The 136,053-nt window shown below is 41.8% G+C and overlaps 1 protein-coding gene across 2 annotated transcripts; it reads left to right on the forward strand.

The window, feature by feature from the left end:
* Positions 1–12,000: 12,000 nt before the first annotated feature.
* LOC134156364 (chondroitin sulfate proteoglycan 4-like) lies at positions 12,001–46,684 on the forward strand. Of its 2 annotated transcripts, XM_062604332.1 has the most exons (10): positions 12,001–12,454; positions 12,978–13,141; positions 13,724–17,296; positions 18,295–18,765; positions 19,409–19,585; positions 24,559–24,757; positions 28,198–28,329; positions 32,316–32,488; positions 38,544–38,727; positions 41,578–46,684. In XM_062604332.1, exons 1-10 carry the CDS (start codon positions 12,451–12,453, stop codon positions 43,629–43,631), a joined length of 7,131 nt encoding a protein of 2,376 aa, XP_062460316.1. In that variant the 5' UTR covers positions 12,001–12,450; the 3' UTR covers positions 43,632–46,684. The 2 variants fall into 2 exon arrangements, with proteins under 2 accessions (XP_062460316.1, XP_062460318.1); XM_062604334.1 differs by lacking the exon at positions 28,198–28,329.
* Positions 46,685–136,053: the final 89,369 nt, after the last annotated feature.

Genomic DNA, 136,053 nt, shown 5'->3' on the forward strand with positions numbered 1-136,053 from the left:
TGCAGAATTTTGTCTACTTTAGGTCCTGTACTGGTTATAATAATCTCAGTTTCTGTTCCTAATGCTTCTTCCACCTGTTACACGTTTCCTCCAGAAAGAACTATGATGCATCCCTTTATGCACAGCATGCAAATACTGTGAGGGACAAGGCTGCCCCACGCAGCAGAACGGAAGGCTTTGGAACACCCCAGGGCAGCCTCCAGCCGTCACAGGCCACCGAGCGGTGTACAATGGCTGAAGGACTGACACGGCTGCAAACGACCCCTGGTCAGTTCCCACCCCACACAAAGACAAAACTACATCCGTGACGAGAGTCAAGCCACTCGTGGCAGGTGGCCCAGGCATGCTCCGGAGCCTCCGTCCTCGGAGGATTCTAAGACGTGAGCAACAAAAACCTGAACAGCCTGGCCTAACTTGGCCCCATAGCACAACTCAAGGCCACCATGATTGCCGCGTGCGAGGCATGGCGCCCCGCAGTCCCCCCGATCCCCCACGATGGAACGGCCCCCTCTCCAGTCCCAGGCCGGTGTTTATGGAGCGGGGGGCGGGCCGCGATAACAGCTGCGCCGTGCGGAGAGAGGGAAGGAAGGAGGAAGGGAAAGAGGAGGCTGTCCCGGGCAGCGGGCGGGGAGCGCCGGGCCGCGGGCCCCGCTGGAGCCGGCAGCGGGATTGGGGTGGTGACACCCTCTCGCCGCTCCCCAGGGTCCGAGCCGGGCCCAGCCCCGCCGCCGGCCGTGGAGGTGCCCGGTCGGTCAGCGGCTCCGGCCTTGCCGTGCCAGCGGGATGGCAGGCAGGCAGGGGTCCAGCGTGCCCGGCGCCCTGCTGCTGGCGCTGCTGATGGCCGGCAGCCGGACGGCTCTCGCAGGTAGGGCTGCCCGCGGGGCGCCGCCATGGCGGGGTAAGCGCTGGCCAGTGGCCCCGCCGGCCGGAAGGCACCTGCGCCGGGCGGGGGAAAGGGGCGGCTCGCACGCCAATGATCGGCAGCCCCTGGTGCGGTGGGGACAGGCGGCCGGGCCGGGCAGGGACCACGCTGGAAGTCGCCTGACCGCTGAAGCGGACTTTTCGCCATGGCCCCGCGAAAGGCAGCAGCCCGACAGCAAGATGCCCCTGCCTGCCAGGCGCAGCCGGCCGTGGGCCCAGTGTCCGCGCTGGCACCGGTCGCGGAAGAGGCCCAGCTACAGCCGCTGGAAGTGTGCGCGGGGCTGGGTGTCCCTCGGGTGGTTGGGAGGCGGTGTCCTGCTGCTGTCGGCTGTCTCTGCAGGGAGCGGCTTCCCGGGAGGCTGGACAGCACAGCCACTGCGGGGAGCTGGTTTTTGGCACCCAAATTCCGCTGTCTTAGGTGTGACTTCAGACGTGCCTTGGGCCTGAGGCTCCCGCTGGTGGTGGTGAGTGTTGAGGCGCGGGTCTTGGGCAGTGACACAAACCATTGGATTTCTTCTTGTATATCTTCAAGTACATTAGAGCATCAAAGTTTGGTAATCAAATTTCTTATTTAAATACCTTTTTAAAGTAATGGACCCTCAGACAGTCGCAGAAGGGTGGTTTTTCGTACTCTTTACATTCCCATGTGACACAAATCGGTTGCCATAACTCCCTTTCTTAGAAACTGTCAAATGTCTTGCCAGTTCCTGTGACTGTATGGTGGCTGTTTTCACTGGAGAAGAATAGTTAGAAAGAAACTTCCGGTACTTAATTCTAACTTAAAAAGACAGTTTTTGGTTTTTCACAGGTTAGTGATGGCTGCATTGGTAGTTTTTCTTATAGGAGTAATTTCAGATACTAAAATGAAATATGCCTCTCTTGTCTTTCCACAAGAGAAGTTCAGAGCTCCAAGTGATGTTCTCACTAGTTTTGTGAACAAAAAGCCTCCATGTAAGGTTGTGGTAGTTGTGGGTTTATTACTTGTAGAGGTGTCTTAGAGCTGTCAAGGATGTTACAAACCAGTCAATCTCACCTCTGTGCCTGTCAAAATCTTGGAGCAGATTCTCCTGGAAGGCATGCTGAAAAACAGCAAGGTGCTTGGTGACAGCCAGCGTGTCTTCACTAAGGGGAAATCCTGCCTGACCAGTTTGGTGGCCTTCTGTGATGGGGCTACAGAACTGATGGACAGGGGTAGAGCAGTTGATGTCATCTACCTGGACTTGTGTGAAGCATTCGACACTGTCCCACACGACATCCTTGTCTCTAAATTGGAGAGACATCAATTTGATGGATGGACCACTCGGTGGGTAAAGAACTGGCTGGATGGCCGCACACAAAGAGTTGTGGTCAATGGCTCAATGTCCAGCTGGAGACCGGTAATGAGTGGCGTCCCTCAGGGATCAGTGTTGGGACCGGTCTTGTTCAACATCTTTGTCGCTGACATGGACAGTGGGATTGAGTGCGCCCTCAGCAAGTTTGCCGATGACACCAAGCTGTGTGGTTCGGTTGATACCCTGGAGGGAAGGAATGCCATCCAGAGGGACCTTGACACGCTTGTGAGGTGGGCTGATGCCAACCTCATGAAGTTTAACCATGCCAAGTGCAAGGTCCTACACCTGGGTCGGAGCAATGCCAGGCACAGCTACAGGTTGGGCAGAGAAGAGATTCAGAGCAGCCCTGCGGAGAAGGACTTGGGAGTGTTGGTTGATGAGAAAATGAACATGAGCCGGCTTCAGTGTGTGCTCACAGCCCAGAAAGCCAACTGTATTATGGGCTGTATCAAAAGGAGCGTGACCAGCAAGTCGAAGGAGGTGATCCTGCCCCTCTGCTCTGCTCTTGTGAGACCTTACTTGGAGTATTGTGTGCAGTTCTGGTGTCCTCAACATAAAAAGGACATGGAACTGTTGGAACAAGTTCAGAGGAGGGCCACGAGGATGATCAGGGGCTGGAGCACCTCCCTTATGAAGACAGGCTGAGAAAGTCGGGGTTGTTCAGCCTGGAGAAGAGAAGGCTGTGTGGAGACCCCATAGCAGCCTTCCAGTATCTGAAGGGGACCTACAGGGATGCTGGGGAGGGACTGTTCATTAGGGACTGTAGTGACAAGACAAGGGGTAACGGGGGGTTAAAACTTAAACAGGGGAAGTTTAGATTGGATATAAGGAAGAAGTTCTTTACTGTGAGGGTGGTGAGGCACTGGAATGGGTCACCCAGGGAAGTTTTGAATGCTCCGTCCCTGGCGGTGTTCAAGGCCAGGTTGGACAGAGCCTTGGGTGACATGGTTCAGTGTGAGGTGTCCCTGCCCATGGCAGGGGGTTTGGAACTAGATGATCTTAAGGTCCTTTCCAACCCTAGCTATTCTATGATTTTATGATTCTATGTTAGGGAGATTTGATTGCCACTGAAATTGCTCTATTAATAGTAGTGTTGTCTTAAGTGGTATTATAGAGGGCATTGTCACTAATTTTACTGGCAGTAACATGCAGCCAACCAGTACTGCTTTGAAAATATGAAGCTGTCACTTTATGCCTCATTGTTGCAGTAGTGTCTCCTTCCTTGGCGTTACAGGCAGTGCAAGATAAAGCCAGAGACAGGGGGTATGTTTCCAAACTGCAAGGTAGGGACTTCAGCAATGCAGGCTGCTGATGCTTGTGCTAACCTAGGTGCAGCAGTGCAGGATGCTGCGGCTGAGCTGTCTTCAAGATGAGCTGTGCCAGCCCATGTGTACTGGCATCGCTATCAGGTCAGCTTAAGCTCCACCTCTCTTACTCCAGCGGCTGCTATAGCTGTAGCAGTACCCAGAGATTAAAAGTTCTGGCTCCTAAAGTCTGAGAGTGAAATGGAAAATCAGTTGAAGGCTGGAAGGAAAAAAAGCACCAACAGCTTCTTATAGGCAGTGAACTGAAATGAGGCATTAGTGTTTTTCCCAACTCTTCAGTGTGTTTCTGTGAGAACCAGAAGATAATGTTAGCTCTTCATTAGATGTTCAGTGCTTTAACTGCAGGACTATATTTTATCTGGAAAACAGAATCATAGAAAGTTTTGGGTCAGAAGGCACTTTTACACATCATCTCATTTTTTTTTGATGGTTTTTAAAGCATTTGTAGATGCAACACAAGAATGTTCTTTACTGTGTACATTTTAAGTGAGTGTAAGAAGCTTACAGACTTGCAGTGTTTGATTTACCCACTAAATCTCACTGTAATGATACACTGAGAAACTGTGAATCAGCCCTGAGAATCCACTTTTGAATAATGGTTATATCAGCCTTAAAGGGCATTCCTAGTGAATCTGACAGCTCCCTTTTCCATTTCCATTTTCCCTGTGGCCCTTCTGTGCTTAGATAAAAGGACATAGATGGAATTAGTATTTTTCCATGATGAAGTGTACTATTTTGGTTCTTTGATTTCTTTCTCTCATTCTGCTGCATTGTTTCTGCCTTTTGTCGTCACAGCAAAGCTTCATTACCAAACACCTGTTTTGGGGAGTATCAGCAGAACTGTTTTAGAGAGTGTAAGATTTGTAAGCAAACCATATTACCTAAGATATTCTGTGGTACTGGAGTGCTTTTCAATCTCACCAGTTAAAGTGGGTTATATCTGTGATGTAGCAAGTACTGAGTTAAAGAAAGGAACATTCAAAATACAGTTCCATCTAGCTGTAAGAGAAAAGGAAGAAGCCATGAGTTTATTTGAGGATGTATTTTTTTAAGTTTGTTTTTGTTTGGTTGTCTTTCACCAGGTGATTATTAGTAATTGCTGCTGGATCAGGCAAAGGAGGTTCGCATTTTTCTGCCCCTGCAAAAGTGAGAGTCATTGAGATTCATTGTAAAAGACAGGGCTGTCATCAGCATCAGATTACAACTGTGTAAGGGTAGTCATGCTTATGAAGTTCTAGTCAGGACTTTAAAGCCCATTCAGTCTACTTTTAATGGACAGTCACACAAACTGTAGGATTTTCTAACATAAGGACAGGTTTCAATGAGAAACTTCCAAAAATCAGCTACCAGTCTGATTCTTCACTGCTGTTCAGAAGCAAAAAGCCAGATGTGAAAGTACTTAAAGAAAGTAATTGCTGTTAAATTCCGTTTTTCTCACTGCTAGTTTCCTGGAGCTTTGAATCATCAGAACTGGTCATCTTTATTTCTAGAATATGCAGCTCCTGACAACCACATGAAACATATGGCAATTTCTTTCACTATTTGCAGTGCATTTTTAAAAAATAGTGATTTTTATTACTGATGTGTAGTAAAGTACATGCAAACCTTTTCCAAAGTTCCAGCAAAATGTTAGCCATACAAGGTAGTTTGCCTGAAAGAATTACTTTTCAGTTAGGACAGTTTAATATAATGAATTCTTTTTATCCTATCTTCACAGCATCTTTTTCGTATTAACCACTTTTAAAGTAGTTGTACGTGAATGCTAGAACACGATATCTGTTCCTCCAAGATATTTTTATATAGTCTGAAGTTAGGATTTGCTATAGTCATAATGGTTTCAAACATATAATTGGCATATTCAAGGTGAAAGAAATACAACTAGATGGGGAAATAAATGTAGAAATCACAAAATTCAGAACAGATACAGTATGGTAAAAAAACCACTTTGGCTCATTTGTGCTGATAAATGGTTCCAGCTAAGTTACACAGTACAAAACTAAAACTCTAAAGTAGCAGACTTTTGTAGGAGTAGAGTCAGTATTTGTACACTAGGGAATTCGCTTTGGAGAGGACTGACAGCTCTTCTAGTGAAGCAGTGATAGAAGTCCTGGACCTGGGTGCAAAGCTTTGTTAGCTGGAAAGAGACAGAGAAATGTTTTGGTTCTGTAGGACACCTCTAGGCATGTTTATACTGCAGAATGTGTGTCCGTGCAATAACTGCGAGTTCTTTAATCTCTCATTCTGCCTTTTTTTTTCTAGCAAAAGGCTGTTAAAAGCTTGTTACATTGGGTAAGTGGAATTTGGTACTCTTTCGCTAATGTTCTCTCCCTTTTTAACATGTCTACACTTGTCCTGTGCAATGACAGTAAACAAGGCCTTTAAAAGTTATTAATATCACAACGTCTTATTTATATTTGGTATTTATAGGCTGTGAACACTTATTTCCATCACTCAAATCCTATCGCAAGGGAGAGTCTTCCTGTTATATTTATTTTGGAGGTTGTGTGCTGTTTTTCCTGTGGTTTAGGACAGCAAAGTTCAGACCTGCATATTTCCTCTTGGTTACAGCAGAAGCTATTTGGAACTCAAGGTGTCTCTCATTGTTTTGCCTAGCATTTAGTGCATAAGGACCCTTAATGAGTCTTCAAGCTGTACTTCTGTATAGCTTGAAAGTATTTTTACTATGTGGAAACCTTATTTCTTCCCCAGGTTGCACAACCCCTCCAACTCTCACTGGATCACCGTAAAAGACTTCATGGAACAAAATAAATGTACCAGTACAGAAAATCAGCTGCTCTGTTTTGAAGATGGAGGGACAAAGGCAGAGCAGGGGGACCAAGTTATACCACTTTGGTTTCTCTACAGCTGTGAATTGAGCTCCTTCAGAACGTGCCTAGTTGTTTAATATTAGTGTGAAAAGGTCTGCTTCTCAAAAGGTTGCACCTGTTTTACGAACCACAGGGAGAGCCAGGTCTCACTCTTAGCAAGAGGTTCTACTTGAACATCCAAAATAGAGTCAGAAACATACCTGAATTTGTCAACACAGGGAAACCCACAGTCGTCTGGAAGATGAATACTTGAGCTACCTGTGCCACTCAGTTTCCTGTTACACCTTCATGAGTGAGCTGCAGGGTACAAATCTTCAAGGTGCAAATCTTAGCAGGACAGTGGGAGGCTTATTCATTCAAATGCCTAAAACATGTGTTGCTTCTAGATATGCTAAAGGTGATAAAGCCAGGACCTCATCACTTTCAGCTTATGTTGTATGTGCTTCTTGCACTTTATGAGTGTGCTGGTAGGATGGATGCATTAACCTTTATTTTGACTTCATATTTTTCACATAAAAAGATAAAGTACTTTTATTTTCTTAAAGGTACATTGTACAGTTGGAGTGTCTTGGGAGAAATGTGTATCAAGTATTCCAACCTTGTCCTGAGCTGCGTCAAAAGAATTGTGACCAGCAGGTCAAGGGAGATTGCACCTGGAGTCTGCTGTGTCCAGCTCTGGGGTCCCCAGCACAAGAGGGATGTGGACCTTTTGGAGTGAGTCCAGAGGAGGGCCACGATAATGCTCAAAGGGCTGTAGTACCTCTGCTATGGAGACAGGCAGAGAGAGCAGTGGTTGTTCACCATAGAAAAGAGAAGGCTCAGGGGAGGCCTTCGAGCAGCTGCCAGTACCTAAAGGGGCCTACAAGAAATTGGGAGAGGGACTTTTTACAAAGACATGAAGGCACAGACAAATGGTAGTGGATTTAAGATGAAAGATGTTAGATTGAGATTAGGTATTAGGAAGAAATGATTTCCTGTGAGGGTGGTAAGGCACTGGAGCAGGTTGCCCAGAGAAGCTGTGGCTTCCCCATCCCTGGCAGTGTTCAAGGCCAGGTTGGACGGGGCTTGGAGCAGCTGGTCTAGTTGCAACCCACATGGCAGGGAGGTTGGAACTGTATGATCTTCAAGTCCCTTCCAACACAAACCATTCTGTGATTCTATGATCTAGCAGGTAAGGACCCTCTGACTGGGGCTCCTAGATACCAGGGCACCACAGGCTAACAGAGATGGCAAGACAGCAATTTCTAAAGTGACCTTCCCCCTCCTGCTTTCTTCTTTTTAATTCCTTCTTACACAGCGAGCCTGTAGAGCACACTGATACAGATTGTTAGTGAGGCCACTGTCTGAACCGTGTTCTCTACTGAGGTGTTACTGTGGCTCAGAAGTGGTGATTGTCTTCGGCTTTTTTGCTGTCTGCTGCAACAAAAACTGCTGATGCGGCAGTTCCAGAATTTGGAGAGGATCCTTACTGAAAATACATGGGCTATGTTAGACTTAATCCTTTACTTTTATAATTTTATCTTTAATGACTGAGCGGTGTAATAGATTGCATGACTACATGTCGCCTTCCCGTAAATCGAGTTATACATAGTTGTTTTCACAGCAGATTAGCAGGCTACACGGGAGCAGTTTGTATGAGCACAGTAGTTCTGTAGTATAATTACGGCATTTATTGTAGAGTTGAAAATAGAAGATCAATATGCTAGGTATTAAAAGTAAACAAATGTTTTTGTCTACATCAGAAGGATTTAGGATATCTGAAAATACTTTAAACTGTTACCTACATTATTTTTCCTAACTCTGTAGGCTTCTGGCTAAAGCATTAGCTTTAAAGGGGCCTGGCACTGTTATCTCCTGAGCATTCTGAAGACAAGAACTTTGTCCAAATATTCTCTTATATGGGAACTACGTCATTTTTCTGTTTGAAGATCAGATTATTTAATTTTTTTCATAAAAGGATGGCTATTAAGGGCAGGGAAGGGATCTGGTAAAATGCCCCTCTTTTTCGTCTGGTATGAATATAAAAAGCTTTATGAATATAAAAGTCTTTCTGGGTTACTGCTTCCTGTCCATAGTAAAGGTGAAAAGATGCTGAGCAGACTTGAAGCTGCATTAAATTATTTCCAATTAATATGTGAATATGGAATTGTGATTTTAAGATCACTGTTCATCCTTATGCATTGTTGAGAAGATATGTAATCTACTCTGAAATGAGAAATACAGAAAAAAAATGGGGAAAAAAAAAGTTTGCTCTTTCAGTTAGCTCTCTAGTCTTGATTTTGTTGTTGGATGGATGTCCATAGCTTGTGATAGCTGTTTGAGTCCAGGTTTGGCTTCTTGTGGCTGCATTTCTGGGGTTGTTAGTTTTGGCAATGGAGAAAAGAGCTTTTATTGCTTTGCACTTTGAGTACAGAAGCCAAGAGGAAAATTATTCAAGGTGTAGCTGTTTGTTGAATTTGTTGAAGTTTTTAACACTAGAGAATGAGAGCTGAACAAAAGGGTAAAATGACAGTCCAATGCCATCACTAGATGCTGAGTGAATGAAGAACTTTCTGGTCTGTGATTATGAAGGCTGTTGCTGTGCCTGACCTGGTTTCTTGCGCTTAATTCTAAGAAAGATGTGGACGGAGCTGGTCAGAAGTCTTTAGTAAAATTACTTGAACCAAAATTCACACTTCCCATATAAATGTTGTCTGTTATGATGGAAATATTAGGATGGATTTGTAGCCCTAATATGTTTGTAGTCAGAGTTGAGGGCTGGCTCTAAGGGAGAAGGAAGAGGGATGGGAACCATATTAGCCATTAACTCAGGTTGAACAGATCCTTAAATTGACATCCTAAGTGATTATTCCTTGTTTTTTTTAAGCCTTCATGTGGCTGTGTCCATGTCCATGAAGTGGCCATAGATCTGACTCAGTTGCTTCCACTCATCTTTCCTCTTTAGGGCATAAAGCTGTTAAGAGAGTAGATTGTCTGCCCAGGCATTCCAGAGGAATCATTCCCTATATGATCTGCTGAATTCACCTGTCCAGTAGTAAGAGAGATGCAAGGCTGGTGGTGTTGATTGAATTCCTCTTACTTTCTGTAATGGTCGACAATAAAATGCCCTCTTTTAGTAAGCTGTGGCACCGCATTCATTTTGAGATAATTCATAACATGGTTTCAGCCAGAAATCAGTCTAGAAGTTTCTGCTCCAGAGAAACTTGATTCCTATACTACAATAACATGCTTCTTAGTTTGGTGGGTAGTGAAGCAGAAATCACACCAAGGCACCGTAGGTGGTCTTGGCCCAGGATCTCATTTGGTACTGGATCAGTGCATAGGCTGATGTTGAGTTTCCTGCTTCGCATTCAGTGGTGGATTCTGACTCTGAAGTGTTTTATGGAAGGCAGAAACTTTAGCTTATGTTTGATTTTTCTTTTCCAGGAAATTCATATATAGTGTAAACACTGAACTGCTTCCCAGTGGCACACTGCAAAATACTGACTCTGTAACTTCATTTCTAGTTATTCTAAATTATACTGAATAATCCATGAATAAGTTTATCTTTCTGCTTAATTGCTTCCCTCAAAATCCTTTTTTTCCTCTACATACTAATGAGATTATGATGTCTTTAAAAAGTTACTGTTCTAAAACTAAAGCAGCCTTTAGTTTCAATTCAGAAATTCTGGGCTGTGTTACAATGATTGTAATGAAACTTTAAGGACATCAACATCTGTGAATGCTTTGGATTTCATTTGTTAATTTCTGAGGAACTTCACTGAGAAAATTATAATGAAGTCTCTTACTTGCTGGTTCTGTATTGGTGCTAGGATGTAATGTAGCAAAGCAAATGTAACTGCTTCTCAGTTTCAGTAGGGTTAGAATGGTTTCTCAAGGTAAAACCTTCTTGTACCCATAACGTTATATTGATGCTACTATATTGGCTGAAGGAAATGGAGTAATCTTTTGATTAAGACATGTTATTTCAGGTAGCTAGGTTATGCTTCCTTTGATCTTCAGAAGGTATCTCTGGAGGTCAGGGGACTCCTTTCCCTTACCTGTATTACTGGGTGCAAAGCTTTATAGGATAGAGACAATCACCTATAGTCATCTGTTTCGTAGGTAGAATAGTGGCAGTCCTCGTCACTGCTGTAGTATGAATTTACAACAATATAAAAATTACAAGCATTTAACCTGTTTCCTATCCTATTAGTAAAAGTTAGTCCTCGTTTGCGTGTGTGTGTGGTTTTTCTCTAGTTCTGTTACCTGAATACATACTTTAAAAGGGAGGTCTTTAATAACCCCATAGTATAAACATTTATTACCAACAAACAGCATTGGTTCTCCTACTGTATAGATTTAATGGAAGGCCTGTGAGTTATATTAGAGCTGGCTATTTGATGAAAACTTTTACTAGAAGTAAACTGATGGGGAAGAATTACTTTTTGTTCAACTTGGAGCCAATTTTTCCATGCACAGTGGTGACTCTTTCTTTGCAAGAAATAGTGTATTTCAGTAATCTAAAAATGTTTCCTGTGTTTCTCTGGGTATTTAACACACTGTTACATAGCTGTTGGCCATGGGGTTGGCTGAAATCTGATTCTTCAGAGAGCCACCTCGAATGTATGCTGCGGAGAATTTTTAGATACTGTTAATGATTGTGTCATGAAACAGCTGTTTAATGAGAGCTTTGATTTGGTACTTTGTACTGTGCAAAATCCAGTCAGGGTCTGAGTTAAAGCCGCACTTTGTAAGTGTCACCAGAGCATGTGATATTCAGCAAAGGGACAGCTAATGTAGGGACAGGAACAATTAAACCTCAAAACGTATTTGGAGTTATGGTTACTTTTAAAAAGAACTGTGTTAAAATAAGAAAGTTGACTCAGAATGAAGCTAAAAGCTGCAAAATAAATATTTAACTGGTGGTGTCCTTAAAGAGTTGTGTTCAGACACAGCTGAAAGCATCATAAACCCTGACAGATGTAATCTGAAAATAGACAGGCCTGGGAAAAAAAAAAGGTCAAAGATCAGCTAGCTGAATGAATCGAAGCTTTTACTAAATCCTTCTTAAATATATCAAGAACAAAACCTCTCCAGAGGGTCTGTGCAGCCAGTTGATTGAGTTATCAATATAAAAGAAGCACTCAAAAAGGGCATGACTACTGCAGAGAAGCTAAAGGAAATGGTGTTTACTGCTAACTGGGAAGCTTCCCAAGCTGAATTTCCCCCCTTTTTTTTGTGGGGGAAGCAAGAGGCACTGACTTAAAAGACCTCAGGGATGAAATTGCTTACTTGCTAGGGGTAGCAACTGATCTTGTACTTCAGAATACCTGGGTACTTGAAGCCTGGAGGGTGGCAAATTTTATGCCAGTGTTTAAAACAAGAATGACCATGGGATTGTAAGCGTGACGTCCATGTCATTCATATTTGTAGATACTGTAACAAAGGGAAAAAGATGCCGGAGTAAGTACTATCAACTTGGGAAGAGGCAGTAGGATTGTTCTTAAAGCTGGGCTGGATGAGGCTTTGAGCAACCCAGTCTGTGCAGGGGTTTGGAACTAGATGATCTTTAAGGTGTCTTCCAACCCGAACCATTCTGTGATTTTGTGGTGTAAATTCTGCATTACAGACGTCTAGGAGATTTCTTAATGGGCATGGGAAAGCTAGCTAAGATTTAGATTCCCAAAGGGCTTTTGGTGAAGTTTGACATCAAATGCTTTTGAGGAGCCACTGGATGGAAATGCAGGGCTATGCATATTAAATAATGGTTTAAAAGATGGGAGAAAGGGATGAATATAGGAGGAAAGTTACCAGAGAGTTTCTAGTGATTTGGTCTTAGAATCTTTGGTCTTGTGTTTTTCAGTATAGTAATAACAAGGATGGTAAAGGCAGTGAGTAGTCAAATGAGGAAGTTTGCTGCTGTTACTGTTTTTCAAGGCAGAAAAGAGGGGAGGAGAGTGAAGGAAGTCTGCACAGAACTGCGTGACTGGCCAACAGGGCAGCAGGGGTGGTTGTTGGAGGCTGCATGCAGGAAGCAAGAGGAAACTTCAGCCTGGAAAAGAGATGGGTGAGGAAACATGAAAGAATGATGCAGATATCTGGAGACCTGTGGGTCATTCATCAGAGATGACAGAAGATATCTCTGATGGAGATGTAAGAGTGTGTTCTAGATGAATGTTTCCAAGAAAATCTGCAGGAGTACTTCAGAGAGAAATCCTTTGGTAGTTATGAAATAGAGCGACTATGGCAAGCTCAGGAAAACACCAAAACAAACAAACAAAAAAAACAATGAGAAGAGTATTTGAAGAAAAGTATTAAATGTGATTGCACTGTTCTTATGATTTCCCTGTCATCACTGCTGGAGGTAGAATACTGGGCCATATTCATTCTTTGTCCATACTGGTTTGGCCTTTGGGCTCTTATCCAGTAGATTGAACTGGTAAATTTGGAATCTGAGATCTAGTTTCATTCATTCATATTTAAGTATATAGAGGGTTAATATAGGTTTTAAACATATGTTTAGCTGTAGAGAAGAAAAATGCTTTTGTGTGTGTGTGACTAAGTCCTCCATTTGTTTTCCTTTCTTTCAGTATCATTTTATGGTGATAGCTTTGTGGAGTTGAACATGGTAGAAGTATCCTCTCAGATATCCTTACAGTTACGGTTTCGAACAAGCAAGCCAAATGGACTGCTTTTTCTTGCAGCTGGGAAGAAGGGTTATTGTTTAATGGAGCTACATTCAGGATACTTAGAGGTATGGTCTATAACTGTAGCTAAAAGGACATGTGTGGCTCGTATTGTTTAGTGTTTTAAGGTGGTACCTATAACAATTCTAATAGGTTATGTTTTTAAAAATGGAAAGATCACAAAATATAATTGATAATTTCAAAATATGGTATTTATTTCTTATAGTTATTAGAATTTGACTCTAAATGCCTTTTGAGATCTGTAGGTCTTAAAATGAAGATCATTGTGTTCAAAGCATGAGGTCAGTAGAGTAAAAATTTCAGATTTGATGATGTTAGCATCATAGAAAATGATTCAAATAATGTTTTTTATGCAGGGTAAGTCCTTGAAATGTTATTGTCCTTTGGGTTCTCAGGAGTTGTTGGTCCTAGCAGAACTGCAGAGGAGTCTGTTCCCTCTTCTGCAATTGTTCAAGCCATATTTGTCATGGCAGGTAAACCTGCAGAAAATTTTAGTGGATTTTTTTTTTTTCAATTACATTTTTAAGTAATGTGCTTAATACGAAAATTAATGTATTAGCTACATACTGATATATGATTGCGAAAAATACTACTTTGGATTTTGATGGTTAAAATTCTGTCTCTTGCAGTTGAGAATAAACTTTGGCATGGGGGAACGAGTACTGCATTCTCAGCAAAGATCTCAGCTGAACGATTTAGCTTGGCACCTGGTTGAACTACATCATGAACATGACAATGTCACATTGGTAATTGATAAGCAGGATACAAGTAGTGCAAAAATGCCTGGAATTTTCTATGAATTAAGTATTGATTATGGATTCTACATAGGTGGTACTAGTAAACTTGATGTTCCCTACCTTGTTGAAGCACTACCTAGTTTCCGAGGATGCATTGATGATGTATCATTCAATCAGCTAGACATTCTGAAGCCTCTGAGACCTTCTCCTGGCTTTAAAAATGTCCATGAAGTTTCAGTGGGATGCAGTGATGAATTCTTTGCAGGCGAAGATGAACCCATTAGTTTCTTCAGTTCCAGATCCTATGTTTCTTTCCCATCGTGGAATGTTGATGATGAGGGTATCTTGGAGTGTACATTGCAAACCTCAGCCACACGTGGCTTGCTGCTTTACCATGCTGGGCAAGTGGGAGATTTCATTGCAATGGAAATGGAAAATGGACTAATTAAAGCCCATGTTGGAAAATTTAGAAGTAGAACCCAGCTTTCCTCTCATAAGTCAGTCAATGATAGTCACTGGCACTACATCAAACTGAAATTTACTGCAGAATATTTGCAGCTTACACTGGATGAAGAAACTGTGAAAAAATCATTGCCTCCCTACACTAAGCTGCCGCTTCTGGAGGGGTCTCTCTTTGTAGGTGGTGTAGATGACAGCACACGATCAGAAGTGGTTAAGTTAGGGCTAGTCTCGGTGTCTGGGAAGTACGCCAGAGGAGGATCCTTCAAAGGTTGCATACGAGACCTGAAAACCAATTCAGAAAAGAAATCGCTTAAGAATGTTCTGGTAACAAAGGACATTTCAGCTGGATGTGAAACAAAGAGTGCTTTTAATACAAACCTTTCTTTAGAGATGGCTGGGAACAGCCCTACTGTGAAAGCAGCCCCAACATTTGCCATTTCCTCTGAAAGCTCTGTCTTTCTGGGCAAGGAAGACAAAAGCCACCTTTTAGTTCTTAGTAACTTGATTGTGCTTGAGGGTGGACAAGCTTCACTTGAATCTAAACATATTGAAGTCAACTTAGACTTTCAGAAATTAGGTATTCATCTATCACAAATTGTTTTTGAAATTAAAAAAACACCCTCTTATGGAAACTTGAAACTAGATCTTGAGCCAGCGCAGGAGGTAAATACATTTACTCTGCAGGACATACGGCAAGGAAAGATTCTTTATGTCCATGATGGCTCTGAGGGCACTTATGATTATTTTAATTTCTCCATTTCTACCAGCAGGGAGAAGATTGTGCCTCCATATTTGCAAGGAAGTGAGCAGCATGTGTTTAGCATTACTGTCACTCCAGTAAATGATGCACCTGAAATTATACTTCCCAAGGGAAACTTGCTTCTTCTCTTGGAGAACTCAAAGAAACGTTTGACTAGTGACCTGATAAAAGTTCTAGATAAGGATACAGCTCCTGTTGGTCTGAGTCTTTCAGTGCTTGGAAATCTGAATGCAGATGTAGGGTATTTAGAAGATTCAAAGCATCCTGGAAAAGCTATTACTACTTTTTCTAATGAGGACTTAAGAGAAGGCACTGTTTTCTTTGTCCACACAGGCATCAAGAACTCAAGGATTGTTCTGAGGGCAAGTGATGGTGAGAAGGTGAGCAACACTGTTGTGTTACGCGTCATGGCAGTTCCATTGGATTACAGAGTTGTTAACAATTTGGGAATAAAACTACTCCAAGGTGTTACAGCTCTGATCACACCTAGGCATCTGGCAGTTGAAACAAATGCCAACCTCCAGGAGCTGGAGATCCGCTACAAGATCACAGAGCCACCCCAGTTTGGGGAAGTCCAAAGGCAGCATTCAAGCGGGGAATGGAAGCGAGTCAGCTCTTTTTCTCAGCGCTCTCTTGAGCGCAGCCGTGTGAGATACTGTAGCACTTTTAAAGAAATACAGCTGGGAAATGTTACTGACCAATTTAAATTCAAAGTTAGCATAGGAAACACAATGAGTGAAGAGCATGTGTTTCCAATCAAAGTGAAATGGTTGAGATACAGTTTATCGAAACATGCTCCTCTAGAAATTGAAAAATCAAAGAAGTACTTGAATTCAGATAATCTTTTTGCTGTGATTGTGGATCTAGAAATACCAGATCATGAGCTTAATTTTAAATTGCTATCCCTACCAAAGAATGGGCAGATACTACTTAATGACCAGCCTTTGGAAAAAGGTTCAGTCTTTAGCCAGAAAGATATTATGGATCAAAAAGTGGCATATGAATTAAACTGCAGATATCATGAAGATAACATTGATTCATTTCAGTTCCTTATTTCTACAAAGTATCTGGAATCAAATGTATACAGCTTTGAAGTCTACATCAAATCATATCTCAGAAACATCATTTTGACTAACAATGGCCTTAGAGTTACTGAAGGTGAAGGAGAGTTAATAACAAACACAGAGCTGTTTGTGCAAACACCAGATAATAAAACTTTCCAGTATAAAGTTGTACAGTTTCCTAAACATGGGAAATTAAAACTCATTAATTTTTCAGGCTCATTTGAAAGCAATGACAATCTCACTACTTTCACTGACAAAGATATAACTAATAAGCATCTTATGTATGTGCATGACGATTCAGAGACAGTGTTTGATGAATTTCTTGTCAGAGCTTTGAGTTCCAGTGAAGAGTCAGGAAACTGGACAAACCTGGATCCTGAAGCAGAACCTTTGTCAGTAGAAATTAGATTCAACATTTCTGTCCAGCTGAAGAATGATGAGAAACCAGTACGTGTAATTGATAAGATATTTAACATAGTGAGAGATGGGCAGCGATTATTGACTTTGGCAGATCTTTGCTATCATGATCCTGATTCTGATTTTGATGATGGACAGTTGCTATATACTAGACGTGGCATTTCCAATGGAGAGTTGGTGCTAACAAATGATACTTCACATAGACTCTACCAATTCAGACAAGTGGACCTGGAGCAAAAGCAAGTCCTGTTTATACACCGTGGTGCGGATTTTGGGCGTTTTGTGCTGTTTGTGACAGATGGCAAACACTACACCTCTTTGCTTCTAGAAGTTAGTGCCGCTGATCCTTATGTTACTTTGGCAAATAATACAGGCTTGTTGGTTCAGAAAGGGAAAGAGGAAACTGTTACAACAGCTAACCTAAGTGCTATTACAAATCAAGATATAAGAAACGATCATGAGTTTACATATGAGATATTCTCTTTCCCAAAATATGGAAGAATATATGTAAATAATGTGTTGATGGATACCTTTTCTCAACTTGATCTGATAAAGGGGTATGTGACCTACAGGCATGATGACAGCAGCAATTTTATTGACACATTTAACTTTACGGTCCATGCTGGAGATGCCCATCTGGATGCTGGAGTGCATGTTCGCATATATTTGGAAAGTCAGCAGTGGCCACCAACAGTTGTGAACAAAAACAATCTCTTGGTTGAAGAAGGAAAACCAGTTAAAATCAGTAAAGGAAAGCTTCAAGTAAGTTAACTGTGTTGTTCATTTCTCCAGTCTTGTAGCAAGTTTTCTTCACTGCTTTCTCAGCTGTTGCAGTCTCCAGCGCTTTTAGTTTGCACTAACATGACTGCGTTCTGGACGCTTTATTCTGGAAGGGGCTGACACTAGCAATCTTCTGTTTCTAGAATGGAAAACTGGTTATGTTAAAGAAAAGGGCTGCCCATAGTCTTTGATTCCATTACATATTGGTGCTCGAGAAGATTAAGATTTGAAGATACTGCACCTGTATATTTGTTTTTTGTTGTGACAATTGCTGTTACTTCATGTATCATTCTTACTCGAGCTGGTGTGAAATTCCAGGGAATCATAGAATCAACCAGATTGGAAAAACCTTTAAGACTATCAGTTCCATCTGTTACCCCAGGACTGCCAAGTCCATCACTAAACCATTTCACTAGGTCTCAAGTACATGTTTTTTGAACGTTTCAGGGACAGTGACACCACCCCTTCTCTGGGCTGCCTGTTCCAATTCCTGGTCACCCTCTCAGTGAAAAAAAAAATCCTAATGTCCAATATAAACCTCTGGGGTTTTGTTTCATTCTTTTTGGAACTAGCCCAATTAATACTCTCTGAGGATTGCATCCAAATCTTTGAAAACATCCATTCACAAATCTGATGAGGTGCTTTCCCTTTGGTTGATACGTTCCTGCACGTTGTGTGTAGCCTTTCAGTAACCACCGCAAGGGGGCTCTGGCACCACATTACTGTGTAACTGAAATCCCTCTTTCATGCAGGGGTTCTGAGGCTGTTCGTTAACAGTTCCTTTTCAAAACACTACCATGCCATCTTTATTTAACACATGTCTACTTGAAGTATTGTATTAAGAACCATGTAACCCGAATAAGGAATCCCAGTTAATTAGAAGGAGAATGCCATGGTTGAGAGTAAAAAAATCAGAAGAGAATTATAGAATTTCTCCTGTTTCTGTTTAAGTAATTTTGGGGTGTGTTTTTAAATTTAAGGTTGTTCATGAAAACAGTTCTCCATCTGAGATTGTGTTCACAGTAAGACAGTTTCCAGTGCGTGGCTACATTCGGAAGTTTTCCTCCGAAGAAAGTTATCTCGGTGCTGACCAAAGGCCAGTTTTGAGCTTCACACAGCAAGATGTTGATGAGGGCAAAGTTCAGTATGTGCAGACAGTTCCTGACCAACTAGCTGACCGTTTTTCTCTGGATGTGACTAACGGTGTCCGAACAGTGAGTGGAATAGAGGTCTCCGTAGACATCATCCCCAGAACGATTCCACTGGAAGTACAGAACTTCACTGTGATTGAAGGGGGCTCTAAAGCTTTGGTGGAAGACTATCTCAAAATTTCTAGTAGACACTTTGTTGGACTCAGCTGTGAATTTGTTTTAATTGAGCAGCCAAAACATGGGTATGTCGAAAACTCTCATGTTCCCGGAGTAAAGTTAGCCACATTTACCAGAAAACAGGTAATGTGTTTAGATCTGCTCTGCTGTAGTCATGATGAAGTTTTGTATTGCTAAAAGCTGTGGGATGATTTGGTGAGAGGTGGTGAGATGCATGAGTTTGAGCTTTATTCTGGCCTTGTATCGAAAGATCTGTCTGCAGTTGTTAGCTGGTCATTTGGGGTGGGGAGGGAGGGTGCATTGCTGGGATAAGCTGCCACTGGTCACACAGACTAGTGTGCTGTAATCACAGCATACTCATGGCCACTCATACTCAGGAAGAGCTGATACTCTGGAAACCTAAGACAGATTGTGGGTACATTTCGAAAAGAGAAAATGGTGTGTGGATTGAACAAGGAGGAAAGTGGGGATAAAAAACCCCTCAGGTCATGGTTCCACTCACAGAGATCCAGTATATGCATGATAAGCTAAATTTCAGTCTTTTAGCTCTAAGAAGTGAAACTTCTTATCATAAGTCACCATTTAATATATGTTCAGTTTGCAGGTTCCAGGACACATTGTGGTAAGTATAGGGGGATTGGATTTTCCATTTTCCCTTGAGGAGGGAGGGGAAATGCCGAGACTTTCAAGTTAAGATATTCTGGCTAAAAGAGTGGGCAGATGATGTTTTAGTATCTTTAATTTTTCAGGTTGTTATATTTTCCAGGTGGAACAAGAATTAATCTACTATGTTCATGATGACAGTGAAGAACTAATGGACAATTTTACTGTGATAGTGAATAACACGGAATTATGGAAACAAAGCTTGCCCAAAACTGTGTTTATAACAGTTACTGCAGTAAATGATGAAGCTCCTGTTATAAAAGTTAACAGAGTTCTTCAGGTATGTTTGTAAAAATTTTGAAACATTAAAATTATATTGAACCTGATACCATTTAGTGCACCTTCATTAGCACAGTGTTAGGTTTGTATATGGTGGGATAGTCAATATAATAAGTGGTGGTTCCGGAATTTGAATAAATTACTGTCAGTGAAGCAAGGCAGTACATGGGTAGTGTGTATTTATGGAGATTCTAGTCATCATGAAGAACAAGTCAAGTTTATCTAGGAGGCTGACTGAGCTTTCCTTTTATCTAAAAGATACATGAAGTCTCTTTGGACTGAGTTAGCGCTTGTGGAGTAGGATGTCTTGCACCTGGATCACTGTTGTGTTTTGGCGTTGTTTGCTAGGGCATCTTGAGGGCTGTTGGTGAACAGTGTAGCTTTGAAAAGTGCCAAGATTAATGATGGTGAGGGTGCAAACATCTCACTGTTGTCCTTGCAGAGCCTTGAGACTGCCTCTTGCCATTAACTGTACCGAAGGGTCAGACCTGTTGAAGTGCATTCTGCTGCCTGCTCTTCTCCAGATCTCCAGTGGGGCAGGATGACACATGAGAGCAGCATTCTCACTGGTGCTTCATTAGAGAATTGACTACATGTGGAGTATTTGTGTTACAAAACAGGAATGTTTCCCTCTTTAAAAAATCCTGATAAGGATAATACATTCAATCTGTGAAAATCTGGGGTGTTAGATATCATCAAAATATTAGTGCAGACACTGAAGCTGTTACTGTGTAATACTGTGAGCTAAAAAAGGAATGTTTCTAACTCTGTTCCACCCAAATTCCTGAAGAAAATTTTAAAATTGTTGGCTGATGCTACCTTTGTCTCCTAATAACCATAACTGGCTTTGTAATCATTCAGTCTTCAAAAAAAAAGTAATTTCTGTCACTTCACTTCCTGTGCTTTACTGGATTTATTTATTTATTTATAGGACTGTTACTTGTTTGTGTTAAAATAGCACTCAGTAACCAGAACCAATCTATTATGGAATTACTGCCCATGTAAACTAAAAAGCCCCTGTGTGTAAAGGATGCCGATCTGAGATCTGATGAGTAAGAGCAAATTAGATGATTGAAAAGTAGGTTTAAATGGATATATAATAAACCTGTGGTCACAGTAAACCAGCTGGGAGGCATCAAGACAAAGATATTTAGAAATAAGTTTAAAAGAAGCTAAGCAGGGTATGCTGAGGCTCCATCCACATGTATTGTCCACAGTGCTGTATGATACAGTTTACACAGTGGTGATACCTGAAACATACACTTAATTTTACATAGTTAGTTGTGTGTGGCAAAGGGAGAATGGGTTACTGCAAAAGTGATTATAACCTTGTGTTGTGTATTTAGGCTTTTCACGTGAGGAAAGACATAGTATTTGAAGAGCAGTAGTGGTAGTATTGTGTAGCTTCGCAGCAAACGTAGATGATCTGTGATGATCTGCAGGTCTCTATGACACAAGATACCCTGCCCTGAGCAGAGGGCGCTGGCAGAAGGGCAGACTCACTTGACAAGCATTTGGGTGGTACCGAGTAAAAACTTTAAATAAAGTATTTACAGTAGTACTCTACAGACATCAGCACAGCATGCAGTAATGTTTGTCCAGTCACAGACAAGAGTAATGTATGTCCAGTCAGAAATTTTTCTGTGTCTCCCTTCTGGTGCATTGCTGGCATTGAACTGCAGTCTGTTAACAGAGTTGAGGCCTTGCAGTGCTCTGCAGTGCAGCATATGGATTTTTCTAAAAATATCTAAGTCTGGTCATCCCAGGAACAGTGGTAACAGAGCTTAACCTAGCCAAAGTTGGCCCTCTCTGCTGGGGAGGCAGTTTGCATACCAAGAATTGGGATGCTGCCTTTGTGCCTGTGGTTTTGCTTGTCATGCATTAAGCTATTGCTGAGAAATAACCTTTAGTTTTTGCATGAGTGGGTACTTATATGCGCATAAATGTTGGATTCATGTGCAGATTGTAACAAAGCTGGCAATTGTATACTGGGAGGAATACACTGAGATGATCCTTCAAAGCAAACTTGCACATCCCAAGTAGATGGGAGAAAATGGATTTCTCTTGGTCCTGCTAAATATTTAGATGAGCTAGGCATTCCTGAGCAGGGTGGTACTAGCTGGCGCCCAAACAGCCTGTGCTCTTCCAGGACATTGCTAGTGGCAAATGCTGGCGTGTTACTTTTAAAAAGGCAGTAGCTCTTTTATATCTTTTGACAGGTTGTACAAAATGTACGAAGGTTTACGTGAGGTCCAGTAGGACCATTTGGATTGACTGAAGTTTAGCACCTCAGAAATTTTGCAGGTCCCAATATAAAGAGTTAGAAAGAGCTATGGCTGTGTATGAAATACGGTTAGTGTATGGCATCTGCTGTTGAAATCTCATTTATGAGGCATCTGTAACATCCATTCAAACAACCTTGTCTGTTGTTCCGAAGGTTATGAACACCATAGGAAGAGGTGCAGGAGGACAAACAATGAACCATTTTGTAGAGATTTTTCTTATTTTTCTCTAAGAACTGAAAGTGAAGTTTTTAGCCTTTCCATTAGAATGTAAGTGCCTGAGGGATATATTTCTTTAGAACCATAGAGCATTTAAAGTGTAATTCCCTAAAATTTCCACAGGTTCTGTGGCGATTTCTTTTTTTTTCTGGGGTGGGAATGGGGAAGGGAGATAGGATCTTTTTAAGAAAATCGCTATCTGGCATTATTTGCTGCATTTATGTATATGTTTAAATATATGGGTAGGGATGCTGTGAAATTACTATATCCTCCCTTTGCCACAAGAGGGCTGTATTTTCCTAGAATTAGATTTTAAAAAATCCAATAAATTGAAACACTGATTTTTTGTTGTTGTTTTCTTAATATCACTCACTTACCAGAATAATAAAATGGCTGTGAATATAGAGTGTCTGGTAGGATGCATAGCATGCAAGGAGATACTGCTGAGCTGAATGCTGTAAGTAGAACAGAATGAATTATTTTCCATTGGGCAGGGTCGTGAATTTTTTTTTTACCATGCTGTGGAACATGCAGAATTAGTGAAATGGTACGTCCTGGAAGTTTGAATGCAGTTTTCATGGTGCTTTTAAAGGAGGACTTGATCCCAGATGTGGAAAATAAGACACTTGTACAGCAATTGCAGTATTCTGGGTGTCCACTTCCTATAGCCCTTTTCAGCCCTTGGATCTCCTTTCAGTCCTCAAGGATCATGTTGCAAGGCATGTACAGTGCTTTAAAAAGCATTGTGTGTTAGTATGCTGGAACAATAGAAGTAAACACTGTCCTTCTAGAAAAAAGCTATTTTTTTCCTTTAGGATGAGAAAATATTTCAAAACTCAGTAAGTCACTTGTAATAACATGTTTGCATAGTCCTTTCTTACGGTTTTTGGATATCCTGTACCTGGCCTTTTTATTTTCTGTTCAGAATAATCTAAATCAAGTTCTATAGAGACAAGTTAAAGGGTCTCAGCACACAACCAGTGACACTGATGTGCTTATTTGGTGCCACTCATTAAGTCAGCCTTTCTTATTAGTTATCATCCTTTGTGCTCATAGGTAGCATCTTTTATGAAACTTCACTAGTAGTAATTACATTACAGAGAAATACATATTAAAGGAAGGAAATAGCTATTTCCTGTTTGCAAGACTTCTATTATAAATTGTAATGCAAATTCTTTTTTAAGCCTTTTTTCTAACCAGAAAGCATGTATCATTTCATTTTAATGACTCTTTTTCCGTGGCACATATTTTGTTACACTGTGTAGTCTGAAATCTTTCCTCTATTGAAGTGTTGTGGCAAAAATCTCAGTGGCTTTGAAAGGTTTTAGTCCATGGTTTTTATTAAAAAGTAAAGTTAATACTTAAGGAAAAATCTGTGATTGCTCATTTTTGGTTTAGGAGAGGTAAAATGCCCTTTTACAAGGATCACACTTCCTCTTCAACCATTTGGTGTGATGTTATACCAGATATTTTTCAAGTGTACTGAGACCCTTTGAAGACAGGAAGAGACGATGCAGTATGTGTTTTGAAGCTCCAGCTGAGATTTTTAAAAGCTCAGGCTCTTGAGATTATACACTGTGATATAAACTCAGCATAGAAAGCATTGGCATTGATGGAATGAATGTTTAGGGGTTTCATTTCATGTTGAGATAAACATGTATTGTTGTTAGTACTTTTCTCTGTGATTCCAACTAAAAACAGCAAAGATGAAGAGTAAAATGGGCTGTTGCATATTGTTTCCAAACAACAAATTACCCAGTAAGACAGAGATGAAGCTTAGGCGGCAAACCCTGCTTGAAAGAAGGGTTTTTGCAGTTCATGCATATCTTAGACTAAAAAAAAAATAAATAAAAAAGCATGACTTTGCAAAGTGCTAAGTAGCTTTTGGAGGTGTTGATTTTGTCATCTCCCACTGGACTAAGCACCTCTGTAGGTTGTTTGGTGCACTGAGAAAGGGCCTTTAGCATGTGTTGTTAGAAGGAAATAAGGCAGCTAGAAGGAGGAAGATGTTTCATTTGTATTAGAGATTGTGCTGTCCCTAGATTGTTTTTTCTTTTCTGCTGGTCAAAGTAGAGCATATTGAATGCATTGCCTGCTGTGAAGTACATAACACTAATATTCATGTGTATGTGTTGGAAAGTTGCTCCTTTGACTCAGTTGTCATAATAGAATTCTGTTATGTTTGTAAGAGTTTGGATAGTGCCTGACAAATAGAGCACTCATACTGAAGCTATGTAAAACTCAAACTGGCACGGGATGTGTTTGCTTGTGTTATTTCATGGTCTTGTATTTTGAAAACTGTTTGCCAACTGTTCCAATCTATGAGGAGAGAGTCAGGAGAAACACGTCATAGCTGCTAATGTTGCACAGCAGAAATACTTATTGTTTTCTTTGAGGACTTCTTCCCCCTCTGATTTTATTTTGTATGCATTTTGTTTATTACTATTAATATTTTTTTTTTTTGCTTTTCTAGGTCTGGGTGGGTTCAGTCACAGAAATAACTATTGATGACCTCTGTGCAGAAGACAAGGACTCCTCACCATCAGAACTCATATATTCCGTTACTCCACCTAGCAATGGGCACTTGGCTCTGAAGTCTTCTCCAAACAAGAGCATCCTTAGTTTTACCCAGGCTCATATAATTGAAGGGCAGCTAGTATTTGTGCACAATGGTATGTGGTTTCAAAAGTACCACCTCTGTTACCAAAATACTGCTCCTATTCCATACATTTGTAATCCTTTGAAGATCTCCTTGTAATGTCACAAAAATCTCAAAGCACCGGTTATGTAACACATAGTCTCACAACTAAACAGGGAGGGGTCTGATGTCTACTTTAATGTGTGCTTACCAAGAAACCTTGGTGTATTAGTGGTTCTGTTGGTAGCAGCCTTCTTTCTGAATGCAGGTTTGCAGAGAGGACCATTGTCATGCAGCTTTCAGAGACTGGAAATTCATTTTTTTGACCTTTGTCATTGAGGCTCTCCTGGAACTTTTGTGGGTTGCTACAGTGCAGAGGTACACATGCACCAACAGTGTCTCAGATACCTGTCGCAGCCTAGCTGTGTTCCTGAACAGCTCTGGGCAATGAATTTATGGTTCATCTAGGTGATGTCAATCTCCCTTTCAGACTGTGAAGGAGTTCAGAATTTAAGGATTGGCTCCTTTCTGCCAGTGGCCAGAGCTAGAGGTCAGGTTGTTCATGCTGCTGCTACAGAAAGAATGTCGGGGGAATAAAAATAAAGTGGCAGTGCTAGGAAGCCACAGGAATGAACATCCTAGCAGGGTTACAGCCAGAGGATGAGGAGAAAAGTAGCTATCGCCAACTCTACTATCATTTTACCTCAGCTGAAAGAAGAAGGGAGGTGCTAATGAAGCAATGCCAGTTTTGGGGAAGAAGACACAAGAGGTACTCTCTTCCTAGCCCTCAGAAAGGCTGGAATTGTTTGCAGTGCTCCCTTGGGTGCAACAGCCACTCTAGGTCTGTGCTGTGTATTCATGAGGCTTGGTTGCAGGTTGAACTTCTCTGACATCCCATGCTCTGTCTTGCAGAGTGCATATGTGTTGCTGAAATTGTTTTACAAGCAGCAGCTGGCAAGCTCTAAATATACTGCTCAAATAATTTGGTCAGGAAATAAAAGGTTAAGAGCATGGCAAAAGTGATCCAAGCTGTCTAAATTGTTCTGAGAGAGACTTTGACTTGTAAAAACTCCTATGGTGTTAGGATGGTGGTAGTCTCAGTGTGAGGAAATGAATCCACTCTGTGTTCTAGAATGGGAAAATGCACATCTGCAGTTTTAAGAAGTGAACCTTGATTAATAAAAGCAAAAAGAATAGCAGTTTAAATTTTCTAGTGAGTGGGAGTGTGGGTTGTATTGTAAATTTGAAATGTTAAATTGCTCAGGTGATGTGTCACCTTTTACAGCTGCTCTGAGCTGCCGTCTGCCTAGCCTCGTGGCCTCCAGTGTTTCAGAAAGTGCTTTGGACATTTTGCTGCTTTTCCTTTCTCAGTCTGTGATTTTCTTACCTTCTTCATGTTGGACTGTTGGTAGAAGTGTGCTTAGTGCTCTAATGTTACTGCTCCCAGCCTTGTCCAGGGTGTTTGCTTATCTGGTTGCTGTCATTCAGCTTTTTACCCCTTTTCTCTTGCCCCTTTCCAAATGCTCTGTCCTTCATCTTCAGTCTTCTGGTGTGTGCTAGATTCTTCGGGTTCTCCTGGGAGGAAACCCCACTTCATGGTCTCAACAGCCTGGTATCTACTCTTCCTACTCGCTCTAGCACTTCCCAAGGGGAAGAGCAGCATCTTGGCTGAGGCAGCTTTTCCATCCCCTGGCTGCTCCTCATGACACCATGGGTCTTTTACATCTGTACATGGAAGTGACTCAGGGTCTTTTGTACTACTAGAAAAAGTACTACTGAACTTTGCTTTTGTGCCTCTAATGTTCGATCTCATAAAATTTTCCCTTCATCTTTGCTCAGTCTTGCGAGTTACATTGTGCTCTTTATTCTGTGCTGTGACTTGCAGATCTCCCTCTTTGTTCTCATGTTTTCCCCTTAAATTTTGTGTTTCCTCTATAATCCCCTGTCACCAGCATAAAGGCAGAACCAGAACATAGCTTTCTGGTCCTGTATTTCTCTTTCAGTATGAGAATTCCTTCCCTTTTCCACCCTTGCTCTACTCCAGGGTGCTCTTATCCTGCTTTCACAGTATAGGGTCTGCTGTTAAATCCTGTCTGTGTTTTTTTTCCCTTAGGGCAGTACTGAACTCTTGATGGTTCTGAATTCCCAGTGTCTTTTCAATGCAGTACAATCCTCTTTCTCATGTCCTCTTTATCACATCTGATCAGATATGCCTTTAAAAATCAATTGTGATAAAGTAATATATGCTCCACCCAAGCAGCACCTCTTCCTGACTGCCAGTGACAAAATGTGTGTGTGAGTTGGGCAGTTGAGCTGTATTAGCCAAAAATACAAGTGGGGCTAGGTATGCTTTTTTTTCTGCAACCTGATGCAAATAGTAGACTCCTCAATGCCTTTTTTAAATGTGCAACTACTTGTGCATTTTTACGAGGAGAGAACATCAGAGAATAAAAACATTTAAAATAAAAACAATATGATCTGATCTTGCAGAACTGCTTTTGTGCCTGGCTGGTTATAAGAGCATTGCCTAGGGGAATTGTTAACTATAATCTCAAAACCCACATTTGATTCTTCTGGTATGCTGATTTGTAGTTCAGCAGGCAGTACTGATCTTTATGTGAAAATACATGACACTCTCTCACATTCAGGGAATATATTCATGTAGCAGTATCTCATGGCTAAGTTCGGCAAACCAAGTAGATAAGCAGTGATAACTGCAGCAGTTAATGTTTTTTTTTTCATTCCCTCTTTCTACCTAATTATACAATCTGGGGAGCCTCTACTTAAAGCAGTAAGTCAGTTCTGAAACGTGTATTTTTACAGGAATCCACTCAGACTCCTAGAGGTATTTTGCTATTGCTTGTGCCAAAGTGCATACAGATCCTAAGATTAAAGAAAAAAGATGTGCACTTATTATGAGTACACATAACCTTTGAAATAGTTTAAGCTGTAACAACACAGGCTCTTCAGCAAAGATGAAGCAGAGTAAAGAGACAAAGGAAACAACCTTCAGGATTCAGTCCTTAAAATGTAAATGTAAATGAAAGAACTTTCTAGTTGTTTTTGTCCCCAGATTACTTCTTTGCCAAAATGTGACTTATGAAGTGGTTTGGTCCCTCCTAAGATGCAAAGGAGTAGACAATCTGGGAGTCACTCTCACCCCAAGTTTAACTTGATTTCAGCTTCACTGTGGTCAGTGAAGAAAGAAAGAAAAGGGCACTCTGCTGATTTACGTCTAAGGGATGTCTGGCCTTTAGTGTAAAAAAATAGCCAGTAGTTCTTCCTTGGAAAGTTCTTCTTTCTGCATTATAAATTTATTTTAATTAAAATATAAAGATACTAGTAAAAAAATTGGTTCAATATTACTTTGGATATATTTCACTGTAGCCAAGAGCAAAAGAGGTCCCGTGTATGTTTGCATGTTTTGGATGACAGAATAATATAAGAATAAATTTACGTTTTTGTTTTCTACAGGAGCAGTGTCTGGAGGCTTCAACTTTCAGGTGACAGATGGTTTGAACTTTGTACCTCGCCAGATTTTTAGCATAGCAGCTCAGACACTAGTCATTACCCTTGAAGTAAACAAAGGACTTGGAGTCTTCCCAGGTCTGTTTTTAAAAATTATTGTGATTTCATACACTTGAAGAAGTTGCATATGTACAAATATGTATACATTTCTCAGATAGCTATCTGAGTAAACTATAGAAAACTGTACCTCAGAACATCTATCTGTCTGAGTTTTAAAAGAACATTTACATTTTCTCAAACAACATATTATTGTTTTATGATCTTTAATGTGCTTGGAGTCATGGAAATTGGCAGTGAAATACATAAGCACAGAGTGACAGCTACACTGTCCTCCTAAGCTCTCAACGTTTCCCCTTCATATTTGTTTAAAAGGTCAGTATTTTATTCATATATTTAGAGGTGTCTTAGCTGGTTGTATTTTGCCTGGTAAAAGCAGAGTGAAACTTGTGTCCATCGGATTATGAATGGCAAACATAACTCGCCAGATTGCTAATTCGCTTTCTTACTGTTTGAGCTGAGTTATGGACAGCAGCATTGAGTCACTGATTAATCAGGAGGACTGAAGACTTTGATTCATATTTGTGCATTTGTACTGGCTGGTTCAACAGCTGGGCATTTTTTTGGTGAAATCCTACCATGCAGGAGTTATGTGTTAAGAGAGTCTCACCAGATCCATTTACTACTTTGCGTTGGCAGGAGTAATCCCTCATTGAGTTAGTAATCTAACATTAATTGCAGGACTAAAGTTAAAATGAAGATTAGTCTTCTCTCAGCAGTGTCTTGCATTACACTTTAATGTGTGCTACTTTCTTTTTTGCTCTGAACATCTGTACGGCCAGAGAGAGACTGAGAATTGGTAAAGCTTTATAGGTATTAAACTATATCTTGAGTTGCTAATTTGATACAGAAGAGGAACATTTTAGTTTCTTAAGCTTCCTGGGTATAAGCTGCATAAACACAGGCTTGCAACAAAAGCTACTTAAACACAGGCAACAAAAAATGAGATTGTAGCAGCATGATCTTCTAATTCAGTCAATATAAATGGGATTCACATAAATCCACTTAAAAAGCTTATTAATCTGTGATTTGGTGTGTAAGGTTGCCTCAGGCACAGGGATTTATGGAAATTCTGTCTTAAGCTAAAAATAATTGTAAGAAAATTATACCTTATACTGCCATAGAAAGCAAAGACTCTAGGCTATCAATCTGTTTTCCAGTACAGATTGCAAAGTACAGTATTTCTTTCAGCACTGCAAACTATGTTCATCTAAGCCCACAGTTTTTCCTGAATTCTTGCTTACTTTGAGTTAGCAAAACTCCTTTTTGGTGTTAAAAAGTATTATTAGCTTTTTCATGTGTTTGCTTTATGATACTTTCTAAAGACGTTCTGGAAGTGTATGGGCTTCAGCTGTACATGCTGATCATGAAATAACTATTGCAGTAATGATACTGCCAAATGATTAATACACAGAAAAACAATAGCCAGTGTCCTGTTATATTTTATAGCACTGCAGGAAGAGTTAATTTTGAGACAACTTGAAGAATTGTGTCTCTAGGGAAGTAAAAATTGAAAATACCATGAAGAAGTTGCCGTGTCTTCATGACTGGGTGTTCTCTCAAGTATATTGTTCTGCAATTTTATAAGAGCATGTACTGTCTTCTTTTGTGTTGGATATACCAGATTTGTTCATATAATTCATGGATATTTTTTCTGTTTAACAGAAGCTTGTTTTATTTGATGTGCTCAGAAAACTGACTGATAGATTATTTTTTTCTCATGTATGCTAGATATCTAAAATGTGAGGGTTTGCTTTCTTCAGGGAAGCAATTGCTCAAGGAAGGAATGAACTGGGTTGCTCTTTGAGAAAGAAAGGCAGCCTTACTTGTAGGTATTTGTAAGCAAAGCTGTCTGAGCAGTCCATAGATGAGATGATTCATAACTGTTTAGCAGTAATAGGCAGAATGGTCATTACAAAGCACTTTCCAAGTCTTAAATGTAGGCAATTGAAAATGGGTACCAAAATTGTTAGGTACCAGTGATAGCCTTATGCTGTCATCTTTTACTTGTCTGGATTAGTTTGGCCCTACTGTACATCATCCATCCTTGTTGTGTGTCTTCCTTCCCATCTCTGTTCATTTTCCCTGTGTTTGTGTTGGGTTGCTTTTGCAACCTCTGTGCTTCCATGTTTGGGAACAAGGAGACAGTGTTCTCACTTCCCTTTCCTTCACGCAGTCTGTTGACTCTCTCTGTTGAGGTGTCAGACCACAGCATAACTACTGCAGGTGCTGGAAAAGGTTCTTAAGTCTCAGGACAGAAGTGGGTGAAGGAGCAGGTTAAGTTTGGCAGAGGATCTCATTTTTGCAGAAAAGCTTGAGAGACTTTATTGTCTGTGGCCCTAGACTGTATTTCATCTTGTGTAGCGAGTGACATCTGCACTGTGATGGTGGTGGTATGGTAATCTGTTGCTGTTATGAAAAACTGGAGTGGTAACTTCCATCAGTGCAGTGTGACCATGTTTGAGAGTTGTTCTCTCTTACTTTGTTAAGGCCATGAGGCTTTATTTGTGCAAGTAGGAGATTACTGAGAAATAACTGTGTTTGCAGATGCACCTGGTCTGATTAACTGTTGCTCTCAGTTGTACATTCCTGATCACATCTGCTATACACACAACACAAGGTCATGCTTCACTCTCAGCCTGTCATGCAAAAAAGGGAAGAGAGAGGAAGAGGAGGGAGACTCCTTGAAATTAGATACAGTGTGGAAGAATTTTTCTAGACCTGCGTGACTGCTTTACTTTTCAAAGCAGTATAGACAAAGAGAGGCATAGGAAGGTAAAAAGGGGAAAACAGGCAGAGCCAAAACATCTCATTTCATTATAACAACTCTATTTCAAATCAGATGTGATTTGAACCAGGGCACAAGTGCATGCAAACAGTCAGAATCCTGATGTTACTGAAGGCTTGCAGAGCATCACCATTCTTCGGTTTGCTTACTATATTTTTTCTTCTGATTATTATAGCAGGAAAATGTTATTTCGTGTTATTCATGTATAAACATTATGCTTCATTGAAGATGGATTGATAATTCAGACTTCTAGGATATATAATACTAGCATCTGAAATTACGTATTAGTACCTATAAAAGCTTCTAGCTCAAGAAAGAAAGAAAATGTAAAAATGGAGGCAGAAGTGGAAGCAGGGGGAATAGGATTATGGGAATCTATTGCTCCTCCAAAAGTATCATTAAACATGTACCATGAAACAGTGCATCAAAAAGAAGACAAATAAACATACTTTTTTTTTGTTTTGTCGCTATATCAACATTTATTTTGTTTGACTAATGCCAGAAAGCTCTTTATAATCTTTATAATATTTAAACCAGAATGTACTGTTTAGTGTGGTGCTATGTATTAAAAGGATTTTGTTATCCCTCAGTCTCCATCCATCTTAATAATACATTATTTTAGTTCAGGTCATTATTTCTGTGATGTGATGTTCTTCCTAATGTGTTTAATTCAGTATTTATGTTTTAATTTCATTTAATGAAAATCTTTCATATTGATAAAGCATGGTTCAAGCTGCCTGTAATAATCAATTTTGGTTTGTGTGTTCACTAGAAAGCTTGCTTGTTGAGGCTTTTCCCTGCCAAATCACCCTGCCTTCTGTGGACAGCTGGGATTACCAGAAACAGTGGTGACTGTTTTAATTCAGTTCTAGACATGTAATTTAGGAACAGGGATTCTTATGCGTGCTGTATTCTTTACTTTGGATTGTTTTTGCAGAAGCTAGTGTTTAGCAATTACATGCGCTGAAAAGAACTGCAGTTTCTTCATTTATTGTAAAACCAAGGTACATGCTAGTGATGGACTTTTTGATTGAAAAAGCTGTAGAAGAGTTGTAAGTAGAAGGTAACCAAAAAAAGGGTAAACCTGCTAATCTTATAAAACATTACTAAAATGCTGAGTAGAATAGCTAGATGAGAGGGTGAGACAAGCATACAAAACTTGCCTTTTGGGGCCCTTTGCTCTTTCAAATCTGTGTTACTTATAATTGACATCTTTTAGGTTCCAGGAAGCCTATTTCACGACATGATCTGAAAGCTGTAACCAGTGATGTGACCAATGCAGGAAACAGAACCATAACTTTTATGATTGTAACCTCCCCAAAACTTGGAAGGCTGATCAGAGTAAATTCTGATAATACTACTCAGGAAATCCTCAGTTTTACGCAGTCTATGGTAAGCATTTACTTTACAATACCAAGTTCAGGGGTAGATTGTTACTTCATAGGGCATCTCAGTTGCTTGTTCTTTGTCTGATCCATTTATATCTGTTAAATAACCAGGCATATGTGACCCATCAGTGCAATCACCCAGATTTGCTATGTCATTAAGTATCTGGCATCTAGTAATGAACACAGGAGGAGCCCTTTTCCCCCTCTACTTGGATACTAGCAGGGTCTTGGCAGTTTTCACTGTTTTGCTTGTAACGGTATTTTTCAGAAAGAGCTGTTCTGGTGCCATTAACCAGCAGTCCGAGGTTGGAAGCCTTTAGTTTTTGGCAGAAGGAGTAGCCTTTTGATCTATGAAAAATCCAAGTAGGAGATTAATTTCAGCTGTGCACAGTCCTCATGGGTGTCCCCAAGAGGACTTTTATTGACTTGATTGGCTGTGATATTAAGTGTTTAAAGAATCTTAGCTGTAATACAGGGACTCATATTTGAACGACTGAAACGTGGCAGCTCACGTAACTTGATGGAAAACATTCTTTTGCAACTGAAATGACTTCTGTCTGTGTCAGAATCTGAATATAACTGTGAGCTCTGCATGCAGTAAGTTATTTTCGGAAAATCTAAGTGGTAGAGGTAAAGGGAGTTCAGTATTAGGAAAAAATAAGAGATAACTTGGTTTTAACCTACATTTACACATTTTTAAAGTGGCTGTTTGATTAGTATATATGAAGGAATGAGAAAACCTATTGGCCAGAAATGAAACTTGACCAACAAAACCTGGAATAAAAGTTGACATTCTTACTAGTTATCATCAGACTTTGAAACAACCTGATGAAAGACTGTAATGAAATGAATCTCTGCTTGAACATTATAAATCAAGGCAAACACAGAATGTTGTAATCCCATTGTAAAAGTGTTGTAATCCCATTATGATACTGCTCTTGTTGCAATAGATGCCAAGTTTTCTCTTATGTTTTAATGGAGATGAACTGTATGATGACAATGTTCTCTTCTGTTCCTAAAATCTGTGATTTTTATGAGCATTAGGTGAAACAGTAAGCACATCAGATAGGAAGTCTTTCAGCTAAAGTTCTGGAATTTTACACTTTTTGCTTATGGGTATGGTCTTTACGTATGTTTATCAGATAGTGCCATGTCAGAACATGCCACTTACTCTCTATGGCTTTAGTTCTTGCTAATGTAAACCTAAATTTCCTTTGATCTTTGTAAATTGTGTGAGGATTTGAGCTGCAATAATGTGTATGCTTTTCTTCTCTGACAGAGGTATTTATACTGGCCATTTTTACTTCAGACAAAGTAGAGCTAAGTGACTTACTGCAGGTAGAATTAATGTATCTTAACCAGCATGCTGATTATTCTGGTATAGAATGAGGTATGTGGGAGAGAAAAGAGATCCTAAATAAAGCTTTCACTATTTAGTGTGTTGTAGGCACATGAAGCAAAATGACATTGATCTTGCAAACATATTCTTTATGTAATGGAGAATAAGACATTAAATTTCTTTTTGGTAATAAGAAGCTTGTAAATCTGATTTGAATTGAAGATACTAGTTCTTTGGATTTTTGTTAACTTAATTCTGTTGCAGAACTTGAAATTTCACTTCTGAAAAGTACTATGCTGCTAGCTTATAAAGATAGTTGTCAATTTTGCTATCTGAACTCTTCCCTGAGCCCTGTGGCTTATTGCTTCATTGCCAAAAAGCACTATAATTGAAATCACTATTACATTCCAAGAAATATTTTCATGAACGGTTGTAGTTCTCAATATAAGAAAATTAATTCTGCATTAAAAACCCTTATAGAATCATAGAATCATAGAATAGTTAGTGTTTGAATGGACCTTAAGATCGTCTAGTTCCACACCCCCTGCCATGGGCAGGGGCACCTCACACTAAACCATGTTGCCCAAGGAAGGCTCTGTCCAGCCTGGCCTTGAACACTGACAGGAGTGAAGTATTTACATTACAAGGGTGGAGCATTTACATTACAGGGGTGGAGCCCACTTTTTTGGGCAACCTGTGCCAGTGCCTCACCACCCTTACAGTAAAGAACTTCTTCCTTGTATCTAACCTGAACTTCCCCTGTTTAAGCTTTAACCCCTTACCCCTTGTCCTGTCACTACAGTCTCTAGTGAAGAGTCCATCCCCAGCATCCTTATAGCTCCCTTCAGATACTGGAAGGCTGCTATGAGGTCTCCACGCAGGCTTCTCTTCCCCAGGCTGAACAGCCCCAACTTTCTCAGCCTGTCTTCATATGGGAGGTGCTCCAGTCCCCTGATCATCCTCGTGGCCCTCCTCTGGACTTGTTCCAACAGTTCCGTGTCCTTTTTATGTTGAGGACACCAGAACTGCACACAATACTCCAGGTGAGGTCTCACAAGAGCAGAGTAGAGGGGCAGGATCACCTCCTTCGACTTGCTGGTCACGCTCCTTTTGATACAGCCCATAATACAGTTGGCTTTCTGGGCTGGGAGCACACACTGAAGCTGGCTCATGTTCATTTTCTCATCAGCCAACACCCACAAGTCCTTTTCTGCAGGGCTGCTCTGAATCTCTTCTCTGCCCAACCTGTAGCCATGCCTGGGATCGCTCTGACCCAGGTGTAGGACCTTGCACTTGGCATGGTTAAACTTCATGAGGTTGGCATCAGCCCACCGCACAAGCGTGTCAAGGTCCCTCTGGATGGCATTCCTTCCCTCCAGCGTATCAGCCGAACCACACAGCTTGGTGGCATTGGCAAACTTGCTGAGGGCGCACTCAATCCCACTGTCCATGTCAGTGACAAAGATGTTGAACAAGACCGGTCCCAGCACCGATCCCTGAGGGACACCACTCATTACTGGTCTCCAGCTGGACATTGAGCCATTGACCACAACTCTTTGTGTGCGGCCATCCAGCCAGTTCTTTATCTGCCGAGTGGTCCACCTATCAAATTGATGTCTCACCAATTTAGAGACAAGGATGTTGTATGGGACAGTGTTGAACACATCGCACAAGTCCAGGCAGATGATATCAACTGCTCTGCCCCTGTCCATGAGTTCCGTAGCCCCATCAGAGAAGGCCACCAAACTGGTCAGCACGATTTCCCCTTAGTGAAGCCATGCTGGCTGTCACCAAGCACCTTGCTGTTTTTCATGTGCCTTAGCATGCCTTCCAGGAGAATCTGCTCCAAGATTTTGCCAGGCACAGAGGTGAGACTGACTGGTCTGTAATTCCCCGGGTCATCCATTTTCCCCTTCTTGAAATTGGGGGTTATATTTCCCTTTTTCCAGCCTTTGGGAACTTCACCTGACTGCCATGATTTTTCAAATATGGTGGACAGTGGCTTCGCAACTTCATTTGCCAGCTCCTTTGGGACCTGCGGATGAATTTCATCAGGTCCCATGGACTTGTGCACGTTCAGGTTCTTAAGATGGTCTCAAACTAGATCCTCTCCTATAGAGGGTCCGAGGTCTTCATTCTCACAGTCCCTATGTCTGCCCTTCCACTTGAGTAACACAGTAGTTTTCAACATGATGTTTGGGGTTTATTTCTCTGCCAATACTTTCTGTGGTATCTTGAAAGTATTTTCATCTTGCCGCAAGCCACAGTTTCTTTGTTATATTTAAAATCATTGCAGAGGTAAACACAGAAATCCTTACCAATCCCATTTTCTTCTTATCCCAGATATAAGCATGGTCTTGCAACTGAAGAAAACCACCCCAGCTTATTAAGATTGATACTAAACACTGTTGGATTTAAAGAATACATATTGTGCCTGTTCTTGTTACATATATTAACATTCTCCAACTTGAGGTTCTAGATACATGCTTTGGGAAGTTACCCTGAACCAGTGTGTCATTTTAGTATCTGTTTTGTCCTACAATAGCCATTAAGAATTAAATCAGTATAGGGAAAGTACAAAACTGGAGATGTGCCTATAGGATTTTATCACATCAGTCTGAATTTTTTAGACAATGAGATGGGATGGTTTTGAGTCAGCTGAGAAAACTGACCCTGAAAGCCCTGTTTCTCTAGTGATCTCAGTGGGGTCTGTTGCGGTAATTTCAGGATTAGCTCTCTCTGTAGTCACAACTCAGATTCTATACTGCTAAAGTGCTTCATCTATGATAGCAGCGGTGGACAGGGAGGGGGTTGCGAGCAGGGTGTTTTCTTTTTTCACACCTTTCAAACATATGTGATAGGAAAGCATGGTAGTGAGTTCCTTCAGGGTGTTTGCAGCCTGTTATGAATAGTAAACTTAGAATCAGCACCATGTGAGACAGGGATCTTTCTGGCCATTATGAACTAACACATGAAAGCCAGGTCAGTAGTTCCCTGGGAAGTTGCCAGGGATTTAATAGGTAGAGCTGTCTTCTCTGCAAGCCAGTGAATGAATTATCAAGCAGACCAGATACTGAATCTACTGGATGAGATTTAGTAAGAGTTCTGGTCTTGTGGTTATTAGGAATCCTATTGCAGTTTCAATATATCATGGTATTGATCTTAAAGTGTAGGTGTGGAATGAGAATCCTAGTCTGAAAATTCTGCCTTTTATTTGGGGCCTAAAGAAGTAAAGGGTTGTATCTTGTATAAATATGTTTCTCTGAAGATTGACTGCAGCATTTCGCAGTACTTTGAAGCATAGACACTCATGCTGGGATTGATTGGATTCTCTTGAGTGTGATGATTTGCAAAGTCAATGAAGGCAGGTATAGGACAAACCAGATCCATTTGTGACTCTTGGGAATCCCCTTCTTGCTGTGATGCAGGAATTTTTCACTAAATAATCTCATCAGCTCTTGGTTGTAAATGAGATTGTATTTCAGTGGTTACTGCACCTCCTTCTGTTTTCCACAGTCCCTTACCAACTGTGTTTGCCTATTCATCATGAAAGACCTGCATCAGAGTCCTTTTCAAGCCTTCAGTCTTTCATACGCTTTTTCAGGACAATGAGTCCAGATCCACTGGTATCCTTATAAAGAAAAAACCCTAGATATGAAACTCCAATTCATTAAAAGTACAGTCCAGCTAAGGTCCTGTTTGCCATTGCTAGTTTGAGATGAATTTCTCAGTGTTTTATATCTCTGTTCATCACATGAGGACTTTAGTAGATATTCATGCACAGTAACATTTCACCTGCCTTCAGGTAAGCTTGTCTGGTAACACAGAGTCCATCTTATGAGAAGAATTTTGAGGTAATCTCAGTGTATGTTACATACAGGCTTGATCAGTGGGCTGAGGCAAATTGTAGGAGATTTAACAAGGCTAACTGCTGAGTCCTGCACTTGGGCCACAACAACCCCATGCAATGCTACAGGCTTGGGTAAGAGTGGCTGGAAAGCTGCTTGGCAGAAAACCACCTGGGGGTGTTGGTCAACAGCTAGATGAACATGACATAGAGGGGTCACAGGACCACGTCAGTGATCATTCCCCTGCTCTCGGCACTGGTGAGGCTGCACCTCGAATCCTGTGTTCAGTTCTGGGCCCCTCACTATGAGAGAGATATTGGGGTGCTGGAGCAGGTCCAGAGAAGGGCAATGAAGCTGGTGAAGGGTCTGGAGTGCAAGTGTGATGGGGAGCAGCTGAGGGAACTGGGAGTGTTTAGTCTGAAGAAAAGGAGGCTCGGGGGGGACCTTATCACTCTCTACCTGAAAGGAGGTTGTAGTGAGGTAAGTGTAAGTCTTTTCTGCCAGGTGGTAGGCAATAGGACAAGAAGTTGCGCCAGGGTAAGTTTAGATTGGCTATGAGGAAAAATTTTTCACCGGAAGTGTTGTCAAGCATTGGACCAGGCTGCCAAGGGTGGAGTCACCATCCCTGGAGGTCTTTCAAAACTTGTAGATATGGCACCTAGGGACATAGTATATTGGTGGACTTGGCAGTGCTGGGTTAACGATTGGGCTTGACTGTAAGTTTTTTTTCCTATGATCCTGTATAAACTTTGTGGTCTAAGGTACAAAGGCTTTCTTGAACAGTGTTCCAAATATTCTTTTTCCTGTCTTTACACTTCTGTGTTATAAGTGTCTCTCCTCTTACATCTGTGGCTTCCCTTCACCTGAAACAGGTGGATGAAGGTGTGATCATGTATGAGCACTTACATGGTGAGTCAGCTGGCTGGAGTGCAGAAGATTTCTTCACATTTACTGTCTCCTCTCCACCATCAGCTCTGGACCTACACGTGTTCCATATTGTTATTTCATATGAAATTACAACGCATGATCAGAACACTCGTTTTCTGGCAAATACAGGTAAAGACACTGTACAGTTTGGGCTCCAAATTTGTTTTGATCTGTCAGGGTTCTAATGAATAAATGTGAAAAAACAATGCTACTTTCTCATCTGTAACAAATGACTAAAATACCTTTTTAGTAGAGTGTAGTGTAGACAGTAGCTTGGAAACCTGCATCACTGCATCTTTAAAAATGAGATTATCTGCATTTGATCCTTCCAGCTGCTGTATTCTCCATTTTGCTGTGTTGGTTCCTCCAGTGTATGGATGATAACTTCCTCCTGCAAATGGTGGATGAGCTGACCAGGAGAGGAGTGCTGCTGGATCTCATCCTCACTAACGAGGATCTGGTTGAAGCAGTAAGGGTTGAGGGCTGCCTTGGTTGCAGCGACCACGAGATGGTGGAGTTCAGGATCTTGTGTGGTAGGACTAGTAGAATAGCAAGTAGAATTGCAACCCTGGACTTTAACAGGGCAAACTTTGGCCTTTTCAAGCAATTGCTAGGGGAAATCCCATGGGCAAGGCTGCTTGAAGGTAAAGGGGCCCAAGATAGTTGGTTGACATTCAAGGACTGCTTTTTCCGTGCTCAAGATCGGAGCATCCCGACACGTAGGAAGTCAAGGAAGAGGGCCAAGAGACCTGCGTGGCTAAATAGGGAATTGCTGGGTATGCTCAAGTGGAAGAGGAGAGTTTACAGGTCATGGAAGGAGGGGCTGGCCACTTGGGAGGAATATAAGGCTGCTGCTAGAGGATGTAGGAAGGCAGCTAGGATGACTAAGGCCTACTTAGAATTAAACCTGGTGAGAAGGGTCAAGGACAGCAAAAAGAGCTTTTTCAAATACATGGCAGACAAAACTAACACCAGAGGCAATGTAGGCCCACTGATGAACGGGATGGGTGCCCTGGTGACAGAAGATGCAGAGATGGCAGAGTTACTGAATGCCTTTGTCTCTGTCTACTCTGCTGCAGGCAGTCCTGAAGAGCCCTGTACTCCTGAGACCTTAGATGAAGTCAGGTTGACGGAGCGGTTTGCCTTAGTCGATGAGGAATGGGTTAGAGACCAGTTGAGCAATCTGGACATCCATAAATCCATGGGTCCAGATGGGATGCACCCGCAGGTGCTGAGGGAACTGGCGGAAGTCATTGCTAGACCACTCTCCATCATCTTTACCAAGTCTTGGGAAACGGGAGAGGTGCCTGAGGACTGGAGGAAAGCAAATGTCACTCCAGTCTTCAGAAAGGGCAAGAAGGAGGACCCGGGTAACTATAGACCGGTCAGCCTCACCTCCATCCCTGGGAAAGTGATGGAACACCTTATCCTTGGTGCCATCTTAAGGCATATCAAGGATAAGAGGGTTATGAGGGGCAGTCAACATGGCTTCACCAGGGGGAAATCATGTTTGACCAATCTCTTAGCCTTTTATGAGGAAATAACACGGTGGATGGATGATGGCAGAGCGGTGGATGTGGTCTACCTTGACTTCAGCAAAGCATTTGACACAGTCTCCCACAGCATCCTCACAGCTAAATTGAGGAAGTGTGGACTGGATGATCAGGTAGTGAGGTGGACTGTGAACTGGCTGAAGGAGAGAAGCCAGAGAGTTGTAGTCTATGGGGCTGAGTCTAGTTGGAGGCCTGTAACTAGTGGAGTGCCTCAAGGGTCAGTACTGGGACCGGTATTATTTAATATATTCATCAATGATTTAGATGAGGGAATTGAGTGTATTATCAGCAAGTTTGCTGATGACACTAAGCTGGAAGGAGTGGCTGACACGCCAGAAGGCTGTGCTGCCATCCAGCGAGACCTGGACAGGCTGGAGAGTTGGGCAGGGAATAACTGGATGAAATACAACAAGGGAAAGTGTAGAGTCCTGCATCTGGGCAGGAACAACCCCAGGTTCCAGTATAGGTTGGGGAACGACCTGTTAGAGAGCAGTGTAGGGGAGAGGGACCTGGGGGTCCTAGTGGACGACAGGATGACCATGAGCCAGCACTGTGCCCTTGTGGCTAAGAAGGCCAATGGTATCCTGGGGTGTATTAGAAGGGGGGTGGTTAGTAGGTCGAGAGAGGTCCTCCTTCCCCTCTACTCTGCCCTGGTGAGACCCCATCTGGAATATTGTGTCCAGTTCTGGGCCCCTCAGTTCAAGAAGGACAGGGAGCTGCTGGAGAGAGTCCAGCGCAGGGCAACTAAGACGATTAAGGGAGTGGAGCATCTCCCTTATGAGGAAAGACTGAGGGAGCTGGGTCTCTATAGTTTGGAGAAGAGGAGACTGAGGGGTGACCTTATTAGTGTCTATAAATATATAAAGGGGGAGTGTCACGAGGATGGAGCCAGGCTCTACTCAGTGGCAAACAATGATAGGACAAGGGGTAATGGGTGCAAACTGGAACACAAGAGGTTCCACTTAAACTTGAGAAGAAACTTCTTCTCAGTGAGGGTGACGGAACACTGGAACAGGCTGCCCAGGGAGGTTGTGGAGTCTCCTTCCCTGGAGACATTCAAAACCCGCCTGGACACATTCCTGTGTAACATTATCTAGGTGTTCCTGCTCCGGCAGGGGGATTGGACTAGATGATCTTTCGAGGTCCCTTCCAATCTCTAGCATACTGTGATACTGTGATATGGTGTGTGAAAAGCTTTTGGAATATAGATATTTCTTAATGCATGCATCAACAGAAAATCTTGTCTCGTGTATGTGCCTGTATTTTTAAGCATAGTGGTAATGTATTTTTAGCCATGACATATGGAAATCAAGGATATTATGAAGGAGAATCTTTACTGAGCATCATCAGTGTTTGATAGCTAATTTCTGAAACATTACAACTATAAAATACTCAATTTCTAAGATTCTCTTTACCTTTCTGCTAGGTGCCACAGTCCAGGAGGGAGGTAGAGTATTAATCAACAGAACAAATCTAGATGCTTCAAATCTATTGGTTAAGCTACCTAAGGTGCAGCGCTCCACATATGAAGTCTGGTATCAAGTTATATCTTTACCCCAACATGGTGTGGTAGTTGCTGGAGAAAGAAACATTACCAAAGAAAAACCCAACTTCTCCCAATATATATTGAACAAATTTGGAATTGTGTACATACATGATAATTCTGAATCACTTAAGGACAATTTCACTTTTGCTGTTTGGTTAAACCTAAAGAGCAAGTCTGTGACAAAGCCCCATGGCGAAGTTTTAGAAGAGACATTTAATATCACAGTTGTTCCAGTGAATGACCAAGCTCCAGAACTGAAGACTAAAAGGCTGCACTTGAAAGTCTTGCAGGGAGATGTGTCAGTGCTGGGGTCAGAGCATCTGAAAGTTGAAGACCTAGATAACGCCCCAGTTGAGCTCAAATACACCATTGTTAATAACCCCAATAATGGTTATTTAGCAATGAAAAGCAATCTCAGTGTCTCTATAAATGATTTCACACAAGCTGATGTTGACAGTGATAAAGTTTGGTTCGTACAGGATGGAAGTTCATCTTCTGGGGTGTTTTATTTCAGTGTGACTGATGGTAAGCATCGCCCTTTATACAAGCTATTCAGTCTTGAAGTCATACCAATCACTCTTGTCCTGGTCAACCTGACCAGTGTTGCGCTTCCACAGGGCCAGACATCTGTCACTATTACTAATGTACAGCTTTCAGCTGTCACAAATGGAAAAAGCACTAATATCATATATGAAATAACTCAGCCGCTCAAATACGGGCACCTGATGATTGGAAATGAACAGGTTACTAAATTTGAGCAGGCAGATTTGTACTCAGGAAAGTTGTGTTACCACTTGACAAACCTCACTGCGTCCAAAGAAGTACTAGAGTTTATGCTTTTCACTACAGAATGCAATCTAACAGGACAAGTGCTGAACATCACAGCGAAGCCTTTAGTACAAGTTGTATCTGACATGCAGATTTCAAATCAAGCAGCTTATAAATTCAGAAGCAGTGACCTGGATGCTTCCGAGCTAGCTAATTTGACAAATAGCAATCCTAGATTTGAAGTGATAGTGCCCCCATCTCATGGAAGGATTGTAAAGAAAAGGTTTGTGAATGATGTAGTGTTCGAAGACATTCAGACATTCACCCAGGCTGACATTGATAGCGGTGTTGTGCTTCTAGACGTCGATACGAATATGACGGGCATTGATCTGTTAAATGACTCATTCACATATATACTTAGGGCAGATGCTGTGCAGCCTGCTGTTGGCTGTTTTCAGTATTCCATTGTGCCACACAGTCCCCCACTTGTGCAGGGTTTTACAACTGAAGTGCCTTCCATAACCAGCATGACCACTTTAAAGGTTCACGCTACCTCAAAGGACAAGGGAGCAGCCCTTTTTCAGAATGAAGAGCCTACAGCAGCACCACAAAAGACTGAACCAACCATGTGGCCAGGTCAGAATCGCTGGGGAAATCTACATGAAGAAGGTCCATTGCTAAATCTGGCAGTGGGAACAAGTGGATCTGCAGGGACTAAGACCACAACCCAGGGTAATGCCAGGAGTCCCAGAGATCAGGCAGGTCAAAGTAGCAACCGTTGGTACATCATTATCCCCCTAGTCCTGTTGTCTGTGCTGCTCATTGCTGCTGTCATTTCTGTGTGCATTTTGCTAATGTGTCAGAAGAAAGAGAAGAAAAAAACACTTGTCAAAAGTCAAACAACCACAGTCCTCAGTAGTCCAGATCGATGTCTGGAACGGAGCTTGACTGTACCCAGCGTCACAGTGACTACTCTCTGGAAGGGTGTTGAAAGAAATACAGCCTCACCATTCATGGCCATAAGACATGAACAGCTGCTTCCTGCAGTAGTTTCTCTCACTGTAGAACAGTCTCCTCAAAACAGCTGGTTAAACCTTGATCCTGAAATGATCCAGTACTGTCGAAAAACAAACCCAGCTTTGAAGCACAATCAATACTGGGTGTAGTTACAGCAAATTTTGGTCATGCTGACTGATGTAATATGGAAAAGACAGCATACATTGTTCATGAGTAATTTGTTGTTTATTACACTTATTTATTATAGGTCAAGTGATGCACTGTTTGCTAGATGAAATCCACATCCCTGTGAAATAATAATAAAAGTGTTACTGATCACAGTAGATAAAGTAAGATTTCCAGTTGGTACTTCAATGCAGAATTTGGCCCTATAGATTTTGACTGCACCTTGTTTATGCAATATTTTTAGTGTTGCAAGTGTAAAACAGAATGTTCTGTCATAGATTATATTATTTTTATTATAATGACTTTTTGAAGAACCAAGTTTGCTATAAAAGTCTGGTACTTTTTCCTGAACCACCACTTCTATTTGAAGAACTTTCAACTGTTTCTATATGTAATTGCCAACATCAAGTTGTCGAGGTGCTAATCTCAATAGTGTAATTTTGACCCAAAGGCTCTTCAGACACCAATATTAAAGAAACAGAGATGTTATTATTTTGACAAGTATTCATCTGGGACACAGAACTGAAAGTCTAGAATTCAATTCAGCAGTAACAGTAGATGCGGATTCCAGTAAATTACTCTTGCTGTGAGATACTTGTTTTTTTTTTCTCTTACTTGATACTGAACTGTAGCCTTTCATGTCTGCAAACTGGTAAAATGTACCCATGACTCCTAATCCACATGGCAAAAACTGTGTCTCTGCCAGTCAGCCTGTCAGCTGCGTTACCTTTAGGCTTAGGTTATGTCTGGAAGTAGACATCAAAACACTTAACTGAGGTGTGTTGTCATCCTGGTCATACCAGAGAGGGACAAATCATGGCAACTGCTGGGGCTTGGCCTACACTTACAGAGCCTTGTTCAACACCATCCAGCACCTTCAAAGAGAAAAAGATGTCTCTGGATCTGATGGTAAAGCAACAGACAACGCAGCTACTCCAACTCCAAATACAGCACTGCACCAGCTACTAAGAAGGAGACAAATGACTGCTACTGCTGAACCCAGGACACCTCCTCATGACAACAGGCTAAATTCTGCCTTCAGTAAAACAAACACAGCTCTTTCTGGAGTCTGGTAGTTCAAGCAGATAACGGTAGAATCAAGTCTTCTGTTGCATCCTGTTGTATGTTGGGGAGCTACTTAAAGAAACAATTCTGCAAAGAAGTATGTATACCCTTCTGAAGTTTTAGAAGTTACACTTCACCTCCAGAACGCATGTGCCTTACACACTATGACAAGTCCTACCTATTCTAATTCTTCTCTGGTGGTAAAATGTGCAATAATTGCCCTGCTAAGGGAGTTTTTTTCTGTTTCTGGGAGTCCAAGTTCAATAGTGATGTGCAGTCTCCAGTTAAGGTCCGGTCTTTTTTCCACTGAGAACAACAACAAAATTCTTGTTGACTTCAGAGAATGAACTGACTTCAAGTGAATGTTCCTCACTAGCCACTGAACATAATCTATTTTTGTACTTTTGCATTCCTACAGCTTCCAGTTAGCTTTTCTGTAAAAACACTGTGCTCAGTATGAGGATGCAGTCTCAGCACTGCAGTCACTTAGTTAACACTGGAATTTTTATTTTGAGCCTAGGTACTGCAGATTTTGATTTTATAGAACAGATGTATGGGCCTTTACATCCTTGGTGCTATTCATTTCACACTACTTTGTTTTGGATGATTTTTTGTTGTTGTTGATGATTACCTGTGTTTATATCATTTATATATTTTAAATTTTTACCTGTGAGGAGGGCTGCTTACTGCTGTATTCTGGGAGCTAAACACAGGAGCAGTGGGGACAGTCTTTCTCACCTTTACCACCTCTGCCATAATTGTTGTGCATTTTGAAGCAGTGCATTTTTCAGAGCCCACTTCAAGGACAGCATTCCATGTCACTGGAAAATATGCAAGCCACATTTTCGGCTCCAAGTGGAACACTAGAAACTAAAGATACAAACCCTTTATAAGCTCAAGCTAAAGTGTATTTGAACACTTTTTGTATTTCTCTGTCATTACCATATTTCCCTGATGCCAGTATGAGCAGATTTGAATTCAAGCAGTATATAGCCAGTGTAAAAGGCTTAGGGTTTTCAGGTGCACTGCTGCAGATCTGTGCTTCAGACCTTTTCTGCTTTTCCAAACAAAATCATTGGGACTGTTTCTGGAAACTCATCCAGAGAAGTGGTGCTGCCAGCCCCCACAGGGACACCCCAACATCTTTTGTAGAGGTGCAGCTGTACATCTCTTTACTGTTCTCTAAGACCACCAATTCTGCTACTACCGAGAACACAGCAGTTTCTTCCAGATCTCAGCTGTCAGCAGCAGTCTGCCTCTGATGCCTTCTAGCCCGTAGCAGGAGCCTGATCCCTTTACGCCTCCTCCAAAGCCTCACTCCAAGAAGGAGTAAAGCATTATAATCCCTACACTTTCCTGACACTTAAAGAAGCCCATCTCACATTTCCCTCCTTCTGAGACCTTCCTGTCACCAGCAAAAGAGGTGTCATACGCCAGTGCCTACCAGGAGACCAAGTGATATGCTTCTAATTTAGTACTAAAATAGTGTAGTGCTAAATGCTGCTGGAGTGGTGACCAAATCCACTATTGACAATTTGCTGAATGTGTTGTTGTAAAGACAGGTGTGCCAAAGTTGTGGTGCTCTGTGTGCAGTGGGGATGAAACATATCTGCTGTAGTGCTGGCAGTGGTAAAAATGAGACCATGACATACTAGCAACTGAGTTGAAAAAACAGCAATGCGATTAGAAACACATAATAGAATGGGCATTCTTAAATTTCAGCATTCGCATGCTCTGAGCAAAAAATTGTACATCAAAAATACAGAAAAGATGGTGTGTTGGCTTTTTGGCTCCAGCTGAATGGGCTGAACTCTTGTTCTCCAGAATTGGAGAACATTCTCCAGAATGATTCTGGTTAACAACAGGTGTTCATTTCAAGTAGATCAGGCATTATGGAATTGTATTTTAAACATTGAGGTTTGGGGTTTTGTTCGTTTGTTTTTGTTTTTTTGTTTGTTTGTTTGTTTTTTATTGGTTGGTTGTCTTTTGTGTGTGTGGGGGGGAGGGGTGGTGTATAGAAAGAGACTAAATGCCTAATTCATCAGTAAATGTGCCAGCATTCAGTTTTCTCCCCTAGTTGGTGCTACTATGAGACAACCGTGCCATATTATGGAATGTTTTGATGAGAACTTCATATCAGTATATTGTATCAGTATATTTTAACTGACAACTACATATGGATTTGCTTTATATCATACCCTGAATTCCCAGTGTAAAAAATGAGATCTGATTGCGTTGACGTAATTCCCTGTGGACAATGCAGAATAGTCTCTGGCAGAGGACAGTTCACCTTGTTCTTACATAGATAATAAATATGAGGGGCATCAACTCTGGGTGAGCTGAGGTGACTGGCTTAGCTAGGAGTCCCACTTTTAGATGGTAAAAACTCACTGGGATGAATCTCATCCTGGGTTTCCTAAATACCAATCAATCTAGAAATACCTCTCATCCAAAACATTTTGTACTTACAGATTATATTTGTGATTCCAGGAATGTACGCAGTTCACGGTCAGGATCTGGTTTGAATTTTTTGCTTGTTTCATTTAACCTTGAAGTTATGTGCTTAATCTTAATTTAGTGAAGATGGGGTTTATGAGGGATTACCTTTCTTACCAAATGGAGTTCTAAACTGCAGCCTGAAAGTGCCTTGAAAACATATGTAAAATCAATAAAGTGTTTATAATCCACATGCTTATGTGTTTGTGCTTTTTTTAAGGACCTCTTACTGCAGATGGTGCAGAAACACCACAGCGTCCCACTGCCAGTAACAGTGTTCTTCCAGATCTTCTGTGTTTATTTTTCAAATCGCACATGTGATGAGATCGCTATTGTGCTGTTGTGCCCAGCGTTGTGCCTCTAACACAATGCATGCAGCCAGGAAAGTAGAGACATACCATTAGGCATCTACCTGGACAAGTTTAGCAAGTGATGACTGTAACATAGAAATAAATGCATTGATTTCAGCTTGCTCAAAGAGGACTGCGCTGAATTTAATTCACTAAATTGTTCTGTTTAACTACATGTGCTTGGAAGATTTTAAAATACAAAATTCTTAAATGTTAGTACCTTAGGGCTCTTTTGTCTCCAATTTTCGTCTTGAGCTGCAATACACACTCACTGCAGCCTGACCCCAAATGCATTGTTCAATCTGATCTTGATATTTTGTTGATCAGAACTTAGCTGTGTGTAGCTGTTCTTGTAGCTTGAGATAAGGAACCTTTTCTTGAGACGTCATCGATGGTGGCGGACCCGGGGCAGCAGCTTCCTCTGTGCCATGACTCAGTACCGGAGCACAGAAACTCTGTCAGCGGTAGTGGCACTTGGTCTTGGGTCATGTCCTCTCATCCAGCCCCTCTACAACTCGGAAAATGAGTTGGGAGGAAAAGAAAATAGGACAGAAATGGTCATAAAACTGTTGTTTTTTCAGTTATTAAAATACTAGTAAGGGCCAGCTTTTGCTGCAGTAGCCTGTTCCCACATGTAAGGCTGAATTCAGCAGTGAATCTGCTTACGTGTCCTGAGCTACAGACCTCCATCGTGCTTGAACTGTCCTTGTGATGTTGTACTGAAGTACATTCTGTGAACATTTTTAAACAGGCTGAAAGTAATTGTCCTGGCATATTCAGTGGAAACTCTATTAATTTATCTTCACTCATTTCAAGTTAAATAATTCCTGCCAGATCTTGCATATTCCAAATGCAGTCCCAGAACAAAATGTTCTTTCCCTGCAACTGGTGAAATCTCTCACTCTGGTTGTAGGGAGGCTCTATATGGTGAAATGCTTGCTTTACATGATTATTTCGTCATTTCCAGTGTTGCTCATTGGTTATTTCTGTACTAACCATAGAATAGTTTGGGTTGGAAGGGGCCTTCAAAGCTCATCTAGTCCAACCCCCTGCAATGAGCAGAGACATCTTCAACTACGTGAGGTTGCCCAGAGCCACATCCAGCCTGGCCTTGAATGCCTCCAGGGATGGCACATCTACCACCTGTCTGGGCAACCTGTTCAGTGTTTTACCACTCTCATTGTACAGAATTTTTTTCTCACATCCACCTGAATCTCCCCTCTTTTAGTGTAAAACCGTCACCCCTCATCCTACCACAACAGGCCCTGCTGAAAAGACTCTCCCCATCTTTGTTATAGGCCCCTTTCAAGTACTGAAAGGCCACAATAAGGTCTCTCCAGAGTCTTCTCTTCTCCAGGCTGAACAGCCCCAACTCTCTCAGCCTGTCTTTGTTCGGGAGCTGCCCCAGTCTTCTGGTCATCTTCATGGCCCTTCTTTGGACCCTCATATGTGTTGGTAAGCACTACCAGACATGAAATTCTTTGTAGATTGGGTTTTAGCCTCAGAAGCTTTGCATGGCATCATACTGAGAGGGCATCAGGTCTCAAATTAGCTGGAGAAGACCGAAGACTGAGCAGATTGAGCATTAGTACGGGATAGTAGCGAGTGTCAGAACTTCTGGCAAGAACAGAGGGAATAGATCAGAATAAACATGCAATTTATAGCATATGACTGATCACAGTGATTTGCTCCAACAAATATGCTGTACAATTTCATCTTCCATAGTAACTTTTAGGTATGGTGCATGAAAACACATTGATGAGGAAATTCTCAAGAGAATTAAATAGTTGTAAGAATCAAAAGTTTAATTTAAAAGTACCTATTCAAGTACATATACATGTAATTGAATCTGTTAAGGGAGAGGCACATAGGAAGTTGGTTTGAGACATACAAAGCCATCAGGAAGCTTTTTTGCTAGCACAGGGTGCTGAGGAAGAGGTTAGTTAGAGAGCTAGGGGAGGATAGGAGGATGGGGCAGAGGCAAGTGGTCTGGGGTTAGAGGGGGGTTGTAAAAAGAAGGTAGTTTGGAAACAGACCCATGGGCTTGTTGGAAACACAGAGGTGACATGCTGGGCTGTGTCTCAGGGAAGCAGACTATGATGCAGCATCCTGCTTGGGGAGCTCACCTCACTGCCAGAGGGAAAAGCAAGAATCAGGGTGATGAGTTTTGTTCTCATTAGAAGGGACAGCTGTGCCTGGTGAGGGTGGGAAGACTTAGAAGGTCAGTTTGCTCTTTCTTCTGCTTCCCCCTGCAGCTGGCAGGAGATCTCATAGAAGTCAATCTGCTGTGGCATGAACTTTTTGCATGTTGACTTACTTACAAGCTGCCTGTCAAGAAGTCCAGTTGTGGGGGCTCATCAGAGCAGATCAGACCTCTAAAATCCTTCCATTGCCCAGTCTGGCTGAGCTGAGTTGCCAAGGGTGTAACTCAGATGTTAAAGCCTGTTGGCATGAGTGTTGCCTTAAAAATAGAGCTGCAATGTTCCTGTTGCTTTAGTCAAGGTGCAGAAAGGAACAGGGTGAAATTGCCTGAAGTTTGGACTGATAGTAATCACAATTAATGATTAATGGTAAATCTAGTTATCTGCAGATACTGAAAAGTATTTATAAATAACGCAATAGAGGTGTTGATTTTGAGCACTGAGTACATGCAAACAAAGATGCACCTGAGCTTAGTCCTTGAAAGGAATTGAAGTAGCTAGAGGACTCATCTCATTTACACATGGCTGCACAGAACACTGTTGAAGAGCAGTTCAAGGACTAAGATTAGACCAGCTATAAGCAGAAATGAAAAAACCCCAATTGACTGCTTTATAGCAGTCAATCTTGGTCAATCTGTATTTTCCATCCCATGCCCTATACTCTCCTAGGAATGCTGCAGAATAAGTAACCATCAGTGAGACAAGTTGCCTATTTTCCTTCCCTGAATCATCTTGCTCCTGGTTGTGTACTTCGGTTCATGAGTCTTCCCTGTTGTGTTAATTTCTGGGATTCTAAGATGTCTCATTGGTGGTCCTTGGTTGTGAGTATGGGATCCCCCCTTAGAAGCCCAGTACTTCTGTGCATGCTGTTCATGAGCCACTGGGGCTCCACTGATACGTGTTGTGGTCTAGTCTAATCTGAACCCACAATTTACACTTACAGACACATTAAACCCATTTCTGCTTCACTGGTTCCCCAGAAAGCTTGAATGTTTGTAAAACAGTGGGTTTATAATGCCCCTCAGTGATGCCACCGCTTGGGAAGCAGCTGCTTGTTCCCCCAGTATCTAGCTGAGCTGCGGCATGCTCTGTGCCTGGCAGACCAGGTTCATTTGGCAGTGTCTTTCATGTCATACCAGGCTATGACACAGGCAAAGGGCGAGAGCCTTCTCTCTGCCTGGACTCTGCACTGCTTCAGCCATTAGGAAGAGGTCTTCTCTTGCATCTTGAGGATTGCAGCTGCTCTCAGGGGTTGTTGACTAGTACAGCTCTGCTCTGGTTTCATGAACTCCCCACATCCACGCTAATGGGGAATTCTCAGCCTGGCAGCTGTGAGCAGAGATACTTCACTAAGAAAACCAGAAGTACCCACGTTCTGCTTTAGAGTTTGAACTTCCTTTTAATACATAAATAAATAATCTTTCTTTTTTAAGAAACACAAATCCAGAACAAGAATATATGAGCACATACATAAATCTGAGCTTCTGCCAGATATATAAGTGCAATTATAAAGCAGAAGCAATTATAATAGTTTGAAACAGTGCATCACCTCCCAGGCATCAGAGCTACAGTTTCTATAGGATGGATGTGGTAACCTGAATGCAGCTTTGCCCATTACTTCAGTGTCACTTTATGCTATTGCCAATTGTGGATGTTGTCATTTTCTCCAAACAAGCCTGACCTCCTAGGAAGTTTACTTGTCTGTGTTCTGTGACACTTGTCTGTGTTCTGTGACATGGTTTAATGCTCACTGGTCACAAGTCATCAATACATGTTTCTTTAGTTTATGGGAAAGCTCGATGAGAAGCTGTTCCAAGTACACAGAATTTGGAACAGAAAGTTTCTAATACTTCAAGCGTTTGAAAGTCTTTGAAACGCCAGAGCTATTGGATTTGGTAAGTGTATTTCAAGCAATAGCATGGCTGTTGCAAGTTCTCCAACTTTTACTGCCTTGGGAAAAAAACAAACCACTCCTGCTACACATGAATAACTGTAGAACAGTTTAAAATAAATAGTGAAATATATTAAAGCATTCTTCATGCTTTTTGATGATGATGTGAGACATCGACCCCATTCTTTCTTAGCTATTCATATCATAGACAAAAGGCAGCAAAAATGGTGAGGCCGGTTGTTTGCAAAGCCAGTGCAGAGTCCCCTGTGACTACAATTGCCTTTCTCCAGCAAGTCATGAACAGCTGTAGCTGGACATGTGCTTTGGATGCTGTATGGGGAAATCATCTAGCTGGTTACACTGTCAGCACTTCAGTGCTTAGACTGATACTGCTTAACAAATACCAAAGGTGGATTTGGCAAGTATCTCAAGGAGTATTCTATTTTCTTGTTTGCAATTTTCATAGAGGAATGGAAGTTGTTTTCCTAATGGGAGATATATAAATTTACAAAGTACTCCAATGAGCTCAACTTCTTGTCCCATGCTACAGTGGTCAACACAAGTGACTAATAGCTTCCACACAAGCATGTGATTTGGAAAGAAGATGCCTGACTCAAAGCCTCTGCAATCTGCCTTTGAAGATTCCACAGGCACAGGAAATGGCACAGTTGCTCTTGCTTTCAGGGCAGACACACAGTACTCCTACATCCTTTGAAAGTAACACAAGTGTTGAAAATGCAGTGTTACACAGTGGATCTGTAGCTTGCCTGGTTGATGTAACTTCTCTGGGCCGCTTTACTCCTTCAAACCTAGCTCAGGGGGATCTCTCATAGAGGGTGTAGTGGGAGCAAACGCTGTTGGCACCAGCATGTTGTTCAGTGGGTGAAATCCATCCAGTGTGTTATCCAGTGAGAAAAAGGAAGGACATCTAGTGTGCTATTTCACTCCAAGGTACATCACAATGAACTGTGTACCTGTCCTGGGTTCAGCAGTAGCAGTCATTTTTTTCTCCTTCTTAGTAGCTGGTGCAGTGCTGTGTTTTTGACTTTCGGCTGGGAACGGTGCTGATAGCACCCATGTTTTTAGTTACCGCTCAAATGTTTGAGTCTGGCCAAGGACTTTCTGAGCCTCATGGTCTGCCGGGGAGAGGGGAAGCCCAGAGGAAGCAGAGACAGGACACCTGACCCAAGCTAGACAAAGAGGTATTCCATACCACAGCACGTCATGCCCAGGTTGTAACTGAGAGTTACCCGGAAGGGCTACTAGACTGCGGGGTGCGATGAGGTATCGGTCAGTGCTTGGCGGGGCTGGGGGGGCGAGTTATCGGTTGGTGGATGGTGAGGTGTTGTATTCTCTTCCCTTGTTATTTCCTTTATCATTATTATCATTGGTGGCAGCAGTAGTGATTTGTGTTATGCCTTAGTTACTAAACTGTTCTTATCTCAACCCGTGGGAGTTACATTCTTTTTGATTCTCCTCTCCATCCCTCTGGGAGTAGGGGGAGGAAAAGAAGGGGGGGAGTGAGGAAACAAGCTGTCTGGCTGGGTTTAAACCACAACAGTATCAATCACCTCAGCTGCTTAGTTGATGACATACATCAGCATTCATGAAACCTTGAACACTTCTGGTAGCTGGAATCACCAGGCAGTGCCTGGTTTGACTGGGGTATGCTGAAATCAGACTAGCTATTCTTTGGCCTTGCCTTGGGTTTAAGCATTCAGTGATGAAGTAGAGGCCAGCACTGGCAGTTCCTGGAGGCAAATGATCTGGCTCTAGCCTACACCTTGGCTGGGTTAAAAAACTAAACTATGTTTCCTTGCCACTGTGTTTGCAAACCCCACATGCTCTGGGTTAACAGCTGTTGGTGGCGGGTAGGGATGGTGATTGGGGTGTTCATATAATATGAGGGAAATTCAGGTTTAAACCTTCTTCATCTCTGACTGAGAAAGGGGTCCCACTCCATTCCCAGGAGAGAGTATAAAGCTGCAAGCTACAGGTACTCTTTACAAAAATAGTGAATGAACAATGAGGGAGAGTAAACCATCCTTTAGGGTGCTCTCTAGAGAGCGAGGGTCAACACTATGGTACACCAGGTGAGTGCTCTGCCCTTTCCACTACTGCATGCAAGGGAAGTCATGTTGCCCTACACAGGATCCTCCTGGGCTTTCTGAGAAAAACAGCTGAGCTGGTTTAGCTGTTATCTGAGTCACTGGCCAAGGAGTGCTGAGAGACCATGCTGAGTGGAGACTGACCCTGTCTTACAGCCTGCAGCTGAGAACTAACCTCCCTTCCATGGTCCAGACCTGGTTCCTTCTCTCTGGCTGGCTCAGGCAGCTGCAGGCACATTTCACTAGCTACTACAAAAACCTTTTCCAGGTATCTAATGATCCTTCATACTGTGTGGATGAATTTCTAATGCATCTTTTGGTGTCTAGTTCACCAGCTTGCAACTTTTAATTCTTTTGTATAAAGCCACTGACTCCCAGCGTGCTGTTGTCTAAGCATTCAGATCCCCTAGGACAAAAGCATTGCATAAATTTTCTTCTCCAGAAAGCTGCCTTTAGATGTTAATGACAAGGTTTATTTTCTATTGTTTTACAACTTTTTTAGTTTTCAGCTCTCAGATAAACAGTCCCACACAAATCGCATAGTGGCCTTTGCAGTCCCAGGCAAAGCAAATTTTCTGACCTTTTACTGTCACACAGCAGTTACCCGACAGAAACATTTTCTCATTGCTTCTCCAACAATGCTTACTTTGTTTTCAAGTTTTGATTAGTTGTATTCATCAATGTCTGCTCTGTCTTGACAAGTTGTTTCCCTATTGCTGCTCCAGCTTCTGCTGTTATTCTAACAGTAAAGAGTCTAGCTGGCAGCAGATATGAATCTGCCATGGCAGAGTCTCTTTCTCAAATGTGTACAACACAAAGTCACACTCTTTCTTGGAACCCATGCTGTTTTGGAACCACTTTACAAGAAGGTATTTTGGACCAGGAAATCCAGGAAACAGCGTTCAAAGAACGCGTCCTGAACTTGCTGCAGAATGAACTTTTACTAAATGCTGTTTTTAACAGCATAGGAATAATAATATAAGGGTGTGGGTTCAACTTCAAAATCTGTTGTGATTTGCCATCAGGTTTCTACGGTCAGGGGATTTCAAAACCTGGTTCTCTATTCATCTGAAAGTGATATAATCAGCTGAATGTGTTTAAGCTACAAAGAGGTTAAGTATAATATTGCTAAGTGCGAAGAAAAGCCCCTCATCAACTGAAAATGCAAATGATATTTAATAGGAAGCTGGTATAAAATTGAATCAGCTCAAACATTTCATGCAGTCTTCACTGTAATTTTTTCCATATGGTGAGGTTGGTGCAAGGTGATGGCTATGCACTGGGAAAAGATGGCAGAAAAGTGTGTTGGTATAATGCTGTCATCTCTTGAGTTCTGTGGGATATCAGTGAGTTTCCTAGTGTCGCAGCTGTGATGACACTCCCTATTCTTGTAAATTGCCTAACTAAACCCACTGATGATCTGGCACATAGCCCAGAAGTTATCAGTAGCTCTCCTTTCCTTGTCCTCATTAACAAGATGGTAATTTCTTTAAAAGGAATCACTAGAAGAGGAGGAATGGCAAGATGAATGAAGTCTAGCTTCCCTTAGATGTGTGTTTTATAGGCCCTAGTCCTGTCCTTCCTCAGGTTCACCTTCAGCTCCTTCTCAGATATCTAACACAGAAAAGCTTCAGTGTATCCTGTGGCTGATTCAGAGCTACATGGGTCTTAACAAACCAGCCAAAACGTTCCTATACCTTGGCCAGATGGCTGCTACCTCTTCAAATAGCTAAGATGTTGGATTGGGTCTGTCTTTCACTCACCATGAGATATAAAATTTGGCTTCTTTCTTCTTTTTCACTGTCAGTTTTCAATCAACTTGCAAGAACTTAGCATCTTTGAGAACTTCACACCTCTTTCTTTGAGATGGCTCAAGTTGGGTATTGCACTGAAATTGGAGTTGGGAGGCAGACAAGCAGATGGCATAGCTGTACAGGGCTTGTTCCTTTAGAAAGCCAGGCTAGAAAAGAAGAATAATAATCCTGAGTTCAAAGGACTTTTCAGTGTTGCATATATTGAAAGACTGAAATGTATAAAACAGCTACACGGAAGCAATCTGGTAAAATGATGTGTTGTAGATAACTGAAGAATGAGGAATTATGTTTTAAAACATGTTCTGTGATTGTCAAAGATAAATGCTATTACCACCCTCCTACAGTTCCGCCTCCCTCTCCTCTTCCTTCAGGTACTCTTGGTTATTTTTGAAACCTTTTTTTTTTTTCCTTTTGATCCCCTTTTTTCTTTGTTGTGCTTCGGAAGTAGTGGGACAGTGGCCTTGTGAAAAATCTCCAACTACATCCACAAACAGCTGTATCTGAGGGAAAAGACTGGAAGTCAAAGTGCAGTTTCCCTCCTCCTAGAAAGCAGTGACACTAAATAGGAACTACAGCTGATTGCAAATAACAGTAGAAAACCAGTTCATCTGCGTTCCAACACTTTAGATCAAAGGGGATAATCTGTGGCTTTAGTGACTTAAAGAAGAATTATCTTCATACTGCATTTATGGGAGCAAAAATGAACAGATTTTTCAGTGCTGATGTCCATGTTTGGAAAAGTAGTTGAAGTAGGAAAGGAGCCTAAATCATAGTGATTTGGTAATGGGGAATATTTGAGGAAATCAAACCTCTTCCATTTATGCGAAGACTAATAAGCTGTGATTATTTTGCTTTACAAAAGAATGACCAAGATCTCGCTGATCTGGCTTGATGATGGCCTATGGAAGGTTAACAGGTAACAAAAAAGTCAGAGTGAACTTTGATGCTGACTGTGAAGGAATTTAGAAATAACATTTCTGAGTGCGTAGCTCAATGACTGTAAAAACATACTTAGGAACATCATTGTGCATTTGTTTATTTGGAAGTCTTCAAATTAAGCCTGTAAGTCTTTCTTAAATATGTATGTAACCCAAAGACATTAATAGGCTTAAACAGACTTAAACTCTGAAAATTTATGAACTCAAGGATTGAGCCAAGCCTTGTCAGGCAGAAGTGCTCTTGTGAAAGTATGAGGGAGAAAACGAATGCCAGCAGCCAAGCAAAGGGATCTTACCCACTTCATCTCCTTGGGGAAGGCAAAACAAACAGGCTGGTGTATCCTGATGCCTGAGCACAACCTCCTAGGCACAGCACATGGAGTCTGTCCTTCCTGGCCTCTGCTTTCTCCCATCCCAACAATTTCCAGTCTCTGGCTCCAGGGGTAGTGGGTACTGCCTGCCTGAATACATGGACTTCTTAGGTGGTGGAATGACCACTAGGCTTTTCCCTGTCTCACACCTTGCTCTGACAGGCAGGTTGGTGCTTAAAGTTCTCCTGAAATAACTGAAGAGCTATAGTATGCACGTTACCTCTTTGAATTAGTCTATTGCCTAAGTGTTTTCATTTTGGAGATCAGCTGAAGGTCCCTTGGATTTTGGCCCCAGGACACTGTGTCTGTTTTATTGCACATGTTTTTTCAAAATCTAGCGACGCTTTGGTTTGGGATGGAAGGAAAGGGCAGAGCAGGAGTGGTTGCCTTATATTTCTTTAGGCTTTTGTTAACTACTGTTTTTTTGGAAGAGTCAAATAACCATCTGGCTGCAGCCGATTGCTGGTGCAAAGCCCAGCAAAGGCAGTCCTTGCAGTGCCATGCTCCGAACGCACAGCAGTTCTCCTTCTTCCTGATGTGGAGGCACTTTTGGTGCTTCACCATTTCTGAACAGAAGAAATTAATACTCCTTTTCCAAAAAGAAATAACACTACCATTTTTTCCTGAATGAACTTCTTTTACCTTCAAAAGCAAGGATAGGCAATGTATGACACCGGATGAAAATGTTATAACTGCTTTGTCCTGCATTTTCACAGTATGCATGCAGCTCACACTCTCAGAATACAGAGAAAAGCACACTTTTATTTCTCACTTTGGGTTCAAATTCCTAAAAGTCTCCTAATAAGCAGCCATCTGGCTGCTGTTTAGTGTACTCAGTGAAATAAGGATAGCAGTCTGAACTGTGTGTCCAGGGAACAAGTATCATTAGAAATTAGCAGAGTAATTGGTAAAGAGGCCAGAATCTTTGGGGGATATGTAGTCTAAGTAACCTTTCCATAATGAACAAACTTAATTTAATTTTTTAGATCATTAAATTGTGGAGGGTTTCTGTTTTGGTTTGGTTTATTTTGTTTGATTGAGGTCTTTGTTGTCGGTTTTTGTTTGGGATTTTTTTCAGATACAAGTGTTGAGACACTTCCTAATGTCACGTTTTCAGTGTTGTTGTATTTCTAATATTAAGGCCCACATGATGGGTGCTGTATGCCTGTCCTAAGAGTCTTAGTGAGAAAAAAATGCACTTATCAAATTAAATTACACAAAATACAAACCAACGTGATCTTATTCCTTTTTTAAAACAGCTCACTTACCATTCCATCTGTTATTTTGGATTGTGATGGTTAAACTGCTAGGGTGATAAGAGTGCATATTATTCAGTAGGGGAGATAACAGGGAAAGGACACTGGTAGGTTGCAGCCTAAGTAGTAAAAGGGTGAGCCTTTCCCAATGTAATAAACCTGATATATCAGCAAAATAAATAAAATCGGGTTTGAGAAAATTATTTTAACTTTAAAGCTACAAACAAACAAGAAATCCTTCTGAGCAAGGACAGATTTGTAGTGAGTTTTCAACCATTTCTTTGAGTGGAATTTAAATTAGATCTAGTAGTTCAATAGATTTATGATTTTTAGAGTTACTAGATGATAATATCTTCCCAGCAGAAACCTGCTCACAGTCTAGTTAGATTATAAGTGACTCCAAATGTTTGTTTGTTTTTTAACACCCTGAAATACTTGAATTACATAATAATAGTGAGAATTGTGTATTTTGATGTACATATTCAAAGCAGAGTATTTATATATTTGGGGGCTATAGCAGACGTAAGAACCTAATTTTACAAAAAAATTGAAAATATTTTGAAATGTAACCTTTGGCTTTCAAATTTGAAAAGCAGACTGCTTTCTCCTTTCAACTTCACAGTGAATAATGAATGACATATACTTGTGGTTAGTTCTGTCTGAGATCACTCTGTCCTGAAACTACCCCTTTCGTTACCCAGAACCTACTGCTGGTCAGTTGCTTTCACAGGAAAGTGTAAGTTTCTGTTTCATTCATGCTTACTTCCGTTGAAGTTGGTGTACTAATGACTTTTTAAACTAAAGGGACATTTTGTATTCTTGTATCAATTACGAGCAGAGGATTCAAGGATTCAAGCTTAGCAACGTGCAGGAAGCAATGTAATTTTTGCACATACATCCCTCACATTTCAGTTCAATAAACTCCCAAATATTTTCACTATTTTAATATTATTCGCAAAGTGTGTACATCTGTGCTTCCTCTGCGATTGCTTGTTCTGAAAAGGAGGAAATAGATAATAATAGGTAGCTAAATATGGAGATCAAGATTGTAGAAATCCTGTCTTCTAATCCTAAATGGCACTGATTTAGTCTATATCTTTAGGTGAAGTGCTTTGAGGGGGGGTGAGGGGGGTGGGGGGGTTGTCATTCACACATATCTTCTGTGCCTGAAAAGGAAGATATCAAAAACCAATGGCTAAATAAGCAACTATGCCTTATCTTCTGTTTGCCCCAAATTTCTTAACTCTGAGCCATAACCTGCATCTGAACTGATAAAGAGATCTATATATTCATTTTTCTAAAGGATTTTGGAGTTCTTTGTTTTGAATAAAGTGATGGAATTCAGCTATATTCCAGCCTTGGTAAAGTTTGAGATCATGGAAAGTGGATTTCTCCTAATAAGGGAATTTAAGAGTGAGAATAAAAACTGATCTGAAAGCAATGGTCCCTGCAAAGGAGTTGGCAGCATCCTGGGGTCCAAAGGCAGGTAGGTGTACAGGCTCAGCTGCACTGCCTTGGCAATTCACATTCTCACTGCGTATCATGCAAACCACCCTGGTGCACAGCAGGCAGATGGTTCTGTGGCCTGCAGTGGCACACACCCCCTCCTTTCCCACCACAGGGGGAAGAACCTGCCTCTACCACCACAACTGTATGAGGTGCATGCCTGCTCACACCTGTTTCCATCCCTTTCCTTTCCCTGTTCATCCTGCTCAAATTACACAGCTAACTCTGCCACTCTCCTGGTTCATGCCACAGAGCCATCACCTGCAATAGTAACTCCCTTTAGTTGAATCTAAGTGGTTCAATATTCCAGGTATCCAGCTACTGCTACTTCCAGTAATGTCTTTTTCAAAGAAGTGTGGTGTATTCTTGGTGTAGTCTTAGAGACAGTTAATTGCTCAGATTTTTCATGTTAAGAGAGAATTGTTGAATTGGGTGATGATACAATTTAGTGTGAGGTGTCCCTGCCCATGGCAGGGGGGTTGGAACTAGATGATCTTAAGGTCCTTTCCAACCCTAACTATTCTACGATTCTATGATTCTATGAATACAGGGTTAATGTCTGTTCATGTGCATTAGAGGAGTAATAATGATAGCAGCTGGAGGAGGAAGATATCCACATGTGTCTGAATCTGTCCTTCCCGTGATTCTCTGCAATGCCCCTTTCCTTGCAATAAACCTGTTCCCTATTCACAGGATACAGCCATGCTACAAGCTCCTGTTTCTTTTCAGTGTGTTTGTGGAAAATGCTGTTTCATTTTGTGCACTGACAAAACAAAAAAAGCACTTTGCCTGATTGTCATAGACCCTGTGAAAAAAAAAAAGCAGTGGTATTAATGTGAATAAAGCTTGCATGACCTTGCCTGCAATGTGTCTAATGTGAAGAATTACTAATATTCAGGTTTTCTTAGTAACTCCTTTATGTCAACATTTCCTGGTCGCAATAGTCATGGGTTTTTCTTTCACTGAAACATGATGAGTTGGGCGATGTGGCCTCTTGCTGGGCAGCCTGGAAAGATGAGGACACAAACTGCACTAAATTATAGCTGAATCCGCTGTTGCAGATTCCCTCCACACCCATGGTGTTTTGTTTTCCCTTTTGTTCCACAGGCACCTCTTCTTTTAAGTATTATTTTTCTGTGGTCTGATGTAAGGTTAAAGAATGGAAGGGAAACACGGGGGGGGGGGGGGGAAATGAGAGTGGAAAGCATCAGGATCATTGCCCACGTGCTTAAATAAGATGGCACTCTCAAAGTACACAATGAATAAGGTAGTCCTTTTCTATTTCTCGTCTTTAAATTAGCTATTTCTATAGGGCACTTGTTCATTTAAGTGAACAATACGATGACTAAGGATGACTGCCTACACGGTGTATAATTTTTTCTGAAATTTGCACCCCTTCGCTGTGTTCTGATATAAGGCAGGTTATTTAAAGTGTTTGCTATAATTATCTCTAAACAGCAGGATTTGAAAGAATAGCAACCATCCAACCAATTTTTATATGGTGGCTCATCTCATACTGCAGTCTGCTAATAGGAGTAGTAACAACAAAACTCGGGTTGGCTTCTTTGGCTCAAGCTGCTGTTGACTGTATTTGTTCTCTTTCCCCATCCAGGAAAAATGAGTTTTAAATTCATTCCAAATGCACAAGAACTTGTTAGTGCCTCTATTTGTTTCCAAAGGCAAGTTGCATTTTCCTGTGCTAACTGTCCAGAAGGTTCTGTGCTGGGCTTTCCAAGTCCTGCCTTTGCCATTATCAGTTCTTGGTGTTCCACTGGAAGATTCTGGTGGAGAGACTAGGTCTCACATCATTTGTGTCAGCCTCAGAAGGAAGATGGAAAAGTTGGATTTAATCCACTGTTAAGTCAGGACACTTGCAGACAACAAGGTGTTTCAGTGATGGGTTCTAACCTGCTGTGTTCTGCATCCTCTGGAACAGGTTTAGGGGCCACAGTACCATTTGCAGGTACCAGCTATTGTAATAGTAAAATCTAAAGATCACAACTACAAAAGTCGTTTAAGTAAGAGCCCAACTTAGTGATTACAGCTAAGATGGTAAATCAAGCATAACATAGATCTTTCACTGACACAGAGGCCAATCCTTTTAGGACAGCCCACAGCCCATTAAGTCCACTTGCCTTCCCTAACATGATGACCACAGCTGGAAATTACCATGTCTAGGAAACTTTGGGAGTTTATTTGTAGTCTTGGACCAAAAACTTTCTGGGAACAATTCTAATGATCTAACAACATTGAGTGTCACTGCGTAAGCACATCCCACAGCACTACTTAAGTCATTAGCAGTGGTGTACCTCACATAACCTGTATGTCTTGTACTTCAGTGCAATGCTAGCCCTCAGTGCACAGCTGGCACAGCATGAGACAGGACCACTTCACATAACGGTTTTTGGCAATTTTGAGTTCTTGGACCCTATGTTTAAGTAAGAACATGAGCTCCAAAATCATACGCCTGTTTGAAAAGAGGGATTTTTCTCCTGTGCACTGGAAGACTTCATTGGGGGAGATTACAACACAAGAACAGCAGTACCCTGTGGCTCGCAGCTGTATATTCCACTGGTCTGGTATTGTCATTTCCCAGTGAACAATAGCCCCATCTTTTGTGGGTCTGCAAAGTCCCCCAGGAGATTTCCTCATATAAAATCAAGATGGGATTCTGTTCATTGTCAAAAAAGACAAAAGACTGTTCACACCAGCACAATACAGAGGCAAAATGCTTAAAGAGATAGAGAATGATAGGAGAATTTATAATCCCAGTGGCTTCACAGGCATATAGATTTTAACTTCAGTGAGTTGTGCTAGCCAGCCTTTCAAAAATACATGTCTTGCCATGTACTGTTTGGCTTCCTGACTGCCTTTACACTCAATTCATCTGTAAGACAAGAGGGAATGGCTTTTGCACTTTTTATATTTGTGAAGTAAGCCATTAATAGTCAGGTATGCTCCAAAGGAAATTCAGTGTGAAGGAAATAGGAGAGAAATGAGTGATCAGAACGGTTTTCATGAGAAGTGCAATGTCTAGGGAAACTGAATCCTGTGAAACTACTTCTTTTTATGACAAAGAAAAGAATAAACAGCTGACTCACTGAAAATAAACGGGAATTAGAAATTACGACCACAGACATTTAGCATCTGACACAAATTGATGAGTAAGTTTGGAAAGACTCCTTTGCCAGAAAACAGGAACTGTTTACTAATATAATAGCTTAGCTCTGATATATTTTTAAATGAAATGTTGTAATTGCTGGGGTTAGTTAGTCTCCGGACAAACTGATCCAGGCAGTTGCTACACATCACCAGTGTTGCTTAGGCTGTCTACACTAAATTCAGCTTCTTAGCAAGGAGACCCATAAGATGACAGGCAGAGTATTAAGTACTTTTCCCAGGGTGATTTTTGCTTAGGTAGAAGGGAATAGATAGGGTGATGCCCTTAAGAAACACAGAGAGATTGATCTTTTATCTGCACACAGCTGGACTGAATGACAAAGTGCGTCCATACTGTGATCTAGCAGTTCTGGTGACAAAAATGAGGACCTCCATTTAAAAATGAAGAGCCCAACACAGTTCTTTGCTTCCTGGAGAATTCAGATTATTTCCCCTCCCTAGAAAGAGCCTGATTTACATACGTGCAGTTTCTGATTCCATAATGGACTGTTCTGTCCTTAAACAGGACACAATTGTTAAAGTATGTTTTAAATATTCAGAACTAGCATTGCAGATAATGACATCATTTTAGAGTAATCAGGATCTTAGAAGGGATACCTGGGCAGCCTGGCATAGCAGTTTCAATGATTTAAAATTATTTAATGGAGATAGATAAATTATACAGTATGAGTCATTCACCTGACCAACATGGAAATTTCTCTGCATATGAATAATGACTATTTTTTAAAATTAAAATTATTATTCAACCTGCCTTCACATTTAACAAGGCTTAGAATTTGTCCCTGTCTACGTTTAGTATGTCAAAATGTGTGAAAAAAGTCTTTTATATTACACTGGCTGCCTAAATTTCTTTCTCTTCCTTCTTCTCTTTGTCACAGTATTTTGAGGTAGGGTGAACAAAAAAACCCGCAAGTTCCAAACTGAAAGAAAGAAGTGAGAGAGCACAGAAGTTCCTCATCCAGACATTAGGTCATGAACGTTTGTCCTGTTTTATGCATTAACCGCTAACACATAGGGAAGGCATCAATTTCCGTATGCAGTTGCCTATATTGCACGATGTTTAACAAAAGCACAGTGCACCCTTTCCTTCTTCTCCGCAGTTGCAGTAGTATTGAATCACTTCCTTGGTCCTTTTTGCAAAACAGGGGCTGCTTTTGGAGAAAATTAAGTATTTAAAAAGTTTTAATTGAGATGGCAAAAATTGATCCTATTTGATTTTCTGATTTGCAGATCTCTCCAGTCTTTTCCAGTGCAGTTCATGAATATGTAGTTGAGAGAATTTTTTAACTAATTTAGCAAGCCTGCTGACAATTGCCTTGCTTTTCTGTTGCTGCTTGTGAATCTTACAGAAATAGTCCACAGATCATAAATAAAAAAAAAAAAACAGTGAACCACAAAACAGTATTAGAAAATGCTTATAAATTATTTCTCTTATTCTACCTGCTTTGCATCTGCAACGTCTGAATTACTTAAAAACAGAAAATGTGTGCTGACTGTGAAATACCTGTCACCAGTAAAGCTGAAGTGCTAATCCAGGAAAGCTGAAATATTCATACACTGAATTATACTGGGAGAAGTTATGTATCTTCCTTGACATTCAAGAAAATAATCAATCAATAGTGACTATCCCTCTGAGCTGTAAACCATGTACTGGATCAGTGTGCTAAGAATTCAAGTCATGATCCGCATGTCAAAAGTAAAAGCATTTTCAGTTGTTGCTGGGTAGTCTCAAATCTTGTATGCAATCTTGTGCATCTGTGCTCTCCTGGAACCATTTTCATTACAGCCCAATAATCCAATTAATCCATTATCTGCACTTAGCCTTTATCAAGACGAAGTGACATACTGATTACACAAATTGACAAAGCAGAGTGTGCCATTTGAATCTAAGTATTTCCCTAAAGACATATTATTTCTAAGATACACAAGGCCTTTCTTAGTCTAGACTTGTTTCCTGCTGAGTAGGCAGACTCCTTTATAGAAAAAAATGTGTTGTATATGGCACAGACATTGCATGTTTTAAAAAATTCTCACTTGGGTGACAGTTTTAAGACATTTGGCTGTGTAGATCCCACTAATAGCATAAAAATACTGCAATTTCTTCCATGTTAGCATCAATTTATCAAGGTGTCCTCTTCCACACTGGGTGCGCATATGATATACATACCTATGAAGAGCCGGATAATTCCTGCAGCAGTTTAAGAAGGTAAATAGGTAGGAAGCACCATCTACTCCATTATCCGGTGTCCATCAGTAGCTAATATTAGATACCTATTTGAAACATGAATCAAAAGAGAATGCATAAATAATATTTGTTCATATGTTCCTAATATCCATCAATCTTCAGATTTTCAGAATCAAATGAGTGGGTTTTTTTTATCCCATGGTGGCTTTCTCTGTCAAGATTTTGCTTAGTTGCTTTTTATGTAATGTTTTCGCACACATAAGTTCCTATGGTGTAAGACTTAATAAATTCAAAGTAGTTTGTTGAAAAAGAAAACAGTCTAATCCCAAATCTCTTCATGGTATTCATGTGTTTATCGATGTCTATAGTATCTCTTCTAATTTGCTTCTTTCCCGTCCCTATCTATATAGTTCTTCTATATTTTCAGTCATCTAAGTCCATTCAGGATCTCATTTACTGGATAGCACTATATCTGTCTAAATGCATCTTGAATTCTGTCACCCTCAAAGCAAACAATCCTGGCCATGGCAAGACAATGGAGACACAGCAATTCACAAAGCCATACATTCGAGTAGGTTGTTGCTGTAAGAGAAGATGTGTTTGCCGATAGAGATGCCTTTCTAGCTAATTCCATGTGCCTGTCTTGCTCTGCAAAACAATCCCTCCACCCCCAGAATGCAGTGTGTGTAGAGCATGCCACACTCAGCTGCTAGGTTTGCATTAAAATTGGCAGAAAGCATGCGCTGCTGTCATTTTTCAACTGATTTTGAACGCTAAGCTCAGCTTCTATGACACCACTGTTGAGCCCAAGGACCACTGCCAGCAATAAACTCAGACTAAGAGTAGTAACTGAAATATTTATTCACAAACACAATTTCAGGCTACACATGGTTGCTCTCTGCACATGCATTTCCAGTGGCATGGAAATTACTTGTTTCCTGCTTGGTGTTATTTCTGCTTCAGTTGCTTGGCTCTTGCTTACACTCCTGAAGCCAGACTGTCAGAGAAACAAAGACCAGCTCCAGATTTTAGAGTCAGATGTGCTGTTGTCACTCTGATCAATGAGCAAGGTGAAAGGCAGAGCAACTGTCTTGTACAGTGGCTCACAAAGCTGTGATTAATTATGCTACTTCCAAAAGATAAATGAGGTCAAGTCAAAATTAATCTTCTAATTGAATTATCCAGTGTTCCAGATGGTGATGACCTTAAAAGTCAGACCATGCAAAGAAGATATAATCTGAAAGAAAATCTGGTTCACATTGCACTTTAACCTATGCATCTTCCTGGGTTATTTATGATCTAATGAAACCAGCATCTGCTCTTTTAACATATAAGATAAACATTTTACTTCTGGTATTGAGCAGCTGGAAGCCTTTCTGCTGGAGCAAGGGAGACCTAAAGCTCTCTCCAAAGCCCTTGGCAGCTCTCGAGCAGTTCAGATGGGATTCTCACACAGGACTCAGTTGAATGCCCAGCTATGAGGCCATGCTGCTGTACTCAGCAATGTGAAGAAGCGAGCCAGCGGATGCGGGCAAGCTGGGGACGTGGTGAGGCCAGCACTGCTTGGTCTAGCAGCACACCTTGTGCTGTGAAGTGCAGTGCAGCTGGGCTCTATCTCAGGCTGCCACCCAGCTACCTGAGCAGTTGTGGACCCTGCCTGTGGCTTCTGCTTGAGAACTCTTCCAGAGTATCCCTCTCCTGTGGCATGGTCGCTTGTATCTCTGACTCTGTGTCTGTTACCCGCACAAGGAGTTTTGTAGGGTCAGGATGGCTGGCTGAATGCTTTGCAAATGGTATGGCCCTGTCCTACAAAGAAGTCAACACTGACTGGCCTTTATGGCCACACCTCGGCACAAAGGCAGAGTCTGCCTGTGTGCTATCATGCTGAGGAACTAAGGAGATCTAGTCGATCCTGTAGGATGTGAAAGCAGACAACAAGTTGTCCTGTCTTACTGTGAGGAAACTGAGTCAGAGAACTGACAGGGCACATAATTTCACTTGATTAGATCACTAACCCAGACAATTTCCTCTAGACATTTACTGTCTGGAAAGCTAAAAAAAAACAAACAAAACCCCCCAAAAAACCCACACAAAAAAAAAAAACAAACCCAAAGGAACCTCATTTAATACATTTTTGTTTACCTCCAGTTCCTGCTGCAGAAATGTTTGCTGTTTGAATTTGATTAGGTAACAACATTACCCAAACTTTCTGCATAGTTTTTTTGGATAGTATTTTGGCTAATATTACTCACCATGCATGTATCATTCACTTGCAGTGACACCAATAAAAAGCATGAAAATAGTAATCATAATAAATGCAAAGTAATGCAAATCAAATTTCTAATGCTGATGTTGAACATTAGAACTACTCAAATTGAAAGAAAACCCATACAACTCAAAACGGGTATTTGACAGCAGTCAGATAGGGGAAGGAGGATTTCCCTGGGTTTATAACTGGCCACTGTAAAGTAGTCCAGCAGAAGGTCTGAAGCAGAAAAGAGACATCCTGACCTACAAAGTCAACATGCCTTCTAGATGGTGACTCAAAAAGAGTTTAGAATCTGATAGCTCATTTAATCTCTCATACTCCCCCCCCCCCTTTTATTTTTCAGAATAGTAGGAAAAGGTACAGAGTCCTTTTCCCCATTTTTTTTAGAAAATATTTGAGTGCTGTAATTTTGGATTAATCTTGCTTGTAAGAAATGAAATGAAAAAGAACAGATATTAAAAAACACTGGTGTTGCGTCAGGTGCCAGCTGAAAGTGGACACATCACATTGCAATACTCCACATAGTCTGCTTTCTTTTCCTTTGAAAAATATATTTCTATTGGTTATGCTGAACTCACTGTGAGCTTCTTGAATATCACATCAACATCTAAAAAGCTTCAGGCTTGTTCATATTGCTCCCACGATCCCTGAACCAAGTTTTCTGCAAAGGAGAGATTTATATATCAAGCACAATCTCTAAAGATTCATCCAATTTCATAGAAGTCTCTTCAGATCAAAACTTTGGGGAAAGGCAATGAATAACTTTAAAAGCATTGGATAACATCTGAGAAGGGGTTATTTCATAGTACTTTGTCTGAAAACGTGCCAATGCTTTTTCCATCTACCTGCATGGTACGAACATATGCCACATAGAGTAAAATACTACAGGAGGTTCAGCTTTAAAAAAAAAAAAAAAAAAGGAGACGAGAAAATTGAACATTTGGCTTTTAAACCGTTCATTAAAGCAACACACACCAACCATGCATGTGACAAGACACCACTGGAGTTTGAAGTTTTACACATATCAAACCAAGAAATACTGAACAGTCCTCAGCAGGGAGGTGTTTTGAATATTTTTAACAACATAGCTGAGCCCTAATCTGTGCAATCACTTTGCAGACTGTTCTTTGTACCTGTTCAGTATTGAGTTGAGTCAAAAGATGGTCTTGTAGTGGTTAAAGCAGGATATGTTAATTCCCAATGGGGATTTGGGTTCAAGACACACAAGACAGGAAAGCAGAAAGTTATCTAATTTTATTCAACAGCACTTTCCTGCACTCAGAAGTTACCTAGGATAGTTAAACCATCAGGAATTAAAGTTTTTCATTTGAAATCCAAGTTACAGACCAGCAGTTCTCTAGCACTGCAAAGCCATGAATATTGGATGGCACTTGAAATCATGTCTAGCTCAAGACCCTTTTCCTAATGGGAAGTCAGCCAACACATTTATTTCAGTCTGTTTCAATGCACAGAGTTCTATACTATTGTTTTCTGAACATGTACAGACTCCTTAGAAATTTCATATATATATATATATGTAAAGAGATATATAACATATATGGGTTTGCCATCTTAGTCATCATTTCAGGACCCCTGAGAAGTACACATAGCTTCCCCCCCAACATATGCACATTGCACAGTTCACTGTTGACAATTATGTGTCTTTTTTTTTTCCCCAAGATAAAAAACTTTCCTGCATCTCTACCAGTATGCATTCACAGAGCAGTAGATTAAGGATGATCCATCTTTCCAGGCTTGTCTTGCTTGGGATTGTTGATTAATGAGTGCTGAGGGGAGGTGAGCACAATTCTATTTTGCCTTCTTTTCTGAAAGGAGCTAACAGTCCTCTGGGCCTCTTGGGTTGTCTGAAGCTCCTTTGGGTGTCATACAATAAGCTACAGAGGTGCAGCTGTAGTTTAGGTATTATTTTTTATTACTTATTATTTATATTTCTTGGTTTGTACACAGGACACTGTACAGGATATAGTAGCTGCAGAGATACCTTTGAGATTAGGCTGTGGATATAATAATATAACATTTTCAAGTTTCAGGATACTGACACTTTGGGATGGGTTGTACCTTACAGGCATTCCCAGCAGATCTACTGAGTGCATCCTTGTTTGCTTGCAGCTGAACATGTTTGTGTAGCTCTCTTTAGTAAGGACTCTAAGCACTACTGAACTCAGTGGGAAACTGGTTGATGGCAGAAAAGGATTGGATCAGACCCTGATTTTTATTACAAAACAATTAAAAAAGAAAATAAAAATTCTGAAGTTTCATAAATCTGCATTTTAAGTATCTGCCATGGATGGAGAAAGTTGCAATTTTGGCCCATATGAATATATTTTATGCTTAATTCTCTATTTTTTTTTCTTCTGTTTCAGCTACTTCTGCATGTCTGCAAGGTGCAAAGCTGCAAGGGATTAAAAGCATGGTAGAAGGAACACCAATTTTTATAGAGTGTAATATCCTTTTGATGAGGCTATTTTAACAATTTTGATAAAACCTTGTATTCTTCTCCAAAATTTCATGGGATTTTACAGGAAGCTCCACAGACTGCTGACAAGTGCTGAATCCTGTTGAACACAGCTGAGATGGAAAGTACTGTGCTGCTTTCTGTGCAAAATGAACCATGTATGTTTTCTCTGTTATAGTACCAGGGTATCCAGGAGCAAGATAGACATATGCTATAAAAAAGTTTTGCACACTCTGTTTCAAAGGCAGACAGTAAGCCCCTATAGAAATATTTGTAATATCTGTGGGATTTAATGGAGGTTTGCAGTCCCAATGAGATGGGGCAGCAGGAATAAAAGACTGAAGTTCTGCAATGTAAAACCAAACTACAGAAAAAAGCCAGTTAATCTTAAATTCAGATGGACCTTCTTCATGTGGGTGTGATTTATCTTGCAGTAACCATATAGAGTACAAGACAGTCTGCTAATTACTAATGTTCTGATTTGCTTTATTTGCACTCTACATCCTCACATTTATTTCATTCTGATGCCTCTACACTTTTGATCTTCTTTGCCGACAGCAAAGTCAGTGTAAGTTTGACATGGTTTGTTATTGGGGCAGGACAAGCGCACTTCTCTAACTCTAGTCAGGAAAAAGTCCTGTCTGGAGCATTGGACAAAAGTAGAAACAGCGTTCTGAATACTCATAGCTTTAGTTGAGAAATTAGTGTCCTTGGCCTGAGCACAGCCTCCTCTTGTCTATACTGACAATGACAAGGCCCAAGGGGGACACCTTGACCTTGGCCTTGGTTTCATCATCAGTTCAGACCAGCAGAAGTCATTCCTGCAGGCTCAGAGCTGGTCAGAGAGTCACTGCCGCCGCTCCTGGTGGCTTTTCTTTCCTCATGTCCCACTTCTTCCCATGTGCTGCCCCCAGTCAGGGAACTGATTATCTATTTTAGTGAAAAATAAGGTGGAAAGTAGTAACAAATGCTGTGATTGTCATAATTGTATGAGGACACTATTTATGAGGCTGAAATTGCTCTGGTTTCTAGATGTTTCTGATGAATTACATTCACATCACAATGGCCAAATATTAGAGGTTTCTGAGTAGACAACTGGCTAAAGTGTGGAGGAAAGCAAGGAGGACATAGGATACATAGGAAGTTGATAGAAAAAGTAAGAGGAAGGAAAAAGCAGCTAAAATAAGCACGAGTGAATAGGGAGGAAATAATAAGAAGCTTTGAATAGATAACAGAATGCCTCTAGAGAAAACAGGAAGAATAACACCAGGAGAAAAATGGTAGGAAAAATGGCGAAGACTGAAAAACAATGAAAAAGGGTCACTGCTGAGAAATTTCTGACTATCTGTAAGCTAAAAGGACACAAACATGAAAACTGGAGATAGGAAGCGTGTTATGGCTGTTATCTATGAAGTGGTGATATTTTTTTATTTCCCTGTGATGACAGCAGAGGGAAATGAATGTTATCCCACCAGTAGCATCTGCATGCCGTCGTTTTTTAATTTTAGCTCTGTTTCCCTTGCGTACTTTGGAGAACCATAATTAGCTTTTGACAGGGTCAGCATCTCCCAGACTGCAACATGATTTGAGCAACAAAACCACTTCACAGTCCACACCTCAATGAGTATGTGAAATAGACATGAAGCCTGCAAGCTGATGAGACCTTATGACATTTCTGGGAATCTAAGACCCATTAAGTGCTAGGAGAAGATTAAGCTATCTTGGGCCTTGGGGTAATTAAGGGGTAGGATGAGCACTCAGTGCTGTAAACTTCACAACCAAACATCTACATACTGAGAAAACCCCATAGGAGAGGGCAGCTGGAAAGTCAAATCTCTGGAGCGTGCGGGAGAACGTGCTTCTTTTCTCCCACAACACCTTAATCTGCCTTGACAGGGGCATTTCCAGCTCAGCCCTGGCAAGCAGCTCCACAACATCTCACGCTTACCCATCTCAAACTCTACTGACCTATTCAATATCACAATTTCCTTGATTTGTGTCTGTGCTAACCTGCCTTTGAATATGGGACATGGCAAGAACAGCCACAATGTTCTAGTAACTACCGTGGCAGAAAGTTTTGTTAATAGTGAGCAAGATGCATGAAGGTACATAAGAGGCTAGTATAGCAGAAGGTATGAAATCATGTTACCATTTGCTGTTGAAAGTTACTATGTGGGTCGCTACCATAATCCAGCCACCTCCAGGATAGGACTGAGCAAGTACTGAAACTGCTCAGCTTGGGATCAGAGTAAGTGCAGGGAAAAATTTCAATCTTTAGAAAGCTCTATATATAGTAAAGCTGACAGCATGCTAACTTGGAATTTGTCCAGGAAAGGAGGAGAATGAACACACCTGTGATTTCAAAAAGTACTATAAAACTTTTAATCACCACAGGTAGCAAGCAACTGATTTTTTCCCATCTCTGGATTCCTTCATCTTTTATATAGCATTTATCATCATTATATCTAAATGTTGACATCTAAGAGGCAGTTGTATTTCCCCTGAGAGGAATAAGAAAGCATGAAGGAAATCCAAGAGTTCGTGAAAGGGAGTTTGTGGCAGTGAGCTGGCTCAGTTGAATAAGCATGCCTTGCAGCACACAGATCTGCTTCTGTAACAAGCACAAACACTTAAAACTGTATCTTAATGAGAGTCTGAAGTGCTTCTTTCCCCTTGCAAGCAAACTGAAGTGGCTGATGGACTTGTATATCTTCTTTTTTAATTCAAACTTTACCATACAGCAAGTTTCCTCCAGGTCTCCTATCAGCAATAAGCATAAACTAGCCAAAGTAGGATGCTTCACATTCTTCTTTCCTAGAGGCACAAACTGCTTCATACTTGGTGGAGCAATGGCCTTCCCTGCAGAGCTGCCCTGACAGCACATCCCTGGGAGAGAAGTGCGCAAGCTGTAGCTATGCTAGGTGTAGTCAAAGGATTTACCCCATTGCCTGCAGTGAGGGACAGAACAGACCACCCTCATCAAATGAAAAATAAGGTGTGGGGAAGAGACATGCACAGGTTGACAGGCAGCTTGACATACAGATGGAAACTATTGCAACATCAGCTTTCATTCCCAAGAATTAGATAGGTGACAGATGTCGCGTGTAAATGTAGATTTCCCAAGGGAGAAAAAAGAAATGGTGAAGGAAACAGGTCATAACAAAGTAAATAAAACTGTACAGCTATACAGCAATACCTCAGATTAAAATGCACTCAGAAACCAGCTATTTCCACAGGGGAGATGTGAGCTGGATAGAGTCTAAACCAACATCCATCATTTAGAAAAGACAGCAGTGAAGATTAGCTTGCACCACATGGTAAGATGCTTTGTGGTCTTTAAAAGGTAAATTTTCAGCACACCCAACTAAAATGTGGTGGCTTAGTCATATGTCACCCTGAAAATACACCCTGTTTATGTTAATATTTGAATGTGTGAATAGAAGAGCCTATGCCAGGGCTTAAATAGATTATCTATATTAGAATATATGAAGAATCTAAGACTAATTCGAATTCACTTAAATTTCGTGAACATTAAAAAGTTAGGTCAAACTGTGGCTGGTTACAAAGCTCAGTGTCTGCTTTGCTCTGAGCCTTTGATAATAGGTTTGTTACTTCTCTCAACCACTGAAGTGATTGCTGAATGGAGACAGGACATTTCACAACAGGCATTATGCTTACCCCTCTCCCTGCAATCCTCCATTCCTGGTGGTGCATGTCCAGCAGAGCTCTTGCATTTTCCTTGTTAGTGATATTCTCCAATCTTTCCCATGATTTATTCAACTTCTGTCATATCCATTGGCAGTATGTTATGGCATAGCAGAGTACTATGGGGGACTGACTGGGGTATCAGTGAAACTTCCAGAAAAACCTTAGATGTCAAACAGCTCAAGCTTCTATGATAATTTACATGAATCCAGGCTGCACTGATATCTGCATATTTTTAATAGCTAAAGTTCAGTTTACGGTGTTGGTTGTTGTTTTTTTTTTTGTTTTAAAATTTGAAATTAACATGAAAGTAGGTGGTGATTTCCAGTAACTATCCAAGCTGCCTTCAAACCTAAAGATAGCCTCACAGGATCTGGGAGTGAGTGTGAATGAGAGAGAGGGCAAGAGTGAGAGAAATGTATAAATATTCTGGATTGCTGTTGAAGGCTCAAACATTTAAAAGAACCAAATGCTGAATTTCTTACAGCAGCAGCAATTAAACTTCCCAGCTATGAGATTTTAAGAAATAAATTATAGTCATAGGAACACCACAACATGTGAAAAAGTAACAACATCCAGCTCCTCCCACTGTATCAGTTGTTCTACAATACTGCTTCTACTGCAAACACTAGATCTAGGGAGCACTTTGTGAAGACCTGAAGCAACAAAGCTGGTGAAGGGACTGGAGTAACAAGTCTGATGAGTAATGGCTGAGGGAACTGGGGGTGTTTAGTTTGAAGAAGAGAAGGCTCAGGGGGACCTTATCACTCTCTACAACTGCCTGAAAGAGGATGGAGAGAGATAGGTGTTGGTCTGTTCTCCCAAGTAAGAACTGATAAGAGAAGAGGTAATGGCCTCTGGTTGCAGCAGGAGAGATTTAGTTTGAATATTAGGAAAAATTTCTTCACAGAGAAGGTGCTCAGGCATTGGAACAGGCTGCCCAGGGCAGTGGTGAAATCACTGTTCCTGGAAGTGTTCAGAAAGCATGTAGGTGAGACCCTTAGTGACATGGTTTAGTGGTGGCCTTGGCAATCCTGGGGCAATGGTTAGACTTGGTGATCTTAAGAGTCTTTTTCAACCTGGTTTATTCTATAATTCTTTGTCTCTGTACACAGAGCAGCAGCTGCTGGGGCATTTCTGTCCTTAGGCAGCATGATATTGCCTCCTCCAGCACCTGGGAGAGGAGCAGGACATTACTGATTACGACTCTTATTGGTAGAAATGCCCAAGAATAAATGAACACTGCTTCCAGATCCATGTGACTAGTGGATAGATGATTAATGCACATTGGTATGGCTGGATGTTTTCATTATTGCTGACACAATGTTAATTGTCGCTCTTCCCACAGTTGGTACCAGGGCTTAAATAGAGTTAATAATAATGTACACGGTGCTCTCCATTCTGGTCACTTTAAACATGCGGGAGGCCTCTAACATGTCCGGAGGAAGCCATTGTACCCTCTTATATTCAACCTTTTGTGCCACCCTTTGCCTCTAAAGAGACTGAGGCTATCTGATTGCAACTCTGTGCAAACATAAGGGAAGCTGATACTAGGAAGGGGTGAGGAAAGGTGTTGAGTGTTTTTTATGGTTTCCTTTTTTTTTTTTTCTCAGTCCCCAAATCAATACTTAGAAGTTGGTGTTAAGAAGCAATAGATTAAATTAAGTCAAAATTGTCACTAGGTGTACTGAGTCAGCTTTCCACCTGCTTTGGGAGGAATGTCTCTCACTGGGCTGGAGACAGAGACTATTTTGATGCTGGAAGGAAGGCCTGGAACAGATCCCCATGGTGGGGCTATCACCTGCACAACCAGTTTGTGAACACCACAAGAGGTGAAATAGCAGCTGGGAGGAGGACTGGTAGGTAAAAGGGACCTGTGGTACATGACCAAGACCTGAGGGATGACAAAACCCAAGGGCCCTCAAATTTTCAGTCCCACCCAAAGGTTCTCCAATGAAAACCCTGCCAAGCAAGCATAAAAAGTCACTTTATCCATTTCTGAACTGAACTTAATTTGATCAGTTCATTAAAATTTTGAAGGGTAATTCCTGTTTTAGCATTGGCTTACCAGATTCAAATACATATTGGCGAAAGAGCAATTTAAAGTAATTGAGTCTTCCTTTCTCTAGCTTTATTGTACTTCGTACTTGTTAGATTACATTTCCATTCACTCATTAGACAAAATACGTATTTTTAAAAGAAAAATGCAGCATTGTTTGAAGTATCTTCTGAAGCTTGTCTGAAAAGAATTCTGGGAGACATGATTACAAAACCCTCAAGTTGAAAAGCTTTATAGTCAGGCACTGACCACAAAGCTTGCTGTCCAAATTCTGATCTCAGAGCAGCATAAATCTAGTGTAATAACCATGGTTTTGGTGGAGTTACTCTAGTTTTACACAGCAGTAACTGGGAATTGAAATTGGAACTTTGCCTTTAATTTTGTCCAAAAATGTGAAAGTAGAAAAAAGTATATTTTCAACATGGAGTCCCACAGGAATTCAGAGGGTCATCACATTGAATCATTTTCCCAATTGCTTTGCATGCCTTCCCACCAAAAAAAATGCAACTTACAAAATTGTCAGTGTTCTGTCAGCTTAGCTAGAAAGAGAAAAATAAAGCACTGTTTGTCTGATATACACATACAAAGACTGAACATAGGTGTGAAACATTTGCAGTGTGACACATCTGATAACCTTTACAGTAGTACTATGAAGCTGAATTAGTTATTTTCGAAGACTTTTTAAATGTGCAGGTGAAGTATGACAGCTATCACATGAATCACTATAAGGTCTTCAAGTTAACAGCAGAGCTCTGGATATGTGCTTTTTGATCTTTGCTGAGATTGAAGACTCAGGTTTAGATTGCAGCATAAAGGCACAGTGCTGAGAGAATCTGTGGTGAACATCCACTACCCAGGATGTGGTTAGAGGCCTCAGCATCCTTCATAGTGGTGCATTTAGTATGAGGGATTGTCTGCATAGGGACTTACCCCTGATTAAGTCCATGTGCAGACACTCCAATTCCAAAATAGTGGGTGGAGAACAGGGCCTTAGGCTGGAGAAGCATTGTCTTCCTCTCAGTATTATCCCTGGCAGTGTCCCCAGTGCTGGGTCTCCACATCTGCTGAGGAAGCTGAGGAAAATCTGGCAAGTGAACACAAGGATGGCCTCCCCAGGCAGTAGAAAGGACCCATAGGCTGGGATGTTCACTGAAACAAAAGCCTGGCATGATTGCTTCTACATACAGCAGTATGGCAGGCTTCCCCAGATTGCTATGCATGAGAAGGAAAATTGAAACCAGCTGTGTCAACATGTGCCATAAATAGAATATATTTCTCAGGAAAACAGCCAGCAAAAATAGAGTACAATGATCTTCAGCTCAGTATTTGTGTATTACTAATGCCAGAAGAAGTGTCAGAAGGGACAACGGAAGAGGAATATTCTTATTAGAAGAACAGTGATTAAGAGTGATGTTGACCGTGGTATTAGGGGATTATAAGCCTTGACAAAGGAAAACAAGTCTGTGACAACAAATGAAAATTCAAGAGCAGCATTACGGTTATTGGGAATATCTTGAATCTATATAGCCCTGAAGACTTTAGCTGGGAATCCACCCACTGTGGCATGTAGCCAAGAGTTGCGTAAAAACCTCAAAATTCTTTAGGGAAGCAGCTTATAAAACTGAGTGAAGAAGAGACTAACATGTTTTATTATTCTGCTGGACTGGAATTGAACTGGTGGATCCCCAAAGGAAAGACACAGCCCACCCCAGTAAGTAGGCCTCAGCATGACCTTATGGCTGTGACCTTCCTGGGTTTAATATTTGCAGTATGCATTGCTGGGTGTTTCTGTCGTTGTTACCAGAAGGTCATTCATCTAGCAGCTGAGCACACCTTACAACAGTTGCATTGAGTTATTATGGGAATGTTCTCAGCAGAAGAGTGAAGGGCAAGACCAGTGCATTTCGAGAGGCTCTTTACCTGCCTGTTTCTGCTCCTGAGGCCTAAACATCCATGGATTTTTCCTTTCCAGTACTGCAAGCAGGGAGAAGTAAGCACACAGGCTGTTTTATTGAGATATTTTCACAAAGGATAAGATTTCTATTTCCTGTATCCACATTAGAGAAATAGTCTCTCCTTAAAAAAAAATAAGGCAAGCAGGGGATTTCTGAGATAGTCGTATTCTTCTTTATCACCTATGTGCATTCAAGTCTCTAAAGAGGCTGTAAATAGATTAGCTTTGTTGTTATGCTGAGCAGCAGAAGAGTCATGTGGACTTATAGTGAAGGAGGGGAAAGGGCAGCCAGATACCCCCATGACATCACCACTGACTGATAGCTTGGCCCCATTTCTTACATCTCTTGTAGCACACTTGAGTAGCTAATTCATTTGGTAAAGTAGCACACATTATTGCCCAGTTGTAAAGATAATCATAACACGTTAAGTTCACAAGGCTGTGATAAGAGGTAGTGAAATAATTCATTTTAAGTAATGCACCTCATTATGCATGTAACAGACCATCTGCTTGAAAATTAAACACATATGAAAGGTAATTTCAGTTACTTCTTCCTAACTTCTTGTTTCACTAGTACAGTGTGTGTAGACATTTTAGTGTCTAGTTTTGAGTAGTCTATGCAAAATTTTGCTATGTATGACTGCTTTTGACACCATCAAAATCACATGATGTCATTTCAGTTTAGTCAATGCACATGTGTTCGCGGGTCTGAGTGCCAGCAGTTGGAGTCAGATCACTTGCCATTTGGCCTGTGTGTCCATGGTCCAGCAACTGGGACAAATAAGCACATGCAAGTGAATGTGGGACCACTAACAAGTATCAAGGAGGACTCACTGGTGAGTAGGTCAAGCGGCCGAGGACCCACTCTGGGACAAGTTTTTCCTGATAGTTACTGGAACACATGCTAAGGTTTTATTTGATATTACCAGATCTGGCTTGTATTTATAATACTGTACTCAAAAAGGTGGGTTCTTTCTAATTTTAAGTCATGCAGAGATTATTGATGTATACTGCTATGAGGCAACTGGTAGAATGAGGGTTAGTGGTTTTAAACTGCAAGAAGGTAGATTTAGATTAGATATCAGGAAGCAGCTTTTCTCTGAGGGTGATGAAACCCTGGAAAAGGTTGCCCAGAGAAGCTGTGGCTGCCCCATCCCTGGCAGCGTTCAAGCCAGGTTGGGTGGGGTTTTAAGCTAGTTGGTCTAATGGAAGGTGTCCCTGCCTATGGCAGGGTGTCGGAACAAGATAATCTTTAAGGTCCCTTCAAACCCAAATTGTTCTATAGTTCTGTGGTTGTATGAATTAATACACTATTCCAACATGAAGTGAAGCATCTGAATTTATGGCCTTTAGAAAAAGAGAGGTGCATAAGAAAATCAGAACTCTCATCATTTCTGTAAAAATAGAAAATAGAGAGTTATCTAAAGAATGATACTGAAGGTACCGTTAGTCTTTATAGAAAGTCCAGGTAGCTGGATTTGAGAGCGAAGTTTCTCCTAATTATCCAAGGGCTGCTATTCCTACATTTGAGAGCTAGCAGAGCAAACAAACACCTTCTGAAATGTGGTAAAGAGACCAAAGGAATATTTTCTAGGTAAAAGGGAGAGAAGGCAAATCCATTACTGAATACTTAATGCTTTGTATTTTAAGAACTGATTTTTCCCAGGCTTGCTATAATTTCTCTGAACATCTGGTTAAGCTTATTAGGTAACATGTACAGAATTTTGTAACAACCAAGACGCCATAATGCAGGTCACTCTGAAAAAAAAAGCGTCCATTCTGATTTGCATGTTACATAATTTTTAAACTGTGTAGTTGTATGAATGTGTTGGACCTCCTTTTTATATTTTGCACTTTATACAAACAGACCTGCCTTTGTCAAGCTCTTTTGGAGTCCCAAATATTTTTTAGTAGGAGATTCTTTTCAAGATTGGTATGACACTATTTTAAATTGACATTCATAATTTTTCCTCAGGAGATTTTGGTCCTTTGTAGCCTTATAATCCTTTCTTTCCTGGGAGGCATTTTCTGTTGTGACCCTAGCTGCTAGAAATTCTCCAGGCAAAATACTGAGTTTGCATAATATTTATTGGGCCATCTACATTTGATTGATGACAAAACAGAGCCCTTAAAGTAGCTATTATTTTAATCTATTTAATATTTTACTGTGGCAATTCCCAGTATGAAGTAATGAATATGCCTCTGAAATATCTGGCCTATATTCAGCTCTTTAGATGATGCACAAAGAAACGTCTTGGTCATAACATGTGGCACATCAAGAGAAGCTCATGTTAATCACAGCCAGCATATGTTTATAAGGTAATAAAAAAGACAATCCTAGAGAGAAGAATGAATATCATTCAATGCTCTTTGAAATCTCCTGTCTGGATATTTGGGTGCTGCCCACAGTTAACAGAGCAGTTTGTAGCGCCACACTTGAGGTAGATGTCTCCCAACTATGAGATGTGTCAGACTTGGCAGTTCTCCAGATGGCAAAAGGCAGCAGCCACTCTTTACAAGTAGTTTGCACCTGTATATGAATGCATTGATCTCTCTCATCTTCCAAAAATGTCTGCAAGGTGATGGAGTAGTTTTAAACTTTATGAAACCTTATACATCATGGATACATAGGGCAGCCACGGTTAGGTATATCTGCAAAGCTTCCACAAGAGATGATGGCTTGTTTCTGCTCCTAAGATGAGGGTTATATCGGTGTGGACTCCCCGACCTCCTCCACCGGCAGCCGTCCCCCCCGCGGCCTCCGGCCCTGCTCCCGCCGCCGGTTGCTCCCTGCGTTGGCAGGGGGCAGGTGAGGGCTCTTGGACCTGGATATACTTGGTGGTAATAGTGGATGGGTCAGAAAGTGAAAAAGCGGTATGCCTTGTGTACTGATGGGTCCTGCCGTATTGTGGGAAAGCATTCCCCGACCTCCTCCACCGGCAGCCGTCCCCCCGCCGGTTGCTCCCCGGGGCCGCTCTCGGCCATCACGGGGCTGGGCTCGGCCGCGGGGCTCGGCTCCTCCGCGGGGCTCGGCTCCTCCTCCGCCGCCTTCTCCCTCTGCTCGGCAGCCGCCTCCTTCCTTTCCTCGACCTCCCCGACCTCCTCCACCGGCAGCCGTCCCCCCGCAGCCTCCGGCCCTGCTCCTCTCACTGTACTTTATCGCACCAACCGAGAGTCCCTGATTCCCATCCAGCAGCAGTAGCAGTCATTTTTCTCCTCCTAGTAGATACCGGTGCACAGTGAGACAAGAACCTTACATTAAACCACAAAGGGGTCCCCATGAAAGGTTCTTGTCTCAGGATGTTGTTAATAGTTGTCCACAGCATTGCTACAGTGAAGTTCCTCCCTGAGACGTGTGCTGGTACACGTGAGGAGATGGATAAAGGGATTATTCTTCAAAACACAGCACTGCACCAGCTACCAACAAGGAGAAAAATGACCGCTACTGCTGATCCCAGGACAATGTGTTTGTAAGAAATGATCATCAGTAACACCAGTTAGTTCAGTGTTACCAAAAATATACACAGTAACAGAAGAGCTGTTTCAGAGAGCCTCTATTTCCTCCTACATCACCTGAGCCGCTATTTACAAGGTGGTACAATAGGCTTCTGACATAAGCAGGCTCTAATTAAGTCTGACCTAAGTTTCCCACACTAATGGATTTGTTATTTTATGCTTTATGTTCACAAGAATGCCACAGCATCATTTCTGTGACCAGGAAGTCAGGGCTCCATGACCTGTTACATTCAAGCTTCTACAAGTCTTTAAAGTAGGGCACTTTTCTACACATTGGCTCATGAAAGAGGTGTATTTCTGGCTGGAGTTTTGAAAGCTGTACATTTTTCCTTTTTGAAATGTGTAACTGCAGCCGTTTCCAAGGAAAGCATTTGCTCATAAAAGCAGGAAAAAAGGACAGTAGTACCCAAAGTTTTTACATGGTTTCAGGCAGTGTCTGTATTAGCAATTTGATGTGGAGAGATTTTGTTTCTCTGTTTACCATGTGCTGGTTGTATTCTCCAAGCAGTTTATATGTGTTTATCAGATTTCCTTCAAAGGAAACTAAATCAAACATTCTACTTCACTTCCTGCTGGAATAATTAGGTCCCACACCCATATGTGAGCCTTGCTTGCAAGCGAGTCAGCAAGATACTACACAAAGGAGAGGCTTCCAGGTCAGCAAGAACTCTCATGGCACTCCAGCATGCATTTTACACTCCTGGCATCAATCACTACATTAACTTAGGTAAATTAAATAACATAAATAGCATGTTTTGAATGATGCTTGCAGTGTATTCTGATAAATTACAGAACCTGACTCATGTTACAACACTACCTGTAAGTAATGGAAGTCTCTTTAAAGCTACTACAAAGGCATATGATACAATCTCTTTTAGAAGGTGATGGGCTGGGTTCATCTTTAGTGTAACTCCACTGAAGCCCATAGAATTGCACAAATGATGAATTAAGTGCAGTGTTGATTTCTAAAGATCATTGCTTAGATCTAGTCTTTAGACCTCCTGAAGGTATTACACCAGTGAAGATGCATACAGCTTCTTGCAGTCTACTTTTGAGCTATCATACAGCTCCCAGTCACTCAGCCAACATGGTGTACATTCACTCAGTCTGCCTTGCGGAAAGCTGGGAAGTCACAAGAAATAACCATTGCTCAAAGAGAAGCAGTGAAAACTGCAGGTGAAAAACACTTTATTAGAATACATTGTCCTTTTCTACTTTCTTCTTGTTTCTTTCTTTCTTTTTTAAGCAGATGTACTTAAAATTCTCTGATGGTCTTTCAAATTACCCAAGTTTTGATGTCAGCTTCAGGATCCAATAAAAGACAAATGGAAAATGTGTGACTTTAAAAGGGCACGTAGTGGCAGGGCAACAGGGAATGACTTTAAACTGAAAAAGGGAAGATTTAGATTAGACATCAGGAAAACATTTTTGTTCTAAAGGTGGTGAGGTGCTGGCACAGGTTCCCCAGAGAAGCTGTGGCTGCTCCATAGAATCACAGAATCATAGAATCATAGAATAGTTTGGGTTGGAAAGAACCTTAAGATCATCTAGTTCCAACCCCCCTGCCATGGGCAGGGACACCTCACACTAAACCATGTCACCTAAGGCTTCTTCGTCCAAACTGGCCTTGAACACCGCCAGGGATGGAACATTAACAACTTCCCTGGGCAACCCATTCCAGTGCCTCACCACTCTTACAGCAGAGAACTTCTTCCTTATATCCAATCTAAACTTCCCCTGTTGAAGTTTTAACCCGTTACCCCTTGTCCTATCACTACAGTCCCTAATGAAGAGTCCATCCCCAGCATCCTTATAGGCCCCCTTCAGATACTGGAAGGCTGCTATGAGGTCTCCATGCAGCCTTCTCTTCTCCAGGCTGAACAGCCCCGACTTTCTCAGCCTGTCTTCATACGGGAGGTGCTCCAGTCCCCTGATCATCCTCATGGCCCTTCTCTGGACTTGTTCCAACAGTTCCATGTCCTTTTTATGTTGAGGACACCAGAACTGCACACAATACTCCAAGTGAGGTCTCACAACAGCGGAGTAGACGATACGGTTGGCTTTCTGGGCTGCGAGCACACACTGAAGCCTGCTCATGTTCATTTTCTCATCGACCAACACCCCTGAGTCCTTCTCTGCAGGGCTGCTCTGAATCTCTTCTCTGCCCAACCTGTAGCTGTGCCTGGGATTGCTCCGACCCAGGTGTAGGACCTTGCACTTGGCATGGTTAAACTTCATGAGGCTGGCATCAGCCCACCTCACAAGCGTGTCAAGGTCCCTCTGGATGGCATTCCTTCCCTCCAGCGTATCAACTGAACCACACAGCTTGGTGTCATCGGCAAACTTGCTGAGGGCGCACTCAATCCCACTGTCCATGTCAGTGGCAAAGATGTTGAGTAAGACCGGTCCCAACACCGATCCCTGAAGGACACCACTCATTACTGGTCTCCAGCTGGACACTGAGCCATTGACCACAACTCTGTGTGCGGCCATCCAGCCAGTTCTTTACCCACCGAGTGGTCCATCTATCAAATTGATGTCTCTGCAATTTAGAGACAAGGATGTCATGTGGGATAGTGTTGAACACATTGCACAAGTCCAGGCAGGTGATATCAGCTGCTCTACCCCTGTCCATGAGTTTCGTAGCCCCATCATAGAAGGCCACCAAATTGGTCAGGCAGGATTTCCCCTTAGTGAAGCCATGCTGGCTGTCACCAAGCACCTTGCTGTTTTTCATGTGCCTTAGCATGCCTTCCAGGAGAATCTGCTCCAAGATTTTGCCACTCACAGAGATGCCATCCCTGGCAATGTTCAAGGCCAGCTTGAATGGGGCTTTGAGCAACCTGCTCTACCAGTGGAGGGTATCTTTGCCCATGACAGTGGGGTAGGAACCAGATGATCTCTAAGGTTGCTTCCAACCCAAACTATTCTGTGAGATTATGATTCCATGATTCAATGACTTGAAATGTTCTTTGACATATTTTTTGGTTGTAAGAAGCAAAAGAACATATTAAATTCAGTATATGGCTGTATTTGCCACAACAGAGCGTCAGCTCTGTTTTCAGTGTTCTGCTACCTGACGGATTGGGACTGTTCAAAGATAGGACAGGGTTATGTTTCAGAACAGCAGACAGCATGTTCTTTCTCTGCTACAATGTCTGGAAAGGCAGGAGTTTCAGAACCAATGAGGGCTGAAAGGCTACACATAATTCTGGGACAGGTTCTCATTCCTGTGTTCAGCACAAAGATTAGCTTGAGTTTTGGATCAGGGACATCAGACTTAAAAAAGTCATGTTCAGTGTCAGGTCCTGCAATGTCCATGGGAATGTTGATGACACTGGTGAGCGGAGATCATATGGCCAGTGGTGAGCGCAGAGCTAAGCTGTATCACAACACCTAAAATACGCGTATTCTTTCCCTTGAGTAATGAATGACACCCAACCATTTTAAATGTCAAAGAATTCCTATAAGAAAGTCCAGCTGCTTGACTCCAACATACGTTCCCAGTCAGAGTTCCTATATGGGAAGCAAGTCTTTTTGAAAAGCGTCAAAAGCTTGTCAGTGCCTTGTGACGAAAAGAAATGTGACTACATGCAAGGTCCTACACCTGGATCGGAGCAATCCCAGGCACAGCTACAGATTGGGCAAAGAAGAGATTCAGAGCAGCCCTGCGGAGAAGGACTTGGGGGTGTTGGTCGATGAGAAAATGAACATGAGCCGGCTTCACTGTGTGCTCACAGCCCAGAAAGCCAACCGCCTCCTGGGCTGCATCAAAAGGAGCATGACCAGCAGGTCGAAGGAGGTGATCCTGCCCCTCTACTTGGCTCTCGTGAGACCCCACCTGGAGTATTGTGTGCAGTTCTGGTGTCCTCAACATAAAAAGGACATGGAACTGTTGGAACAAGTCCAGAGGAGGGCCACGAGGATGATCAGGGGACTGGAGCACCTCCCGTATGAAGACAGGCTGAGGAAGTTGGGGCTGCTCAGCCTGGAGAAGAGAAGGCTGCGTGGAGACCTCATAACAGCCTTCCAGTATCTGAAGGGGACCTGTAGGGATGCTGGGGATGGACTCTTCATTAGGGACTGTAGTGACAGGACAAGGGGTAACGGGTTAAAACTTCAACAGGGGAAGTTTAGATTGGATATAAGGAAGAAGTTCTCTGCTGTAAGAGTGGTGAGGCACTGGAATGGGTTGCCCAGGGAAGTTGTTAATGTTCCATCCCTGGCGGTGTTCAAGGCCAGTTTGGACGAAGAAGCCTTAGGTGACATGGTTTAGTGTGAGATGTCCCTGCTCGTGGCAGGGGTGTTGGAACTAGATGATCTTAAGGTTCTTTACAACCCAAACTATTCTGTGATTTTATAATTCAAAGTGACTTGTTGAAAATAGAAACCGAGGACACCAGGTCTGTCCCCCCACACTCAAGGTGTCATAGGTTTAGGTTAAGCACTGAAGCACACACGTAGGTGTTTTGGTCAAAAGCAAATGGAAAGTATGGTTTCATGAAATGGGGTGCACAGATCTAACATCTTATCCTTGTCTGAGGGGAAATCACACTCTCCTCCTCTCTCTCTGGTGTGACTGCGGCTGTTCTGTCCCTTCCCTTGTCATAGCTCTTGCACTTGCCTGATCTCCGAGTTGGGCAGTTAAACTGTCACAGATAGGACAAAGGAGGCAACAGTGAGCTCAGCTCAGCAGGCAGAGCTGTGTCCTACCTAATTGCTGCTTAAACTTATAGGTCTGCAGATGCACCAGAAAAATTATGGATTTACTTACATAAATTATCACTCTACCTAGGAGAAAAATATTCCACTCTTTGGTTGGTTGCCAATATTGCCCAGTGCATTTCTAAGATACCCTGATGGAAGAGTGACCACGTCCTTTCCTGCACACTGTGTGCATCCTAAGTGAAGAGCACCTTTCCACCAACTGATGGATTTGCCCTTCCCGTTGCCTGCATCTCTCTCAGGAACTCGCCTGTACCTTTCCAGCCACAACATCACTCTTCCCTCAGTGCATATCCTGATGAGTCATTAGCAGAGAAAGTTTCAGAACCATTAACCAACAGAACTTAAATTAAATGTTTTAACATCTGAGATGTGAAGTAGAAACACATTATATGTGTTTCAATAACGCATATAATGTACCGATTTACCTTATTATCTTAGTAATTCTCAGCCACAGCACTTTAAGCCTGTTTCAAATATTCTGTTCTTAATCCTGAGCATCAGAAATTCCATCCCTGCCCTCCGCCATGTTGGTATTTAGGGTGGTTTAATCATTAGCATAGGCTTTTCAGTTCTCAGAGATGAGGTTGAGCCATAAATACAAAAAAGGACTCTGGATCTGAATTTGTGAATGCTCAGAATGCTCAGACAAGTCTCATGATTCTAGAATATCCTCAGATAGAATCAGCCTTTGACCAAGCAAACATAGCACAAAGGCATTGGTGGCTATTTTCTGTTTCTAGCACATAATCAGGTAGCCATCAAAATACATGGGTGAAACTGGTAAACACAAGAAATTCAGAAGCTCATCTGCCTTAGAATTAAGTAGAATTACTCCTGCTGTTTCTGGCACAGAAAGGAAAGAGTCATATGTTTTCCTTTCTCTTGTTGCTCTTTTCCAACATTATTGCAATGCCTGAGTTCCAGGAAACATCATGAATGCTTCTATGCTGCAGCAGTGTGTGGCAGAGAAGTGTGACAATTTTCTGTTTATGGGTGGAGGTTAAGGCACAGAGGTTCAGTGAAATGGCCAGCATGATAGAAAGTTTGGGAGTTTGGAACTCATGTCTTCTTTGAAAAGTATGCAAAGCCTTCTCTGCACTGTAGGGAGCTTTTGAGTTGCAGTGAATACCAGGAATATCTTCTGCATGTGAATTTCATGTTAAACTGGAAGATAGGTTTTTTTCTTCAAAACCCTGTGAATATTGTAATTCTTGATGAGAAAATTAATTATTTTTACACTATCTTAATGATACTGTTTTGAGGAGAAAAAGCAACTTTCATTTAAAATAATTTCTTTTCTCTGAGAAACAAAGAAATGAGAAAGAAAGGCAAACTATACAGCAGAACAATTTTCACTCTTGTCAGCTTCAATTCTGAGACTGCTTTGTATGCTTTTTTCACCTTAAAAGTAAACAGGTTTTTTGTTGTATATTTTAAACACATTTTCTAGCAGGAATAGGAAGGAAATTGAGTTGGAAAGAGAAAAAAAAAACAGAGATGAGATTTTTTTCTCTAATCCTTAATGTTTTTTGTTGGGTTTTTTTTGGGGTTTTTTGTTTTTTTTTTTTTCCAGGATCTTTACACAATAGGTCCTTTTGAAGAATTACATTGCTTGTGAATATTTTATGAAAGCATATCTTAGATGAAATCCTGTTGAAATATTCATTGGAAAGATTTCAACCAGCTCTTACAAATAGCCTCCAGCTTTATAATTTTCATTACAGTCTGTTTTGTTATCTAATCAGCAAAAGCAGTGAAACAGATTCCATTTACATACCAGGAATGCGCAGAGAGAATAATTCAGTGATGGGATGCAAAACACGAATGGAGCCTCAAAACACGTCTACTAAAGTAACTGGCCAAATTTGTGGTAATGATTTATATTTTAAAATGAATGGGTTTAGCTCCTGTTACAAGTAACATTGACTTTTCCCTTAAATGTCACTTACCGATTTTTTTTGGCAATACTCCCTCATTGTTCACCAACACATCTACAGAAGCATGCTCCAGCAGGCTTAGGAGTATATGGTGCCTGTGTTCACTGCTTCCAACTTTTGTTACGCTCAAAGCTAAATTAGAGTCCTTCCAACTACGACTCTCTGCGGTGCACTGGCAGTGCTCTAAGAATTCAGTTTAAAAGCCAGAAAATCTGGAAGTGGTGACAGGCACTTGTTTAGAGGCAACCAGATTTGACACCTGAATGCACTGGTACCACCACCTTTTCAGGGAAGGACTTTAAGGCCTTAGTTGAGCAGTTAATCATAGTTTAACAAAATCTTCCCATTGAGTGTATACTTGAGTGCCTTGCTGGGTAGCAAAACACTTCAATGAGTACTTGGAATTTAAGATAAAACATTCACATTTCAGATAGATATTTCAGATACATTCACATTCAGATAGATATATTCAAATAGAATATTCTTCCTTATTATTTGTACGATTAATGAATGATGGATAGAATATGCTGTAACATGAATGATCCCTGAAGGAACTGAGAGGTATGCAGGAAACCAGCAAGGGAAATGTGCATCAGCTCTAAGCTATGCATGATGTTTCCCTCTGAATTAAATAGCCGAAAGTGTGGTTGGAAGGCTTTTCCTTGGGGAATTTTATGAATAATAACGAAGGCCCTAAGGAGCTTATCTTAAAAGTAAAATACTCTGACCTGGACAGGAAGAAATAATATTTACTTTTACTTCTTTGGATGTGACACTGTGGTGTTTTATTGACTGACTTCACTGGGAATTTTATTCAGCTTTAAACTGCAGGAAAACCATTTTGCAGTAATCACTAAACGTATGCAGAGTTTTGGAGAGGACAGATTATAGTTATTTCCTACCTCTGTACAAAATCCTTCTGAAATCAGTTTGTTCCATTACAATCTTAAAGCTTTTCCTCTGAGATCTTAAGAATTTTCTCAGAGGGCTAGGTCTGGAGTTCTTCAGAGAGAGTAAGTGTGTAACTGAAGTGCATCCAAATTTGAAGGTATGTTCTTGGATGCCATTGAAAGGAAAATTAGGATGCAAATACCAGCTATGCATTATATTGGTAACCACTATTTCTGCACCATCAATTTCATTGTGATAGTAGCTGTTGCAGCTAACCCAACTCATTACCTCATTCTTACACAGTCAATGTAAAAATTCAGTCAGTAAAAATACAATTTTAGTAGAAAGATGGTCACTGTGCTGTCATACAAAATATGAGAGTAGATCTTGCAAAGCAAAAGATGTTTTTATGAAGTAACATACAATAGACAACAAAAGACAAAAAGAATATGCACCTAAATGCAATAAATGAAACTACATTCCATCAGTCTCTCTTCATAGTATATGTTTTAGTAATGCTCAAAAATACACCATGACTGTTAAAGTTCATCTAGGAGGGAAATAAATACCCCACACATGAGTTTACTGCTGCTTGTTACCCAATTCACTATCTTTGCAGAATGCTTTTTGGAAAGCGCAAGATTTTCCAGCAATGTCTTCTATTAATTTCTGCAGTGGTGGAATTTGAATCTCAAAGAAATGTGTTGGAAAACAGTCAGTGCTTTTTGCTTCACATAGCCATGCCACAAAAAGAAGAAGTGTGAGCATTTGGTCATTGCATTGCAGAATGATATTATCAGTGCATGAACCTCACCAGAAAAGCAAACACCACTGCAATGAAGCAGGGCAAGACAGGATGAAATCAGGCTTGAGGAGCTTGGACGTGCTGGCAAGATGCTGAGGTGGATGATTTGCCGAAGCTGATGTGACTGGATGTTTCAGGTCAGTCCCCAGGTGATAAGAACCTCAGTCAGGCTCTATACCTAACAGTGACACCCCAGCTCTGGGCTCCAGCTCAGGGGCAAGTATTGGCAGTGAAAGTTCAACTGCGTACACGGACACAGACACATGTGATGCTCCCTGGGTTCACAAGTGCACTCTATGTTCCCCAGCTGGCACTGTGACCGTCACTGGCTCAGTGTTGGACACCATGGGGCACCTGCCACCCTGCTGTGGCTCCAGTGGCTGGCACCAAACCCACTGCTGCTGGTCCCCGCTGTAGCTGGTACTTAGCCCTTGCAGACCTTAGACACCTGGGATAGAGAGTGAGATTATGCAAAGAGAGTGTTAGGAAAAGATTAACTTGGAAGGCATGACAGACTGCAAGGACCAGGAGCAGAGCTCAGACAAGCACACCAGCACCTGTTTTACAAGTGGCCAGCCCCTTAGTACTCCTTTCTGTCCAGGCTGCACTGACTTCTTCCTCCATTCCCTTCCCCTAAACGATCCTTCATAAATTTTGCATAGTCCCATAGGACCATCTCAAATACCCAAAATCCACATGTGCCTCCTGTTTTCCTCTTCTTATCCATTACAAACTGCAGGTTGTCCCTCTCCAACTGTGCAGGTAGTTTCTCAATGGCCCATCAATTAAGGATGGTGGCTTTGGTTTTTTAGCATTGTCTCCATTATCCCTCATTATTCAGGTTTGTACCTCTGTCTTTGTTTATCACTCACTGCTTTATATATTATCATGTTTACACTGAAAAGTTTCTTAACTGGGTAACTTTAATGAAACAGATGCTCTCACTTTCCACATACTCATATGCTCCAGGAGGGAATTTGGTAGTTTGCTTTGTTTGATTATTCTTCCAGCATGTTTTGCCCTAAATGGTCCTGTCTTCCTCAAGGTCTAATATGTGCAACAGGAATGAGAGGCAGGGATTGACAAGCTTGGATTTGTCTAGTAGGCAGAGAGCACTCTTCATTGCATGTTACATTTGTAGTACCATATGAAAGACCACTTGATCCAAAATGATTTAAACCAGGCATAATTTTATTCAAGTAATTGAGTCCAGAATCAGGATAGTTTAATGCTGTATCTCCTACAGCTGATGTTTCTGGGGTTATAGCTGCAAACATCCCCCCATTTCATCTCAGGAAAGATGCAACTCCAGCTGTTGGAAATTATTGTCAGTATCATACTGCTATTTTGTGACAACTGAATGTTTCTGTTGCCAGTCTAGAAACAGTTCTACAAACTCCCTGGGCAAAACACTATAAAATTCAGTGTTGATGCAGTTGTAGAAATTATGAAAGTGAAGATGATGAAATCTAACTCAATGAACTTTTAATGGGAATTCTGAGAGGGGAGTGACTTATTTTTACAAATAGTGCAACTTCTGCGGTTAAAATGAATCAATAAAAGGCAACAGGCATAGTAATCATCACATGCTGTCATCCAGTGTTTTCTTCTAAACCTGATGAGGGGCTATGCCAGCAAATTGTACAATGAGCTTCCTAGATAGCCATGAGAGAGGAAAGGATACTGAAATTTTGCTTAGAGTACATCACAGAGAGCATGTTGTCTGAAGACAGCAAAAGGACATAGTCAGGGCTCAGTGATTTCCAAGTCAGCTGCTGATTGAAGGCTAGAATGAGGATTGGAAATTTTCATGGAATTTATTGGTGTGGGTGATACACATAGTGGGTCTGTAAAAAACTTGGCCTCTAGAAAACTCTACTGTATTCCTGCTTTTCTTACAGGGCATAAAATTAATGTAACAAAGGCTGCTAACTGGGATCTTCTCAAGTTGGTTGGCTCAGCTTTCATGATAATAATCTTTCAATATATGTAAACAGGCAGAATTTTGCATCACATCAGAGCAAGAGGTACTTGACTACCATTTGCCAGCAACTCTGAAATATATATGGTGATATTTTGGAACACGTAAAGAAATGTCTGAAATTAAACTCTTTACAGGTACCCAATACTGGAAAAGTATATACATTCTTAAATCATACTTAGATTTCTATTATTCCTCTTATTATTTCAGGCTTCCAGAAGTTTCCTGCTGATAATTGCAGAAATTCCCTCCCCCCAGCACTGGGGGAGGCTGCTCTTCAATTTTCAATAAGACTTGACATTCAACTGCATATTCTCATTTTTGCTACAAATACATGCTCTGGGTTTTAAATGCTTGTTAAACACAGCCACACTAACATTGTGGGGAAGCATCCCAGAATGACTTTTGCAAGCTTGAAACAAAGCATTCAGTGTACAATAGGCATCAGTTTGTTTCCCAGAATAATGAGCACTACACATGACACAAAAGATTTCTGTGGCTTGAATGCTGTCTTTTTACCAGGCGGTGAGTTGGAAAAGACTTGGCTTGTTTATAAATAAAACATAAATGTTTGGATGCTCATGTGATTAACAGCAAGGTTTGCTCAAAGTAGATGATAGTAAAGATCAGTCCTAATTCTCCTTTTTTGGCATCATGAAGCAGCACCTCTAATGTCAGCATTTAACAATTTTGAAGTGCTAGAGAGAATTAAAACAGGGACAATATCACAGTCTGCCTTTTTATGCAGTGTCTTTTGAGATACGGGTGTTGCTTAATGGTGGTCTCCTGTGCTGGTTTCTGTTATCCCACAAATAATGTTGAAACAACTGTGGCTCTGGGAGCGGGGAAGGGGAGACCTGGCGGGGGGGAACCTCGACTGCTCTCAGTCCGGCACCACTCACTGGGAGTGAGTGAACAAGCTGTCTGGCTAGGGTTTAAACCACGACAAGTATCCTGACTTTTGCTGGTATTAACATATAATAGCCAAAAGGAAAAGATCCATTAAAAGAGTGGACCTGGTTCTTCTCTCTCTTCTCTCTGGTTTTAGTGACTCTGGAGGTACTGATTTCACTGGACTAACTCTGGAGTTAGTCTTGACTCAACCAAGCCCTTCAAGTACACACATGAGATCCCCTTCCTGTTCAACAAAGCACTTCAGCACAAATTGAAAGTTAAGCACATGATTTAGTCCCACCAGAGTCCCAGGGATTGAATCATATGCCCCAAAGTTAACCACATGCTTGAATGTTTGGCTGAATAAGCACAGAGCAATGGAACCACAGCCTTAAGCTTGCACAGGGAGAAGTCTCACATCAGCATGTGAGATTTAATTAGAAAAACGCAGCACATTTTACTGCTGATTTGACTCCCCCCTCCCACAGTGGCTCTTTTCCAAGCAGAGCCTTTGAGAGATGGCTGGGGCACAGGTCCACAAGGACTATTTTCCCTCAGCTATCTGGCCACTCACCCAGTGAGCGCTGGACAGGCCTGGAGGCATTTGCCATGCTCTGCTCCATTCTCCTCTGATGCAAGAGCTCCTGTTGTGATTTTCCAGGCTCACAGAGGGCTGTGCAAGCCCAAGTTAGTCCTTCCCTATCCCAGACATCTTCAGGTAGGCTTCTTCCAGCCCTAGCATCTCTAAATGTGTCTCATTCTCACTTGCCCCACATGGGCAGGCCCACCTCTGCAGCCCATTTTAAGGCAGAGCTGTATATGTTTGCTACCACCCTTCCTGTGGTCCCTCCACTCTAGCATGTACAGTCCCCCTCTTTCCTTATGCTTCCTCCCTTCCTGCTGGCAGGATGCTCCCCATATCCTCCATAGCACATTCTCTCCACATCACGGCTCAGCGTACACCCGTTCTTTCATTCTCCATACTGGGTCCCACACAGTCTGTACCACAGTCTTTCCGGGGGATCCCTGGGCTCTCCAATGCCCAGGGTCATATGCATTCACCTTCCTGCAGGACAGCAGGAGCAAGACTTTGTTATGATGTCAGATATTAAGGCCAAACCCTGGGAAGGATGAGCAGAGCACTGCACTGCAACACATCATTGAAAGTCATAAACCAGCTGCTTGATGTACAGACAACTGCAGGGGTGCTGTGAAAAACATGTGTCTCCCATTTGTTCCTGTGAGCATTGTTGATTGTAAGGAAAATCGGGGTGTCTGAGGCCCTGCTGCATGACTGTTCCCAACAGGGCCATGCTCCAGGCAGTGGGGTAGGCAGGTGGGGCAGGCAGGTGGAAAAGGAGCATGTCCAGCCCTTGCATGCTTGGCCAAAAGACAGCGACACATACAAGCAGGCATTTCACCTCACCAGCCCTGAAGAGAGAGCACGGCTTTGTGCTTGGTACCTCTGTGTAACCATGGTTAAAAACTCCAGGCACTATCTCTTCTCTTCACCTCAAATCTTTGCTCTGCCAAGGCTCTAGCTAGTTACCAGATACTGTCAACAGAGGTGAGGGGCTAGCTGTGTATTAACAGCCTCTGCTTCTCCAAAGACCTTCCTGTACCTTGCTGTAGCCTTCCCCTTTGCTGAAAGATAGCCTGTATGCCACAGTTTACAGTGCAATTCCTAAAGAAACTCTGGGTCTGAGCCAAGCATGTTACAGGCTAAGCTGGTTTCACCCCAGCCAGCATGGACAGCATTCATTCTGGTCGCACTGCAGTTGGAAGGTTTTGAAAGTTAAACCAATGTGAAGTGCCATGACAGAAATGCTGGGAGTGGCCTTGGTGTAACACACAGATCTGAGACAGGGTGGATTCAGCATTTGGCAGGACATTAGCCATAGTGTGTCAGACTTGTTAATTGTATGTGGGCAAGAGCTGATGTAATCCAGAATAAGGAAATGGTGTACTGAGCAAACCCAGTCATTATTTTGCCACTGTATGCTTGACTGGCCTCCATAAATACAGTAACAATGTTTAAAGTGCTGTTTCTCAACATTGTTTACAGTTATTTTTTTCCCCGGTTATGTCCAACTGATTAAATAGGCAAACTGAACATTAACTCAAGCACAGCCAGGCTACCAACCATTCATCGCCCCTGTGAAAAATTGCTTCAGAACAAGGGATCACAATGATTCATACAGAAGACACTTCCTTCTGCAATCAGCAAACATTTTGGCCATTGAGGACCTGAGGTCCATGCAGCACACCTTGCAGTCAGCGTCCTTGCTGGAGTCCACATGGGTTCACCTGAGAGAACATGGCATAGGTCCCTTCTGGGGGGAAGAGCACAGCTCCCTCTTACCCAGGTACAGGCATGGGATGCAGCTGGGACACGTCTCCAGGCATGCAGTCACTCACATTGCCACAGCATAAGCTTATAAAGAAATGAAGAATGGAGGAAAAGGGAAAATCTAGGAAAAGGATAGCAACATGTAGAGCTGAGGGGCAGAGAGGAACAACAAATAAGTATGGAGTGTTAAGACACAGAGCCCAAATCAAAAGAGAACTGCTCACAGCCTGTTTCAGGTTGAAGCAGCAGCTGGCCTCAGGAAAAAAACACTCTTGGGAGAAAGAAACTATTTTAAACTGCCCTCATGCTCCTGTCCTTCCACAGTGACTCACACTCTTCTGCCCGCTCACAGCTTCAAGGCTCAATTCTGTGCTAGGACTTCTATTGAAAACATCTGGAGGCCCATACATACCTAGTGACAGCATGTTCATCTTGGCTTCTACAGAAATCAGGGATGGGAGGGATTGAAGCATCCCAAACAACCTGAAAAATAAACAGAAAAGGGAAAAATAAAACTGAAATCACAAGGCTGCTAGGAAGTGCCAAATGCAATGTCAGCACTGTGCTTGCCTGTTGTGTCAGCAGAGGTAGGGGCATGAAAGTGACTTCTTTCCTAGCCACAGTGGGAGTTTTTACTGAAGCTGTGAATGGCATATTTAGATGTGGGCCTTAGAAAGTAGCTACAGCAGTACCACCCAGATCAAAATATAGGCAAGAGCTAAACACTGAAGAGTCCTTTTCACAGTGTGTATCTGGGCAGAAGACAATATGAAGTCTGATTCCTTCAGACTTTACAGTGGAAAGTATTTTTCTGCTAAGTCCTCAGTGGAGCAACACCAGTCACATGATTAGTTCCAGCCCAGAGTGCTTGTTCTGAAATAATTTACCATAGAAATGGCTCTGCATAAAGAGTCGAAGAAAGAGAACACCAAAGAACAAGGAGATAGATGCCCTGACTTACAGTACAGCTGCCTTTGCATGCAGTCAGCCAGTGTCAGCGGTTAGAGAGTTGTCTCTGTTAAATTGTTTTCTAAATTCTGTCAGTTTTTGTTATTGTAGCAAATGTGACCTCATCCTGGTCCCATGCCAGGGCCAAAGAGCTGCTGTATTTACCCACTACTCATGCAATATCTAGACTCAAAAGGTTTCCAATAGCTGTGTAGGATGGGGGGTGGGGGGAAAGTCATGCTAGTACAGCAACTTCTGACTGAAACATAGCTTAAGGTACTTGACAGTTTATCTCATCTAAGTTGGTGGGTGAAGGCTTCTTTTTCTTCTTCTAGAAGCCCATACTTCTGGATCAATTTTTCCATGCTTTCATGTCTTAAAGACCTGCGAAGGAGAGAAGGGACACTTTAAAATTATTTTTCAATCCTAAACATACCCCTGAATCCAAGCAATAGGCTGTTTTCAAGTTATCTACTAATTTACTCTGTTTTCTTACATTTTCAAAAGGCCAGAAAGGACTGTTAAACAGCCAGAAGGGATCCTGAGCTCACGTAGTCTGGCCTTTTGCACACCACAGAATTTTTGTGTTAAGGATGTATTTGTCAAAGGAGTATCTTCCGGGTACTTGATCTGAGGATTTCAGATCACCACTTACCTTGACAGTGTCTTTTACAGCATGGTGATCGCTCGCCTTGCCTCTCCTCTGAAATCTATGTAAAGAGACAGTATCATTCATATGACCCGGAAGCTAGCTATAGCTTACTATAGGAAGCATCATAATGCAACACAACAACTCACTGGCTCAAAGAGCATTACTCTATTTCTCCTTTTACCTTGTGCCAACTTCTGCCCAAGCAATTAAATTCATCAGTTATGAACAAATACCCTCATCTTGGTTTCCTCTGAATATGCAAGGGTCTGAGGAGTTCCAGAGCTCCGAGGTAGGAGCAGGGAGAGTGAAAGCAAGCCCCGTCCTTACAGTAACAACCTGTTTGATCAGCTTTGCTGCGCACAGACCCATAGTTTCAAATAGCCAGGAAGGATGAGGAAAGGCTTTTGCACTGTACCTAAATCCAGACTAAATGCAGAATTTACAGGACTGTGTCGTGGTTTAAGCCCAGGCTGTAAATCAGAACCACACAGTCTACTTCTCCCCTTTTCTTCCCCCCCATCCCCCACCCCCGCTCCCCGAGTGATGGGGAGGAGAATTGAAAGAATGCAACTCCCACGGGTTGAGATAAGAACAGTCCAGTAACTAAGGTATAACACAAACCACTGCTGCTGCCACCAATGATAATAATGATAAGCAAAATAGCAAGGGAAGAGAATACAATACCACTCATCGAAACCTAGCCTGACCAAGCAGTGATCTAGCCTTCCAGGTAACTGCCCCCAGTTTTCCATCTTTGGCATGACGTGCTGTGGTATGGAATACCTCTTTGGCTAGTTTGGGTCAGGTGTCCTGTCTCTGCTTCCTCCTGGCTTCCCCTCCTCCGTGGCAGAACATGAGGCTGAGAAAGTGCTTGGTCAGACTAAACATTTGAGCAGCAGTGAAAAACATTGGTGTTATCAGTGCAGTTCCCAGGCCGAAAGTCAAAACCACAGCACTGCACCAGCTACTAACAGGGAGAAAAATGACTGCTACTGCTGAACCCAGGACATTTTACTTACACTTAATTACATTAACTGAGTAGATAAATATGCAGTTGCACTCTAGGCATTACAGAGGAGGAAGAGCTGTTAACTCCTGTACAGCAGGGAGGGAAAATCAAGAGGGTCTAATGTCTCTCTTAAGTCCTTAATTTTAAGTAAGGAATTTACTTCCTAGGATGCTTATATAAGCATTCTTCTTTGAGGATTCTGACCAAGAAATCAGACATGGTATGGCCATTTTTTGGTAGAAATATTCTCCAAGTGGTAGGCGGGTATCTGTTGTGATTTTTTTTTTTTTTTTTTTTTTTTGCTTAGTTTGAGTTTACTGCAGTGTTTCTTTAGTTTCAGCATTATCATTTCCTTGGGTCTCTGAGATACTGGAAATACACCACACTTCGGGGTAAATGTCAGAACTGGTTTCATGTGTTCACAACTTGTTGCATGTGTGATGTGTGGTAGGTTTCATTGAAAGGGTGCAGCTGAGCAGCAGGGCATGAAGGCAGATTCATGAAGGCAGATAAAACCACATGGAGGAAGTGGTGCCTGCTCTGAGACCTGAGTAGGCTCAGCTGGGGCAAGGAGTGCTGGGGGAGGCCAGGACCCACTGCAGCAGTTGCAGAGGCCTGTTGGTGTCAAAGGGCAAGCCAGAGCTAAGCCACGCAGATGCCTACAGAACAAGGAGACCTCCTCTATACCTAGGAAAGACTCCATACAGTTTATTGAAAAGCCAGCAAGCTGCTGGAACTAAAAAAGGTTGACATTGCGTGATCATCATGGGTGGGAAGAATGGTGGTGGTGGTGGGGATGATTGGTTTTGGCTACTGATCCTGGTTTTAAAAATCTGACTTATTTTAATAAACAGTTTTGAGTGCTTTTGGAGCCAAGCTGTCTCTACATTGGTGGTGATACTGTAATCATACTTAAGCACAGTTTGCAAAAAATTCACATAACACTCTGAATCTTTCAGTGGTTTTATACTAACTAGTAACACCTGCACGTCAGAGAGAAACAAGACATTCTCTTTTTGAGGTTGATATGATTCCAAGAGCTAGAAAGAAGACTCTGAAGAGAGACAGAAGAGCAATGCTCCAATGTTCCTATTGCTACCACCAAACTGTGTCCAGTATGCATCATTCAGGCCATTTGATTGGCTCTCTCTCTTGACCCAGAACTTTAGTCCCCAGATCCTACATATGGCCAATTGCAACCTCTCCCACCCCAGGAGTAAAGCTGCACCACTCAGTTCCCTTCTGCCTCAAGCCTTCTTTCAAACACTGTCCCTGTTAAGTCTGTCCCAACTTCCAGCCTGGCTGCAGCTCTTGGGCTGCACCACTGTTGCCTGGTAACAGCTTGTGGGTACCACTTTACTAGCTGCTCTGACACAGTCTGTCCAGAGGCAGTTTGGAGAACAAAAGCAAAATGCTATTTTTTAGTCACGTCAAACACAGAAAGGTTTATCCTTTTACTTTCTCCTTTCTTTTTTCCTGTTATTTGAACTGCAACCTTCACACAAGGGACAATCTTCCTACATCAACGTATGTATAGAGAACTATGCCAACCATCTATCTTCTAGGTTTGCACATTATTCCTTCAGTGCAAATTCCAGTACATCTTGTTAAATAGAGAGAAAAATGTTTTATAGATGTCATAAAAATCACTTTCTTTTTCTTGGCCAAACCACGGCCACTTCATAAAATGAATTCATTTTCCATAATACATCAGAGCTATTGTGATCAATAAAGTAGAATGGAAAATAATCTGACATGAGAGTTACAAAAGAAATAAGAATGAATGTAATCTATGTCTAATAATTAGCATAAGTGTTAGTACATAAACTATGTCATAAAATCTCCAAAGCAGAAACTGAAATCGTCTATTACCACTAACAGTATGTGAATTGAACAAAAAAAAACCTTAATGCACAGCTTGCAAATGGCTTATGTTATCACAGGGAGTGTTTTCTGTTACTGTAGTTGTTGTTGTAGTAGTTGTATTACTATGACTATTACTATGTTCTTGTTATATCAGTGTAGTGCTTTGAACATCCGTCTTTTCCTGGTCAGATCTTCCTCAAGCTTACATTTGTCAGTGACATCTTGTTTTAAGTTATTGACCTTTTTGCTTATTCTGAGTTTTTTAGGAGTGCAGGATTATAATGAATGATCAAGTTCTTTCTTTTTATGCTTTCCTACTCATTCCACATAAACCCAAGCAGATAGTTGTTTTATACGTATTTTCTCCTCCCTAATGGGAGGAAAAAGAAAAGAAAATGAAAAAATATTTTAAAAACATTTTCAAGATTCATGATGATTGATTTGTGGAATACAGATGAATCGCCTACTCTTTTCTGGGGAAATTGGCTTAGCAAAGAAATGTAAAAAGATTCAGCAGAAATCATGTTTCATGCTGAAAGAAAGAGTCTAAAATGCTCCTATGAGGAAATTTTCAAGGCTGCCAAGTCACTCACGCTTTGCAGTGATTTTGTTGCCCATAAATCTATGAAACACATTTATAACATGGTACAAAATTAGACTGAAATTTCTATCCTTCCTCTTGAAGATTGGTGACTATTCAAAAATGTGCCAGTGCCCTTCTTTGTCCAGAAATCAAATGCATTAGCCTCTCACATGCACGATGCTCAGGTACTTTGGGAGTGTCAGTGGTGATATTCGGAATTGCACACATGAGCCTTCACCTTAGTCTAAACCCCATCTTACCTCTGCATAACTGTTTGTCTAAATGTGCCAAAGCAGTGCACAGCCAGCTGCCACTTGGCCATACTGCTCCATTTTCCAGAGTTATGGTATTTCCCAAGCTGTCTTTCACTGACACAACTGCACAAACCTTCTCTTCAGAAATATTCTCAAATCACAGCCTTTACCAAGTATTTATTCTAGGTAGCAATGTGTTGGCCTACACTGGTTGCATCTAGCTTTCCGGAAAACAAAAGGCTCCAGGGATCTTCTTCCTCAGCTCCCTCTAGTGTGTCAGCAGGACAGCAGGTTGTAGAGATGAAGTCAGTAATAGTTTTTGTGTTCTTAGTCCTAAAACCCTTATCACAGCTGAACTTTGCTCTGTCCCAAAATGCCTTTGCTCTCCTCAGGGCTTTCAGCACACTAAGCCTTTCAGTTTTACCTCATTTTTTTTCTTCCTCCAAGTAATCTTGCCTGGACTCCTAACAGCTCCAGTGCTCTTTCAGTGAACTCCTTGGCTCAGCCTAAGCCAATGACCTAAGTCCTCTGGCCTGCAGGAAAGGCAGGCTTTCAGCTCTCATTTTAGCAAACGTTCTTCATCTTCCCTGCGCCCCTTCATTTTTATTTTTCATTTCCTACTGCTGTTTCCTAGATCTTGTTCTTCATTGCTGGTTTATAGAAACTTGCCTCAAATTCTCCATTTCCTTGGCATTTGCGTTTCTTCAGAGGCTCCACTTCTTAAGTTTTGCAAGTATGCTGCTGGGGGTGTCTGTGTCCTGTGTCATATAAAATCATCAGAGACTTTTTACTGGCTGGGTATATTTAGTGTAAAATCTCACTGCAAAAGTGAGTGTTTCCTCAGCTCACAGAGCTAGCTGACTGTTCATTTATAACACTATGCAGTGCTCATCTTCATATAACAGCCTGACAATTTTCACAGTATCACAGTATCACAGTATGCTAGAGATTGGAAGGGACCTCGAAAGATCATCTAGTCCAATCCCCCTGCCGGAGCAGGAACACCTAGATAATGTTACACAGGAATGTGTCCACGCGGGTTTTGAATGTCTCCAGGGAAGGAGACTCCACAACCTCCCTGGGCAGCCTGTTCCAGTGTTCCGTCACCCTCACTAAGAAGTTTCTTCTCAAGTTTAAGTGGAACCTCTTGTGTTCCAGTTTGTACCCATTACCCCTTGTCCTATCATTGTTTGCCACTGAGTAGAGCCTGGCTCCATCCTCGTGACACTCCCCCTTTATATATTTATAGACACTTATAAGGTCACCCCTCAGTCTCCTCTTCTCCAAACTATAGAGACCCAGCTCCCTCAGTCTTTCCTCATAAGGGAGATGCTCCACTCCCTTAATCGTCTTAGTTGCCCTGCGCTGGACTCTCTCCAGCAGCTCCCTGTCCTTCTTGAACTGAGGGGCCCAGAACTGGACACAATATTCCAGATGGGGTCTCACCAGGGCAGAGTAGAGGGGAAGGAGGACCTCTCTCGACCTACTAACCACCCCCCTTCTAATACAGCCCAGGATGCCACTGGCCTTCTTGGCCACAAGGGCACAGTGTTGGCTCATGGTCATCCTGTCGTCCACTAGGACCCCCAGGTCCCTCTCCCCTACACTGCTCTCTAACAGGTCGTTCCCCAACCTATACTGGAACCTGGGGTTGTTCCTGCCCAGATGCAGGACTCTACACTTTCCCTTGTTATATTTCATCAAGTTATTCCCTGCCCAACCCTCCAGCCTGTCCAGGTCTCGCTGGATGGCAGCACAGCCTTCTGGCGTGTCAGACACTCCTCCCAGCTTAGTGTCATCAGCAAACTTGCTGATAGTACACTCAATTCCCTCATCTAAATCGTTGATGAATATATTAAATAATACCGGTCCCAGTACTGACTCTTGAGGCACTCCACTAGTTACAGGCCTCCAACTAGACTCAGCCCCATAGACTACAACTCTCTGGCTTCTCTCCTTCAGCCAGTTCGCAGTCCATCTCACTACCTGATCATCCAGTCCACCCTTCCTCAATTTAGCTGTGAGGGTGCTGTGGGAGACTGTGTCAAATGCTTGGCTGAAGTCAAGGTAGACCACATCCACCGCTCTGCCATCATCCATCCACCACGTTATTTCCTCATAAAAGGCTAAGAGATTGGTCAAACATGATTTCCCCCTGGTGAAGCCATGTTGACTGCCCCTCATAACCCTCTTATCCTTGATATGCCTTAAGATGGCACCAAGGATAAGGTGTTCCATCACTTTCCCAGGGATGGAGGTGAGGCTGACCGGTCTATAGTTACCCGGGTCCTCCTTCTTGCCCTTTTTGAAGACTGGAGTGACATTTGCTTTCCTCCAGTCCTCAGGCACCTCTCCCGTTTCCCAAGACTTGGTAAAGATGATGGAGAGCGGTCTAGCAATGACTTCCGCCAGTTCCCTCAGCACCTGCGGGTGCATCCCATCTGGACCCATGGATTTATGGATGTCCAGATTGCTCAACTGATCTCTAACCCATTCCTCATCTACTAAGGCAAACCGCTCCGTCAACCTGACTTCATCTAAGGTCTCAGGGGTACAGGGCTCTTCAGGACTGCCTGCAGCAGAGTAGACAGAGACAAAGAAGGCATTCAGTAACTCTGCAATCTCTGTATCTTCTGTCACCAGGGCACCCATCCCGTTCATCAGTGGGCCTACATTGCCTCTGGTGTTAGTTTTGTCTGCCATATATTTGAAAAAGCTCTTTTTGCTGTCCTTGACCCTTCTCGCCAGGTTTAATTCTAAGGATGCCTTAGTCCTCCTAGCTGCCTTCCTACATCCTCTAGCAGCAGCCTTATATTCCTCCCAAGTGGCCAGCCCCTCCTTCCATGACCTGTAAACTCTCCTCTTCCACTTGAGCATACCCAGCAGTTCCCTATTTAGCCATGCAGGTCTCTTGGCCCTCTTCCTTGACTTCCTACGTGTCGGGATGTTCCGATCTTGAGCTCTGGAAAAGCAATCCTTGAATGCCAACCAACTATCTTGGGCCCCTTTACCTTCAAGCAGCCTTGCCCATGGGATTTCCCCTAGCAATTGCTTGAAAAGGCCAAAGTTTGCCCTGCTAAAGTCCAGGGTTGCAATTCTACTTGCTATTCTACTAGTCCTACCACACAAGATCCTGAACTCCACCATCTCGTGGTCGCTGCAACCAAGGCAGCCCTCAACCCTTACTGCTTCCACCAGATCCTCCTTGTTAGTGAGGATGAGATCCAGCAGCGCTCCTCTCCTGGTCGGCTCATCCACCATTTGCAGGAGGAAGTTATCATCCATACACTGGAGGAACCTCCTGGACTGTGGCTGGGTTGCCGAGTGGTCCTTCCAGCAAACATCAGGGAAGTTAAAATCCCCCACGACGACCACGGCCTGTGACTGTGAGGCCGCTCTCAGCTGCCTGTAGAAGGCCTCGTCAACTTCCTCACCCTGATCCGGTGGTCTGTAAGAGACACCCACAACAGTATCGCCCCTGCCAGCCTGCCCCTTAATTCTCACCCACAGACTCTCAACTCGCTCGTCATCTGTCCCTGGACAGAACTCGGTGCGTTGTAGTTCCTCCTGCACATAAAGAGCAGCCCCACCACCCCTCCTGGCTGGCCTGTCTTTCCTGAAAAGGACATAGCCCTCCATGACTATATTCCAGTCATGTGAGCTGTCCCACCACGTCTCTGTAATTGCCACCAGATCATAGTCTCCTGACTTAACACAGGTTTCCAACTCCTCCTGTTTATTTCCCATGCTGCGCACATTGGTGTACAGACATTCCAGGGAGCGAGCTGAGCACACCGATTTCACCCTAGGATTATAGGAGGCCTCCCAGTCTTCATCAATTCTGGAGCGCTGCCCCACTGGGGCAAGCCCAGCTACAACCCCATCCCCCTTCGAATCTAGTTTAAAGCTCTCCAAATGAGCCCTGCTAATTCCTGCCCCAGCATCCTTTTGCCTCTGTGAGACAAACCTTTCCCACTTGTCATTGTCCAGACTGGTGCCCTATAAAACCAGCCGTTATCAAAGAATCCAAAGCCCTGCCTGTAGCACCAGTCTCAAAGCCAATCGTTTATGAACTGAATCTTCCCATTCCTTCCCACATCATCAGTGGAAGATGGAAGGAGTGAGGAGAAGATCACTTGAGCCCCAGACTCTTTCACCATCCGCCCCAAGGCTCTGTAGTCTTTCTTCATCCCCCTCAGACTGCGGGAAGCAGCTTCCCCCCCACCTGTCTGGAAGATCAGCAGCGGGTAGTAGTCTGTTGGGTGCACCAGGTTTGGGAGCGCCCTGGTGATATCCCTGATCCGGGCTCCAGGCAGACTACACACTTCCCTATGATGAGGGTCAACTCTGCATATCGGGCCCTCTGTTCCTCTCAGAAGGGAATCCCCTACTACAATGACCCTTCTTTCTTTCTTAACAGAGGCAGTCTTGAGGTGCAAAGTCGACCCCCTTTTCCTATGTGGCCTTGTGGGCTGGCCTTGCCCCACATCCTCACCTACCTCTCCTTCAAGATCCAGGGCCTCAAACCTATTATGGAGGGACACCTGGGGAAGCAGGGCAGGAAGGGGGGAGGGTTTCCCACGATGCCGAACTGGAACTCTCTTCCAACCCTCTTCGTCTTTTTGGTCCCCTACCTCTGTGCAACAGCTACAGGGCAGGGGCTGTCTCGGGCCATCCCCCTCTGTGTGAGAGGGCAGGGGGTCCTTCCCCTTTTGGGGGGTATCTCCCTGGAACCGTTCCGACTGGCACGCCAGGGAGTTACTCCACCAGTCGATCTCCCTTTCACACTCCCTGATGGTCCTCAGCGTCTCAACCTCCTCCTTAAGTCTTGCCACCAGGTTAAGCAGATCTTCTACCTGCTCACACCTCACACAGGTGGAATGCTGCCCTCCCTCCCCCGGCAGCAGCAGGCTCTGGCACTCCCTACACCCAGAGACCTGAACAGCCACGGTTTGGGACGGGGTCTCTGTCTGAGTTGCTGCAGTCACCTTACTGCAAGCTCTCTTTCTGGAGTCAACCATATTGGTCCGCAGTCCGCAGTCAGGGACACCAGCAACACAACCTGGGTGTCTTGGGTTTTAGGCCATTTCTAAAATACTGTTTCTTCTGGATGTAAACAATTCAGGGCATTTCTCTTCTGAATGAAAACTGAACTTCTGATGTTCTGACCGACGCATATTTTTGGTCCTTGATGTCCAAGCGATGCAACAGGCACAGTCTCAAAGAGTGACCTTTCACTTTGCTGGATGGATGCCGAAGCCTCCATCTTCATGGCTCTTTGACTGGAGATTATTACAGTGTGGTGGTTCTGAGAGGGTTATTTGATGTGTAAATTGTTTTGATGGCTAGTCCACAACATGGTGATGATGTGTCCTTAGTGACTGCTCCTTGTATTGAACATATTTTAAACAAAAGCTTGCAGTTATGTTCAGGAATGCAAACCAGGAAAAAAAGGAGAAATATTGAACCCTGAACAGGGTCCTGCTGTCTCCTGTGAAAGGGAGGAGGTACAATACAGAAAGAAAAATTGATTCAATCTGGCTGATGGGGTGTTAAATAGTTGCTTCTATACATGCAGAAACGATGTTTATGAATGAAGATGTCTACTTATAACATACTTGTTACTTTGAGAACCATCATGTTGCGAATCTGCCTCACTGATCTTCCTGTTTTCACTACATGGAGGATGCATTCACACCACAGTGAGATCCCACACTACTTTGAAATGCCACCAAAAAGTACCTCTGTGTTTATGACTGAGGATTCAGAATCACTGTTTGTTTGGATGACAGCTTGCTGGTACTGTTGGAAACTTGAGCCTTTGGTTGCTGACTCACAGAGCAGCCTGCTTAAAAGAAATGGCAGTTCTGTGAACATGTTTTCTGCTTACAAAAAATAACCTTCTTCTCTGCAGGGATCAGAAAAGATTTTCTCTTCCTTTCTCTTTTCCCTTCCCCACCAAAATTCATATTCACCAGAATGTTTCCTGTTTAATTTAGGTCACACCTACTGCTTTTGCAGAGTCTTGGTGCTGTTGAAATTTCTTCTAGCCTTTCTAAATAGTAGAAAGCTATAGTTTTCTGTGGGACTTGATAACCAGAACTGGGCTACAAATTTAGGAATTGGCATTTGTAAATGTTGTCTCTTGTGGATGGAGTTACAGCAGCATTATTGTGATTCCAGACTCTCAGTATTAAACAACACCTTGAAAAATGAGAGCTGGGTGGAGTATCTTTTAAAAGCTGTATGTCATGCCTATCATACATTCTTAGGACACATTGTGCTAAAAATATCTAATGTTCTGTGTCTAGGTCATTTTATCCTGGATGTCTGGGCAAATGAACAGCCATTTCTAATTTCCTTTGAGAACAAACATGATCTGTTATAAAACAGTAATTAGTTATCAGTAACTAAAGTTTAATCTCCTTGAGTAGGTGCTAAGAAATTAGGCGTGAGTCATGCTAATCATGTCTAGGCTAAACTCAGAAGGATGAGTTTCTTTACTCCCTCCTTGTCAGGTGTGTTTGATCACCCATATCAGATTCTGTAATAACATTTTAGCCGGCTTTGAGTTTCCCTCTCTGCTTCCAAGTTGAAACTGGCAAAGACTGGATGTGAACAAATATCCCAGCAGCACTATGAATTGTGCCAAAGGTACTTGAAACTGAGAGTCCTCTGCTGAAGAGCTAACACAATTGTTTGGTGTTTCTCAAGTACTATTTCTGTTAACTTGTTTTTTTGGGAGTGGTCCTTGCAGTCAGCCATCTCCCTTCTTATGTTCAAGTACTGCTTTGGAGGCAGGTGGAGGAACCCTGAGCAGAGCATGTGAGCCATCAGTTAATGAGTGTAACCATTCATACCACCAGTGCTCAAACTCACTCCTAGCCCTCTTGTATTTGGCAGAGGCATAATCTTTGACTCATCTTCTAATGATGCCCTAGGGCTTACATGGTTCGTTTCTGCAGCTCTGATACTTAACATCAATTTAATAACATAAAATCTTCCATTCTTACTGACCTCTGAATGGCCAAGCTCTTCTTGGTGGTGCTCTGTGAATGAACAAGAGGCAATAGGCATGAACTGAAATAGAGGAAATTCCATTTAAACACAGGAAAACAGCTCTTTCAATCTGAAGGTGGCCAGACATTGTAACAAGTTATACAGGGAGGTTGTGGCATCTCCATCTTTGGAGGTACTCAAAACCTGACTTGGACAAGGCCTTTGGCAGCCAGCTCAATGTGACTCTGCTTTGAGCAAGGGGTTGGGCTAAATGATGCCTTCTGGTCTCACCTGTTTTATGATGCTGTGAATGGAGAAGGATGTAAGAAGAGGCCTTTATTACTATTTCTTATGGAAAGTATTCTCAAGAAAGTAAGTCTACAATTTCTCATCCTATGTGGTACATATGGATGGAGGTACTGCCGTCTTAAACAGAAACTTCTTTGATGTCTAAGTGGAAGAACACCCAATATTGTAGAGCTTCTGAAAATTATGTACATACAAATACTGTGTGCATTTGATTTTTTAAAATCAGTATTTACTACATGTTCTGCAGATCTTTTTCCTCCCTCTATCTCCTTGTGACAGAGTTGCTTGCCACACCCACCATTTCCAACCTTGCAATGTTAAGGAAGCCATTATTGGGAAATGGAGAGAAGCCACATCCCCCTGATGCTCTAGGCAAGTGAATACAGCTCTGCAGGGCTTCCTCGCCCCAGGCTGGGGCCTGGTTCTGTGCCCAGCAGCAAAAAGCACTCAGCAGCAAAAAGTCTTATTCACAAGTGAAAGGGACAACTTTTGTAATGGTAGCTTACAAAAGCTGGTAGCAGCAGTGACTACTCTTCTCCAAATTTTCTCCAGTCGAATATCCAGAAAGGGTTGAAGGATTTAACATGTGAGCATGTATTTTAAAACGTTAATAGCCTCGGGACTGAAGCTGACTTGAGCCTGCCTGTAAGGTCATAACTAAAGGTCACAAACTGAATAACTGTGTGCATATAACGTGCATGTGAATGATGGACAAAACAAGAACACAAGCTGTCAGACCCAGAGAGATGGTAACAAGTTAAATAAGGAATGATATCCTGTCAAAAATAAAAGGTGCAGAAACTAGGAAGACTAGTCCTGACACTTCAAACAGTGTAGTTTTGTGTAGGAAAAGGGCAGAGACAGAAAATCTTTTAATGATGATCATGTGCTTTTTCTGTGTTTTCCCTAAGGGTGGTGGAATATTTTCATAAATCTATGACTAATTTTTGAGTGCTGGATCCCAAGCCAGCTCTACAATTAGCTAAACCTTTTAGTATTTTTAGTAAGAGCACTATATGGATGCTTTCAGCCAAATTAGTCACATGAACATACTTTTTTTATTTAACAGTCTGTTATTGAAAAAGCTTTAGTAAATAGGGTCAAGGAGGTAAATAAGGAGTTAGTATATCTTTCTGTGATAAAAATTATTATATATTTGATGTGGTAGGTTAAAACTTACCCAGAAAGGGGACAGACAATAAACAGTGTTTTTACAAACAAAGTGACTATCTCTAGATATGAAAGACTTGGCTTCTTCCGCAGAAACATTACGGAAGATGGGAGGAGTCTTCTTGGTGAAGCTGAGGACTTCTCTGTGTAATTAACTGGTGTAGACAGTAGCAAAGCTGTTACTAAAGGGAAGTAACCCAGCGTGCTGCTACTGCTGGGCTAAATGTGAATCTACTGAGCTTGTCAGTCACTTTCATAATAACAAACTATTGATACGACTTTCAGTTTTATTGGATTTCAGATCAATCTTTTAACCTTTATGCAATGTTATTTTGTTAAATGGTAGAATTCTCACAGTTAATGACATATACCACTTTCAGTTTTTTCTCTTCTTTATGTTAACTTCTTCAAACTCCAAGTTTTCTTCTAAAGACTTTAAAATCTGTGAAGCTCTGTAAAGAGCTTTTTCTCACATTCACATTGAAGTGGCTGAGTTACGTTGTATCTTGAAAAGTTTTATCAAGTATTACAATAAAATCTAACCAGATATATATAAGCATTGTCATAACACTAAGAATTACTGTGATGTATAATAAATATACTTGTTGGTAAGTAGCATGTCTCTCACTCTTAAGACGTTAAAAACTGGACAAAGCAGTAAAATCTTACAGTAGACTATATCTTGGCAAAGATACATCATGGATTTAGGTACTATGTAGCAGAGATTTATTTATTTCAGGTTTCTTGGGTCCGTGCTTACCGTTCTTTTTGGCATTTTATACTGTTACTAGCAAGTCTATGTCAAATTAAAAGAAATTGTTATGAGATTTTTCCTCTTTCCAGATCAGTCTTCACAAGTACCTATTTCTGTGCTTCCACTACAAAAAACTAGGGTTGAGGGCTGTAAAATTTCAGCTTCAACCTGTTTTATGTGTATTGTAGTAAAAATATAACCTCTATTTTGGGTTGCTTTCACATACATTCTCTGTATTCTTGCTGAAATTCTTAGTATGAAACTTATAGTACAACATGGGAATTCAGACAGCAGAAAAAATGTGGTGGTATGTGGTCTCTCATTGAATGCATGGTGGCTGCGCTGTTACAGTCTTTCCTAGTCTCTGTAAACTGGTAGAGCTTGGGACAATCTCTCAGTTGTATTTTGTCTACATCTGTCTCTCCTTAAAGCATAAACCATAAAGGAGAGTGAGTGGACAACCAAAAACCTCTACTACCCTCACAACCATGATCATTAAGTTGAAAGCACAGCCTTCTTGGCTTGGCTGTCAAGAGGAAACATCCTGTATAGTAAATCCAAGAACCTGGTATTTTTGAGAGATGTAAATAAAACACTTTCAATGCTCACAGCAGGGAAAGGTTTTGTTTGGTTGGTTGTGTTTTGCTTATTGACAGTGTTTCCAAGCCTATGCTGCTTTTTGCTTCATGACCATGTTCTCAGCTTCTTAATTAATCCATCTTTGCTCATACTACAGCAGTGCCTAGGTGCTCCAGCCTAATAGATAGCAGTGAACAAACCCATAATAAAGGGCTGAAGATCTCTTTTCTCCTCTGAAATTATATGAAATTAATAGCTCCAATAGTTGGAAGAGGTAAAAGGCATAGTAGGTAATAGATGTGATTATGGCCTGTTCAAGTTTCAGCCCATTTCATGGGTAACCAGGTCAGTGGAGATGTGGTGGCACATTTTGACACATACTGGTACCCAAAGTAAAAATACCCCTTCAGTTGTAGGTGCACATGCTGCTACCAGAAGCTAAAACACAATGTCACTGTGACTTTACTGTGGCTAGCTGGAGATGGCACAATTTTAGCGTATGTTACAGTTGTATCTTCATTTTATAGTGTAGACGTAGAGAATCATATATGAGACTGCTCAATAAACTGTCGGGACTCTGCATGCCAGATATCTAATGCCTGGCAGTATTTTGCCTGCGCGGGTGCAGAGACAATTTAAAGAGGAAAGTCAGGCAGGATGAGAGTGATGACTTGATTTTAATCACAGCTATTTCCCCTTCACTGCCAGGTGCGTTTGGCAGGCTAAAGCTTGGTGTGAGCTGGCAGTGCTGTGGCAACTGTACAGTTTGTTTTGCACAGAGCAGCAGGAATGTGCCAGGAGCTGTGATGGAGTGGAGGTGGATTTAGAGAGGATGCAGACCATTAACAGCAGGGGTGGGTAGTCTATCCAGCAGGATGCAGTAATCTCAGTCCTCAGTGAATCTGTGCTGCAGAAAGGAGCAGAGCTTCATTTACAAGGGGAAAAAAAAGTTATTCAAGAACTGTTACAGGTATTAATTGGACCACATCTCTGACCTGTGTTGCTAGACCCTGGGAACAAGTCAGTGCTTTGCCACAAGGGATATGTACCCAACCTCCCTTAGGGGTCCCCTCCTCTTGTAATTAGTTGATTTAGGGTGAGAGTTTGACTTACGCACTGCTTTGGTGTTGGACAGTGCTTTCTACCATTTAAAGCAGAACAGAAAATTTCTAGTAACTTTAAAAATGCTTAAAAACCCCACCAATTTTACAGAGACTACTAGAAAGAAGCCTGTTAGAGATTCTTCCTTAATTAAAATAATCAGGCTGCAGAAGCATTCTTTTTTCTTTCTTTAACATGTTCTTTTTGTTTTGTATATCTCTTGTTTTACTGAATAGGTATTTTAATAATGTCGTGTGTAAATCTGAGAAGGTTTGGGATTGTTTGGGTTGAAAAAGGTGCTTTGCAAGGCATATTGTGGGCCTGGCTCTTCTTATTTCAAGTCATATATTTTTCTGAAGTAGAATGAGGTTTTGGTTTTTTTGTGGATTTTTGTGAAAAGGACAATGAGTGTGAAGTCTGTAACAGAGAAACTGTGTGGCTTGGGTTACTTTACCTTCAGCAAATGCTATCTCCGTAATTATTACCCCGAAAGCATGTATCAGATTCATGCTAATCAAATCATGTGTTAACACCTCATCATGTTCTGCTGCATCATTTTGTAAAAAGCTGACAACCTTTCTTGGCTTTCATAGTCATCTTAGGCGCTTCCATAATTTCATAATTAGATGAAGTAATAAAAAAAAACATGATCTGCCAACTAACTGCTGTAATTAAGATGGAAATTTTGAACATACACCTTTCAAAAGCCAATTACTAGCAGATTATACCCTTTTTCACACATTGGCCAGATCTTGCAGTTTCTATTTGATGATAAAAATCCTTTTTCCTGGAAGCCTCCACTTTTCCACGTATCCCACAGCCTGTGCGTAAGGATGTGCCAGTCGCAGGTGTTTGCCTGTGTCTGCTTCTGGCCAGCCCAATTCAGTCAGGTCTCCTGATTAAGGGTCCACTAACTGTCAGTGAGTCCAGCTGGATGCCTGTACAGTGGCATCAGGGACCTGACTCACATGCTTACCCTTTATTTCTGACCATGAGGCTTGCAGTATCAAGAGAGGAGAAGCTGTAGAATTTCCTTTTTGGAAGTCAGGAAAACCAACTGAATAAGGACTGTGGCAACTTGGTTCTAAATAAGCATCAGTTGTCAACCAAAAGACCTTGCTGTTGTTTCTCATTCAGTGTACCTATTGATATACATTTCGTCTGCTTTATGTAAACTGCTTCTTTTGAAAGGGGAAAATATTCAATAACCTCAAGAATAAGAATACCAAAACACTTTTTCTTATCTCCTACTGGCTTCCTTGTTGAAAGGGCAAACTTTCCTAGACAAGGACTGGTTTTCACCCCCGACGCTGCTTAGGAGCAAATTGCCCCACCTGAAAAATTAGTTCTACGTTAGATGCCTTACCTCAGAAGAGTTCTTGTCTCTTTGTTGATTGCTGTATTAAAAATTAATCCTGGAGCAAACACCTAACTCCTGGTGGAAGCTCAGGTACATTGTTTTCCTCTGCATTTCAGTGTGGTAATATCAGGCAGCTCCCAGCTCAGCGTGCTGTGCTGTGGAATTGTCTGTGGCAGTGAACCCAGTTTGAAAAGGGGTGCTCTTGCAAACAGAAGCTCCAGACCTTATATTTTTGAAAATTAGTTTATTCCCAGCATAGATCTTTCTTCGGGACAAATAATGGTATGAAACAGTTCTTACGTTTGATTTGGAAACTGATGTGGGAAATATCAAGTCAGTGAGGGTCAAACAGCAGCATGATGGTATGGGACACAGCTTAATGCTCCTGTGCAACTTGCCAGGATAGGTGAGCAAATGTAACCATGCAGAGCAAAGCCGGGACTCGCACCTGGGCTTCCTTTCTTCCACTGGCTGCTGTCCAGGGAATGACTGCTGCAACCTGCCTCATTTTAAACCATTTCCCAAGCTGTGGGGATAAGGCTGTGACTAGTGACAAGACAGTGTCCTTTCCTACCAAAGACCAAATCCTTGGGAAAAATATTTATTAACCACCTAAGCACTATTGTAAGAGTGAGTGATGAAACCAAATGTTTTCTATAATGAGTTCTACAAATACTATAAAACCTGTTACTGGGCTGCTGTTATTTAGATAGTTCTATTATCAACAGTGTTGAACCTCTTTTTTTTTTTCCTTTTTTTTTATTTTTTCCCTAGCATTTCTCCATCTCACTCATTTTACATATTAACTGAATTCATTAATGGAGCAGAGATTTGAGCCAGCTGGATTTCACCCAAACTGGATTACTTCACAGGGACGTGCAGTCCATCAGATGGGCTAAAGTAAACACTTTGCTGGGTCACAGTCTTCCTACAGCCCAGCCCATTTAAAATCCTGCATGAGATCACTGAAATCTCTAAGCAGATTACATGCTTATCATTGTAACATGGGGAAATGTGTCAGGAACAAAAGATTTGCATCCAGCAGTTGGCCTCCCTGTTCTCAGCCAGCCATGCTGACAGGAGTGGGCTGGCATCCTTGTTCCTGCCCTGGTGTTGGGATGCGGCACTGGACCCTGCATCCTTTAGTCATTTAGAGCACTTCCCATTTAAAGGCAAGACATATTTTAAAAAGAAACATTATATTCCTATTTTGGTTTTATGGGCATATGCTTTATTATTTTTAAATACTTTAAGGGATGAATCTATTTCCTACTCTTCCATCAGCACAAGCCAAATCCCAAAGGTGTGCATGATGAAACGCCTGAGAATCCAACCGCACTGACAAACAGAAAGCTCTCTACACTGTCTTAGCAGAGTATTACCATCACAGGTGCTGGTCTTGCCAAACCTCCATGTTCAGCCTCTCTTATTGCCCCTCTGATCCCTCCAAGGTCAGTGGAGTCCCTGGGAAGGCACCATCCCACTCAGCTGGCTGCTGGCCTGGGCTCCCCACTCAGTGGGGAAAGCCCCATCCTGGCCCTCCTCCTGCACCAACCACTGTGAGAGAATTCATGTGAATCGTTAGCCTAATTTGCTAAATTGTCCATAAATAATTCATACCAGCTGCACATTGCGCGGTTCTACACCTCAGTATCTATGGAGCTGCTGTCCCTGTGGCATGGATAGGGTCCGAAAGCTTCTGCACCCGTGGGGTTCTCATGGCTGTGGTGGGGATTTGGTCCTTTGTTTCTGGCTGGGAAATGGATGTGCTGCAGCCCAACTGGGAGCATTCAGTGGCAGTTCTCATTTTGCTGCCCTCAGGGCTGCGAAGGCCTTTGTGTGGCACACACACAGAACTACGTGTTTGTGTTGCAGCCATCCTGAATATTCAAAATACCGTACTGAGATTTACTAAGAAAAGACATTATTAAATGCATATTAAAATCATTGTAAGAATTAATTTTCCCCTCCCTAATTGCAGACAGCTACAGCTTGGGATAACCCAGAGCAATGGAAAGGGACATAAAAGATCTGCTTAGAGTTCACTGGAGGGACTTCATGGAAAAACTTCGCTCTGACATGTGTGATTGCAACAAAATGGTTTATAAAGGGAATAGAGTACACAGGAACTGTTTAAAAATGGAAAAAATGTAATGTTTTCATTGTCTTTTGGAACAGCTTTTAAAAAAGTATATTATATTGAAACCAAACAGCCTGGAAAATGCTTTGGAATTTTACTGGGAATAAATCTTAATTTGAGGGCTTTTAGCCAGCTTAAAATAAAGTCAAACTTCAAAATGTGAAGCACTTTTCTGAACTAGAATTTCCGTTCTTCATATGGCCATCGTTCTATTGTTCATGCCCTACTTATGCTGAGGAACAGGATGTGAAGGCAGTTCCAAGCTAATTTTTTGTTAGCTGTCAGATTCAAGAAGACTTTATTCTTCCATACCTTCAAATTTTCTAATCCTCTTCTTTTATTAATTTTCCAGCTGCTGAAAGATTTTCTACTTCTTTTCTATTGAGAGGGAAATTCCACTTAAATGTGGAAAGGAGGAAAGTCAGAATGGGAAGCCAATGCCAGATAAAAGAAAAGGTGTCTTGTCAGTATTACAAATGTGGTAGGGAAGAAGCGTAATTCTTTCTAAGCTGTAGCAGAGACAATGTGTCAGGCTCTATTCTTCCAAAATTATGAGAGTTTCCACTTGGGATTACAAAGGACAACACAAATTTGACTTATCTTCCTTCTGCAGTGGTGGTCTAACTCACATAAGAGCACTTCCCTTTCCCACTCCCCATCCTCAAACACCATACCTTCACACAGGGCAGGATCGCTGGGTGTATAGACGCTGTAGGGGCCTCTGTTGCAGCAGCTTTCCTGACTGCTTTTGGCAGCTGCTGTAGCTTGTAGTAACGCCAAAGAACAGTTAAATCTTCAGAGATACTCCAGTGAGTAGAGATGGATCATCTAAGATGAATGGTCCTGCCTTGGGAAGGGTACCACTACATTGCACGTCTGGATTTATGCAGTGGGGTATTGTGCCTGCGTAAGAGTGAAATGACATTCCAAATATGCCCACAGGCCTTTTTATGCTAGAACTGGCTCCACTGAAATGAATCTGTCTCCCACACCTTTTAAAATCTCTCTCTAGAGACTCTTATTTGATAGGGCACAAGCACTTTTAATCTGTCCTGAAACTGGAAATCTCGCTTCTCCTGTGTATTTTCTCTAATATATTCTTTCAATATGTATTCTAAATGACTTGGAAACTCTCCCTTCCTCAGACACCGCAAACATTCAACAAATCATGCATGTAATCAACAACGTATCATCCAATTGCCAAAAGCTGACTACTCTTCTGCATCATCAAATCACAAAATCCCCTGTGTCTGTCTTCTATCTATGGCATGGATTTAAAAGGCAGCTGTATTCTGACTTCTATTCATTTGTTTGGAGCATTGCACAAGCTGTGCTAACAATTACATAAATCAGCCTTTGTTTAACATTAACTGATAGTCTTCATTGATTACTGGCCAAACCTCTTTTGAATAATCTTTATATAATTCTGTATTTAATATCTCTTTTGGGTGTTATTATAAAAAGCTGACCAATAAAGTCCTTTAAAATGAGTCATTTTACAGGGTCGTTCCACAAAATTCAGCTTACTGCATTCATTGCCAAAACCACACCGAAACATTCTTTAAATGAGTATGAATTAGAAGGAGCATTGGGGTTTTGTTTGATCCTTGACTAACTGGGTTTACTCTGGGAGTGGTTACCAGCTAATCCTCCCCATCCCTGGGACAGCTTCAGTGCACACTGGTGAGTGTGCTTGCTCCCTGTGCCCTTGTAAAGCCAGTTGCATGGCTATGACCATGCCCTCCCACCACATCCTGTCTCCTACCCCACCTTGTCAGACAGGATGGATTCATGGCTCATCATTTTTACTATGGTTATTTACTGCTGCTCTGCTGTGTGGGCAAAACAAATGCAGTGAGATTTAGACTACAAATCCCACCTAAGCCATCCAGAGCTGCCTGTGAACCCCTGAGTCAGCAGCATCCTGCTCCCTGCCTGGAGGAGGGAGTGAGCAGCCCTGCAGCCTGCTGATGTGTGGCCCCACAGCCCTGCAGCCGGACCCATGGGCTCCACATGTGCTCCTACCTTCTCAGAGAGGTTCTGCTGCATATGTAACTGCTGAGATGGCAGCAGGGGTGGCACAGGAGACTGCTGTTAGGTCACCATTCATCTGGTCTGATACACTGTCAGCTGAGTGATCTCATCGTGACCAATTATTGTCGAAAAAGGACTTTCACAGTCTGCAGGGGGATGGATCCCATCTGTCTTCTAGCAGTGACGTGCTTGATCTTTGCTTGTATGGATGCTTTTTCCTGACAGATTTTATGTTAGTTAGGCTGGCCAGCCAGAAAAATTTTAATGGTTTCAGAAGGTATACGTTAGCTCTTTGCTCAGCTGGGTCTGTTTGCCTACCATAGGCAGCATTCAGTCAGTGTCAAAGACACTGAAGAAGGGCCAAGGAAATGCTACCTGCATTCACACTCTATAGATACAATCCAACATGCACTGGGTCTGCTGTGCTGCTTTAATGAGATAGCAACTGTGAGTTTTGATCCTGTGGCACTCTTGGTATATCAATTTTATACTGGCTGCCAATAGTCAGCTATTCATGAAGATATTAAACTAGAGTTTATTCCAAGCCTGGAAATAAATGAACCCTCTCCAATACACTGGGCTTCCTCATTTCTTCCATCGCTCATCTCTGGCAGAAGAGTTAGTGACATTTTTTCTTGTCTCTGGCCACAGATGTTCTCAGCACATTAAAGCTGTTTTGAGATAGTTGTAGTGAATAACTTTAGAATGGCATGGCATGGCATGGCATAGCATAGCATTGAACAGAACAGAATATGTTTTTAAAGAGCCTTTAAGATGATTGAGTCCAACCATTAACCTAATGCTGCCAAGTCCACCACTAAACCATGTCCCTAAGTATTTAGTTCTGTCTTTGCAATATACATTTCCTAGAGTATTAATTTCTAGTGTATTCTCTGTTCTGCATTCACACTTTCAAGCAATCAAGTGTTTCTGAGTGGCTGGGATCTTCTAATCTTTTACAGGAGTTCTGCATATTCCTTATCAGGTTGGATGGACTGAGGTAAGTCCTTCCTATGCCTGATCTATATTGATGTCACTTGGAATAAACTTATCTCTTGGCCAAGTTTCACACTTAACATGACATAGTTTTCTACAGGTACAGCGCAGGGCTCTGGGGATAAAATATAAACATAGAAACCATAATTTGGAAGGTATCAGTAAGCTTCAATAGAACTGGCTGTGGCAGAAATTTCAGGTGCCCGGCAGAGCGTTGTCACGCAGCAGCAAGACAAAGATTGACGAAGCAATTCAGGGAGGAAGGACCAACACTTGCAGGCTACTTGGGGTTCTGAAGAAGCTGTAGTTTGCTAAGGAGAGGTGTTTCTAAGAGGCATTTCTACTTGTGTGTCACCTCTCTCAGGCCAGCAAGCGGGTTCCTCTGACTCAGCTCAGTAACCCAGACTGCAACTATTTTCACTTTGCTTCTGCCAAATGAGGTGTTCTGGACAGAGGATAATGAATTATATCTTTAAAGTTGAGGTTGGTTGAGTTTGTCATGGGGACACAACAAGGAAAAGACAGAAGTCAAATTCTGTTGTTTGGTTTCTTCTCTGGTGCTGGAGGAGCACTGCTCCCAGCAGAGGATCTTTCTTGTTGTCAATACTGCAGGAGGTACATGGTCAAAAGGAAATCACAGCAAGTAGTGGAGATATTAGGCTCCAACACATGCTTGTTTTGCATCATCTTAACTGTATCAATCTGCATTCTCTACACATATTAGCCAGGCACAGTTCAAGTTCTAAGGCATTTGTTAACTGTCATGAAACAAGTACTTACATGTAAGGGGCAACATGATTGCCTCTGTAGTACAAATCCAAGCAGGAATACTCTGGCTCGTAAGTCAGTTGAATTGTTTCATGCATATTAAAGACCTTCTAATTATGTCTGTGTCCAGGTTCACAGTAGAGGTGACCCCTGCTTCTTGTACTCTCATAAAAGGCCCTATTTGAATTTAGTATGTAATCTCTTGGCTTGGCATTTGATCTTTTCTGTTCATTTATAAAACCTTAGGCTTGTAATTGTTTTTGTCTACACTTGGAAATCTAACTGTACCTATCATTCAAGTTATAAGAGTATAATTTTCCAGATACTCAATTTAACCCTTCAAGCTCCAAAATGTGAATAAGATGTATGAAAATGTATTCAAATTCCTGTTATTTGGAGCTATGATTAATTTATAACCAAACCAATAGAGCATAAGTACTAACTCTTCCTTATGGTGCACATCCCTCATGGGTACAAATCAAAGGACCTTTAGCTACTGCGTGTTGATTTATTTAGGTTCAGTTGAATTTAGAGATAATAAAAGCATATTTTATCTTTCACAGAAAATTCAAAAAACATCTTTAGCTTTTATTTCTCTGGGACATAATCTGTGATACAAATCTATCCTGTGTATCAGGCTTTTGTGGCTTCCTGGAGTGTGAGTGTTCTGGAGCTAGAAAATTGTGGCCCGTCTTATACTACAGGTCCATTTCCCCTATTGGTTGTTAGAAGTAAGAAACTGTTCTAAGGAAATAAATTATTTATTCTTTTTATTTATTAGGTCTCTGCTAAAGAAACAGCAACTGTGCTAGCTCTTGTTTGTGCACCCTGCTTCTATTCAAACGGCTCGAACTTCAATACCTGGCAGCAGGGTTGTGCAAGTGTGTGTGCCAAAGGCACCTGCCAGCCATCTCTGCAGGACTAGGCTGCCTCCAAGCCTTGGCCGCCCTGTCCAGCATCCCCTTTCCAGACAGAGAGAGGAATGCTCCTGTCAGTGGGGGGAAAACTGCCTGTCTGCAAAACATTTTGACTGATGGCTCCTGTAGGCAGGGTAAACACCATTCTGACCTGCAAATCTGCTCGACTTCAGCTTGTGTGATTTGAAACCAGGTTGTTGTTGGTGTGTCAGACTGACCTGCTCCTTTTTTGCCCATGTCCCAGCCCGGAGGAACGGCTGGTCTCCTTCCTGGCTGTGTGTCCTAGCCCCCCTCAGCAACCCCCAGTGCCCTTCCACCTGCACAGTAGTGCCCTTCCACACCATACCAGTGATGCAACACATTTCAGCTCATAATAAAGCTACCAACTCATTCTCTTTGTGGAAAGATCACTGTCATACAATGAAGGTGCATCTTGTGCTCTCTCTGACATCTGGCTGCTTTACACAGGTTATGGAGCAGGGCAAGAAGAGCTAAGGGAGTATCTTTGCCTGCAAGTGCAGAGATTTTTGCATTTAGCATAAAAATTTCATTTCCTCCAGCTAACACTAGGAGTGGCCAAAAAAATTTTGTGTTATGCCAACTTGAGCACATCAAAATGCCATTTAATGTAGCACTCATGTCTGGCCGGACCTGTTTTGATTTAGTAATGTCTCTTACAAATATATGGCAAAGTATCTAGCTTTCCAGTAATAACTTTAGCACTGGCACTATGGCTTTATAGAGCAAATATTAGGTTTTAAAATCTATAATGAATGTGTTTTCAATAAGTAGTAAACATTAGGTCACTTTTGTAATTATTCTCTTTCAAATTTAAGAGCAGGAGTTACCTAAACTGATACAACTATGTCTTGGACAGGCATTGATTTGCTCTGTAAAGTGAAATTGGGCTTTGCTAACGAGGAAGAAAACAAAAAAAAAAAGTCTAATGTAAGATGCACAGATATTTACCTGCCTTTATAGAAAATTATTCCCTCTAGCACCTTGTTTAAAGCACAACACAGCCAAGCACTGTGATACTTCTGCACATCTAACTTCAAGTGATCCCCTAACACATTATAAATGATTCAGAGTAGGTTTTCAAGTGTGCAAGATTCAAGGACCATTCAGATTTGGGGTTTGGTTATGGAATTCCCACCTGAAAAATTCAGGTTCAGAATCTCAGCTCCTCCAAGTTTTCTGAGCATTTAACGTGGGTTTTTTTTTTCAGAGATATTGCCAGTCACATCAACAAGGGAAGGTTTCTACTTCTTTATTTTTGTCTCTTCTTGTGTCAGTGATTATGAAGTAAAGAGAAGTTTAAAGGAAAATATCTCTGTGAGAAGTAAGTAACTTCTGGCCAGAATAAAATGTGATTTCTTAACAGGCACTATGGAACAATGAATTTGTTCATGAGCCAGTCCATATCTAGCCATCTTCTAATGCTGTGGCCTTGAATGTGGTTTTGAATAATGCCTGCCTCTGAATCTTTTTTTTATCCTATTTCTTTTCTCACTTCCCTCCTTTACCTTTGCAGTCCCTTTCCAAATCATGCATAGTTTCTCAGTGCATAATATAAAGTCAAATCCATGTTGCATAAAAGACACAAATCTTCAGGCTTTTTACTTTATTTGGGGCTAAAAGTAAGATCCATTTTAGTATCCAACAAACAAAACATATAGTCCCCTGAGATAACTGTACAGTTTTTTTCAGGAATCCATCTTAGTTATTACCAGTGTATTACCAGTTATTACCAGTCCCTCATATGCTCTTGTCTGCTATTGTAATGAGAACACTGCAAGGATTTGGGAAGGTTTTTCTTGACTATACTTTATTTCATTGTTGAAATGATGAATTTGCTGAGTAATCTCTTTAAAACTGTGCCTATTTTCATAGAGGAGGCTCAGTTTGGATAGCAGCCAGTCCATTAATGCAGGAAACTGCTCAGCTTGTACAGAATATTTGCTAGTCCCTGCAAGATTCAAGCTCCACTAAAATGTTCCCAGCACATTAACTGCAATACTAGAGAAGACCTCACATTTTTCTTTTCAGTTTAGTCATGAAAAAGAACGCATGTTAGTTGTCAGCACTGTTTACACTAGAAGCATCACGTACCTTAGGCTTTGTCTTAGTCTGCTATATCTGGTTGTCTTGGCGCATTTGTTCTACTTATAGCAACCACAGATGTTTCCAAGAAACAGTTGAGAGGAACAAATATTGGAAGTGTACATTCTTGATGGAAGTATTGATAATAAAACATTTCACTTACCACATTAGCAATTAAACCTACCTGACAGCTTTCTTACTATAGCTTTGGCAAAGAGGTGGAGAGCAAGGCAGTGCAGTGTGGTCAGCTCAGCCTCCAACAGGACCTCCTTCTTTTGCTCCAGATGCAAACATCCACTTTGTCTATTAAGATACCTATTAATGATTTTAGCAATGATGTAAGGAATGGGGTTTGTGCAACATGAAGCAGGTGGAATAATTCTCTATAAATTAAAAACTGTCATTTGTATTTTTCCATCAGTGATAATGCTGTCTTTCATCCACAGCTGGAGTCGGCTCATATGAGTCTGACCCCAGACTTGTCTATTGTACCAGGACTTGCACCCTTCTTACAGCGACTCACAGGCAGAGAAAAATCAGAATCATTGAGCAGAGCATGCAGTTTCTGCATTGTTGAGGGAGCATCTCAGTTTTTTTGGACTGCCTTCAACACAAGAGAATACACTTCAGCTGTGTACCTGGTCCAGGAAAGCTGCTGCTTTAAAAGAAATTCTGCTTATGCGTATATGCAACAGGTCACTATTGAAGGCTCATCACCTTGGTATCTACTTAGATACCTGGCTAGGACAGACTTTTAGGAATTGAAAGTCAGGCTAGTGCAGCAGTGCAATGAAGCTAAATGTCAAAGTGTAATCTGTTTTCACCACACCACCCTTCATACCCCTGCACATCTCAGTTGTGTCTATAACATCTCAATCCAGCATCCTATTCCACACAAGATTTACTTTGGTGTTACCATGTGGTATTAACTTCCTGGACCATCTTTGCTTCAGAACAAATTCTGTTCTGTTTTAGCTGAGATTCAAATACTTATTTTTACAGCTAATATGAACACAGAGCTCTTAGTGATGGATACCTTTTAAGTAATTGTTTTTGATAAATTTACCAGGCATGCAACCACCTTCAAAATGCAAGGAAGGAAGAGGCAAAATCTTTTATCAGAGTAAGTAGTGCAGCTGGAGAAAAACATATATTTTGGGGTATGCAACTCCCCCATTATTTCCTCAAGAGGTAGCTGAGAAGATTCTGCATATCCCAAATCTTATGAATTGTTGCCTGGTTTTTCTTCATTTATGAATACTGCTTCTCTAAGACTGTAGTCATAGATCATCATGACAATAAACACTCTAGGGTTTCAAAACTTAGCATGTGGGATGTGGAATTTCTATTAAAATCCAGTGGAAATAATAAGAAAGCCATTCCCACCAGTTGCCTTGAATTAGATTAGCAAGAAGAACAGAGGACAGCGTTTTTATCTTGGGTATGTTTTTCTTAGTTAACATGTAAATTTTAACTTGGTGATAATTTTACCTAGCTATTTAGGTTAGGAAATCACTAACAAGACCTAAATAAAGGCAGATTTGGAGGGCCATTTAGGTAAGGAATAAAAAATACATTCATACCAGCCATAACAGTAATTTTTTGTTATATTAGGAATAGTGCTGTGAAATATCTCCTATTTTGTTCTTAACATACTCATGTAAATCCCAAACAAGGATAATACTACATTTAATATTGCATTTTTTAAATCCAAGTACTGCTTATTCAGCAGGATAAACTTGAATTGTCCTTTGCCACAGGGAAAAACAATTCAGAGAGTAAAGCATTCTACACTTAACGTAGATGCAAATTACACATTTCAGGCTAGATGGCACGTATGCTAGTCCTTTGCACCAAATACTAATGCAAGTGGATTTTTTTGAGAAGTACGTAAAAACCCACTATACTCAATGCAGATTCTGAAACCATTACAGTCAATCCTGGTACATTCTCAAAGCACTGTGCATGGAACATACAGCAAATGTATAGGTTGGTGTAATAAACATCTGAATATAGGAACTGAAAATCGGTACAAAATTTAAACTATGTGCGTACTTGGAGGACAACAAAAAGAAAACTTGATTTGTGCAATGGTATGCAGTAGGTTATTCATTGGGAGCAGTCAGTAGTCAGAATGGGGCACAGTTACTGGTAACAGTTATTATTAATTTATTTGTTTAATAAATTAGTTTAATGACTAGTTATTATGCAGAAGTGTTTAATTTGCATTAGCAGTTATTTTCAAAGTACAGAGAATAAATACGAATGTAGGGATGTCTATGCAACTATACAGGCATTCATAACTTGCAATCATCATTCTGGTATTTCAGGCAACTGAAAAGGCAATAAAAAATAAGGACTCATTTTACTGCAAACTTATTCTGCACTGACTACAAGCATGCATGCTCATGTCCATGTACATACAGCAAGCCAATCTGATCCCTTTGAGCAAAGCCCTCACTTTGCATGGTAACACTTTGCATGCTTCATGACAAGCAACTCAGCATGTGATACTCTGACAGGCATAGCAACTCTCAGCGGACAGCAATAGTATTATTATTAGACTGGAAACCTGCCTTCAAAAACATAAATGTACAGTTATTTCCTGGTAGAACTACCATCAGATGGTATCTGTAATGAAAACCTCTCTTCCCACATCCATCTCCTTCTGCCAAAGTTTTAAGGATTTTTCCACTGCTCCTTGATATTTTGAGCAGTGCTATGATCCTCTGATGTTTACAGCTGCACAGTAGTATTTTTCACAGTTGAACCCAGTTTAGTATATGAACACATCATTTCCCAAATGGAAGGAAAAATCTGTCAGACACAGCCCAGATTTCTTTTTGGTGACCCCAACACAATCTCAGCATCATGTCTTTACTATTAAGAAAGTCTTATTTTTATCCTGAGATAGCGATGTGGATAACAGCCCTCAAGGCAAAACCAAGGAAGAGACAAAACACATTGCCTTCTGAGGTCAAGGCCTGGTGGCTTCCATGGTTGTTAAATCCCTGTCCTCCCACTCCTGTAGACAGGGATTGATGTGGTTATTATCATGCCTGCTTACCTCCCACTCCCCAGCCCACATGACTGAAGTTAAATGTGTTTTTTCCCCCCATGACTTTTATTTGGGTATGGACCGGGATTGATGGCCAGTGGTGAAGAAGACCCAGAGAAATCGGACACACAAACCTGGTCCAGTGGTGGGAAAGCAGGCCTTTCCAAGAGGCAGGGACTCACCCCACAGCCCTCAAAATGAGCAATAGCCTTGGCTTTCCAGGGTGGCTCATGACTGGAAGCATCTTGTTTCTTCAGGAAACAGTGTCTGCAAATTAATTTATGAAAGAAAAGTGTGACCTGCTAAATTGCTTTTAAAGGGTGCTAGCTCCAGTGTAACCATGCAGTCAGTGTCAGTACTGGGGCAATGAGCTTGAGGGCTTGCCTGACTTGGCTTAGGCACTCCCAAGACACTAATAAACATTTTATTTCCTTCTGTGCAGGAAATAACACACCGTTACACTAAAAATCTTCTTTGTGGGCAAAGACGAAGCATGTCATATGTATAAATAAAGCCAAGAATGTATTAATACTATAGTGTAAATCTTAACAGTCTAATTCAAGAATCATTATGATTCTAGATGTTATTATTGCATGAAAAGGGAGACTAAAGATGCAGTTAGACCACTTCTGTACAGAAAAAGTCTCAATAATAGCAATAATAAAATTGTAATGCATATATTTACTAGTTTCTACCCCTTTCCTTGCAGTTATGCTCACCCTTCCACTGGTCCCTGGAACCTCCAGGCACTTTGGACTGCTGAAGAGGACAACAGTGTTGACCATAAGCTCTTGGAGTCTCTCACTGTGAGGAATGCGATGCTTGTGGTGCTGGATTCACCTTCCTCCCCTGAGATGCACTTGGGATATTTTTTTTTATGCTTGCCAACACAGTTTTACACCTTTCCTTTTCTTCAATGGTCTAAACAGCCCTGTGTTACAAATGTATTTACTACACATAGTACCATTTATGTATGTTAGATATAATTTCTTTGTCCTATTTTTGCCCCTAAAATCAGTGTTGCCCAGCTCCAGGTTGTTATTTCTAAAACTGACCTCTGACAAATGGCTTCCAGTGCCAAGACTGTGCTGCACTTCTTATCACTCCATCCCTTCATGCCTCTGCAACGCACCCTGTCTCTCAGCTCGTCAAATCCTTTGCTGTTGTACTAGACCTCTGTTTCTCTGCCCTCTGTCATTGTGTAAGAGCCTTAAACACCTCATTTGACATAGCATCACTGCTTGCTACTGCCAGCTGTATAAAACAATGGTTGTACCACGCAGGGATAAAAGTAGGACAAATTAGTGATAGACAATTAGAGAAATCGCTGTCATGGCTTAACAATATAAAACAGAGGTGTGAACAGGTCAAGAGAGGTTCTTCAGACAGAGCACGCCTCAGTCCTGAGTCCTTGCAAATTCACTGCAGAGCTCATAGCCTCCTGTTAGAAGGTAATATCATATTGCAGAGATGCAGGATTACACCTCTGGACATACTTGTGTTCTCATGTTCACTGTCTAAAAGCAATGCATTCACTCAGCACCTGGAACATTTCACAGTGTTATCTTCCAGCAGTGACGTGTGCAGGGTCTGGGAAAGCTCAGTTTTTCTAAGATCCATGCAGTGAATGTCAGTGCTATGTCTAAGAGGCTAACCACAGCTTCTGTGGCTACGATGACTGTGGGCTAAAATGACCACAAGGCATTGTAGTGTTCTCATGGTCTGGGATGTTCAGGGGGCTGCAATAACCCCGCAGAACCTGGTGTCCTAAGTTTCCTCCTTTAGACGTCCTTTGTATTTCTCAGCCACACCTCCTGCACATATTTTAGGCCACTGCTTTTAGATTAGGGCTTTTTTTTTGTGTTGTCTCATCCTTATCAAGGGCAAATAAACAAGTTTCTAATTCCAGTGGTTTCTCACATGCAAGAATATTCTATGACTTCTGCAGAAAGTATTAATACTTTGCAGAAAAGGGTTTTGCAAGATTGTCTGACCAGTTTGCCTGGTCCAGCAAGTTTTGGACACTTCGTGGGAACAGGGATTGAGAGCTAGAGCTGTGTTTGCTGGCCTCCCCATGAGACAGCAGCTCTGTCACCAGAGCCAGCCCAGCTCCCAGCTCTGGGCCTGAACAACAGCACTGTTCATTTGCAGTAGCGTCTCCCAGCCGGGACTCTGCCTCCCAGCCCAGCCTGTGGCACTGGCTGGCCAAGGAGAGAGCAGTGTCCACATCCTGGATTGCCCATTACCAGCCTCACATGGTGATGGCCAAAATACCTGCTCTGTTTCTCTGACCGACTCTCTTCACTTCCTTCTGTTCTTGTTCTAGTTTGGAGGATAGGATAGTGTGGGAAAAAGCAGTTTGGAAGGGTGTTGCCTGCCTTGGCACTGCAGAAATATCAAAAGAAGGGGGACTACAGTGCTTGCCAAAGTAACCCCCACCTTTACTCCCCGGTCAGCTCCTATCTGCATCTTTGTCAAACGCAGTACCAAATTTTCAGCCAGTTGTTTCCATGTCTTTAATCATCTTTCAGAAATGTTAAAACAAATTCAAACTCCAGCTGTACTTGCAATTAGCTGAAGTTGTTCCTTCATACCAAACATATTTAACAGAGGCTGCATTATTTTACACCACATTGGAATTTCAAATTGACTTGATTTTCACTCATATTATTCCATTGTTTTGGATATATACATAAGCATCTCAGACATGCTGAACATTGTCCACTGTTGCTGAAAAGACTCTTGTAATTAATGACTTAAAGAAAAAACCCATATAAAATATTTAAGGGCTGCAGTTTTCTAATTATGACAGAATATGTGAAAAGACCTCTAAACCGCCCACATTATAATAGAATTGTATGTATTCAAACATAAATCTACAAAAAAATAATAAATCTGAAACTGCCTCTTTATTCCATCTCAGAAGGCTTTGAAAAGTTTCTTACATGGTATAATTACCATATAATCACATGCTTCCAAAAAATGAATTCAAGAGAAAAAGTATATTTATTGCCCTTGAGGAATATGCAATGTGGTGATTCATCGTATCTAAAAGCAGCTGCTTTCTTTGTCACCTCTGTAAGTAGCACTCATTTTCCTGGCATGAGCACAGTTTACAAATTCATCCCTGTCCTCCCAAGATTCAGATAACACCATTATCATATATTTAGCAGGAGCAGACAATGAACAGCAGGTACAAATGGCTGGCTGATGAGCTAATACGTTCTGGGCACTCTTCCAGCTTGTATGATAAGAAGAAAAATAAAGTCTGCCAGTCGCAAACCAATTAGCAGAAAAGAATAATAAAATGACCTAAAAATTCAGGAGTGAACTGGGAGTAGAGGTATACTGACATGTTCCCTGATGTTTAGAATTCTAGTTAAGACATTACACCTGATTGAAGAGAAACTTCAGTACATTATCATCCCACTTATGTCTTTTTGTCTGTTTTATTCAGGGAGTACTATGTCGGTAATAGAAACATAGGCATCTGCTGCCTACTGTCAGTGTGGGCAGTAAATATTCAACAAAGCTGGCAGATCCTGCTGTCAACATTAATTTAATATTTTCATTTTAGCAAAGGTTGCTACTTTCTTAACATATGTTGCTGAATAAATGTGCTCAAGAGCTGAGCAAGTGTGTCCCTATCGCTTCTGTCTTCCAGTTTAAAGCAGGGATGTTATCTGCTGCTGAGAGGACAACAAACCTTTTTTCACCAAGCAGGCCTAACAGGTTGCTCAGTGGCACATCAGCAAGCACTGACACAGGCCCTGAGTCCAATTCAAAACATGTTAATAATTAACCCTCTGCTATCTTGTAAAGTACACATCTGGAAGAAAGTGAGAAACAGACTGTTACTGCAGTCTGTTTTACCCTAACCCAGCCTCATTTCCTAATGTTTGTGATTTGATGGCCAATAAATCTTCTAATGTCCTACAGATCTGTTCAGTCCATGAATTTAATTTCCATCCCAAAGAGTGTTGGCAGCAGAAGGAAAACTCGTTGGAGAACAACTCTTCATGTGCTGCTACATGCCCATCACTTGTTCTTCCTAACCATCAGTGACCAAGCGAATAGTGCATCTGAACTGTTGCACGAGTTGCTTCAGTAAAAACAAACATATACACTAACCCTTGGGCAGACTGGAAACTTTCTATAGAAAATTCTCTGTTGTTAACACTTGAAACTTTGGTCACTGGTTTCGGAAGTACTGAAGTTAGCACAATGCAAGATCACCATATTTCACATGGGAAATATTGGGTGTTCTTTTGCTATCATATGGTACCTGGCAGTTCTAGAAATTACCTAATACTGAGTTTGATACCAATGACTCCGTTTTATTGGTCTTTTCTGTGGAACCTAAGAGATGATTTAGAAAAGTCTTAGCCCAAGTCTTAATTTGAAGAAGGTGAATTGGGAAGGGTGTTTGCTCTCTCAGGACACTGGGAGGGTATTAAGTTTGCACAACAGGAGATTTTATTCACCATAAATGCCAAATGCAGAAAAGAAAGGGTGGGTTTTTTGTTGTTTTTTTTTTTTTTGCATTTGCTGAATACAAGCACCTGTGAAGAACCAACCTCCAAAGAAATGCAGTGCTTCAGACACTGCGGAGGGCCATATCATGCCACAGTGGGCCAGACATACCCTGCCCATTTGCAGGTGCTCTGCAGTGGCCACAGGGTCACCACTGGTGATGCAAGAGGTTTACTTCATGTGTCACACAGAATTACTCAGGACCAATAAGTGGCTCAAAGCAGAGACCTGAAAAACAACTTTTCCTCAGCAACTGCCTGTGATGCCTGTGGTTAGAAACAAAACGCAACTTGGGCAGATGAGGTGGTAGCCTGAAAATGTGATTCAAACCCCTCTATAGGCAGTAGCTACTCAACCTCAACAGCACGTAAAACCAGCCTTCCTTCAGCCAGTAAGTTCCCAGACCCTCTTTAAACCCACCTGTGACCCATGAAGCAGGATGGGCTCCCCCAGGTCTGTACAGCTCTACAGCTCACACCACCTAACATATTAGGGTTCATGTTCTCTCTGTTGATCAGGTTGCATCCTGAGAAGAAAGAGTTCTTGTCATCTACCCACTTTTTTTTCTGGGCTATTTCTATTTTAAATTCAAAGTTTAAAGCAGCGTTTCCAGCTGAGCATGAGTTCAAATGTACCTTGCACTTTGAACTTGCTAGAGAAAGACTCTAGGCTTAGGTGGTAGGTCTCGAGTCTCACCCTTGGCAGGTCAGTCTTGGAACTCATTCCCCTGGAGCCAGTGAACCCTCCTCCCAGAGGAAAGCCTGCAGGGTCAGTCACAGGATATTGAAGCCAACTGAGGGTTTCAGGTTCTGCGCATGGCCCTCAGGGACCAGGTACTTTAAAAAAGGTGTATCAGTGTTCACTTCACAGGCACATAAGTGTTCTTTAATCTTGTTTTCCTTTAGATGGGCTCTTGCATCACCATCATAACTCTTACCAAACTCCGGCAGAGAAATGCCCGGTTAATCTGTGCTGGTATGTTTTAGATGCATGTTAAGCAATTTGCTGCTTGACCCTACACAGACATGAGCAATCCTGAAGGAGGTTCAAAGTGCACCTACAAAGACATGAGTAACCCTGAGGGAGGTTCAAAGTGTCCCTGAAACAGCCCTGAGAACACAAACCCAAAAGGGTAGGTGCTTAAGGAATTAGGCACTTCCAGGACTGAGAGGTGGCTGATGAAGGTATTTTAAGTACATAATTAGGTGGCTAAGTGCCTCTTTGAATGTAATCCCAAGCATTCTTGTTCTGCAGCTCACTGCAGCAGTCCATGTATTGGCTTCACTGCAATCTGGGACACACCTCTGCTTTGGGTTGCTTTGTGGTCCTGCTCACCAGTGGAAAAAAACCCAGTCAGGTTATCTCCCTATTTACTGATAGATACTAGGATCTGCTCATTGCCAGACTACTTGCAAATTGCAAACCTTTGAGCAGGAATTCAAAATGAGCCAAGAAAGAGTTCAAATTCACCACTGAAATGATACCTCAGTGACAGTTACTCACAAGAGACAAAAAAGTATCCAATGGGTAAAATCCCGAAAAAAGGTTTCATGAATTTTTAATGCAACTTCTAAGAATGCAGCCTGCCAAACTGGAGTATAAACTGAATGTAGAAAATACGCAGGTATGGTAAATTTATACAAAAGATAGAATTGCTTCAGACAGAACATGCCTGATGCACCAATAATAAGGAAGAAGTTGAATCACCCCTACCCACAGACACACAGCTGGCTTTTCCAGTTGCTACAGATCACAGATCCTACATGCCAGTTTAATTCTACCAGGCCATTTTTGCCTGCTTTTCTTTGTTAGGCTTGTTCTTCCTCCAGGCAGTGGGAATGGTGACTGCTGTGTGGGAATGTGGTTCAGTGGGGTGCTGTTAGCAGAACTATCGTGGGAAGAGCAGAAGGCATGTCATGCCTCTCACACGAGGTAGTGTATTCACATCAATTCCCAGGTATTCCCACACCTCAGCTAAGTATGGGAATTTAGGTTATTAGAGTTGCATAACTCCCTACGCGAACACTGGGCATTCTTGTCCAGAATTAAAGTAAACTTAATTTTATTTGCTTTAATTTATTAGTTGGGTAAATTAAGCTAAATGGAAATAATACGTATCATGAATGACTACATGAACACAAGGCTTTAAGATGGTTTAGCCAATCTACTTTAGATCTAATTTGGATAAATTTTCCTGACTGTCCAAGTGCATAACTATTTAAAGCTAGAACCTATAAGGAATGCAGATCCTTTAAGCTTAGCTTAAGGTGCCTGGCTCACTAAGGGACCCTTGCACTGGATGACTTGGCTTCCCAGAGGGACAAACAAAAGGACATCTAGAAGCAGACAGTGAAGGAATGAGCTGGGATCACAGGCAGCACAGCCTCCTTGGGAGCCTGTGTCCTTCCTACACAGCTTCAGGTGAACATTTTATAACGTGGGGAATTACAGCCCAGAGTCTACTTTGGTGGGTGGGCACCTTCAGTGTGCCATCTTGAATAGCAAGGAAGAGCTCAGCCCTGTCAGGTGCTGCTGGGAGTGCATCTCCTGCACGCTGCTCTGGCTAGCAGCTTCACCCACATGGAGGGAAATCCCAGCTCCTTCAGCCTCAGAGGTTCAGGCACAAGCATCTACAATCAGTGTGAGCTAAGGCTCCTCCAACCCTTGCTGTCTCTGAGTGTGCAAGAATGCCAAGAGAGGTTGTGAGATGACCTTGAAGCCCCTTGCTCTGAGTATTTACTGTCAGAGGTTCCACCTCTCAGTGGTGCTCCTGTGTTTTACACCAAGGCATAACGGATTTCAAAGAGAAAGTGGCCACAACTGTCTTCTCTGGAATATTTCATCCTTTGGACGGGCACTTGTGACCTCAGAGTGGTCCAGAGGGAAATTCGCAACGTTCTCCAGCTTCCTTCTCTGGCTGTAAACACACAGCTCCCCAGTCTGCACTCAAACTAGGAGGAAAGCGACAATTGCTTCCTCTTTCCTTCCCATCCTCCTGCCCTACTGAGTTTTAGACAGGCTTTTCTGTCACATTAGTGCACCAAGCAGTGCTCCAAGGTGCAGAGTCTGCCCTTTAGCTGGTTGCTGCTAGGAGCAGTTAGATTTCTTTCTTCCCCACCCCCAGGAATGGGGATGTATATTGCTCAACTCTTTCGGCCAAACCCATTCCCTAAATGTGGTTCAAAGTGTGAGCAATCAGTTCTTGAACTACTGCAGGCTGCTTCACCACTGGGGGGGGGGGGGTATGAACACCTAAGCCTGGAAAACTGGAAAATCACCTACTCAAGGCACTGAAAGGCTGAAGTGTCTTTGCTTACAGCCACCTGGAGGAAAGACAGGCCCAACAGGACAACAGCTCCAGCTGCTCGCCTCTGCAGGTGATGCATCAGCCATATTTTTACTCAGGGTTTAATGTGTATCATCACAATCTCAATTTTCCATCTGATTTTCATGCCACTCAAAACTCCGTTTCAAGGCAACCTGACACATTGTTTACCTTAAAGCAGAGATCCAGCTGCCTTTCAGCATGCAGCTTGTGAATGGATGTTGCCCAAACTGTCTGAGAGCAACTGCTTGTACTTATTCACAAATGATTCCCAGGGAGACAGTGGGAAGGGGAAAAAAAATAAAAAAAAAACCCAAACATGAAACTAAAGACTCTGCTGAAGAAGGTAATGGAGCAGATGGACTTCCCTTACCATCTAGCAATCTTTCATTAGCACGTTCGGTCTTGCGTGCATGAATCCAGTGGACAGACTGTTTCTACACCACAGCTACACACGCACACAACATGCAACTGGTACAACAGTGACAGCAGGGATTTTTCTTCTCATACAGCTTGCTTCACAGATCCTTAACAAGGATGCAAGCAAACAGGATATTTGCTTGCATTCCCCACCCTTCTTAAGCTCTGAAAAACTCTTCCTATTTTTCTCACAGTTGTATGAAGTGAGATCTACACGACAGATAAAATCTGTCACAGACTTGACATGGCAATTGAATCAGTAGCACGGTCCTCAATTTCTTTGATTTAACAATTAGGATAGTTATCTCATCTGCAACATTTCTCTGAGAGAAGCAAAACAAAAGCCACTGAATGTGGCAGAACCACGCCAGAATGACACTGGAGGACTCTGACATTTCTTATTTTGCAAGTGATGTTTTGCAACATCGCTGTGTGTTTGCGACTACACCAGAAACTGCCTGGTAAACTGAAACTGCTGCAGCTCTTCCTGTCACCCTCAGAAGCACTGGGATGGAGGTGATGGGTATAGTACCCTCCTCAAAGAGAGGGAGTCAGCTGAGTGTCTCTCAAGGTCAGAGAAGGAACTGAATGTCTCCTACAGCTCTTACCCAAGAGCTGGAGATAAAAACGGAAGGGAAGAGGGAGGACTCGTGTAATGTTAATTCCTTGCTTTTATTTTTAGTGAAAAAAACGTGATTCTTGCTTTTATTTCCAAAAGGAAAACCTTAAATAGCATGGGGTGAATCAGTACCAACTGTGAGACATACAGCCACTCTAACTCACTGCAACTAGAACCTTGGGCTACCTCACCTAGCTCCTTAATTTTTTGTGCATTTATGTTATGCTCCTCATGTGAAGCATTATTTTGTCAATAAAAACTTTGCTGTTACTGTCAATTACAGGGATCAAAAGAGAGAAAAAAGAGAACTAAACCCCCCTGGTTTTATCTTCTCACAGAATGCTTTCATGTTCATTGGAAATGCTTCTTAAAATTAAAACCAGTAAACCCTCACAGGTTCTTTTTTTTTTTTTTTGGTTCAAATGATAATGTCATATTCCCTAAACCACTAGGAGTGTATTTTTATTGAAATTACAGGAAAGAGCTTTTTGACAGGCAACTTCAAATTCTGTAGGTTAGGTTCAATTGTAATCAGCAAAGGAGGGAAATACTCTGGGTTGACAGATGTAATTTTGACTCAGAGCCTAACAGTCTTCCCAGTGGAGCCAAGGAAAAACATTCTCCTTGATTTCAAATTGGAACCAAATTAAGTGCTTAGTTTTAAATGGAGTTGCCAAGTAGCAAATCTATCGAACAGTTGGTATGGGAGACATCATTTAACTTTAGAAAATTGAGAGTTTTACTGTATCTAAAAGTCATCAGTGTGGAAATTAGTGCATGCCTGAGCTCTGCTGCTAACTGCATGAGTCTGAAGTATACTGAAGCTACATTACTTGTACGTATTACACAGTTTATGTTCCTATGTACAGCATGTATTACACTGCACTTCGCTACATTCAGAAATGACTGAAATAAACCCAGCATCTCCAAACTTAAGAAATGTAGAAATAAGGTAACTTGCGACTAATTCAGCTTCTCTGTGAATATGCATCAAAAATGGGCTCCAATGACATAACTGTGTACGAATTTTCTGGGAAGGTCTTTCTCCTTCCATCTGCTAAATGAGCAGTACCTGACTGAGACTACTTTAGAGATTTATTTTACCCACTGTTCTTTGCATGGCCCCATCCTTACTTGCCAAATAGTACTCACACCTCATTCTGAAGACTAACTATTAATTTCCTTAGAAGGGTTTGATGTTTTTTTAAAGCTTAGTAAAGCAACATCTGAAAACTAGTTTATATTTGCAATATTCCAGCAAAATGAGCTGGGTTTATTATTCCCCATCTGCAACTGACAGATTGCAAATGTCCTGTAATTTGTGGTGGCCTACCTAAAGAAAAGAATTCTTGATTTTTTTTTTCCCAGAGAACTTTGCATTTTGTAGCATTCTCTCTATTCAAAGCACAATGTCCATAACCTTCAGTGAAAACTGAATGCCAAGGGCTTTTTCCAATGTAAGTCCTGGGTTTAAACTCAAGCCTACACAAAATGGAGAGCACACTTTTCATGCAAATTATTTATTTTGTGCTCTTATGCAGGCAACTTTAATTCTGAGATTTCCTAACTCTTTTTTTTACTGAATGATCAATCTTAGCTTTCTTTAATACAGTTTCCTGAACTGATCCCCTCTCCCCTTTCGAAGAAAAAACCCAGACAACAGAAACATGAAGCTGTACCAACACCAAAAGTACTGCCTGAAAGAGACTGCATTACACTGTCTCCTTCAGCCCCAAAGCCTACAGCTCATCAACAGAGTTAAACTTTTAAACTGCCATATCAGACATTTGACTATCAAGCAAAGGAAGTAATTTCAATTAAGAGAAACAGAACGTTGCTGTCCTCACCACCAGTACTCAGGTTACCCATTTTGTGCCTGCTTACTATGGTTTTTTTATAGCAAAAGGCCATGGACGCTTTGGAAGCCCAAGGTATAATCAGGGACTGGAGGAACAGGCTTTTGTAGTCACAAGGCTTTCAGCCCTCTCCCTTTTCTGAGCTTTGTCCCCATGTGTTCCTCCCAGACCACCTCTGACCTCCACTTTGCTGTAGCTGCCAGGCCCAACTTCAATCTGGTGTTTCAGGCTGCTGCTTCTCTCCTCCCATGGCCAGGCTCAAATAGCAGCTACACTAGGACCTACCAACTGCTCCTTTGCCCAGCTTCTGGTCTGGGAGGCTCAACCTTCTAGGTGAAAGAAAAAACAGAGAAAGTCTCACTTAGCCACTGCTGACCAAGGTTAGAACCAAGACTGCTTGGATCAAAGGGGAGCTATGAAAAATTTATCCGTCAAACTTGAACACAGTAGGGGCTGGAGAAACCATAGTTTTACTTGGAAATATTTGACAAATTTTCACAGGCAGTGCAGCAGGCATATCTGAGGATGCAAAAGGTAACGTGCTCACCAAATTTCAAGTCCTTGCTCCAAAATATGAAAGACGTAAAGCTTTCCAACCAAACAGTTTAGAGAATTTAAGGAGAAAATAAAAACTGGTTTATTTTTATGATCTCCTCTGAGAAACAGCTGTGCAACTTCCATTGAAGTTTCCCAGAAGAATTCAGTCTGGAACAGACAATGAGCATGGAAGATGCTAGCTGGAATAGTGAAGGTCTGACAAAGCAAGAAGGTACTGCAAACAGGGTCTTGTAGTTCACCAAAAAGAAAACTGTGCATCACCAAATAATGTAGGTATTTTTAGTGGAGGCAGTTGATTAACATTTTCAAAAGACATTTCAATTTTATACCCAACATTATTTCATTTTTTTTTTCCAGCTTTTGTTGGTGCTTTTCTTGAATGTTTCATCACCACATAATTTTTCTGGTATCTCTAAGCTGAGTGTTATAACATTTCTAAGAGAAGTATACCATGCCATTGGACCTGAATCTGGTAGAGAGAACTTAGAAAAGATGCAATAGAAGCAACTGTCTTCTCTGCAAGTCTCAGACAACAAACAGTAACCAGTACCTCTGTGGATCTCCTTGCA

Source organism: Pezoporus occidentalis, unplaced genomic scaffold, assembly GCF_034315485.1.
Source record: "Pezoporus occidentalis ecotype Australia unplaced genomic scaffold, CSIRO_AGI_Poc_V1 ctg85, whole genome shotgun sequence".
Taxonomy (NCBI): domain Eukaryota; kingdom Metazoa; phylum Chordata; class Aves; order Psittaciformes; family Psittacidae; genus Pezoporus; species Pezoporus occidentalis.

Bases quoted from the DNA above. Each gene is read 5' to 3' on its own strand.
- LOC134156364 (XM_062604332.1), top strand. The intron at 13,142-13,723 runs GTATGGTCTATA...TGTCTCTTGCAG, and splicing joins TACATTCAGGATACTTAGAG to TTGAGAATAAACTTTGGCAT. The intron at 28,330-32,315 runs GTCTGTTTTTAA...GACATCTTTTAG, and splicing joins AGGACTTGGAGTCTTCCCAG to GTTCCAGGAAGCCTATTTCA.